This window comes from Lytechinus pictus, chromosome 3 (assembly GCF_037042905.1).
Source record: "Lytechinus pictus isolate F3 Inbred chromosome 3, Lp3.0, whole genome shotgun sequence".
Classification (NCBI taxonomy): Eukaryota; Metazoa; Echinodermata; class Echinoidea; order Temnopleuroida; family Toxopneustidae; genus Lytechinus; species Lytechinus pictus.
Window position 1 is genome coordinate 19,215,505 of NC_087247.1, and position 121,896 is coordinate 19,337,400.

Here is a 121,896-nt window from a genome sequence, read left to right on the forward strand (position 1 = left end):
GACCCTTCTACATCTACCGAAGAAAGTAATGATACGGACCGTGGGTGTCAAGAAATACCTGTGTTGAATTCTGTTTAACTAATGTATCGTTAAATCCCGGTACGACGCTAATGTTTATGTTAAGTTTGACATGATCCTGCATGCATTCCGTCTAGAAAGCCCTTAATACTATCCATTCACCGTCTCAAGACCGTTGAAAATCACTTTGTCTCTTGCCTCTAGCAATGACGATAGTTTTACAAGGATGAATGTCTTTCGAATAATTCAATGATCGTGGATCTCGAAAAGAAAATATTACACAAGGACTAGATTGGCCTATATGGTTTGTTCTAATAGTTATTCTAAAAGAAATTTCAAACATGTTATGTGTCTTCGGTACGTTTGTCCCTTCATTTTCTTTTCTCCTTGTTTTCGCACTTACATGTATATGTCTATTCATCCTTCTTCTTTATTTGCGTTATTTCTTGTTGCTTAATCCTTTTTTATTTCATTTGCTATCATTGCTTTCATCTTTCCTTTTTATGGTTTTAATGTTCGTGACCCTCGTCACTGCTAATTATGTTAATACATCGTCCAATTTTACGGGTTTCTTTTTAGCTTTTTTCTGCTCATTATTACTTTCCTCGTGTTTCAGTTTCCTTTTCCCCTCGTATTCAATCCTACCTTCTTTCTACATCTCGAATAATGCACGGCAAAATGTCACGGGGTATGTCTTTAAGTCCACGTTTAATTACCACAACATATGGCGGAGACTAAGCCGTCTTACCAATTTCTGAATTCATATATCAGCCTCGTAAATCAGTGCATTAATGGACTCTTGAATTCAAGAACTTTCAAAGGTATCCCCGACATTTTGGTAAATCATTCCCTTTTCAATAATTACCATGAATATATTCCCTTTATCGGAAGGGGTTTAAACTATACTGCTATATACCTAATGCTATCAGTCAAGGTATAAAGTTAGGTCCATTTTGAGCATGTCTTAAACGTTATTATTAATGAAATGCAAGCTTGAAAGTATTCAAAACAGACAATTTAGAATAAAGACTTTCATTAAAAACGTGATTAATTGTTAAATTGAATATATTTTACGTAAGGTTTAGCACGAAGACAAACACCTTAACAATTCGTCAAATAAGTCATGAAAATAACTGGCTAAAGTGTAAATACATTATTGAGGCATCATTAAAATACTAGATGGATGCCTTCATAAGTCAAGATAAGCGGCATCATAAAATACATTACATTTACTAGTATTATAATACCATAGCGTTAATGCGCACAGCTTAACAATTTTAAAGTGCATTATTAAAAATACAAAGCAAGTAAATCCAATTCTGCGGATGATCATGATGTTAATTCAAGGTAATCAGATCAACTCATTTTCAGCTCTTAATAAAGCACGACATGTTTTCACAACCATAGATTTTGGAAGAGTCATTAAAGATGTTGTATATCCCTGTATGTTTGTGTACTGAGACAGGATGATTTAAGTCCTTAAGGAAACAGATAAAACATTGGGAAATTAGGCTTTTGCCCAAATAGTATATAGGTATATTAACCGATACGAAAAACGTGATGAAATACGTCCTTAAATATTGCTGGAAATCAAACTAAAATAAAACGATGCGTATCGATCTATTGCAATAGCCACCTTTCGCAATCATCACGGACGCTAATATTAGGGTCCCCTAACACAAAAGTTAACCTTAATCATACACTTGATTTTTAAGATTGATTGTACATTATAGTCAATAGAATCAAACGTAGAAAACTGCTCTACAATCAATGCTATGCTTTGTGTTACAGGGGGGTTACAGGCCCTACAGATCTGCTTTTCGTGTGCAAAATTCTTTCCCGCGACACCCGCACCATACATGCATGTACATTACGACTGATGGCTGGAGATATTCGATATGCAGGACCTACAATAGATTATGACATGGATAAGAAAGTGGTTTTTCAAACAAATTGAGTACATATTGAGTGAGGAAAAAGTTACCGAATTAAGGCTTAGATATAAATCATTACAGTCCATCGAATCGATATTGCATTTAATGTGGATTATTGGTGGATCTCTGGCAATTGATTCCATGGGTCAAATCATTTGCCGAAACCATTTCGCATGCGTTAATTATGTACACAACATGTATACGTCTGAACACGGTTTTTTTCTTTTGTTTACTCCTACACAAACGATATGCCTCGAGCACACAATGTAATGGGCATTATGTTTTACTTTCCCCAGAAATGGGGGATTAGATTCGAATTCCCGGGGGGGGGGGGGGGGACCACTTCCATTGATGAGTGGATATACCAGGCACGACCATGCGGTTTCGAAAAGCACCCTAAACAAGGGAAGCAAGGCTTTTCCAGATTATGAAAATGCCGGAAAATGCAGCTTGTGAAACCCTACAAGTATTGAAAACAAGTATCCTCCTTTTCAGTATTTTAAACATCGTTTTTGACACCCTTATAACGTTACATAGGCCTATACGTAACGTACTTGCCCACTCTTTCCCTTTTTACGCGTGGTCGCGCCTGGTATCCACTCTTTAATGGAAGTGGGCCACCCGGGCGGCCTCTCGAGCTCTGGGAGGAACCAAATGTGGCTTTGGAAAGTCGTCCTAGATCGGATATATCGCTGTTACCATAGTAGCAACCAGAATTTTGCTCACGAAACGCATGTTGAATGTTTCCGTTGCAGATGCGAAACGAAAAAAAATCTCATGTCACACAATTTGCTTTGCAGGACAGAGTTTTACGACCATGACGACGGGCCCAAAAGTCTCTTCCAAAATCAACTATCGTCGTAAATAAGCGTTCGCGTTCTCCAACGAAAGGTCGGGAATTTCTGGGAGGAAGAACGGAAAACGTTATGAAAGATGTGCAGAGACTTAAAACATAATCTTGAAATGAAACAGCTCCATTATGATTGCGATGGCTATATTGAAATTAAAAAGAAGCAAATACAAAATGGAGGAACGAGAAAAAGATGCAAATTATACTCCAAGAGCCTGATGAAAAGATGCAAATTATACTCCGAGAGCCTGATGAATATTGATGGTTCAGCGGCTATCATAATATCACGCTTAAATTAGATTGCCGAATTTAGTAGACCACAATGATATTATGCATAAATCTCTGTATGCTTTGACTATGGTCTTATCGATTTCAGCTATATAGGGGATCATAATTACCACGATATTCCTTTCATTAAACCTACTTTTGCAGCTGTGTCCTCCTTGTGGTGAGATAAGATAACGCGAGTGGATGTTGATGTCTTAACATGTTATCATGTTAGTGCTTTTAACATGCCATTCCATTGGGGTTAGCATCCTGTATTGAATGCACTCATGCGACAAGAATAGATGTCTGTAATATTGTTTGCGTCATTTTCTCGCGCGTGTAATTGGTTGGTTCAGCTCCAAATATTGGACCTGTTTTACTTTGGGTAAACTTTGCTCACTGCGTCTAAATAATGTGTTGCACTCTTCGCGGAATCCACATTTTGCAATGCCTCGAAACTTCGGTCAACATGGTCAAGTCTGTCATTTATAAAAATAAATGAAAGTTAACTTCGGATAGGCGGGGATGATTATATTTAAGAGGAAGGGGGGCTTTGAATATTTTCAAACTTTTTGCAAATTGCTATGAATCTTCATCACAATCATGATCATAATATATTTTTCCTTATTTTCTTATTCTCCCTTTTCCCATCGGTCTTTATCATCCTACTTGTGTAATTTTCACAGTGAAATTGGTTGTATTTTAATCAAAATGTTGATCCTGCTTGTAATTTTCTTTCTAGATGAAGTCTGCATTTCGAAATTTTTAGCCACCTGTTCATATCGAAGTTTGAAAGCTACTTTCATTTTCATTTTTTCCCTTAAAATGCTTTTAAATATGAAGTAAATGTGCTCTTCAGCTATTTGTTTTCGTAGCTTCCTTTTATTTGTTCTTAAACAATTTTATGACATGAGCAGAAATCAATATTTTCGAAGACAAACGAGCTTGAATTACATCACTTAGTCATCCGCGTTCATACTTATCTTCTTGCACAGTACGATAAGACGAGGGCCTTTACACTACTTGATCGTCCACGTTATTGTTACCGATATTATAATACATGGATTTCGCTTCACCTACACATATATATATATATATATAAGTACAAATTGTGTTGAGAATCTTTTATTTTTTTACTGAACAAATAGAGTGGATTGAATTGAAGAAAAAATATTATCCTGCACTGTTAGAAAATTTATCCTTAAAATAAAAGAAGTTCCTGCAGCAGAGTCTCAAGAACACCTGTAATCTTACCAGATTGCATAATCTTACAGGAAATTGGTATTTGGTGTATGGAACCTTACAAATTTCCTTGAAGAAAACACCCTTTTCCCTTTTTTAAACAGACCTGTTTAAATTTACAGAATGATTCTGTTATTGCTTTCTGCAAAATCATTTTCTTTCTGTAAAATTAGTTTTTTTTAACAGTGTGAAAACACATATTAAAAACTCGCTTTATCATGAAAAGGATGTTTTATGGTTTCATTTTCATCTAGAGCCAGGTCTTTCAGTTGCTAAGTGAAACGCATTTATTACACTTATTTTTCAATCTTTTAGGTGGATTCAAGTGACAGTTATAATGACAACAATTAATATTTATAAGCACTTAAAATAAAACCGTATATCGCGTTGAGTATCGTGTTGAGTTATCATTCGATAAATTCAGTTCCGAAACATTTTAGTTCATTCATTGTAAGTCTGATTATACTTTCACGATATAAATCTCTAATCTCTGTTTTTTTTTTCGTCAAAATTTACTCCATTTATTCTCTTACAATGTTTCCACGTTTAATGTGTTAAATGTACATCAAGGCAATGCTCACATTTGTGTAAAGTGGGATTGGAACCATGAAAATTAGATTAGATTGGTAGGACTTTGATACGATGAGAAAAATACCAAACCCATTGTAAGAATTTTTGCTAATTATGTTATTTCGGACAACTATTTTTTTTACCCCAACGTGTAGTTCAATTCAGACATATAAATAGGGGAAAGTTTTATCATATATACGAATAATATACAAATAAAAACAAGTGTTTTGTACGTATCGTGGAATATCCTGAGTGTTTTGAAAGTACATCATACGCAAAAAAAGTACAATGGTGCATTGTTGTCCTTTTTTCATTTTTTTTTGAGGGGGGGGGGGGGAGTTGTCCATGTATATATTTTATTCGATATGATCAATATTCGAGTATTTCTACAAGTACGAAATTGCTTAATCGCATATATTTTAAAACTAATTTTCATTGAATGATAATGGTTTAATACAGTGCCTAACTTTTTCTTTTATTTTATCTTTAAATGAAATATCTCACCCATATGTATGTATATATATATATATATATATTTATATATTCCGAATCCGAATATAACTCTCATGGTTGTATAAGGCTGCCGTATCTCAAATTTATACATTTCTGCACGCGTTTGAAAGCGCGGGCTATTTCATAAATAGTCATGATTGAATCTTTCTCGACTGGGTTGAAAGAAAATATGGGTCGGAATTATTCATGTCACTTATACACCCGAAGATAATCATGATGAAAGTCCAAATGAAAATGTGTGAAATAAAAATAATTGAAGACCCATGAGTGACAAGGTAAGGAAAAATCGTATCGTTACCCATGATCGAGTTAAGTATTATTAAATATATATATATATTCAATGATTTCAGATGAACATACAGTTATCTTGGTTTAATGAGCCTTTGCATGTGTTTTCATATTATTCTAGAAAAGGTTGTACAGTCCAACATCATGTTATGAAATGTATAATGAATACGGTTGCTTAGTCAACGAATTTACAAAATCGAATAGTTTCTACGCGACATTACACTGTTAAAAAAACCTGATTTTACAGGAAAAAAAGATTTTGCAGAAAGCAATAACAGAATCATTCTGTAAATTCATAAAACAAAAAAAAAATTCTGCAATTTAACAGAACAGGTCTGTCTAAAAAAGGGGAAAATTGTGTTTTATTTAAGGGAATCTGTAAGGTTCCATACACCAAATACCAATTTTTATGTAATTTTACATGATACAATGTAAGATTACGCAATCTGGTAAGATTACAGATGTTCTCGAGACTCTGCTGCAGGAACTTCTTTTATTTTAAGGATAATTTTTTTAACAGTGTAGATTCAAACTGCGAGTAATATTTAGGGATTTTCTACTTATTGTGAACGACAAAGCCTTACCTTTCCAAAGTAACTTTGAGTCGTCGTTTATGCATACCCCATCTGTCGATATTCTTTCATACGGACGTTTTTTAGTTGAGAATGTTGCCGGGAACAACAGACTCCATCCCCACTGAGCAGAAATAATGATATGCGTATAAGATGCACTTTAAATACCTAATCCTCATTTCAATTGCGAGTTCTTGGATTTTGGAAATCACACAGGGATTTACAACCCAGATTTACATCAGTCTAGGTACCTCAGGAATTATCATTATGAAAGGAGAAAATGAAGCTTCTCTATAATGTGAAGTTCTTTTGTGGTATTTCTGTCTTATCTAGTAAATGTAGAATCCTGAATGATAATTTGAAATTAATATATATCAGTATAATTATATATATATATATATTTACGTCACGTTATTTTCATATTCATTTAAGATATGTTAAAATATCTCCTTAATATTCGAAAAAAAAACCATAATGTTTGTCTTTAAAATGGTTTAGAGTTAACTGAAAATTGAGCGAATACTGATATTTTCAAAGGTAGCACAATATTCGAGTAATAATAAATGTGTCATGAAAAAAGAACAGAATAATTCTGGTCGAAAATATCTATGAAAAAATTCAGCATAATTTTATAATGCAGTGCATTTGTACTTAACCATACTAGTTTTATATACTGAAACTAAAACATAAATCATCATGATATAGAGTAGATGGATAAATGGAGGGATGATCGATTTATAAATATTACTGACTAATTAAATCGATAACACCCTACTTAGGATGGACTATCAATGAGCTGAAAAAAAATATGAATAAAGGACGATAGAATGAAAGAGACGGCGATAAAACATACGATCGTCGAGTAAAAATTTAGTCCGTATTGAAATATGACTGCGTACCCATATACTACATGCTCATTAGCTTTTGCTGGCTTCAAATACCAACCAATTTCGCAGAGATTGAATAGATATTCAAAAGCAATTTCAAGTGCTGCTAAAGTTCTGTTAGATTTCGAGTAAATTGGTGAAACTATATTGGATTCGTTGTTTTATAAACAACTGCCTTATCTTCTATGGCTGTGGTCTTTGATGTTATTTGAAATTGCTCTGTAGCAATTCCTATATAGCGGTAATGATGATGAATTGGACGGCCAATGAACTACAACTATACATGAGTAATAAAAAAAATAAAATGTGACGTCTAAAAATACGAATAAATAAAATGTGGAATGATTATTATATGACACTTCACTGGTCTCTTGGAACAATGTCTATTAAACGATCCATGTGATATATCTTTTAATCAGCCCCCCCCCCCCATAATTTATAGACTGTCATATTAGTGAGTTCGCAAACTTTCATTCTGTGGCCTTTTTTCGGGGTATCGATGAAATAGAAAAAAACTTTCAAACTTTTTAAAACTCTTTTTCACGAAGGCGTGATCATTCTGAAAATCTTGCCAAGCATACGATACCTGATATTGTTATTCATTAACAGATCGAAACGGATTAACTTTGTTATCTCAATAACAGTGAATATGCAAGATATTGATAGGTCGCAGTCGAGCAAATGACAAGAAAAAGTTTTGGTTAATAACCGAAAATATTCTGGGGGACTCTTCAAAACCTAGGCTTAGGCTTTGACTTAAAGGTCTAATATCTTGAATCAATCTCCTCTTCGGCCTATGGTCATAGAATCGATCAAAGTTCAGGGTGATAATGAAGCAAGATCGTGAGCGTGCTCGTTCTAGAGCTCAATAGCTCGTACTGTATTTTACAATATTGAGTTGATAAAAGGAATTGGCGGCATGTCACACGTTATGTGTAGCCTGCTGGGAAAGAATGAGAAGCATTGCGACCACAAGACCATACCGTTCCCCACGAAGCTATTAAATCGGCGCCAACATCATTGCATTATTCTACGAGAGCAATTCTACGGAGCCTGACACGGCTGGACGCGAGATTTGACATTTAAACCTTTTACCATTCACCATTGTTTAAGCATTGGATTCATCACACAACAAAATGTACAAGCATAATTAGCTGGGGAAAAAAACTTGCTTTATAGCGGAAAAGTCTGAGGTTGAAAGATGTTTTGGAAAGAAATATAGCTCACAGGAAAGATTTTGTGAGGACATGGTGGCGATAAACATGATAAAGATAAACTACAGATCAAAACAAACAGAATAAAAGTAGTGAGGGCAAGAAAAAAAAGAAAAGAGGGCTATAAGGAGAAGGTGAAGATGGCAAATATGATTGATAGCAGGAAAATGACAGAGAGAGGGGTTAAAACAGATGGACAGACACAGATGAAGATCGTTCATGGAAGACATATATTTTTCTCTCCATTTGAAGTCACAGCGCCCATCTGTCTCCCGATCCAATTTAGTGGCGTTGTCATGGAGATTGGTTATTACATTTTACCTCGTCCCAAAAGCATGCTGTTTGAACATCAAACAGATGGCATTCATGAAAACATATTATTTGTGCTTCTTATTATGACCCTTGGTCCGTTTGATTTAAGGGAGGCGCGCGTTTCATTCGAAGAAGATTCAAATCAGTACAAATCCAAGTCCAACAGATCTCGTATATCAATTCAATTCAAGTATCAGGAAATGATTAACCCATCAAATACATGTATATTATTTACGTCACGTTTGGTTTCTTCCTTTGGCTCATTTATTCAATTTGAGTATTGAATGTTGACCCCTCCCCCCGTTCTCACCCGGACCCTAGCCGTTTCTTTACATACAGTAGTCTTCACAGTATTATCTTAATGATTATTGTAATTTGGTCTTTAAAAGTACCACCAAACAAAACAATTCAATAGCAAAATAATGCATCCAAAAAAATAAACCAATCAACAAAAATACAAATATTAAAAAGCATTTTTCAAAATAATATCCATGTTACGATTTTCATCGTATACTTAAGCTATCACCCACACGAACGCACACTCCATCACCGTTATAAGTGGTTCCTGTCTGCGTCTATCACACGTGTACACACATCGTATCGATTTCTGATATTCCCGTCGTCATGATAATTATGTTTTGTGTTATGATTATTGGAAACGTATGGCTGATATTACCCGTTCGTACCATTCATGACCTGTGCCTGACTTTTTCATTTAATCGTTTAATCATGGCTAGGTGCAATTATTATTGGTCAATGCGTGGGAGTGCCAGGAGTAAAAGAGTTTCATGACATTTTTTGCGGCTATGTCATGTTATTTTTGTATCCATATGCGGCATGAAAGTCATATTGTGACAGGCGTGAGTTATACTCTCACATTATGCAATATATTTGCTTGCTTTTCAAGGGATTGAATTGAAAAAATATTTATTGAAAAATCGCAAATTCAATTTTTAATGATACCAGAATTGTCTTTCAGACAGTCCGGCAAATTAATACCTTAACGGTATTTTGTTATCACACCTATGATGAATCTCTTCGTCTGAGTTTGTATCATAGCTTTATCAAGTTTATATTCGCCGTCACGTTTCATCGTCATACATGCCATATTCCACTTCAAGTTTCCATAGTGGTCTCATTTAGATATGACAATTTTTTTATATTATGTTGATGCGAAATGTTTATTGAGTCGAACGTGTCCAGCATCAGGAGAAGAACAATTACAAGGTTTGGAACATTCTACAAGTTTGAGTATTACATAGAAACTTAGCGATTTATGTTAGGATCGAGTGTTTCCGTTATTTCTCAATTTGATCTTCAGTACATTTGGCCCACATATCTATTGAACATCTTTAAGGCTTCAAGTTTTCACACAGATTTACAGTATTCAAACACTCCCACTCGGACACGTTTTCGTTTCTACGATACAAGAGAATGTTGACCCCCTGTCTTAATCAGACAAACTTTGATTAGTATACAGTGGGACGTGTTCCTGCATTCTATTTATTTCCTCAGATCAAAGACGAATCTTCTCGTCACCCCCCTACCACCATTCCCTTTACTCTCACTCTCTCCCTCCCTCTCCATCTCTCTCCCTCCCTCTCCATCTCTCTCCTTCACTTCTTTCTCTTCCTTGTTGATATCGATCAAGCATATAGGTTTTCCCTACTCAATGGAAGTAGGTCACAGATACATACCAGCTCAATCTAAACCATTTCAATTTCCTCGTCTTTGCTCCCAAACAGATTGATAATTCAAGTCATTGAGTGTCTTATATTCATGTTGCTCTTCCTTCCTTCAATAAAAGCTTTGAGCGTGTTACTCCTTCTCCAGTTAAGTACTTTATCTTTTTTTAATTATACACGACGGTATGTACTTCACTCATAAATATTGTTTCTCTTATCAATCCCATTACTTTGAGGGTATCTTGTAAATCACAGGTTATTCACCGTCCAACGGATTTGACAGCATAAGGAATCGGGAAGGGGCACTAATTCGTCAAGTATGCAAATCTAGAAGGAATTTATTTACTTATACAATGGTGGGCAAATAGACATCTACATCGCATGCAAAATATACATTAATACAGAATATATCAATACGAAATTGGCAAACGTGTTCCTCATAATTATAAGTTGGCCTGTGAGTCTATGTTCCCTATCCAGGCTCTTTGTATCTTTACGTCAGAAATGAGGACAGAGAGAAACTGCAACAGATTCAAATCACGAGGAAGGGCAAGGAGAATCATAATCAAGATTGATCTACCAAAATAATCATATCTTCCTTAAGTAGCAACACTGATGATAACCATGGAAACATTCATTATCCATGTCAGACTACGCAGCAATTGCTCATTTCGCAGCAGGATGTTTAAAGTATCAATACTCTCTAAAATAAATGGCAGGGGTGTTTGCATAATGATTTTGCTTCAATATACACGATATACTTACCATTTCTGATCGAGCCTGCGACCCATGCCCGTCTTTAATTGCCAAGAATTGTGAAGCTTTCCTGAGTACTCTTATATCCCACATAAATATTTTCAAACAGGTTAAGTTTAGGGCATATAGTTTGCTTGTATGGTATCGAACAGGCTGAGATGATCATAATTAGTTAACATTTGGAAGCAGCAAGTATCAGGGAGCGGGAACATCCCTAATTCGGTTCATTCAACATTGGATTCGGGTCTATAATCAACGATATGGATAATGCGCTGTTTTCCTGATGACCACTGCTGTGGTGACTAGCTTATGAATGAAATAACAATTTTCTAGACAAAGTCCGTCATACAACCAAACATACATCAAAACCAATACCGACACTTTGGAATTCCCTAATGAACATTATCATGATAATAGGAAATAAAAGTTTGGTAAAGTAATTCAGCTGGGGTCTTAAAAATATATGAAATAATGAATATTTTTGGAACCTAATTTCAAAGATCTGATTGTGAAATTTTAACCCGAGCTCAACTTTCAATATTATTATCTCATCTTTTTGAAGCAGGTGAAGATGTGTTAATGATTCATAGGAGTCTGTAGATCCGATGGGCATGCGGTTATGAATATGATCAGGTAATTCATGATGACTTGTAAATGAAATCCCTGCTTCATGCAATTACTTTCGCATCAGTAACCGCGAATTAAGTTACTGCCCATGTTTTCTCTCTCTCTCGAGTTTTATCAAAACAAAGAAACCAGAATCGAATATTGTTGTGATGTAAAAGTTGCAAGAACATGTGTATGTTTCGCATATGAGATTAGACGAAGCAGAGTTATTGGGACGAGAGTAATAGTGCAAAACAAGCAGAGTTATTTTCTTGTTTCATTAAGAAGTCTCTACTGTCAATATGTGCAATTTTAGAGCTACAGTTAATTGAACAAGAATGAAAAGTGATGAATAGAAGTACAATAAGAAATAATATCTTTGGCACAAATTATTATCCTGTTCTATGGCTTTCACCATCCAATTATAAGGGCTTTTTTTGCCGTAACAATATTAGCCGATCTATCAGAAATATGGAACATATAAAAATGATCTGCCGTAAGCCATGATCAAGACGAGATTTTGGGGTTGAAAAGTAATTCTTGAATAATGTCGAGAGAGTTTTCAGTATGCTTCTGTTTTAGTCTCCGCGTTTTAGACACATTATTCCGTCCAGTACATTGTTTTTTGTTTTTTTTCAATTTTGGTGATATAGTTGCGCTTACTGTTATCATTAACAGCAACACAAATTTAGTTAATATCCAATATCGTCTGAAGTTGATAGTACTGTTGTTTGCCATGTATGCGAACAACTTACCAAATGAAGATTTCGTTAAAACTGAAAAGTGCCGGTCATTACAGTGTTTAGAAAGTAAAAGAAAGTTTAATGGAAAAAAAATTATCAGTTCTTCTGGGAGTGACTCATTTGGTTTATAATGCTCAGTTTTGGAGGATTCGAAATCAGGCTGTCCTTAATGGGGAATGAAAGTGACACTAATATCAACTTATTATTTTGCTATTTATGGTATAATATTTTACACAGCCAGTATTTTTGTTTATAAATCCTTAAAATATCACATTCAGAAATATTATTTGGACCAATTCGTAGTGACATGGTATAATAAATATACCAAGAAGGAGGTTTCATTTAACATGGCCGTAGCTCGATCACAATTACACAAGTGACTTTCTCCCGTATGCGCTTGATAAGGTTTTAATGGCTGAGATATATAATGCGTTGACATGCCACAGAGATGTAATTTGTGTGGTTGGTAGGCATGGTAGGGGCGACTTTTCCACATACGCTTTCATCGTTTGCTGCTCTGATTCAATATATTCCTCCCAATAAAGCAACCAAAGAATGTCTTTCAAAGCCAGCTTGCTAAAGGATGTTTTTCGAATATCAATGCAGATTCATTTTGCCATCTTGGCCTTGGTCAGATGTTTTCCAATCTTGAAAGGTGTATGACCCGAAGGTTCTGCATGTCGTTATATAATTAATTTCCCCTCTCTTTCAGTATCCTCTATACCATTATCCTTACACGGGCACACATCCTCAAATACATAATAAACATATACAATGTGTGAGAGGTTATGTGTGGATATGTTAAAGTGAAATACGAGGGGTGTTTTATTGTATTTTCTGACAAACATTTAAAAAATAATCCTAGTATTGATATAGCGCCTGATACCTATGCTTCTGGTCAGAAGTCTCTAAGCGCTCTACAATAAAAGCATCGTAATGCAGCATACAGCATTTTGTGTTTCAAAATTAATATGATCACCTAGCTTTTTACAATAACAAAGGTGTCAACAATGGAACTACCATTTCATATTCTGTAAATTACCAATAAGGTAATGGGATTGATCGTTAGTATACCATCGATTGTATTGGATTTTTTTAAAAGAAATTAATTATCAATTTCATTGTGTAACATTTCTAAAATATCTGTAGTTTTGATATATAGCTTGCACCAACGATACCTCAAGTAAAAAAAAAATTGTCCCTGATATTCGAACAAAACTGGCAAAGATTATCAGATGATGAATAATTACCCTCAGGTCTTGAATTAATTAATTATTATACCTACTGCTACAACTACACTTTTACGACACTACTTTTACTACTATAATACCACTACTACCACACTATTAATACCACTTCTACTCCCACTTTTACTACTACTACTAATAATATTATTATTACTACTACTACTAAGCATGGTACTACTACCTCGGACTACTACTTCTAATACTACCACTAGGTATGCTACAACTACTTCTAATACTACCACTAAGCATGCTATTACTACTTCTAATACTACCACTCAGAATGCTACTACTACCACTAGGCATGCTACTACTACTGCCACCACCAAGCATGCTACTACTACTACTGCCTCGACGACGACTACACTTATCGTGTACTTTTATTGTTAATAATACCCCTTTCCACCTATGAATACAATAACTTAATTTATTAGAAAAAAAATCGCATGAAGCTCACCCACCATAGAATGTATTGACACATTTTGCTGTATCCGTCCTGAAAGTGGTTCCCGAGGCACATTTACATTTACAGGGCCAATCCCGGAGGTCACATCTTATTCTAATTGCCCCAATATTTGAGCATAATTCCCGACATCCTCCGTGACAAGGTACAACAACCAAATCACCGTCGACTTCACGCGTGACGTTCATAACAAGTCTTGAGGTTATGTTCCGATTATTGTATTTCCAAGGTAGGCAGGTCCGGTTCGATCTGCGATTCCAATTCGATGACGATGTTGACGACGATGATGATGCCGATGATGGGGGTGCTGATTCAGCTTTTGTAGGGAGGCTAGGAACACCAGACGTGTACACTGTGGTTATCAAAATGGGGGACATGAACATCATGAGAAGAAAATATGATGTAAGTTGCATGCCGAGATCGCTCCGTAGTTCGTAGCTTGCCGAAGCGCCAATATCCTAGGGGGAAGAGGTGGACGAGGCGGCAACTCGATCGTGCCAAGAAGCGGCGAGTCATCGCCAATTGTCATCTATACAACGGCCGCTCGCCAACACTTACGGTGGTCTTGCGTTTCCCCAGTCATGCAGCTTGGCACACTCAATGCCCGCACACCTAAAACCCTAAACACTCGTGTGTTTGTTCAGGAAAGGACGACCTACAAATGCCACAGGTGAAGATTAAAACGCACGTGTTTCTAAGACCTCTGTCCCAAGCGTACATGGGGCCTCCTTTTGCCCCAAGATAACGATCAATCCATATGTAAGCCCTGGATCTTCCTATCGATTCTGGTTCGAACCCATCTTGGTTGGCTGATATTGGTAGCGAGACGGTAGCATCCTTTCACTGAAACCCATAGATTGAACTCCCTTGATGCTCGTTTCACGACCAATCAATGGTGCGTTCATCTCAAAACTCATTCAATCAACAAAAAGTAGAAAGAGTCCAGATCCGTGCCGTTCGAAATTATGCAAATAAAATGCTTGACTACTTAACCATATAATTCTCAGATTTTTATTCAGTATAAACGAAATTCTCCTTCCGTTCATCTTTATGAGTTATATTTTCTGGTGACGGGGCCAAATTCATTATGAAGTAAAAGTTGAAACTGAATCATTGTCATGATTAACTAGTGCACGTTTCCACGAGCCTCGGAAAACTCCAAACAAATGCTGTTCTACTGCGTGTAATGATAGTGAATGCACAATCAAACAATCCTGTTCTTCTGCGTGTAATAATAGTGAATGCACATAATGAGCACATATCGACTCGTATCATTATTGAACTGTGCTCAAATCTCGTCAAACCTCGAGGCGCGCTGTCTTAGGTAGATGACGAAACACTTTTTCTTTCACTCTCACTCTCTTTTCGTCTTTCAACAAATTGCGTTTCACAGCTCAGAGAACATGGAGAAATCTTTCAGAGTAAAATCGAGTCATTTGTATCAAATGGATGAAGTTTGTCCTCTGCTATCGTTACTAGACTGTATAGTCATTAATTTGATACAACACCGCATACCCGCAGACGATTGATGTGGCGGGAATTCAAGCGGCGCGAAAAACAAAATAGATCTTAAAAATCGCCTTACCGCATGGTTGGAAATACTGTAAGTAGAGGATAAGGTGAGAATACTTAAAATAATGGCACGCTTAAAAGCGGTTGATTGAGCATTGCAAAACAAAAAATATATATATATACATACTTTATATCATGACTGTGTTCAAGATGTAGACACTGTTTGTTTTCTGCTCTATGTAATTGTGTTTATGTGTATGTGTGTTGACAGGTTAGAGCGGCCCTTTTGTATAAAAAACAAAGTGATTTCAAGTTATCCTGGAATATTTTCACCCGTAAATATTTCATTAGTGCAGCTGCAACGGCCATGTGAAGATATTTGAAGCTCATATAGAGAAAAGACAATTACGACGAGTTTTCTTTCAACACTCCATGTGCTCCATGAGGGTAATTATGTGTCCAACCAACATTTTTATTAATCCAGGTGATGAAAATTTTGCCCATTTTAAAGTAATCACTGCTTATTTTTTAACCTTACTGGACAATATGCTTCCCGCATTGGGTAAAGTACTACCCGAAATTGGTTGGACACATGATTACCATCGTGGTGGTAAAAATTTTACCCAATATTTTTTACAGTGAAGACGCAACCGTACAAACATCACCGTTGGTCACTAAATCAAACATGATATTGATTTGAATACGAAATCAAATCAAAATAGACCAAAGTGAATTAAAAGCCTCTAAAAATCAAAACGAATATTTTGCTTGCCTGAAATCGAATCAAATGATAGCTGGTTAGTGGAAATATTCTGAATGAAGCGGATATAAAAGACAGCTAAACACCATGCATGTTTCAAGAATTTTGAGGGGGGTAGGTACGACATAAATTATGATAACTGAATACGAAGTCTGTCTATAACCATCATTTTATTGCACTCAACAATGCCATTTGAAATTCTTGCTCTTCTGGATCTCCTTGAGGTCTGAAAATGACGTACGATCGGGTGTTTTTATCAAGCATGCATGCTTGGCGCTACTATACTACGGCACGGATTTCCAGGTCAGTCTGTCCAAATCTTCAAGATAATATCGGGGTCAGACTATCCCCGATGGCTTTTAATTCACTGAGTCGTCTCCTGTGAATAGTACTTGTGATATCTCTTGAGGGACCCACAGTATCGATGAAGATTAACATGATTTATTATATCAAGAAGGGTTTCAAGATATGTTCGGCTGTAATTCTGTGTGCAGGTGTATTACTTAAAGGGGCACGAGGCTAAAGATCCTAGCTGTTTTCTTTGGTTCTCTTTTTAAATCTTGCATTTAATGTTTCATTTCTATACTTAAAAGTAGCAGACTCGCTGCCAGCTCCGGTTTTTTTTTTTTAAGATTAAGGTGAAGCTTGAGACGCCACTTGAGCCTCAAATATGGGGTTGTTCCTCCCTGGGAAGTACCGATCGAATTAAAGCATAATCAACTGGTATACTGAAAATTGGACTAGAGAAAGCCTCTCTCAACTTATACTGTGTAGCAAAGCTCAGATCTTTCTTGTTCAATCCACACACATTTAAAGGTCTAGTCGTCGGGGTGGACCCAAGCACTGGACTACAATTATTTCATTGTGTAAAGATACCTAAATAATTTTTTGAGGAAAATGAACAGACCCCCCTCCCCCCTCTAGAACTGAAATTTTGCAATGTTAATCATCTCCTTCATCCTTAATTTAAGAATAGATACCTGTTTGATTGAATTAGCAAGGAAGCGAGGAAAATGGATTAATTTGTCTTTAATCATGATAATAGAGCACAAAATATCCACATACTATTGATATCATGAATTTTTTTCTCTTATTGGTATTAAGTCGGAATAATCCTTCAACCAAAACCTTACATCATAGATATAAAAATTCACAAACATACACCACACCCAGATACGCATACCACCCCCCCCCCAACACGCACACAAATCAAAGTCATTTTATCATGGCATTACGACTGCCTATCCCTGAATCTATTTTAATTGGCAAATCTGATAATCATCAATTTACGTGAGTTTTTACGTCACAGATTATGATTTATATCTGAATCAGCGCGACATAATTTCTGTTTTTCATGTTTAAGAAAATGATTTCCGCTGCAGTCGTTGTCAACACCTACTGCGGCAAGTCGACGTTGTTGTTAATAGAACTTGGAAACATCACCCATGATCGCGCTGCATGTCACACGCTGTTCAAATCAAAGTGTCACAAACAAGATTGAAGATACCACCAATGACGTTATACGGTTAATGCATTCCCGGCGACATACAATCTTCCCACTCACTGACTCCTATTACTGCATAGTAAAATGGAGAAAACTTAAAAGCAGCCGCCACATTTTCCCCAAGACCAAGCAGCAATAGATTCGACTCATCATGGGGGGAGGGGTGTCGATGTGCTGTAGGAAGGGGTGTTGGTGCCGGTGGTGGTGGGGTGGATGGTTTACGCCTTTCCTCCTTCACCTTCTTTCCCACATTTTGATACTATGATGATCAAGCTATCACTACTCGATCGGAGGATAGCCCCACCATCCCCTATCTAAAACTACAGTATTGACAATGTGTCAAGCGGTTGATATGATATTAATATCTACACCCTCCGGTGATACTCCATATTATCCTACCGGGTAGAATTCCCTGAGGCGAAAATCAAGATATCCAGACACACTGACGCACTGTTTTCAAACGTTATATGTTTCCAAGAGAAGCAATGGACGTAAATGTGCATGAGCAGCATACGTGTAGTTCATTAATGTTTTAATAGTTATAATAATGATAATAATAATACACAGTTCTTGTATAGCGCATATCACAATTATGAATAATGTGTCTATGCGCTTCCAAAGGACTTGGCTCTCATATGATTAAATCAACAATCTTTATGCGTTAGCTAATATACTTAATTTTTCTTTAAATATTGGTTAAAACAAATCTTCACTTGTTCAGCATTCCATCATGTTATAACAAACAGTTAATTTATAACCAGTCTGACGGTTTTTTTTAGAAAGTGTAAACATCCGCCCAAAGAAGTATGAATTCCGTTATGACCCATAGGAGACATCCTTGGACATCTATCTCACGAACTGACATACATGCATACAAAACACGATGCACTCCAAAACCCTTTCATTTCCATAAGAAAAAGGGTTGAGACTTTGAAAGCTTTGGGTAGACACACCACTTGATTTCAGAATATTGGCCCTGGTACTGAGAAGAAGAAACGTTAAAAGAAACGATGAATTATTTAAAGTGTATATAGGGTAATTTTGAATACGGTACTTTATTGAAAGTGCTCTACGAATAGATCCGACTCATGACTTATTAATATGAACATGTGTACATTCTAAACTCTTCTTTAAAAAGATCTTCCTTAAGGTTACTTTGTAACAAATGTATATGCTTGCCAGGGCCCTGGGAACGATTTTTTAAAGAAGGTTCTAATGTAAATTTGACAAGCAAAAAAAAAAAGGGGGGGGTCACTACAAAATGTAGGTCATATTGATCCCGAGAAATTTGACAAGCAAAATAAAACCCGTTTCCCTGCAAAATGAAGGTCATTTGGGCCCCGAGAAATTTGACAACCAAAAATAGGGTTTTCACTAAAAATGTAGGTCATGTTGGTCCCGAAAAATTTAACAAGCAAACAAAGGGGGGTTCACTACAAAATGTGCTGCCTATGGAGCATAACACACGCAGCATCCCCCCCCCCTTCCCGGAAAATCTTGGGGTGTTTCAGCACCCCCGCTTCCTGCAGAGCCATGATGTTTACTGAAAATAATTCAAATTAGTGCCTGTCAGGTATACCTTTATCAATTTGGCCATTCTTTGTCACTTTGTTGTATTGTGTGTCTTTTATCTATTACGAGTCAAATTCTAGTGGCAAATGTATTCGAACTTGTCCATATCTGATCGATTCATGTCATTTGACGCAATATTTAGTCAAATATATAATACATGAATTAATGATAACCTTGACATGATCATGCTCATTAGTGTTCAAATTAGTAGGCTTACATTGTAAATCTCTCAAGTCATTTCTTTTTTTTTTCTTTATTTTAACAGGAAAATGTCTAAAGCTCTCCACACTACTTTGCTGCATATCCTTTGAGAAGGAAATTGGGTGTTGATTTAATGATCCCGTCGATGCGAAGTGCTGACATTCCGTTTACATTTGCAGAGAGCGAGGTAAAATAAGCAAAGGTAAGTGGTCGTACATTTTCTTCCTTGATCCACTAACATGACGTATAAAGTTTTCTATCCTACCCAGCCTGTCTGCTATTAAACATTCAGACTGATTTGCACATACGTAATTACAACTTAAACCCCCGCCATCGATCTCGCTCCTGATTCAGAAGCGCCGCATTATACTGTGTATTCAAATAGATCGACTCTAAAGGAAATGTAGATTTTTTAAACTCACAAATTTGTGAAGCTGTTTGATTTTCATCTTTTATATGAAATTTAGAATTTATTTGGGAGAAATGAACGGATGAGGCTTTAAAAAACAAATAGGCCTATATGAATAAATAGAAAATGAATCACGGCAAGTAGATAAAAAAAAACACAATTTAGGTGTTTCATGTTGATTTTATTCTAAAGCAGCTAAAAATAACAGCTGACAATCTCCTTAAAGAAAACCATGTTTTGCAAAGATATACCAGGCTTTAATACACTAAGTACCATAGTTTTTTTTTAAGATAACTACAATATGCCTTTTAAATTGTTGAAATATTATTATCACTGAAATAACTTTATTAAAATGATTGTTTAGTCTGACACCAGAGAATAAATTGCAACCTTTTTTTACAGAAGCATTACTTTACAGCAATTATTTCAGTGACGTCATGCTGTTAACTAGTGCAATACAGCAATATGTCGTACGAGCATGACAACGTGTTTTTAGAGGAAAATATGGCTCATCATAATTGTGTTTTAACATGTCACTATATGTTTTCTTTTATATTTTGTTTTGCAGCCATTTATGTAATTATCCTGTGGTGAATGGGAATGCAATTATTTTTGCGTGTCAAAGAAATTCTTCTGTCATCTATTTTTACAGCAATTATATCAACTCTATGAAGTGTATGAAAGTTGATAAGAAAAATAATTTGATATAGACACGCCTATCAATATGCTTTATCATGACAATAATAACATAAGTTGACATTCCCGCTATATAATTCGTAAACTTTTTTATGACTATAATTATTGTTCTCGACCTCTCTTCCGTTCTCTCTTCTCTTATCTCTCATTTTTCATTCTATCCATCGCACTCTGCAATTCCCTTTCTCCCATTCTTCTTTTACTTCTTCTCTTTTTTTTTGCTTCTTCTCCCTGTTATTTTTCTTCTGATTGTTTTTGTTATACTCCTTTTCCTCCTCCTTCTTCTTCTTCTTCGTCGTTGTCGTCTTCTTCATTATCTTCCTTTTTGCTTCTTCCCTTTCTGTATCATTTTGTCCAGACAAACCAGCTCTGTGACGCAGCAAACAAATTAAAAAGTTTCAGGTTTGACTAATACAGATGGAAATTGACAAACACGTGATCGGCAATGAAATTGTCAAATAAGAAACGTGATCTCACATGACTTTAGAGAGCATAGTGAGATTGGGTGGAGAAGTTATTCCTCGTCGCACTTTTCAATAATTATTACTCATTGCAATTCGAAAAGAAAATGGTGACATTTTGGGAGAGAGCAGTGCTGTGCGAAGGTTCAATAATGTTCGAGCAGGCACGTCAGCGCGCAATTTTATCTTCGAGGCTAAATCGTGACCATCTCGTACAAGGAATGGCAAAATGAGATAGCCGCGAAATGTAAATGCTTTATGCTCAAAATACAAAGGCCAATGTTCGAAATCAAAGAGATTCAAAAGGAGGTGCGGAGAGTGGCTTCTGTATTTCATTTTAATATTACTTTCATACAATGAATTGTCGAGTGGAATTAATATGATTCAACTTCAAAGAAAGTACGTAAATCGGTATGCTCTAACTAACTCTAACCCTTTCCATTCGTGCTTATTAGTTTTAACTTCCATTCAACATTAAAAAGCTAAAGGAGCTTAAATCATTGGTAATATAAATCGATTTATATGCTCGTTAAAATTATTGAATGCATGTAACATTTGGTCTTTAATTTCGTTATGATGAAAATTCATGACCTTTCATCGGCTTTAACCTGTCCAATCCACAGTCTAAGTAATTTCTCAAATGAGATTGATAATATACATAAATACTTTATAGATACTTAATATTCCAATAATATATCCGGAAGGAGTGCAACGATATGTTGATCACCTACCTTCTTAACCAAGGTCACAATAATTGATTCGCTTCGTCGCCTCCTTCTACTATTTGCCTCCTTCATTGGCAGTGATAGAGAAAAAGCGCACGTCTGCAAAAGGAAAATAAATTATTATTAAAAAAAAACGTTTCAAGAATACATAAACGAATGTGTTAGTAAAGCCAGGGGCGATGCAAGGATTTTAGGAAGGGGGACAAAACGACCTGAATGTTTTTGTGATATTATCATTGAAATACAGAGACAATAGAGTTACAAGATCCAGATCTCCCTTTTGGGAGTCTCATTTCTTCTTTTCTCAATTTTCTTCCCCTTTTCTTCCTTTTCTTATTTCCCCCAATACTTGAGAAAAGTCCCCCCCCCCCTGTTCCGAATCCCTGTAGCGCATTGCTAACTAGATACCATGTATAATGTTCCACGATGGGACTATCGTCTAGATAGAAGGTCAGTTACACCGAGGACACAAGTAATATAATATAGGAACGACAGGAAATTCGGTAGATCTCCCTACCCCATGGCCCCATACTTAAAAGCTCTTGAGCAGCCACTAAAAAACACTATATTCTTTTAACGTCTATATCTGAATCCTAAATGACCAAAAAAAAAATTTTTGGCTACATTATGGTGTTATCATGCACACATTTCCTATGGTGGCCCTAAAGGGACATCGCAAATAGACCAAATACCGAATATTGACGTCGAAATTCACGACGTCGCCGATTCCGTCGCAAAATTCGCGACAATATTCACGATGTCGCCAATTTCGTCGCGAAATTCACGACATCGTGAACTTCGTCACCAATTTTGTCGCGAATTTCGTCGTGAATTTGTTTTGCTTGCTTAGGCGGTCCTCGTACAAGCGCCAGAAGACGACTGATTTCAAGTCGAACACGTGCGTGTTGGCATGGGCTTGGCACTGACTTAAGAAACGAGACATATCGATAGACTTAAAAACAATTAGATTATATTAAATGGTTAATCCATATGCATCTAAATCTAACAAAGCTATACATACTTATCCCACTTTGTACAAAAGGATCATAATTTGAAGTTAAAACCTAACATTTTCACAGAAAGCATGGTTGAAAGTCTCGGCAAGAGTTCCATATGCACGTACCGCCCAAGCAAGCAAAACAAATTCACGACGAAATTGGCGACGTCGTGAATAATTCGCGACGAAATTGGCGAAATCTTGAATATCGTCGTGAATTTCACGACGGAATTGGCGACGTCGTGAATTTCGTCGCGAATTTCGTCGTCAGTATTCGCGATTGTTGGTCTATTTGCAGTGTCCCTTCAGGGCCACCATAATTTCCCAGGATAAAACCATATGCGGGCCTTGTTCTATTTTTCACACTTATCCTTAATCTCGATTCAATTTGGAGACGAAATATGTTCTCAAAAACGAACAAGAAAAAAAACCACTTACTACCATTGATACGAAGGTATGACCTTTGAATGCCTGCTCATTATTTTGGTGAAGAATTGATGTTATTAGGAAAAGCTCATGGGCCCCCGCAGTTATAACATTATGAGCCTGCTGCCTGTTGTTACCCCTCCCATTATTTCTTTATGAGCAGGCAAGGAATTACCTTGCTTTTGGACAAAATAATTCAACAAAATAAAAGCGGGTGTCGTGAACCCAGGAGAGGGGCATATCGTCGTTTTTGTTTTTGTTTTTTTAATTTGTATGTTGTTTAGTTAATGCATCGGTGGATCATCTATAGGGACGGCCATTCACCTGACTACTGAAGTGAACTGATAACAGTGGTGACAGGCAAATGAGGGAGAGAGAGAAGAAAAAAACATTAGCAAACACCACGATTCGATTTATGATATTGGTGAGGAAGACATTATTAGCCTATTTTCAATATACCAACTCCTTTGAATGGTGGATAAACGCCATGCTTTATCCTTTTCTCGTAAGTGATAGCTCATTATAAGAAATGCCTCGAAGCTGTATCATTTCCAAACTTAAGAGTTCATCCAGTTATTTTCCCATGATATTCCAATTACAGTTTGGGGAATATTGGGGTCACCTAATATCACCATTTCAATATTATTTATATTGAAGCAGTCGCCTCTCTTTCCCTCCTAATATCGCGAATCCAACAGCTTCAAAAATGATTCGAGCCGTACAGCTCAATCTCCATAGCACATATCGATTTAATAAAACGTTCTCTCTTTCTTCCTTTCCCTTCTCTCTCTCTATTTGCCGGCGTTGACCGTAAACACATCAATTGATTTCGGAGGAAAATGAAGGGCTCTATAGACGATAACCGTTCAGACTAGCTTGATTCTTGTGGGTACAAAAATGGGTGGTTATGCAAAAGTCACCTTGAGCTGATTACAGGTGCCTTATGAAATAATAAATAGAAGACAATATTTTTTCAATTGAAAGCGGGGGAAAAGTAAACGGGAAAGCATTGCTGACTGGCAAAACAAACCATATGTGTATTCAAAGCCATTAACAAATTTAAATGGGCTGCCTGGAAGACGAATTATGCATAGCAGGTATCATTAAAAAAATGTTTTTAAAGTTTTCTGTTAAACCATTGTCACAAAATAAGAATAAGCCGAAGCCATAATGTATATTTGATATTTATTCTGGGTCTATCTTGCCTCCACAATGATGACAATTTTATTTGTTTCAATAGATTTTTGAGTCATATTGGAGAACATAATTTTTGTATGAGACGGTTTTTCATTAAACACAAAATGATATCAGATAAAATGCTTGGTCTTTTTTTTACAGGTTTAAGTCTAGCATTTTTATCGCCGTAGATGGGGTGATGTCAATTCATTTTTTCCTGCTTACTGCTCAGCAACGATCCAAGGCACCTAAGTCGTATGAATAACATGGTGTCGAATTTTATACTTACATGCAGAATGTGACAAATTAATGATTATTCATGCAGGGTTTGAATTTTTTGGAAGGGTCAAACGTGCGTAACCAGAATTACAAAAGGTTTATTTGGCATTATTCCTAAAATATGATTAGCGCAAATTAAAGGCTAGGTATTGTGCTTTGTTGGAATTATATATCAATTATTATCAACTAGAAATATATCTAATTTAGCTGAGAATAGAGTCTGCAAATCAAAATAGATTTTAGCTTGTTTCCGCTGATCAGAAATACAAAGAAGATAGCTTAAATTTAAGTTAGGGGTGTTGAAATATCGTCAATTTATATTGGAATCTACAATTCTAGTAACATGAATATTGGACTCCTTTCCAGTGGCGTCACCTGACAATCCTTGTCGGGAGGATCAAACAAAAATTGACAAATAAAAACCAAAAAAAATATATTAATAAAAATTCTGTCAGGGTGGCACTCTGCTCCTCACAAGTCATGTACGCGAGTCCTCTTTTCCTAATAATTGAAATTCACTTAAATAGAGAAATAATGGAATTGATTAATGTTGGAACTTTTGATAGATGTCCTGAGAAATAATGTCACGTTATTTTGGGGAACAGGAGCTGAAGAGACGAACCCAAGTGAAGTCGCACACCTATAGATGAGCATTTTAGTAGTCACACAGCTATATAGGTTGTAATTGTACGTACCATTTCACTTATAGTTGCAATTTAATGACATCAGTATCCGTTTCAATTTGATAAAGATATGTCACGTGTACGTAATAATCTGATATTGAAAGCAAATTTTATTCCCAAACGTGATAATGTTCGTCTCTTCTTGCTCTCTCACTCTCTCTTTCCACATCTCTCTCAGGTGAGATGTAAATTGCTTTTACCCAATCCACGTGACGTACTTTGACAAATAAACTTTACATCCAGGTAATAGGTAAAATATGACGGAAGGGGGCCTGTATAATTATGTTTGTATTGGTGAAGTATATACCCCGGCATACCATATACATCGAAAAAGGCAGGTGGCAACGCAAAGAGTTAATTAAACTATATTCCTTTCAACGAGATTAACTCGACCAAACTCTTTCTCTTTGAAGTTGTATAGGCCATTCCTATGCACCTAGCGCAATTAGCCCAAATGTCAAGTACATTATGTGAGATCGTTGAGTCCAGCAAAGAAAACTGTATTATTTATGGCGCGCTATATGCGGTCTTCGTTGATTTATGAGATGGTAGCGAGACGAGTTCTTCTAATTTAGTTAACAGCCTGTGGACGACCATGATGATGATGACGAGCTTATATTTATTAACGTACATAGGACGATGAGCTGACACGGTCAACGGTACTTAATATCATCGTGTAAACACCTTGAACATGATTGATATTGAGGTAGACCAGCTTTTAATGTTAATATCTTGCGTATTTATAATCTTGCCATCTGTAACTCGTAATATATTTTCGTATTTTACTTTGTATTTGTTCCTTTTTTATGTATCTCATAATGACCTGTTACTATGTTTTTCGTATGTTTTTTAATGCTGATCAGGCCACTCTGTATAAATATTCGAGAATAAATAAATAAATAAATAATGAGATAAGGTGTAAATATTCCATGGGATTTTCTTTCTTTTTTTGTCGATAGAATTGTAAGACGTTATGATATCAAGGTGAAAATTAAATTCAATAAAATTTGAAGGTAAAGTTACAACATCTGGTAAAGAAGTTGGTCATTACTTTAAAAATGGTTGTCATTGTAATATATTGTAGAATTGATTTTTATTCAGTTTAATGGATTTTTCAGAATCACGTATTCTACAACGATCAAGTGACATGACACATCCGTTCACATCATATCAATAATATACTTTATACTGTATACTTTTATTTCACGCGCCCTTTTTCGAGTTTCTCGTCTGATTTGTTCATAGCTAAATTTAAACTTTAGGGAACAAATTTGAAAAAAGGACTGACGGGGACCTTCCCCTGATCAGGGACAATACTCTACAGTAACTCTCACCTTTCCCCTGGCCCCGGACATGGACAACACAACCTTGCCTCGAAACAGGTCCGTTTCGATCCCCAGGACATCTACCTTCATGATATTGTCTACCCGATTTGTAATCAGAGACGAAGGGTCGGTCTCAGGTGGTCTTTGAGACGGGGTGTTGAATTAATGATCGACTACAGAGCAGAGGAAGGAGGAGAAGGGATCTAGACTCCTGATCTCAGTCACCCAGCCGGAAGATCCTGGGTGTGAATAGCCTTGTAATTATGGACACCGGTGGTGTCGAGGCAAGATCGCAAATGAGATATTCTTGAGGGGTAATGATACCAGATCCATCCCCCCTCTAGCCATCCTCACATCACCCTTCACTTTAATCACCTTAAGGCTACACAGTCCCACCAACGAAACCCACACCAAACCAACCGATAACATGCCATTCGAAATAATGCTATAGCTTTTCTCGGGTTGGTGTCTGTTCGGCCAGTGTGAATGAGGCATGACTCGCACGTCACGCCCTCACTCTCCATTTTCTCCTTTGGAGTGTTATGCATGGTCTGTCAACAACTTGCTGGGAAAGAACATTGAAACATGCTTAGGCATATATTCACACAATATATAAAATCTGAATATTCCATATTTGCTAGGAATAAACGTAGAAATACTTAACGATTAAACTGAAAATGAACTCTCATCTCACAGTGCTTTGTATTCCAATTCAATAATGAATGTTCATGAAACAAAGCAATTGCTTTCTTCCAATAACTGCCAGCCGAGTGCTCTCAAGCACAGTGTATGGTGAACCTTGATAATGTTCATTTTTTTGTTACCATTTGAAATAGATATTTAGTTAATTTTGCTTTTAGCAAGGTTAATTCACCCCTTTAATTCAAGATAGTCATTGCTAGGCAGGCAAGATAAAGGCTGAACGTGTTAACAAGCATACTTGAGTGTGTTTAATGATGATGTGTGAAATTAATGCATGACATGTTATTTCATGAATGTATGATGATTATTGGACACCTTGCGACCCTGCAGTTTGTCTGGGTGCTTGTGACGGATATCACATGATAATGGCAAGGTTGATATGGGGATAGAATCATTACAGTAAATGTAAAAAATGTCAGTTTTTTCATGCGTAGCTTTTTTTATCACGCCATCACCGTTGTTGTTTAGATTAAAAAGCGTACTTAACATACAAAGCTAGCAAGGGTGAGGAAACGTTTGTCAACTCAGAAAAAAAAAGAAACCAGAGCGCGAATCGTTAGCAGAAAGTTTTGGAGATTAGTATTTGGGAACGGGAAATTTTAACGCTCGTCGTGAAATCATAAGGTGCATATTTCATTTAACTTGCTAGACACAATAATAAGAGTAGTAAATGCTATAGGCCTACATTGGAAATACTACATTGGGAATATTCGATTGCATATTGCGTAATGTTGCCGTATAAGGCTCCATAGACATTATAGTCGAAAAAACCCCCGGAAATACCAGTAAAATGCAATCATTATTTTGATAACCATGATCATGGTTGAGCCAAAGTATTAAACACACCATGGGCATCACAATCTTTACAATAAACGTAAGCTATAGAATATATTATTTTATTTAGTCAATATATCCCATTTTACTCAAACATGTCCGTTATGAAACTAAAACTGAAGCATAATGATTATGATGAAAAGAGATTGCAATGCTATATTGTGTAACCAAACCATTTGCAATAGCTGTTTCATGCTCCGTACTATACAAAAAATGGGCCAATCGAATAACTATTCAAAATTGTCTTAAAAGTTCCCACGAGAAATACCATAAAAATGGGCCAATCGAAGGTGATATGTCCGAAAAGTCCCCACGAGAAATTACATTTGCACTTTATGGCAGCGCGAGCAGCGAGCTGTCGCTTTCACCTAGCGCCTTTTGGAGCAGGTTTGGGGGTGTCGGATAGTTCTAGATATTGAAGCGAACATTGGTCGTCTTGGGCGATAATTGAAAACAAAATTTAGATTGGTTTTATTTTATTATGCAAAATCAGTTTTATGTTTATTTAGACGCTTCTAAGCCGTGTTATGCTCTTGCAACTGGCGTATTACCGATGTGTGTTGTTTTGTTTTTGTTTTTTAATGGGCTCCTTTTTATTCCACCGCCACTGTATATGGTTGCTGGAGATGTTTTGGGGTTGCCTGTTCGTCTAAAGGATCAACTTCAAATTCGGGTCAAGAATGCATATACGATGTTTTATTAATGTTTTGAATAACAAGATTGAGGGTCAGAGATGTCATACTTCCAAAATATTTCGATCCACCTTGTGATTTTTTTCTTGAAGGGAAGTAAAATTATGGTAAACATCGATTTTTTTTTTCTCGATTTGACTTTTCCATGGCAAAATTTGAAGAAAAAAATGAAAGTATATGGCTTATTTCAAACTCAGTGCACTCTAAGATGTGCCTTAATTACTTGGCAGCTATTGAGTAGAAACCAGTTTAATGTTCTTTTAATGTAATGATATTGTTGGTACATACATTACTGTATCGGCATATATATGAATTTTTGATGACTTAGTCTTGTCATCGTCAACTAGGTTATAAATTTTGATGTCATATTCTTGTCATCGTTGATAAGGTTTCCTTTTTTTTACAGTTAAAATGAATGTTATTTCATTAAGAAAATATGCCCTGGTATTATTCATTCATCAGATCATGCAGAATTGATTGAAGAAATGAATTGAACCATATACCCACTGAGGTTGACATCATGCAGATGGAATACTGTTTCGGAAGATATAACCTCATATCTGGGATATAATGGGGATACTAGAAATGATTTTTTTAAATATTAATTATCAATTAGCGAAACCAGAATATACAACTTATTATTACTTCACAAACCTGAAACAATTTAGCCACTTATACTGTATACAGTGAATGTCATACAAAAATAGTTCCACAAAATAAAGACGAGATGTTTATTTGATGTCGATTTTAAATGGCCCCTACCCACCCCTCTCTCTCTTTCTCTCTCTTTCTCTCTCTCTCTCCCTCTCTCTCTCTCTCTCTTTCCAGATTAAAATCTTAATTGATGGATATAGCTTTAAATAAATCACGGCTTACTCATTCTCCATGACCTTTACTCAGTCCAGTTCACTTCATCTCACACGTTCAACGATCATTGCCATGGCCAAAGGCCAATAGGACATTATTATATCATTCCAAAGTATATAGAGTGAGAAACTCAGAGATAGTGTCTAGCCCCCCCCCCCCCCGCACTACCACCACCACCATCCACTCCCACACAACAATTTTTTTTAAGCAAATGGTTTGCATCAAGGTCTAAAGAGTGAGACCCTATGTACTAAGCTTGGGAGCGTTAGAATATATTTTTTGTCATTTATCATGATTGAGTCTCGGAGTGATTAATGCAATCCCCGTGCGTGTTAATTGGTGTCCAGCTCTAATTTTCTCCGGACCGAGGCAATAAAGATGGCAATCACCTCATGAAATATAGCACGTGTGATGGAATGGGGTCAATTAAAGCTTTGATGGCCAACAGAGACAAGGAAAGGATATACACCATCAGTCCATCATCACTCTTTTATAAATCTTGAATAATTTCATTGTTTATTTTTATGATGATTTATTATGTTTTTTATCGTTTTATCGTCCTTATAACATTTCTATCCTTGATACCGACGCGTCGGGTCGAATTACTGCAATAATTTAGCTTTATTTGTCTTTTGTCTAAGTATAATATGCTCATCTTTTCCTGCTTGTCTTATAATCCAAGTTTCCATACATAAATCCTACATTTATATGGATATAATAATCGTTTTTTATTACAAATATAAACTGGCTTCGAATATTCTTTGTGGTTTGAGGTTTATTCCTTTTTATCTCATTTCACAGAGCTAACTCGATTTGAGGGTCCAGAGAGACCTTTATAGTTGGACATAAAATCATGGAGAGTGATTGTGTCAGTGTCAAAGGAATATGAGAGGAAGTGCATTTTCGGTCAAACTCTTGATCAGAAATGTCAAATCTGCTCCAGAGAGTCTTCGAAGGGAAATTTTCTTTTAGATATAGAGCTGTGGAGGAAACTAGTCGAGTCTCATAGTCACAAGAGACTCACCAATCTCTTTTCACACATATCATTTCTCTGGACTGGTCTCTGGTGTTTTGTTTATAATCAGAATTATATATACATCGGTATACTTTTGAAATTCTCCTGAAATAACCTTGTTCATATTAGTATTTTAAGAAAAACAAATCCGTCTGATCTGGTTATTATCTGACTTATCAAGGTCAATATATCTTATACAATTAGACTTAAAGCCCGTATTTAGGTTTGGTAAACACGGTAAATGGTCAGTAATGTGACAAACACTCGAGTATAGCATGCCAATTTTCATGATTTTACAGGAATGTAGTAGCCGATTAATCTTTTTTACCCGCCAATTCTTTGAAAACATCTAATTATTCAATTTCTATCGATGATAAAGCAATATACTTTACGTCTCTCAATCACTTGACATTATTCCACTCTGAATTAAAAATATACATGTATAGAATTGCACCAAAAATATGTCTCTGTAGTTTCGATGCACACTAAGAAAAATTGACTTGTAATATTCAATCCTGTTTTCGCTCTTTTGTGTTGCAAAAAATGAAAATAATGGTTTATCGTAATATTTATGTCAATGTGGCGCCACAGTGCACCTGCACATATGGGATGGGGAGAGGGGGGCGAAGAGAGAGGAGAGGGGATTGAAAATATATGGCAATGTACAATATTCTTGGAAACATGAAATATGGCAGGGGTTTTGTATTCCGAAAAGATCATTACAATTGGAATTGACAGTCAACATTGCTTCTGAAATATTAAAAAATACTCTCTTGAGCCCTACTAGCAGAGTAATGTCAATTGTCTTTCTGTATATACCGTTTTATACAGTCAAACATCCATATTTCATGCACATCTGCACAAAATGACTGCATCCTATATAAAACATGAAGAAAACACAATATTATTTGTATTAATCTTTGCTTTGTGACTGTTTAGTGCATTATGAGACCGACAGGTTGTTCTATTTGTATTATTATGAACATAATTCTACTGTTTTTTGTATTAATTTATATGCAAGTACATAAAATTATCTGATAATGTACTTGTAAAGCGCTTCGAGGCATCGCTTTAATTATGATGGACATATCGCATGAGAAAGAAAAGAATTAAAGGGCGCAATTTTTAAGTGAAGGAAAAGGGAAAGGTGAACATTGTAAACGAGGAAAAGGAAGAGAAAATAGAAATACAGAGATATAAAAGTGATAATATGTTTTCTAAATGTCATTCCACTTGAGTGCAAGCATGGCAAAGAAATTATGAATTCTGTTTCTCTAAGATGTGCATATCTTTGACGACATCCTGAGCAAAATATCAAATTCATCATGTTCATTTACGAAATAGATCAATTCATTTTGGCAATGAAACTATTATCATCCATCATAATAAATATATTTTTATTTTTATTATTTTTCTCATTGCGATGAATAATGTATGACCCAACCCGAGTTCAAGCGGTTGAAGGTTACTAGTATAGTGAAGAAATGTTATGAAATGTTATTTAGTTCAAGTCATATAAGAGAAGAGTGAAGGCCGGCGTTATGGTTGAAAACATAGTGTGGAGGTGTGAAGGACGCAATATTTTGCATGTAAGGTGAAAACATAATAGACTTTCTACATGTATGTTTGCTGAGTTGGGGGGGGGGGGGGGCACTCCCCATATATAGTATCTTATCTTGTGTAATATCAGAAGTTTTTTTGCAATTTGCAATCAACTTTTGAACCGAGGGAGGAAAGCATTGTATTTCAGATCAATAATAAATTGCATTGCATAAAATTACTTTCTGTCAAGAAGCTTGTGCCGAGTTTCTTTGAATATAACTAGTCGGCAGCATCACATGTGTCTTTCTATTTTTTACTTCTCCCAAGAATCTCACTTTGTGTATATATACGCCATTTGGAAGAAAGATTAAGAGTTAGTATAGGCCAATACTTCATCTTAATCATCACGATAAAACATAAGTTGATGGATAATCACGATTATTCTTTTCTTTTGTAGACTTTCCAACAAATGCCCTACAGCGAAAGAAATAAATGCTCATCAATATTCTTACCATAAGGTACGTATTATGAATTGCAAACAATTTTCATTGCTCTGGATAGTTTATCCCTAGATTATTTTCTAAGAGTCCTGAGTATTTTTTTTCAAAGAGAGATCCTCTTCATATAATCCGAGTGCTTTAGAGTATTGTAACTCCTGAAGATTATGGTTGCTATTGGGAGAAGGGAATCACGCCGTGAAATTCAACTTGAGAAATCTACATTTTGTACAAAATACTTACGTAAGGAGTGGTGTGACCTTCTTGTGATGAGCCTATACCTCATTTCAACCAGCGAATGATACCATCTAGGCCTCGTAACATAATGCTTAGCGATTGATCGTGGACTGACGTATACGACTGATTATACATAATAATCAATGCAATCAATCTTTGAAACCAGCTCCATGATCAGTCGCTAAGTTTTATATCACGGGGTCCCGATGTACGTATCGTGGTTGCAACTAATACATCTAATGAAGATGTGAAAGTATCATGCACTAAAATTTGATTACCTGATGATTGACTGCGTATATACAAAAGCTATTGTAATGAGTGACAGTATCAATATGCAAGAAGATAGGTAATAATATAAATCAGTATAACCTTCATCACAATCTATTGAAAATAAATTCAACAAATGCAATAGAGGACAGATCGAGTAAAAATAGGATAAAGTGGATTTGAAATTAATGAACCCTATATAATTCCACCAAAGGACACGCTACTTAACATGTATATCTAAGTAGTCAGCGATATAGGTGCAACTATTATTTCGAGTCATATATCTTAGACTGTTTTTAGTCATGTTTTAGTCATATTTGACTAGAGATTTCAGATATGACTAGAAGAAAAGTTGCCCCCAGCTGGCCTTTTTATCTAGTCATAATTTAAAAGTTTTTGTTAGTGTGTACTCCTGCAGCAAATACAAACTCTTCAAACAAAGTGTCTCAATAAATTCTGCTTTATTTTACATTATTTTCCATTAACATTATTTTGACTAAAAAATAATTCCTGGCTAGATCATAGTTATAAATGACACCTAGGCAATCATTTTTTTGCTAGTTTGAGTTTAGCGTGTACTTCAGTATAAATAGTATGCAATGTTTATGGTAACCATACGATACATAGTAACCTATACTGTTATAAACACTACCAAATTTGCAAAAGAAAATATTGAAACTATAAACCACCAGATAAGGTATCAACACGCTCTTATTACACTGGTCAAATACTATTGGATTCATATTGCTCAAATGACATTTCGATGATAGTTATGGTCTTTCTGCCCTTTCAAAATGAATGATAGTGGGTCATACTCATTTTGGTATTGGAGCAGAACTTAGAAGGTGACAAGCTGCTGAGCATTGATGGAGTTAATAAGAGATTTGGTTTTAAACTTTGAGAGTCAATTTTTGGTTGTGGGTATATAGTGGCGCCATCACGGTAGTTTGCACCTGTTTGTTGTGTGTGGTGTATGTCTTCAGAGTATTTCAGTGCAACTTTTGTATAGTAGGGTAGGGGATTGACAAAAATCGAAATCAACGCATTTGTTTGTATTTCTAGCATGTAATGTTTTTTTTTTGTCTATGACAAGGGATCATATAGCTTTCAAACTCTCAAATTTCTTTCGATAGTTCATTAAGATATCAAAATTTGAAAGATTTCTTATATCATTGTTACCATGGTTATGAAAATAGTACCGCATGATATAATCTCACCCTTTTATATAATATTGTTGAGTTCTATGATTGAAATAAATATATTGAACTTGTAAAGATACACGAAATACTATATTGTCTTGTAATTTCAGGGTGTTAAGTTGAGGGTCAACGCATCAATAACATCTTAAACTCATCAATCTTTTAAACTGTGCCTTCATGATGAACGATAATTATTGATCGATTGAAGAAAATGTGTTTGCATGAGGGCGTATGACTTTACTTAATGAAATATTAATGCCATGTTTTAATCATGATGGAGCCCTCAATCGATGCTAACATTAATGCGGTAGCATATTGAGGGATTTTAGGATCGTATACAAAATTTTCTTGAAATATTGCAAGTTGCCCATCATAATAGTTATATTATAACATTTTCCGCTTCTCATTCTTCTCCCTTTTCTACGTACTCTTCCCAACTTCTTGTTTGTCTTCTAGAAATCTGGACTTACAATCTGTCGTTTTCTTTTTCCTAATGGATTATTCCAAATCGGGAAAAATAGTACTTCCGAGAAAGCTCTAACCTGATGCACACGTAAACACAGTGCAATGTCATGAATGTGAAAATATGATATGATTCTTAAGCAACAATATAAAAGGAGAAAAGTGAGTCGTGTTTTAATGAGGGAAAATGAGGAAAGAGAAAGAGAAAGACGTAACAAGTATATAAGAGAAAGAGAGGGATTGCGGTTGGCATGACGGTGAAACAAACAAAATAATTGGAAATGGAATAACAGGAAAGTGAAAGAACAGTATATTTTGAGAGACCACGGAGAACACAACAGACGTGACTGAATGGATAAAAATGGATAGATGAATGAAAAAAAAAATGTCGGAGAGAATTCTAAACCCGGTATTGATGGATCCTTATAAATCCATTAATCGTTATATCCATTGGGAGTGAGAAATTCTGAATTCAGTGACCGCAAAATAATTTATCTGTTAACGACATGACCCTAAGTCCGTAAGTAATGCATCCTCCATAATTCACTATTATTCTACATTTCTATTCATTTAACGATGATTAGAGAATCTCCTGAAATTAAAGTGGTGTATACTTTAAAAACAGAGAGTAAAAATTAACCCAATATTGGGTAGAAATTGAACTTGCATGTTTGCTGGGTAATTTTCCCCCAATATTGGGCATAATGCAAGTTTCAAGGGTAAATTTCAACGTAAGATTGCATACAATTTACAAAATATTTGGTATCATTTTACCCAACAAACATGCCATGTTCCCACTTTACACAATATTGGGTAAACTATTTTTAGAATGTATACGTCTATAAGATTAACCATAAATGCATATTCAATAATAATGATAGAGCATAATGATACTGATTATGTCAGTAATAATTCGTATTCTGTATTTTCTAATACTCCTTCGGAGTTGACAAATTATGAAAGAAATGCACTCTTGCGAGGATTGTTCTTATAAAAAAAACCAAAGCGATGGTGAAGACATGCGACATGTATATCATTATACATTCTATCAAGATTGAACCAATTATTTGTTGATAACGTGACCATCAAATTAATTGGTAATAATTTTACCAATTATTTTTGATCGGAATCGTTTTACGAACACATTGGGTTCTTTTTGCCAATCCATTTGAAGAAATATGCTTTCAAAAATGACTGCTCATAGGCATGACCGAAGACGAGCGAGGGAGTCGTACAGCCATAGAAGGTGAGGATGGAAACTATACTTTCACCTCCTAAATCCTTTTATAACCCTTCAAACACCTCTATCCTTTATCCTGTGTTGATTTCTTCAGCTCTTTCAGCTAAAGGAAGCTGTGGCAACAAATCCAGTAACTTTATATCTCTCACAAATTAATCAGATTTTTCCCTCCTCCACGTAATCAGTAGGCATTATCAGTAGGCTATCAAATGGCGATACACAATTAGAGCTTAAATAACAAATAAGATAGCATATATCCGCTTCACTTACCCGCATCGGCCTATCACGTCACGCAGTAGAAAGACAAATAAGATTGAGTGAAGCCCCTGACAATCACACAGGCTTTGTGCTGCGCCCTTGTGGGTGCTCTGCCGGCTTTGATGGTTGGCGGCGCCGTCATCTAGATATAGCGAGAGAGTGGAGTATAGAAACTAAGATCGCTTCCTTTTCCCCTCTATTCTTTTCCTTTCTGTCTCATGTTCTCAATTCGTGTCGCTATTGTGGAAGAGACAGGTAGTGAAAGAGAGAGAGAGAGTGGGGGGGGGGGGGAGTTATCGAGCGCACCTCATTTTGTGGGCAGGAACATTCGTCTCCGCAGATCATCACGAGTTATGATATCATGTCTGTTGTAATGTGATAGCCGATTTCTGGATGCTGCTATTATCGTGATGATTCATATCAATAATACCACTCATCACAAGAGTTTATTGCTAGGCACGGGTGTAAGCGCACTAAATGGGCACTTAAGTAGATTGTTGATTCATATCGGGCTAGTTTGCGTTTTCCAAACATTGTTATTGATTTTGCTGACATTTTGTATGAATCCATATAGGGTCTACCTCTGTATGTGTCTTGTTTTTCTGCATTGTTCAAATTTGTTATTTCGGTTCAAATTGATGCCAGTTTTGTCTTTATTCAAAGTATTTAAAGTTACATGAGGAAAGCCATGTTAACATTTGAACATTATATATCTAAAATTATTATTGCAACTTATTTTTGGGAGATTGTACTTTTGCATAGCAGGCTTTGCATTTTCCTATATGTTCATGCGATTACGATTTGTCTCTTTTTTTAAACAAAATAGGTACAGTATATCATTTTTAATGCGTTGTTTCGTTGCAGTTTTATTAACATTTTAATAATTATACTGGGTTGTTGTGTGAATTCTACTCATTCAAATTTGTTTACATAATAAAATCTTAACCAAATAAATCATATTATATTATTTCGAAATGCATTTCAATTAAGAAACGGCGAAGAAAAGATGAGATAAAAGTTTCCTCTGTTCTTTCTGTAAATTATCATAGCAATGACATTGTGTTATGATGATTCAAAGCCGAAACATCATTATAAAAAATTAAACATAAATCATATAAGTTGTACAAGATAATAATTCGTGAATAACATCGTGTAGCTAGGAGGGGAGTAGTGGTCAGTCAGAGACTATCTGCAACCAACCACAAAAAGGAGTTATGGCAAATCTCTATGGCCTATGATTGTTTGCAGTTTACTTGTCGATTGCAAAACTTGTACCAGGCACTAACATGGGTAGAGAAAAAAATCGCAAGATATTCAGAGCACGTAAATGTTTGTAACCTTTTAGTACTAAGAAACATTGCTAAGAGAACGAGTAATATATCATTACACATTATGCGCAGCGAGTGGTTCCCCAGGGAGCTGTAATGGGACCGGTTTAAAATGAGCAGTGTGTATAGCCCTTTTTATCATGACACAGTTGCATAATAAAAGAGAGTCCATGTTATTCAGGGTTAACCCAAGCACTCTAACACATCCAAAACTTAAGACACTCCTGAATTAATGACTTTAACATGTTTGCATGATGTTATGTTTTATTATTTGATCAAAAATGTGATGACTGATGCCCTTTGGGCTCTTTCGTGTCTCTATACCAGGTTTTCACCATGTATATTGTATTGTCAACACAACAAGTCTACTTACCAATTTCTCCCTGTTTTGTGCTCGCTTACTATGATGGTGGAAATGGAATGAAATTCTTGAATCTTGAGTCTTTGTCGTAGAAAAATACATCTTTATTTTTTATATTTCTTTTAGTATTTTATTTTTCCTTTCTGTTTAAATTGCCATTCTCCTTGGCAACTCTCCGTCTCATTCAATTTAATTCGTCACCTCTCTCCCTCCTCTCGCCCACCTCTCTTTCTTTCTCTACCTCCCTCTCTGTCTGTATGTCTACCCATCTTGCCTTCCCCCTCTCCTCCTCTTCTTCCCTGAATACCGAGCCTTGATTCTCCTTGATATTTGAGCAACCCAATTGCTTTCCACGTTCACAATGCAGCTGTGCAATAATACTCGGAGGAAAGGAATCATTTTAAAGAGCCTAGGGCAAGTTGGAAATGGCGATTGATTGATAGTAACGTAATTCCAATACCAACACTGCTAACCGATGCATCCGTTTTACCTATAGTACCTGGGGTTCAGGGTATGTCGATGTGCTTAGGCTTATAAGTAATATATAGTTCCTTCTGATCCACAAAAAATATTGGAAGTTTATAAGTATAGTAGAAGTAGTAGTAGTAGTAGTAGTAGTAGTAGTAGCAGTAGTAGCAGTAGTAGTAGTAGTTGACCATAGTAGTAATAGTGAGAATTAATTGGGGCGGGAACAGGTGGTTTAGTTAAGTAAATTCTCCGCTTTGATATCAGCATATTGAATGGCTGATGCTACTCAGACTTCATGAAAGTTTGACATTTTGCACACAAAGAAATATTTATGGAATAAAGATTTGAACCAATAATATTCCTCAATTGCCCGAATTTGCTCATTTTTAAAGCCCGGAACAAATAAATGAAAAAATATATATAATTAGGAGCAGATGTTTTTGACGAGGATTATCTGGCGTAAAGATTCTTCTTTCATTTTCAAATTTACTCCTGAATAGTAAAATGTACGTGGTTTTCAATTTCCTTAGTCCTTACCCATGTATTCCCATGTCGAAAGCTGGCAGCTGTCTATAAGCAAATCGGCGCCATAATCTCTTTCGAGAAGATGAAAATAATTAATGCAATATACTCACCTTGTCAAGGTCACACACATTATGCAATATCGATGGATGCCGAACAACCAATAATGGAGTTTACGTGGTATATGGCTTAACTGAGGGTTTGACTATAACACCCCTACATTGTTGTTGCAATCGTTTTAATTTCCCTTCGTACGAAGTTTATTGATTTTCCAATGGATTCCATTAATAATTTAAATGAGCTCCGCTGGGTTTAGCAGAAGCACAAAGTAGCAAAGGTGCACGTGATTCTGTAGTATTACTTGGACTGTCATTACGTCACGTGATATCATATTTGAAAGTGGTGAAAATGAGTGGAACAGGAATAGTATTTTTAAGGTATATAGCTATTTAATACACCTCCCCTCTCGTCCTCCTCCACCTCCTCCCGGCGTATATTTTACCAATAGCTTCCATGCTGACCATTATTGCCGACAGGATACATATTTTGACCAGTGGTTACGCTGGCAGTGGCCTGTACCCACAGGCCCTGGAATTCATCCTTTATACAGTACCGAACCACTTACTCATCTTACACACCTGGTGTATACATTTCAACTCAACCCTTTTAAAATCTTGTTTCTCCCTAAAAGTACCCTCAAGGTTGTCCTCGATGGGTTAGGGATATACAGGTTGAGTAGGGGATGTGGATAGAGGGATGTATGTAAGTCCATCTCGCTGACCACGTAGATATCCGGCATACCCGGCGTGACTTGTTGAAGGTGTGAAAGGGCGCACAGTTAAGTTAATATGATCTAAACAAGATGCTGAATGGAGAGTGTGGTGGTTTTGGTGGAGAGGACCCGGTTATTGGTGAAGGTCACGATGAGGTTGGTTTCCTTCGAAGAAGATTGAAAGGAGGTTAAGCAGGAAGACAAAAGCAGAAAGAAGAGGCTACACGGACGACGATGGTGAAGGCGCTCATGGTGATAGTAATGACGATGATTACGGTGATGATTATGATGATGATGATGATGATGGTGATGATGATGATAATGACGGTGATGCTGATGAGATGGTGATGAAATTTGAAAGAGGTTTGGTAACACAACATAATTGTTTGATTTGCGGATTATTTTTAATAATTGCTCATCGCTTCAAGCTGTGATTTTTTTTGTATAATCCTTCAGCTATATGTGTTTTTCTTTTAATCACACACCTTCCATTTTGCTTCCGAAAACAATATTTAAACAGTGTATGTACATAATTAAAAAGTATATGTGTATTCTTTGTAACTCAACCATTGTGAAGCGAAATGAAGATGGAATCTACGGGAAATGAGATACATACATGCTTTCAAATTTGTTTAAGACGGTCCGAATAGAGTAGGATCTGAAAATAATAGAATATGTTAGGGGAGATGGGAGGGGTTAAATACAGGAATCGAGAAAAGGAAGAAACCGAAGGGGATAAAGGTAGAAACGACAAAAGTAGAAGTATAAAATGGGGATTGGGTTGAATGAAAATTAAAATAGACAAAGATTGGAGTTGAGAAGTGTAGTTTAAGATCTATGAAAGAAAACCCGGGGAAACGGGTATGAAGTAATCGGAGATCTAAACCGATGGGGTATCCTATCTGATACACACTCGAAGAAACTTCATAGGCACGCGATGACGTCAAATTGACGACAAAAGTGGTTGACCTCGGGGGAACAGTGTGGTGTACTTTCTCTCGAGACATAGTGAGCTGATATGAATTGTAGACAGATGCTTGTTGCCCTATTAGTTTCTCAGGGTACAAAGTTTGAAGAAGGAAACAACTGAGGAAAGTATGTTATGTTTCGCTAAATGAGATTAATGATTAGATACATTACAAATATTGTCTTCAATTTGATACACGTGTACATTACATACTCGGGCTAAGTTTAGCTAGACGCGACGTTACATACGTGATATGTTAGGGAGGGAGAACATAGTTCACATCTTATGGCTTACTTGTCGTATTAATATTAAATGGGAGTTCAAAGAATAGTAACACCCCAAGAAGCCGAGTAAATTAGTATTAGATAATATGTAAATGAGGTAGTGTAATGGAAGGAATTGAAGATGCTTGTCTTAAGGCATTGCAAGTGTAATGGTGAAAAGGAGAGGAGGTGGGACATCATCTCATTTATATCTTCTGATTCAATGATCCTCGTTTATCCACTTACCCCCCCCCCCCTTTTTTTTTTGTGCAGTTACTCTTAAAAACAGAGACTACCAAAATTACGATGTAGCAAAAACAGCACATCGAACTGAATGTAGGAACACTTGCAAAAATATTATTTAAATTCACTATTTTGTGTGAAAATTGTAAGAATACTACACAACGTCATTAATTAGATGAAAAATTCATCATACCGGGATCTAATCATGTTGTACAAGTGGTTACCGTTTAATATATACCCTTACACGAGTGGATTAAGATTTAGAATAACTGGAAGTAAGACTCTCCTAGCCCTAGGGATAGATGTGAGAGTGGAAATCTTTGCCTCTTTACATAAATAATGTAGATGGAGAAGTAGGATTCACTTTATCCCCCACACAAAGGGGTCTAGAGAAGGTATAGGATTTTATTAAAACCTTTTACTCAAAGGAATCTAGCTAACTTACATAGAAGTATGATTTATTTGCATTCTTAACACAAAAGGGTCTACCGAATATGTGTATAGGATTTCTTTACACCCTTATACAAAGGGATCTAGAGAAGATGTGGAAATGGGATTTATTTACACCCTTACAAAAAGGGATCTAGAGATGTGGAAGTAGGATTTCTTTAAGCCCTTACACAAAGGGATCTAGAGAAGATGTGGAAGTAGGATTTCTTTACACCCTTACTCATAGGGATCTAGAGAAGATGTGGAAGTACGATTTCTTTACACCCTTACACAAAGGGATCTAGAGAAGATGTGGAAGTAGGATTTCTTTACACCATTACACAAAGGGATCTAGAGAAGATGTGGAAGTGGGATTTTTTAAAACCCTTACACAAAGGGATCTGGAGAAGATGCGGAAGTAGGATTTCTTTACACCATTACACAAAGGGATCTAGAGAAGATGTGGAAGTGGGATTTCTTACACCCTTACACAAAGGGATCTAGAGAGAGATGTGGAAGTGGGATTTCTTTACACCCTTACACAAAGGGATCTAGAGAAGATGTGGAAGTGGGATTTCTTACACCCTTACACAAAGGGATCTAGAGAAGATGTGGAAGTAGGATTTCTTTACACCATTACACAAAGGGATCTAGAGAAGATGTGGAAGTGGGATTTTTTAAAACCCTTACACAAAGGGATCTAGAGAAGATGCGGAAGTAGGATTTCTTTACACCATTACACAAAGGGATCTAGAGAAGATGTGGAAGTGGGATTTCTTACACCCTTACACAAAGGGATCTAGAGAGAGATGTGGAAGTGGGATTTCTTTACACCCTTACACAAAGGGATCTAGAGAAGATGTGGAAGTGGGATTTCTTACACCCTTACACAAAGGGATCTAGAGAGGATGTGGAAGTGGAATTTTTTTAAACCCTTACACAAAGGGATCTAGAGAAGATGTGGAAGTAGGATTTCTTTACACCATTACACAAAGGGATCTAGAGAAGATGTGGAAGTAGGATTTCTTTACACCCTTACACAAAGGGATCTAGAGAAGATGTGGAAGTAGGATTTCTTTACACCCTTACACAAAGGGATCTAGAGAAGATGTGGAAGTAGGATTTCTTTACACCATTACACAAAGGGATCTAGAGAAGATGTGGAAGTGGGATTTCTTACACCCTTACACAAAGGGATCTAGAGAGAGATGTGGAAGTGGGATTTCTTTACACCCTTACACAAAGGGATCTAGAGAAGATGTGGAAGTGGGATTTCTTACACCCTTACACAAAGGGATCTAGAGAGGATGTGGAAGTGGAATTTTTTTAAACCCTTACACAAAGGGATCTAGAGAAGATGTGGAAGTAGGATTTCTTTACACCATTACACAAAGGGATCTAGAGAAGATGTGGAAGTGGGATTTCTTTACACCCTTACACAAAGGGATCTAGAGAAGATGTGGAAGTAGGATTTCTTTACACCCTTACACAAAGGGATCTAGAGAAGATGTGGAAGTAGGATTTCTTTACACCCTTTCACAAAGGGATCTAGAGAAGATGTGGAAGTAGGATTTCTTTACACCCTTACACAAAGGGATCTAGAGAAGATGTGGAAGTAGGATTTCTTTACACCCTTACACAAAGGGATCTAGAGAGGATGTGGAAGTGGGATTTTTAAAAACCCTTACACAAAGGGATCTAGAGAAGATGTGGAAGTAGGATTTCTTTACACCATTACACAAAGGGATCTAGAGAAGATGTGGAAGTGTGATTTCCTTACACCCTTACACAAAGGGATCTAGAGAAGATGTGGAAGTAGGATTTCTTTACACCCTTACACAAAGGGATCTAGAGAGGATGTGGAAGTAGGATTTCTTTATACCATTGCATAAAGGGATCTAGAGAAGATGTAGAAGTAGGATTTCTTTACAACCTTATACAAAAGGATATAGAGAAGATGTGGAAGTGGGATTTCTTCACACCTTATCCAAAATCTCCTCTTGCTACCTTTGTGTAAATTACATTAAATACATATACTTTCACACATAGTACAACTATGCTTAACATATATAATGTTTAATGGGACGCATTAACTATTTACATACCTACACCCCTTTTCCCCCCTCTCATATCATCTCTCTCTCTCTCCCTCGCACACATCCAAAATTTCTCCTGTACACTAATGACCAATATTTGAAATGATCGTTAGGTTTCATTACATTCTAACAATTGTTAATCATCTCTCTAAATAGATAATTAAGAAAATTCAAAGCAGAGTTTGCATGTCCTTAAACATTTATTTCATACTCGTGTACAGAAACAAACCTGAAAAAAATATCTAGACACATAACTTACAAAGACATCTAATAAACGAAGATGTATCTATCTAATGTGTTTTCCATAATTTAGAATGGACAATGAATTTTATGATTTATAAGATACATTAATACTCATTCATTTCAACATTGTATGCAATGACCAATTATGAATCAGTTATCAGCAATGCAAAAAACATTGAGTTCGCTGCATGATTTTATTCTTACTAAAAAAAATTAATGAACAATTGCATTATGGCAATCAGAAGGTATTGCACACTTGGAGCCTAAGAATGTACAATAGGCAAAGATAAATATTGTTATTTTTCGAGACAGATCTTGATATTCATTCCTTACCACAGTCCAAGGACAACTGTAATCTACGCAGTATTTCTTTGGCTGCATGCTCTCAATAGAACATCAAAAACTGCTTCGTTATTTATCTAAAACCCTAATTGAGAGCAGTGGTGCATTAATAAAAGAATGACAGCACTAACGTAAATCCAGCAAAAAATTGAACGGAAATGAATAGAAGAGGAATAAAGAAGATTTCAAGTGACCCTAGTATGCCATTCTCCTTGGCATGCAGTGCAAATGTATTCAATTGATTATCCATCGACAAGTCTGAATTTTAAAGGTGGGTTTGCAACTTATACTCTATCATTCTATATACCTGAAGCAGGCTGAGTCTACAAATCTTTACTGAATGATTCAACAAATATTCAATGAAACATGTCATTGTGTACATTTCTTATTCACAGCCTCAATAACTCAGAAATTTTTGCCATAATATTATCAAGGTGACCATTCACATATTTTCTGTCCTAACAGTATGACTCCGTAACAAGATTTATCATCATAAGGTTTTTCACCATTGGTCGCGATAAAGAACGTCACGTTTGCTGAGATTTAGAGACTATTGCTGCAAATCACAAATTGATTTCCATCATATTCACAGGTTGCCTAGAAACCACGATGTCATACAAGACCTTGAAATATTAAATATGACTTCAAGATCATAAAAATCATCTCATAGACATTAAGCTCTTTTACATGAAACATCATGCATAAGTAAATGGAAGAAACCAAGCTTCCAGGTACAACATGCATTCAATTACATTTCATTTGCAGGTGTAAAGACATGCATTATTATTTTTTTTATACTGTGACAGAATCAAGAAAATTACATTTTTGTTGTACATGTACCACACCTATTGATGTTCATTACACAAGAAGAAAACTTTTTGAACTTACTTGCTTTGTTAATTGAAACAAAAAGTCTTTTAATTACTATAAGGCAGACGAATATTGTATGCCATGATTTACACAAGAGTAGAGCACCCAACTGTTGATTTAAATACAGTCCCCCCAAAAAAACTATACTTGCATGAGGGTTAGGCAGATTCCATTCATCAAGCTATTAGGGCATAGACACTTTCCTTGCAATTTTGCCTATGTATTTTGCGCTGTACAAAAAAAAATGTTTCATTACTATTATTCTTGGCAGGTCTTGATGCGATCATAACCATATTGCTAACAAATGAATTATTTTGAACCAACAATAATATGTATTACATGTATCAATGTAATCGATTCTCCTAGCTTTTGTGTGAGCTGACATTTCCAGCAATTTAGTCCATCCATAGCATATCTGATTCTCCTAAACTCACGACTCTGTCTGAATGTTGATATTCAGAACCACAGTCAAAGTTCTTTAGGATGACATCATGCTAAGGCATTCTTCATACCTTTTTTTTCTCATAAAATAAAAATTGATTGGCAAAAACTAAAAAATGTTGAATTAGAATTCAATGAAATACCAATCATTCTGTGATAGACACTGCTAGAATCACACAAGTAATAGTTTCAAGATAGACCACTGAAATCGTTTTATATTAATTTGTTTGATTTGCAATTTACAGCTTTGATTTTCAGATTTGATACCCTTGTTTTATATTAGGGGAGTGTTTCATAAAACAAATGTGATTTTCACTGACTATTTTGCTCTGAGCCAGTCAGATGCAAGGATTTGGGTAGCTTATAACAGTAGTCAGTGAAAATCACTTTTTATTTCATGAAAGGCTCCCTTGGTCTACAAATTGATCATATGCTGAAAGATGGTAATGCATAGAAACAATGCAAAAGGAAAAGGTTGACTTGCAAGGTAAAACATGCTTCACAATCTTGCAATTCAATGGCATGGTCACTGGTGACGATCACGTACACAGTCCTTCCCCTAGAGTTCTAGAGCACCAATGCAATATTTGCTCCACCATTCAATCACTTCTGCCAACATGATACAAGCAAGATTTGCGGCATTGAAAATTTTGAGTTATGAAAGCACAATGCATGCATATTACGTGTCCAGACTGTGCTATTCTCTTCAGCCAACTTGCAGTGGGTATTGGGTATATATGGTGGAATGAAAACGCAGCACAATCTTAATATCTCTTGAAAGTCTCTCTTCAGTCCAATTCAAGGTCGCTGTCCTCATCTTCCATGTGACCTGTGATGACCTTTCCATCCTCCTTGTTTGGTAGTAAGCCATGCCTGCAGAAAAGTGAAAAGAAATGTGAAGAAATCCAAAATGAAAAAGAGGGAGGAGAAATGTAAATATAAAAAGACCAGAGAGAGAGAGAGAGAAAAAGGAAGGAAGGAAGGAAGAAAGAAAGAAAGAAAAGAGCAGGAGGGAGGGGACAGAGAAAAGGAAGGAGAAAGAGTGAGAGAATATAACAATTTACACAACATAGTTTTTAGAAAAGAATAATTAAATATCATTCACTATACTGAAAGGGGAGGAAATGTTCCGAAAATATGCAATTGTGTCATTGACAAACTAGAAATTTGACGTATCCAAAGGACACAGATGTCCCCGCTTAACGCAATGAGAAATTCATTCAATTTGATTGAACTTATCGTGCATAATGAACAAAGTTAGACCTTTAAACCAACTTGCATATATAATGAGCTGTGACCTTTGACCTGCGGACTCTGAATTCGAACTTAGCCTGTATTTTGGTGTCATCTACATGTACCTACACACCAAATTTTTTTAAAATCTATTAAATATTTTTCGAGTTATTGCGCGGAAAGCAAGTGGGGGGACGGACGGACGGACAGGGGCAACGCTTAATGCCCCCTCCGGACTTCGTTTGCAGGGGCATAAAAACAACCCATTACTCTTTGTTTTTATGAATATAAGAATAATCATAGAAATGATACCATGTCTCTAATATCAAATTAAGTTTAAGCAACAGCCAAAGAACATTGCAATGTAACATCATATAATAACTAGCATGTTCTTGACAATGTCCTATCACTAAATAAAATTTAAACAATATTGAAACCTTTACATCTATTATTTGTAACCATCTAGGATCAGCTCTAATATTTCCCCCAACACCAATTGCACTTCCACAGGATCCAATACTTGTGTGCATGCCAAGTACATATTTTATTTTGTCTACCATCCCATTATTATAATAATGTAAGTTATGTTTTCCAATTTATTAAATGCACATATCGAAGGTGGGATCAATAAAGCGATGAGGTTAAATGGGAACCCAGTTCTGTGAGTCATTCAGAAGGATATGATCTCACGTACATGTATTATTGATATCAATAAATGATTTTGATAGCATATTCATATCACATCCCTCTCACACTAATGAAAACTCAATCTACTCTGTATGAAGTTAAAATGCAGGAAGTCTCATCACAATATCGACCAAAGGTGAATCAGTTGGTGAAAAGAAAATACTGGTAAGTGAAAGTTATCAAGGCGCATATTGCGATATTCAGTCCTGAAAAGTAGGGCAAACTTTGAATCCCTCTCTCTTCAATATTCACAGTGATAATCTGAAATGTGGAACAAATCTCATGGGACAAATCTCATGGGGATATGGGGAGAAATAAAAAACCAGTTCAGTGGCGAGTGTTCAATAAACAGAGATGAAATGCTACACCGCTTCAATAAATGCATTGACCATACATTTCTTCTTCACGCCTGGTGGGATGTTGGGAAGATGACAAACAATTCAAAAATTTCTTCTTTTTTTCTCAAAGTATGCAGGGGCACTAACATGTATCAGGAGGAATAAGGGTATAACTCCATGCTACTCAATGGCAATGATTCACAATCCACTTCCTCTTTGCTGTATTCTAAATACAGACTATAAGCCCAATATTAATTTGATCACTGGCAAGCAAGTGTTGTTTGAAAGGTGAATTCTGGTGCATGCTTCATGAACACAAATTAAGTTAATGCCATAGTAAATGAAAGGGTTGAGAAAGCTCTGAACTCACTGGAACTTGCTTGTTGTCTGTAAATCTTGGAAATATTGAAATGTAATTTGGTTGACGTATAATAAAGGACTATAGGTCTTGAAAGGTCAAGTCCACCTCAGAAAATGTTGATTTGAATCAATAGAGAAAAATCAGACAAGCATAGTGCTAAAAATTTCATCAAAATTGGATGTAAAATAAAAAAGTTACGGACATTTTAAAGTTTCGCTTATTTTTCACAAAATAGTTATATGCACAATTTAGTCACTTGCAAATGAGAGAATCGATGATGTCGCCGTCACTCACTATTTCTTTTATTTTCTATCGTTTGAATTTTACAATATATTTTATTTTTTACAGATTTGACAATAAGGACCAACTTGACTGAACCATAAAATGTTAACCAATGGTAATCCCACATGTTCAGGGAGAAATAAAACTTCGCTTCACAGGACAATGAGGAGAAAATTAGAATATTTCATATAATAAAATACAAAAGAATTATCGAGTGTGTGATGTCATCAGTTCCCTCATTTGCATACCAACTGGGATGTGCATATAACAGTTTTGTGAAATTAAGCGAAACTTTAAAATGTCATAACTTTATTATTTTACATCCGATTTTGATGAAATTTTCAGTGTTATGCTTGTTGGATTTTGCTCATTTTATTCAAATCGAATTTTTGTTGGGGTGGACTTGTCCTTTAAGTGTACATTTTACTTCTTTCTAATATAGCAGCACAGTTAATAGCCCTTTTGCTTCCAAAAGGTGATACACTGAATATATCTCTTGCTTATTAAAGATCTGTCCTCCAATTCCAACATAACCATGACTTCACTACATTTCTATAAAAGTATAATTGATGTAATATATGAGATCTCTAAAGGTGGTTTCAGACTGCCTCAAAATTTGTCAGTTCCAGTATTTTCAGATCTGGAAATTTACCCCCATAAGAAAATACCAGAGAATTTTGGCAATGTGAAAGCAAATTATGTGTAATCTCCCCAAAAGAAAATAGCGGTACCCACTAAATAACAGGTACTTACAAGAATTTTCACGGGGATTTTCCAAATTCGCATATTCGCACAATAATATATTGGTCTTAGACGGTTAATTGAACTCCATACAAGTAGGGTCTTCTTGATATCAAGTACTGACTACTGGCACCCACAAAAATCGTTATTTAAAATCACTGTAAAATCATTACCAGAATTCACCTTTCACTAAGCAATCAAAATAAAAGGAAACAAAACTCCCCCCCCCCCTTCGTGTAACCAAAATGTTAATTTTCCATAATGTTCTCCTCATATCATATCATGTACATGTATGTAAATGTATGAAAATTGACATTCTGGTTAGTAGAATTAATAATAAACTCTATAGTAATCAAAGGGAATATTTGAGGAATCATTGCCCCATTCAGATGAATAGGTACTTTTTATCTAATGGAGCTCCCTCCCCTCCCCTCCCCATACAAAATGCTAAAACCATAATCACCCCCCCCCCTCACTTCCCAGCTCTTCTAGAGATTGAAAACACCACAATAAGGTATAATAAATTCAACATGCCTAGAACCAAGGCTAAAATGGTATAAAAAATGAAAATACATGTATATCAAACACCAGGCTATCATTCTATTGAAATGCGTGCGAAGAGGGGCAGCTGTTTTAACAGATTGAAATCATGAATTTTTGATTGAATCTCTGCACACCACATTGGCAGAATACAAAATGAGGTTTACTCCTGTTTGGGACATCTCCTTTCCATTCTGAATATGGTTGTTTTTATGTTGGCATTTTCTGCCACTTCTTTTCTGGTTTTCTTATGAATTTGTCAGTCTACTCTGGATTTTCAAATTTTAAAAGCTCCTCACCAGACATCACCGTAAATATATTCATGGTTGAGATCAGACTAGGTATTAGTCTCAGGGATTAGTCTATATCGATGTTCATTCTCCTTCAAGTTCTAATATTATTAGGCCAACACTACCTCGTACTCCTTAAGTACTTGCATGCCCAGGACTTAGAGCTAAGTGCCCCATCATATTTATTTCAATAAAGAAGTTGGAATACCGTATTGAATCTACAAACCTCATTTTAAAATAAGATGGATTCTTGACTGCACACAGTCAAAATAGGCGATAGACACATGTAGAAAGTGTTGGTGAGAGAAAATAAAGTGTGATACTAACTAAAGTCAAAGCAAATCAGTGAAAGAAAGCAAGATTCTGACATTGAGCAAGAGAGACAGCAACAGGGAGAGGCATAAAGAAAGAGAGTGAGAAAGTTGGGGGAGCGAGTGAGATCTCTGATGCTGCATAATAGTCTCTGAATTCAGAAATCAATCTTATTATCCAGAGATGACACTTTGTGTAGAAAGGAGAAAGTGGTTTCTGTCAGCATCAATGAATTATTTCTGGCAATTCCACATCCCAGTATAGATTTTATTCAATGATAGGCATCCTGAATTAAGGGTCAATTTATGTACATATTTGTGATATGTTCACTTATCAGTGAATATATCACATTTCATAACTGCAAATATTGCATCTTTTGGGGTTAACATAGAATTAAGGTTAATGAAAAAATTATATGACAAATCGTTTTTTTATATTGAATCTATACGATTCATATGATTGTCTACATGTGTATTTCATCTTCAACTTCTTGTCACTTTAAAAAGCACTATGCATAATTTAAAAAATTTCCTTTTAAATGGAATCAACTTTGCCAAGGGTTTGGATCAAAACAAAGCAGTAAACCTTTAACTAATTGGATAATTAAAAGTGATCTGTGGTTCATGTACATGTACTGTACATTCTCAGAAAGCAACAACAAAATACCCTGCACTATTCTGCAAGACTGTTCTCTGTGCATGCCCAGGTACAGTACATCCTACCTCTTCATAACGAATATAACAAGGCAGTTACTTCTGTGTAAAAGTGTTAATTTGATATTCCCATAGCATTGATAAACCAGTGCTTCTGAACTGGTTGTGCACAGCCAACTGGTGCTGTGAATCTTCCCAGGTGGGCTGAGAGGTCAGTCCAAAATATTTATTTAAAAAAACCCCAATTAAATTCAACTTTACTGTAAACATTAAGTTATATCAAAATTTTATGAATAGTTGTGGATTATCGTCCATGCAATATGAAAAGAATTATTGAAGAAATCTCCTAATTACATGTACATGTGGTGGGGTTTAATATTACATGTATATCAATGCCAATCACAGCAATCGTACAAGTCTGCATCAAATCAGTCATGGTAATCGTATTGATCTAAGAAAACTTTTTGACAATTCAAAATTTATCACGATTATTTACGAAAGACCAATCGTGGTATTTGTAATGGATCTCACAACAGTGAGAATGAAGTATTGGTCAGGACTCTGACATGGGCTAATATACTAGCCTTGGTGTTCATCTATTACCTGTGCATGTACATCCAATAAAGTTAATAAACAAATTCTTGTTCTTCATGTCTATAATATTCAATACAATGCTTGAAGTATTAACTTAAAACCATTCAATTCCACTGCAAATACCCATGGACTTCAAAATTAAATCACATAAATGCACGTAATCCGATATTCTATCATACGTAATTCTATTTCATTTAAACCAAATACTCATTCATACTTTTTCTCTTTTGCAATTCTGCTTCCCATGAACTCTTTCTGAAAATTGGATGATGTATTGAATCAATTTCCTAGATCCCATCATCAGTCAAAGTGACAATCATCATTCCAGGAGGACATGCATTCATTATACATGAGAGAGACAGAGTAGGTACATGTACTAACAAATCTTTGAATGCCTGCATCTACATGTCAGAATCATTGCAAATAATTCACAATATCGCACCAATATTTTACATCAAACATTTCTGATAGTAACTATTAAAAAGTAAAATAAAATTGGTATGATGCGATTAGAAACAATACATTTCTAGGAATAAATTAATAATTTTATTTCACTATTGCTTTTACACTGTGTGCATTTGCAATATTTTGCAATTTTCTGGTAAAAGGTTGACTGGCACGTATAGTCAGTGACTATGTTACAAACAGTGGACCCGTACAGTATACAGTATACAATATATATAGATGAGCAAATCATAACTATATTTTTTTTATTACAAATTTACAATTTACATGTACGCTCTCCATACTTAATGAAAAATGTAGCACTCCTCTTCCTGTTGGCATCAACTGAGAAAAATTTAAAAGCTAATACATTCTTTATCCTCTTTATCTTCATTAGAATTCAATTCAAAATGACATTCATGCATACTTCATACCATGTCCTCCCAGCACGAATATGAAAGATGAAAATATCATCTGCTTGGAGTTAAAAAGACATTAGCACATAGACTTAAACACAATTTTAACAACCTTTCAGATCTGAGCGGTGGACATGACCATGAAAGGCCCAAGGGTCCATGCACTTACGTGCGTAAGGGGAATTGTGCTAAATACATCTATGAAATAAAAATCCAGTTAACGACGGCGAAGAAGAAGTAGGCCAACGGACCTTGCAGACATAGTTGGGTATTCTATGTGAAGAATAGATGACATTGCTCTAATTGTCAGCCTACATCCTGATCTAGAGTAAATGCATTATACCATCTCCATAAGTACTTCCAAGCATATTACCTAATGATTTTTCCTCTTTTAGTTTATAAGAGGGTTAAGATTTTCTTTTCCTCATGGACTGGCTATCAAGCAAAACTATTTATGACTTTTCAGCAGATCTTCCAACAGTTATTTAATTGTAGCAATAATTACCTCTTGCTTTTAATGTGTCCCTTTTTCTTCTTCTCAATGATAATAATTATAGTTGGTATAACAGCTATTTAAGGGAATACAAAAGGGAGTAGGGTATGTGTGTTAACACATTTTCAGTACCGGTAAACAAGAAAATTTAACACTGAGATTCTGCATCCTTATATATGTTAAAAGGAGCACAATTAAGAGAGGGAAAGACTATTGCAGTGTATAAAAAATAGGTGCTGCATGCACTTACTCTTGTAAGAAGCTTTCTACTTCTGTTGCAAAAAAGTCTTCACCAAAGACATCTGAGACTCGGATGAAATTGCCAATGAGTTGCCCTGCTTTGTACACAAGGAGAGCTGGGAGTCCTTTCTCTGTCTGTTAATATGAAAATTTTGAAAGTGAGAGTGTATAATAAAAGTCATGAGAAAGGAAATACACAACTGGTTTTTTTGTCATAATGACATTGTAAGCAGTAGTTGTATATGTAGTGGCAGCAGTGCACCCATAATAACAATACATGTATAGGGTATTTGTACAATGTACATATCCACCTTATTAGTCACTAAAGGTGCTCCTATATTATGCTCGCCAGAGTTTAGTTAGTCTACTGGTTTGGTGCTCACACATGATGCTAGTATTGTATGCTAGCTGAATTTCAACTTTTTGTCTCTTTTTCTTGTCCTTACATGTCAAATACACATTTTGATCCATTCCATATCTGTCTTGTTCTAGCTTTTCTGTGTGTCTTCACTCCCTTTTAGTTCCACCCATTAACTTACACCATGACTAACTTGCTCTCTTCATATATTTTGTTTTCCCTGGACCTTTCCTTTCTACAGGAACATTCTATGTCATTCATTTATTCAGCTCTTCCTTCACTCTTCAAACATTTGTTCTGTAAACATAGAATGCTAAGCTAAATTATGGTAAAAGCAAGCACTTCAAGTGACACGTCATATGGTGAATAAAATACTGAAGGAAAGCAGTGTGCCCAGCAGCGCAAAGGCAACATTATCAATACTACTAAGAAGTTTGCGTTTTCTGTCAAAGATTGCATTTTCTATAAATGTGTTCTGTCCAGACACTGTATGTAGGTGGATCCAGTAATATATTATTTTCTCTCCCCAGTATTCAGCATATGTTTTCCTTGATAAACCAAATGGGACACACAATTCAGAGCTTACATAGAACACAGTTTATGTTTCAGCTAGATTACTATCTATGTTCAACTTCACTTGATTTTGTTTCTTGACCTAAAATGCCATTGAAAGGTATCAACTCAGATCAGAATTAACAAATTTCATCAATGCTTGAGATACATAATTCATATTTCAGGTATTCCAATTTTCTATTTGATTCCCATTTCTGTGTCTGTCATCCCTCTGTTAATCTGTTTAGATTTGTCACCACTCTTTCTCTCTTTCTGCCCCTTCTTTTCTTGCTCTAATCTGCCTCTTTAGAAAATTGAAACAGAACTGAAGGCTAGTACTTACAAATAACTGGCTGGTCTGAATATCTGCTGCATTAGCTGAGCAAAACTTGACAAAGGGGTATTCTTGTGCTAAACAGTGAAGGCAGCCATTCATAGACTCACAGGCTTGCAGTGACTGAAAAGAGAGAATTAATTCATTCCATAAAGAACTGACTTTAAAGACCAAGTCCAACTTAACAACAAGTCAAGTTGAATATTAAACATGTGGAACATCTCTGGCAGTCTTGCCTACATTACACAATATAGCAAAAGTTAAAAAAGAAAGCTATAATTTCTGTAATTTTCACTTATTTTCATGAAGTATTTAGGCACATCCTTGTCTGTATGCATACATGTATGCAAATCAGGGACCTCATGATGTCATACACATCCTATATTTCTTATATCATTTGTAGCTTTTAATAGTGACAAAGAAGTCATTCACAATAAACTGAAAGATGATAATTTATTTAAACACAGGGGCGGATCCAGGATTTTCCGAAGGAGGGGGGGGGCACATTTTGTCCAAGGAAAAATTTGACAAGCAAAAAAATAAAGAAAAAATGTTTTTAACCAAAAATCAACGATATTTCGTCCACAAAACAATTGGACAAGCAAAAAAAAAGGTCTTCACTTTCTGGGGGGGGAGGGGGCACACTTCTGTGTTAACAGCATTTTTACATGTCAAATTTTAGTTGTGCCTCCCCTGGATCCCCCAGTGATTTAACATGTTCCGAATGGAAAATAGGATTCAAAGTTAAACTATTAAAAGTTTCACACTTATTGGAAGAACGATTGAAATATCTGATATTTCAAATATTAAGAAACAAATATCTATTTAAACATATATACATAATGTACATGTATGTGACATCAACAGCTCCCTCAGTTGCATACCGCCAATTTCCATTTCACATCAGAGTTTGATGAAAGTTTAGCACTTATTTGATTTTACTCTATTCATTCAAGTTTTTGTTACCTATAAGCCCCTTTTACACCTTCACAGATGAAACACGAATTATCCTGGATTGTCAATACAGGGTCATCCTTATCACAGTCCTGGATTACCGTGTACATACTGGCTGGTCATCCGGTGCCATCCTTGATGTAGGTAGAAGGTGTAAAAGGGGCTTTACATGTAGGAACATGGAATAAACTCATACCATAAAGGTAAAGAGCGATTTAGTCAACATTTTCTTATGGTGGAGAAAAATTGTATGGACATAAAAGAACTAATTAATGAATAAACCACACAAAGTATACACATGCTTATTAGATCCATGTACTGCATTACATAATATAGAAAATAAATTATTTAAAAAATATGATGCACAAAATTAAATCTGAGCCCTGTAAAAACAAAGGCTTTAAAGACAAAGGCCCGTATTCTGAAGTCAGATTTAACTTAGACCATGGTCTAACTCCGTGCTAAAATTATGGGAAGCCAAAAATGTCAAAATTTTTATTAAGATGTATGTTTTCTTATATTTACTGTGCTCTTTCCTGATTATTCAATGGTGAAGATAATCATCTATATATATTTCCTAGACAATTATGAATGATTTGAGAGCCAAATGAGCTGAAATATGATATCTCTCCTGGTAGTGATTTATGTAACAATTGGCTATCCATACTTAAACCACTACTTTAAACCTGAGTTTAAGTTAAATCCGACTTCAGAATACAGGCCATACAGTGTAAATTATGTATTTATGACTACCGTACTTTACATTGTGAGCAATGCAATGAATTATGACAATAAATCTTGTATAATCTGTTCATGTTTGTACAACCAGGGATCTGAATGGCTGAACTGTATATCATTAATGGTGATTTCATAACAGGAAAAACAAGCACCAAGATAAATATCTGGATAGCACTCTGAAGTTTGCAAAATGCAGTATATAATTTCAAGTATTAGCCTATGGCTCCATTTTCAGACTGGCATTGTGAAAAGGGCAGAGATAATGGTTGATATCACAATCATCAGGTGTACACTTGAGTTCACCCTTTTCATTTTTTCATTATCTTTCATCTGCTGTTCTCCCCGCATCTCCCTCCATCAAAGGGCACCTATTGTGTCCTGATCAAGCACTCATTCATTAGGAGCAATCAACCTCCAATAGCCTCCACTGCAGTTGCCATGGCAACCTCAGGTTCCAATATTCACGGAGGAGAGGAATTAAAAAGGAGTCCCTAAAATTAGATTTCTGACATCAAACCAAGCTGGGGTAGAATGCGACAAAACTCATTAATTCCTTCATGTGGTAGTCAGGTAGCTATGATAGTGTCTGAGCTAATATTAAGGAGTCATTTTGAAGCGAAAGCGAACTGACCAACAATGTATGTGGCCTCTCATTGACTGTGTTATATTTTTTTAACTTATAAATATTTAGTCTTAAAGGACAAGTCCGCCCCAACAAAAATTTGATTTGAATAAAAAGATAAAAATGCAACAAGCATAACACTGAAAATTTCATCAAAATCGGATGTAAAATAAGAAAGTTATGACACTTTAAAGTTTCGCTTAATTTCACAAAACAGTTACATGCACATCCCGGTTGGTATGCAAATGAGGGAACTGATGACATCACTCACTCACTATTTCTTTTGTATTTTATTATATGAAATATGAAATATTCTAATTTTCTCCTCATTGTCCTGAGAAACAAAGTTTCATTTCTCCCTAAACATGTTGAATTACCATTGCTTAACATTTTATGTTTCAGTCAAGTTGGTCCTTATTGTCAAATCTGCAAAAATTGAAATAATGTTTAATTCGAACAATAAAATACAAAAGAAATAGTGAGTGATGGACATCATCGACTCTCTCGTATACATGTCACTGAGTTGTGCATATAACTGTTTTGTGAAAAATAAGCGAAACTTTAAAATGTCATAACTTTCTTTTTTTACATCCGATTTTGATGAAATTTTCAGCATTATGCTTGTCTGATTTTTCTCTATTGATTCAAATCAACACTTTTATGAGGTATACTTGACCTTTAAAGCATAACTCATTGAGACAACTATTACTATTAATACTACTAATACAGATAATAAATAAGCAGCCCCTGTACTGGGAGTGTATTATGCTGCATTTGATGTTGTATTAAGGGTTTGGAACCTTGCCACATTGAGTACAGTGGATGAGAAAGTGGTACTTGAGAAGGCTGAAGGTTTGTATCGGCTTTAAAGGCATACTGTAGGGCTACTGTAAAAAGAAGTCTACAAAATCATCAATGGCTTTATAAAACAATTAATTCATTAGCCACCTGGAACCACCCTAACCAGTAAACATACATCTTTCACAGAGTTGGTTTCCAAAGCAATTATCTTCAGTCACATTGTATCACTGCAAAAAGGATAATCTGGGGATAGTTCATGATAGGACTCGGACGTTTTATCCGTCTACATGTAAGTCTTCTTTCACCCAACAATTGCCATAGAAATAGTGCTTTAAATCCGCGAATGAGAATCAACAAAGTTATCAGACCTGTCAACTTGTCGAACAAAAAATGGTGATGAAATGTTCCTCTTTACAATGCAAGCGAGTGATTTTATAACATGAAAGACATTTAAACATTCAAATTCTACAGGTATACTCTATGCACAGTCTCACCCCATTGTACAGTATGTGCATCAAACTTCACTCTTCTTTCAGAATAATCAACAATGTAAAAATGCAGCCAATAAAATACAATTATAAGTTTTTTTAAGTTAAATGAAAAAAGCAAGTTATGTAACAGTAACTACCGGTAGCAGTCTCAAGTTATCTTTTTTAGACTGTATACATGTACATCATTCAATGATTTGAGCAGGATATATATATGAATGGTTGTAAAAAAATACAAAACAGCGTTTATCAAATACTAAATAACGTCACAGAGTACTCGCTGCTCACATTTCAGGTTTTCATAATGATCATAATGCACTCTGTATTATCAGGCAAACCCAACAATGGCATGAAAGCCACACAGTAGCTGTTAATTATATTAGCTGACAGCATGAAAATATGGCATTTGTTGTGTGTTTTATTACTGCTACATAGATGCTTTCAAATGTCAAGGGTAACACTTTATGATCAGACTGATTGCTTTGATTAATCAATAAACATGCTCCCGGTGCCCCTTGTTAATTGTTTATTAATTTCTACTATTGTACTGCATTAGAACAAAAGTGATTAATTATGAACAAAAACATCAAAGCTTTTCATTAAGGCATTGATCAGCATTTCAGCAGTAATGAAGGCAGGTAGTCATAGAGCTAATACCATTGGGAAAGGGAAAGAGAAAGAGAGGGGGCTGTAGGGGGTGTAGAAGGGAAAAGTATTATGTGTATGAGAGAGAAAGGGGTAGTGGTGAAAAGGAAAGAGGGAGATGATTGATATAAAGTGGAATATAGTCAGATGAAGGACTACATGTAGTAGACATTTAAGATATTAGCTTAAAAAAGTTGGGAAAATCTGGGGAATTGCTGGAACTGGAAGGAAATAAACAAGTATTGGATAAAGAATACCAAGCAATCATACAGGTACTCTGAGAGAAAAAACAGAAGTAAAAGTTAAGGGAAATATCCAAGAAAACACCAATGTATCAGATGACAATTAAATTCTTGAATTATGCCTCACAACTTTTAACCTATATGCAATAAGCCTAAAATATAAGTACAAGGGAAAACATCATTTGAATGTTTAATAATAATGACAATTAATTTCATGCTTTTATAAATGGAACTTCATACATTGAAACAACATCTCACAAGTCTAAACATTTTTAACTGTGGTCGTCGGATCATGGCTTGCCAGCACACATTGTATGCACTTTCTCCACTCTCTGGGGAACATTCCAACAAGACTTTTCAAACACAATTGCTAGGCATACAACATATATGTAAGCTCTCACATCCTACCAGGTACCCATTTGCCACCTGGTTGGAGATTGGCAAAGTGTGATTTTGATACCTGCCATGGGGCACTAAGCAACAGTGGGATTTGAAGACACAACCCTTTCATTTAAATGCTTCTCACATTTTCTCGTTATGAGCTCGACTTTTCTTTTAAAATAATAATTATTTTGAGATGATTTCAAATTATGTTTGTGGCTATTTAAAAAAACTAAATATATATGATTGAAGTTAAATTTTGATATTACGATATCTGAAAAAAAAACTGAAAACGTTAAAGTATGAGGCAGGAGTCAGAACTACCACGTATAACAATGACTTCCAATGTTTTTAGCTCAAATAATAGCAAATAAGATTTTATCCATACTTGCTTACAAATTAATAATGAAAGTTCAGATTTTGATCACTTTTTGCTAGTTCCAGGTAATGAAATAGGGAAAAGGGGATTCAAATATGAATATAAAATTTTAGATTTTAATGTCTTTACATTAAAATCTGATTTCTGAGGAATCAAGATCCAAAATCCATAAACTGATAATTTTCTGACAAGCAACCAAGTCTGTAGTTTTTCATTGATTGTGGATTAATAAATAAAAGTCAATCCATTATAGATATTAATCACTAAAATATATTGGTATACAGTCAGTCGGCAAGCCCTCAAAAAGTGGCTTCTTTTAACTAGTGATATTCATGACTAGAGTGTTTTTGCATTGTTAATGAGCTTGGTGCAGACCAAAACACCTATTTTTATTCGGTCATTGCTGCTATAAATATTAACCAAATTTAATGTTTTTGGTATCTTTATAAAGAAGAAAAATCATTCTTTCAGGTCATGTGCTTGGATTTTTAAAAATATGTTGTAATATAAGGGGAACTTTTGATCTAAAACATGAAACACATTAATTATTTTCATGCAACAAAAGTTGTTGTTTTTACCCTTAATTTCTGTTTGAGCACAAATGAATGACTTTTAGATTATGATAAAGCTGAAGATCTAAGCTTTAATATGATATAATTTTTATAAGAAGAGGTATTTTAGATGGGTCAGCAGCCAGCTTTTCATAGGCCAAGTACATTTACAGCTCAAAAACCAGAATACTGCGCTCTGATTGGTCATAGAGACCACACACCCATGCAAATTCCAATGTTACCCACACTGGGCCTCTGAAGGTCACACTCACCATGTGGTAATCTCTTCAAATTACCCGCGCCTGTTGTTTTGAAAACATTATTTAGCCAATCAGAACTCTAGATTTTATGCTACTCAGAAATCTCGTCTTGCATCTTGTTGGAAAAGGCTGGCTGCTGACCCATCTAAAAGGTGTCACATATCAAGAGTGGCATTGTATGAAAGTAGAGTGTTTGAGCTTTCTGATGATATAAATAATGTTTCTGCCCAGAACACAAAATTTTGCACAATTTGCAAGAGAAAACAGAGGAAGAAAACTCTATTTGAGGCCTCTTTTCAGGCCTGAAATTCACCTATTCATCAAAATATTTTATTCAAAAGAAATAACGAATATAAAAAGTAACGTTTACTCTTTCCTATGGTACAAAAATAATCAATTTTACTCAAGGAGAAAATGGTTAAATTCTTTGAGAAAAAAGTCTCACAATTCACGAGATTTTGTAGGGATATGAATTCAGCCATGAGAGGACTTGGATCAATCTTGCTCATTTGCTCATTAACATAGGGGCTTGCAGACTGACTGTATACTTAGTGATGTGCTTCCATTATATTCCTAATTTTGTTTGATCTCATTTCAGTCCATGATTCATTGATGCAGCAAGGATATTGCAAACAAATTCTCACCATTTTCAAAGCAATGTTCTACGAGACCAAAAAGATGAAGAATCAGAATATGATTTTTTAAAAGATATTTTTACTAGACTCTCCAATATCTATAATTTCACAAAATATCTGCAGTCTTTAACAGTCTCACTTTTTTTAGATATCGTGGTATCAAAGTGGCTGCTCTGCAGCCATTGTTTGTAGTCTTGCCTCAACAGGCTCTTACTTTCATCTAACAGCATCATCAGATTTGTATTAAGAGCAAAGACAGTAGATGCAGCCTCCACCAAGATTATCTCTATCTTCGACTGTCAGTTTGTCAATAGCTCCTTCAAATCACTATTTCTGCACAATATAGTGGGATTTTCTCCTGATCACAAGCAGTCATAGAGTATCCCATGTGAACAAAGAATTTCTGCATATTCAACTTTTACATTGATGCATCAATAATCATGTATCACATAGACCATATACACTTTTTAGGGGGTAAGAATTAAACCTTTGTACAAGTTAAAAAGTTAATGGTTTGAACACATGCAAAGGATGTTCTACAACCAGGCATGCTGCCATGCTCTTATACCAACAACAGATGGCAGCATTGCACAAATTTATTTTTACTTCATGAACTGCAGTAATCTTCACTTGATCTTTTTTTTTCAATCCTACACAACAAATTGTAAAGTCAAAAGGCAAAATTAATATAAAGTGTTGTTTATAATTGCAGAGCTGCCAACCTTAATAAGAACATTTCAGTATTTAAAAGCTGAAAATCAGTATTTAGTTAGGAAATCAGTATTTTCAAAGAAATTCCATAGGACAACATGTAAAACTGAAACTTTGGAAATCAGTATTTTGCATAAAACAATTAGTATTCTTCTCACTTTTTAGTGCTGAATCCGGGAAATCCATATTACTTGGCAGCTCTGTATTTGCCTTGCACTTATTACAACATTTTCTAGCATTCATCTACACTGTAATGTCTCATCTTTATATCTTGTGTGATTGTTTAAAAACATTTTTAATCTCTTTAGAATTGTTTACTGTAAATACAGCCAAATCTCTCTTAGCGGCTACCTGTCTATAGTGAAAACCTGTCTTTAATGGCCATCTATATTTGTCTTCAAATTGGAAATACTTGTATGTTAGTTACAGAACAAATAGATCTGCCCTTGCATTTACATAATAGATAGGTTTGACTTGTAAACCTAACAGATTTCAAAATCAGTACAAATAGTTTAACCTTGTACATTTGTACATTCTGTTTGTACATTCTACCTGCAATTCAATACTAATCAGTACCATACTTCATAGGTGGAACCCCCTCCCCCCCCCCCCTCTCTCTCTCTCGTGTTTGAAAGTTCAACTTTATGGAAATACCTTGCAAGCACCTTCAATAATACCTTATCTTTCAAAATTGTGTGAATCTGGGAGTCCATTCATATTGCTTAATAGTATGGGTGACCAGGCACATAAACACAAGTTGCACTCTCTGAATTTTTAGTTGGAAGGTATCTAGAGTGGTTTTGGTCAGAATAGTCAAATTTAAGATTTTTGGGGGGCTTTTTTGAAAGAGTACCGTAAACTTATTCTATGTAGTGCTAAAAATTGATGTAACAATCAAATCCACACTCCCAAATGTAATCTTTTACAGTTTTAATTAGGCCCATATTTGTGATTTTTTACGGAGTGTGTTGCAATTTTCTCCTCCTTAAATCTAATACATTTCCCTGAATTTGAACTTCCATATTTATAAGAACTGATTAAGCTCTTGTGCCTGGTTCTTGTTCGTAAGAATCATAACCATAAACAGGATGTACTATTAGTGCACCAACCTTAGGGGTAGTCTGGGGTAATGTGATGAATAATTTTATTGACATATAATCCTCTTTTTGTCATCTTTGTACATTATAGGAGGATTATTGCTATTTATAAAATAGGTGTATTATTTCAAGCATCGCGGTTGGCCAATACGCGTCACATGACATCCAACTTTTTTGGTGCACTGCACGGCAGTGCAAAAGGTGCGCAACGAAAATTGACATTGCACGCTCAAGCAAACCAGTGCGGTAGAAGTCCCAGGAGAAGTCCCACAAAACTGTACTGTAACTTTTCAAGAATTTGTTTCTGTGTTGCTATTTTATAAAACAAATAATGCACTTGCTCTGTCGTGCGTAAAAGTAAATGCAGAGAAAGCTCGGTTTCTTCAGATGGTGCACACTGGGCACTCGCCGCCAGCGGCTCGTGCACAGTGCGACACCTATCTAAAGAAACCTCGCGTGCTCTGCATTTCCACTAACGCACTCGACTGCATGCATTATTTGTATACAATAGACTGGCAAATTTTAATCCCTTCAGACTAGTGTCTTATGTGACATTTTATGATAGTTAACATTCTCCTGTTTGTAAATTGGGTTAGGATCATCCAATGTTAGTAAGTAATACATCACTTTTCAAGCTGGGAGTGTTCATTTGCAAATGGAACCTTTAACTAACAAATAAATTCTGGCGATAATTTATAAAACAATGTATTTAGTGTAGCTTGGTCACATGACAAATCAACCTGATTCAGGATAATAAGTAATAACATCTTTACAAAATGATTTCCAACTCATTTGTTATTATTATTATTATTACTACTACATGTATTTCACTTACCTGATCTTCTATGTGAATAACTACAGTTACTTCTTTGCTTTCCTTGTCAATAGCATCAACAAAACTATCTTTGTTGAGACGCAACAGCTTGCCAAATCTCGGTCTGCAAACAAAAATTAGAAAAGCAGACTCATGATTCTATTTTTTTTCCATTTCAGGGGCACATAGCCCTTTGCCACCAAGTATAAGCCCCCATGATAACTATCTTGTAAACAATCCTGCTTAGGTTTAGATCCAGGCAGAAATAACATGATTTTTAATACATAAAGTAATATTAAACAACAACAGCAAATAGACACTGGAGATAACAATCGGATGAAATTAGAAAAGAGATCAAAATATTTGTCTTTATTTCAGTAAATTCATTATATGTATTTCATAAAAATCGAATGACAAAGATACGTGAAGAGAGAGTAAAAATAGGAGTGTGGGGAGATTTAATTTGATAATAATAATAACGCAGTTCTTGTATAGCGCATTTCACAATATGCCATAATGTCCCAATGCGCTTCCAAAGGACTTGGATATTAGAAAAGCAGACATCATTATTGTTTTTACAGCTACTTTTGTGACATGGGAATCACTTTCAAAGTAATCAATTATGAAGGATAATATGAGGCGCCGAATGTACCAATATTATATAGAACAATTATTTGTTATATAATCATTATTTGTTAAATAATAACTATTATTTATATATAATTTACATTTTATTTGTAAATAACTACTATTATATAAAATATCATTTCTAATTATTTATATATAATTCCAAGTAATACTTCATTATTTGTAAATAATAATAGTTCGACATTCCATTATTTATAAATAATGATTATTTGTTTTTCATTATTTATAAATAATGATTATTTGTTTTTCATTATTTATAAATAATGATTATTTGTTTTTCATTATTTATAAATAATGATTATTTGTTTTTCATTATTTATATATAATGATTATTTGTTTTTCATTATTTATAAATAATGATTATTTGTTTTTCATTATTTATAAATAATGATTATTTGTTTTTCATTATTTATAAATAATGATTATTTGTTTTTCATTATTTATAAATAATGATTATTTGTTTTTCATTATTTACAAATAATGATTATTTGTTTTTCATTATTTATAAATAATGATTATTTGTTTTTCATTATTTATAAATAATTTGTTGAGTTTTCCATTATTTATAAATAATGATTATTTGTTAAATAATGAAAACGTCTACTTCATTATTTATAAATAATTTTTTCGAGTGCACCATTATTCTCATTATTTATAAATAATCATTATTTAATGTTCGAGTTTTCCATTATTTATAAATAAAGATTATTTGTTAAATAATGAAATATCTACTTCATTATTTATAAATAATAATTTTGTTTCAATATCCCATTATTTATAAATAATCATTATTTATAAACAATTTTTACAGTTTGCCATTATATACAAATAATCATTATTTATATACAAATAACCATTATTTATTAAATAATGCCATTATTTATTAAATAATGCCATTATTTATTAAATAATGCCATTATTTATTAAATAATGGAAAACTCGCTATAACATGCAAATGTGGGACCGCCCATGATATGAATATTCATGATGCGATTTCCTTTTTCGTGATTTTTCTTCACAAATTTTTGTCCATTTCCTCTTCATAATGACATTTCTTGAAGCAATTTTCTAGGGATATGGTCTGATTGTAATATTCTTCATTTTCTATATAACTTCGTCTTCGTAGAAATATCAAAAAGTGTAATTTTATACGATTTTTCCTACAGTTCACAATCCCCATAGGCGCGCGTGTACGGTAGGGACAACCGGTGAATCGACGGAGTGCTCTTCATCGAAATACTACGTTGGTTGGTCCCCGGAAGTGGCGGGCGGAATTTAGCCCGAATCCTCGATGGAAGTCGATCAAGTGCATATGAGCTGAGAGAGTGAAATATCAGTGTACTTGTACAGGCCCTTCTACTTTTTATAAATATTTCTTGTTGCTTTTTTTGTTAAGTTAATTTTTCCTGGTGTAGAGATAAGTTTCAGTTCTAATAATGCACTTCAAATACATTTTGGAGTGTCTGTTTGAGGCGTTTGGGGCGATTTCACCCTGGCCCCAAAATGCTCGCAACGACAATACGGGGGCATGATGACCCCTAAATTTAAAAAAACTTATTTTTCTATTGAAAATTATCACAAAATTCACCAAAAGTGTGCACGAAAGCCTTCGTATTTCACTTTTAAAACTCCGAAAAGTGCCCAAATGACAAGCTTGGTCGCTTCGCTGTGTCGCTTTCAACTTGAGAACGTTTACGCGTCTGCTCCCCCCCCCCCCCCCCCTCCTCCGAAAGAAATTCTGTATACGGCCATGCTCTAAAGAGCCTGGCACATTGATTTATGTATACTTTCATTTTCATTATTTTTATCTCATTATCAACATGGCCTTACGCAGAATTTTTTCCAGGGGGGCCGGGGCCGGAGCATGACGCGCGTAAACTTTCTCAAAAAAATCTTGAAAGCGAGACAGCCACGGGACCAAGCCCAAATGACAAGCTTTGTCGCTTCGCTGTCTCGCTTTCAACTTGAGAACATTTACACGCGTCTGCCCCCACCCCCCGAAAGAAATTCTGTGAACGGCCATGCTCAAAAGAGCATATGGCACATTGATTTATATGTACTTTTCATTTTCATTATTTTTATCACATTATCATCATGGCCTTACACAGAATTTTTACCGGGGGGGGGGGGGCAGCTAGGACGCGCGTAAAGTTTCTCAAAAAAATCTTGAAAGCGAGACAGCGACGCGACCAAGCTCAAATGACAAGCTTGGTCGCTTCGCTTTTTCAAGATTTTTATGAGAAAGTTTACGCGCGTCCTGCTCCCCCCACCCCCCCCCCCCCCGGAAAAAATTATGCGTAAGGCCATGATGATAATGAGATAAAAATAATGAAAATGAAGTATACATAAATCAATGTGCCAGGCTCTTTAGAGCATGGCCGTATACAGAATTTCTTTCGGAGGAGGGGGGGGGGGAAGCAGACGCGTAAACGTTCTCAAGTTGAAAGCGACACAGCGAAGCGGCCAAGCTTGTCATTTGGGCACTTTTTGGAGTTTTAAAAGTGAAATACGAAGGCTTTCGTGCACACTTTTGGTGAATTTTGTGATAATTTTCAATAGAAAAATAAGTTTTTAAAAAATTAGGGGTCATCATGCCCCCGTATTGTCGTTGCGAGCATTTTGGGGCCAGGGTGAAATCGCCCCAAACGCCTCAAACAGACACTCCAAAATGTATTTGAAGTGCATTATTAGAACTGAAACTTATCTCTACACCAGGAAAAATCAACTTAACAAAAAAAGCAACAAGAAATATTTATAAAAAGTAGAAGGGCCTGTACAAGTACACTGATATTTCACTCTCTCAGCTCATATGCACTTGATCGACTTCCATCGAGGATTCGGGCTAAATTCCGCCCGCCACTTCCGGGGACCAACCAACGTAGTATTTCGATGAAGAGCACTCCGTCGATTCACCGGTTGTCCCTACCGTACACGCGCGCCTATGGGGATTGTGAACTGTAGGAAAAATCGTATAAAATTACACTTTTTGATATTTCTACGAAGACGAAGTTATATAGAAAATGAAGAATATTACAATCAGACCATATCCCTAGAAAATTGCTTCAAGAAATGTCATTATGAAGCGGAAATGGACAAAAATTTGTGAAGAAAAATCACGAAAAAGGAAATCGCATCATGAATATTCATATCATGGGCGGTCTCACATTTGCATGTTATAGCGAGTTTTCCATTATTTAATAAATAATGGCATTATTTAATAAATAATGGCATTATTTAATAAATAATGGTTATTTGTATATAAATAATGATTATTTGTATATAATGGCAAACTGTAAAAATTGTTTATAAATAATGATTATTTATAAATAATGGGATATTGAAACAAAATTATTATTTATAAATAATGAAGTAGATATTTCATTATTTAACAAATAATCTTTATTTATAAATAATGGAAAACTCGAACATTAAATAATGATTATTTATAAATAATGAGAATAATGGTGCACTCGAAAAAATTATTTATAAATAATGAAGTAGACGTTTTCATTATTTAACAAATAATCATTATTTATAAATAATGGAAAACTCAACAAATTATTTATAAATAATGAAAACCAAATAATCATTATTTATAAATAATGAAAAACAAATAATCATTATTTGTAAATAATGAAAAACAAATAATCATTATATATAAATAATGAAAAACAAATAATCATTATTTATAAATAATGAAAAACAAATAATCATTATTTATAAATAATGAAAAACAAATAATCATTATTTATAAATAATGAAAAACAAATAATCATTATTTATAAATAATGAAAAACAAATAATCATTATTTATAAATAATGAAAAACAAATAATCATTATTTATAAATAATGAAAAACAAATAATCATTATTTATAAATAATGGAATGTCGAACTATTATTATTTACAAATAATGAAGTATTACTTGGAATTATATATAAATAATTAGAAATGATATTTTATATAGATAAGATAAGATAAGATAAGATAAGATAAGATAAGATAAGATATTTATTCGTCTTTCTTTCTGCACATACATTTTATCTTACAAGTATGATTTCACATTCTACAAATGAAAAAAATCAATTAACCATAAATCATTGTTACAGTAGAAAAAAAAGAAACATAGCAAATAACTAAACGTATTGAGAGAAAGACAAGGAGAACCCCTGAAAAAGCAAGGCTTGTAAGGCTAGGGTCTCCTTTGTTTCAAGTACATGACTGAATAGTATTCAGTGTTGACATGTAATATCTTTAAAAATACAAAAGAAAAAAAAAATGCAACAATAAAACAAAAAAGACAAACTAAAACTAATCAATGACAAAAAACACACACTAATAGAATACATTGTTTGAATGTACAGTTATGAAGTCTAATAAACTAACAACAATATGATATAATTAAGTGATATATGATGGAAGAGGAAATAAGTATGGATAACATGGCATGAAAAAAAGAGGACGATCGTATGTATAAATAATAATAGTAAAGTAAAAAAAAAAAACATGACAAAGGTAAAAGAAACACAAGAAAAGAATACAAAAGGAAAAAACATGGGCTGACCCTCTGCAGAAGAATCCAGTTAGACAAGATACAAGATAAATATATATTGATATATCATAACATTCTCCAGTCTTATATACAGTTTTTTAGGCTCCAAAATTAAAAATAACATAGTATATAAAAGCATATCTTACTATATAATAGTAGTTATTTACAAATAAAATGTAAATTATATATAAATAATAGTTATTATTTAATAAATAATGATTATATAACAAATAATTGTTCTATATAATATTGGTACATTCGGCGCCTCATAGGATAAATCATGAAATAAAATAGAAGAACGAAAGTGAAGGCAATGACATCATCAACTCATTCTTAGCATGACTGTGATGACAAACACGCTACTGATTTATTAGAATAATGCATCTTCTTAATAACACTCTTCACACTTGGCAGTGCATAAGGCCTAAGTTAGAGCTGAACGCCAGTTTCCTCTGTTCTAGGCAAGTATCCCCAGCCCATTTGATTAATTGGTTTCATTTCCTGTTCGATAGTTCTCCTCCGCGTCCCTTTTACATAAAAAGCATTAATGTCATGATTTTCCATACGATTTGATGACATTACCAGTGTTTTGCCTGTTTTATTTCATTCTTATTCATTTAAATATTGTTTACAGCATTGAGTACCTCTCTATAGTTGTAGGCTTTAATTACACACTATATCATACAGATTTAGCATGTTTTGATTGAAGCCTTTACCTGTTTTTCTGTAGATTATTCATCATTTGATTCATACGTTCTTCCCTATATCTCCTCATGAACTCGTCTTCTAACATGGCTTCTAGTTGAAGTTGTTCAAACTCCTCATCTTCCTTCGCTTTCTCGTCATCAAGCTTTAAGGATAATGAAAGCATGTAGAAATAATTAAGTGTACAATTCAGACCCATTGTTTAGGAGGGCATTAGTTCATTATCACCGGGTATCTTTGGGACAAAAAAGCTTGACTGATTACCGAGTGCAGGTTATGTCACCAAAGAAATTGATGAGTATTACTCGTTTTCTTTAAATAAAATAATGATGTGGTCCCTCATTGATCAATCACTCTCATCTCAAAACCATGGCCTGCCATGATATTTTGCTAATAGCTGGTTGCATAAAAGAAAAGATTATGTGTTGGGCAAAGAGGTGGTATTTCACAAAATGATTAAATGTGACTTTTTCTCTTTGTGTGTGTCATAAAGGAATTTTACCGTCACTCACGGTCACTGCATGTGATAGAAAAAAAAATGGAAAGAAGAAAAAAAAAACATTGGAAAGGAATTTATTTTTCACACATTCATGTTTGTTCTCAAAGTTATTAAAAGCATTGGCTATTATTGATTTGACTTTTTTAAAATCTGAGCTACTAGGTCCCACTTGTTGCCTGTGTCATATGATATGTTACAAACATGAAGCCCAGAAAAACTTGTGTACGAAAATCATTATTTATTGCTTCGTGCCTCAAAAAAGTAAAATATAAATTTATAAAGTGACCAGAAACACCATCTTAATTTCATCACATACACTTATGTGTTCTATTATTATCGGCATGATAGAAATTACACAAAATCTTAGATTATAACGCATCAAAAGCATTTCTTTATATTTTAAAATTTTCTTTTGATATGATGTAAAATGATGACCTTCAGATTATCCACAAGAAAATTTTACAAAACAAGCAATAGTATTCTGTTAAATTGAAATTAAGTAAAAAACAATATATGTAGTTCCATGTATAGAATTTTTTGTATGGTTTGGATTCTCCTATATTGGAGATGCGTAAGAAAAAAAATTTGTGGCTAATTATGTTCCCCTTTTGTATTTATGAAATCCCATATGAGTTTTAATAGAAAAACTTGATCCAGATTTAAAATAGAGCCAATATAATTTTTTTTGGAAAATGTCCACTTTTGCTTGGAATTGCCCTTGGTTTCAGAGTTTTTAGGTTGATAGAAAGGCATCCATGTACATATTTCATCTCCCCTTTGTTTTTTTTGTTTTTTTAATGTCTATAACATTAACTTATGCCTTTAAACAAATTTATGAATCTATGGGCTGGAGTGATCAGCAACATATAAAAACTCACCCTGATGGGTGAATGATCAGGAAACTACACTTAATTAGGTGAATAAATTCTGAACAATCCTACAGAATGATTCTGAGTATGTGCAATATAATATCATGTGATAAATCACATGAAATAAAAATGGACTAAATACAGTGCGGGTATCCAAAGAAAACATGTGTTGGCAGTACTACTTACGTATGATCGACATGTCATAGAGAGTTTTTCAGCCAGGATTCTTCTTTCTTCTACCTGTTCTTGTCTCTTTTCTGTCTCTAGTTGTTTGAATCTTCTCCAATCCTCTAATACGCCCTTTGGTCCCGTCTGGGGATTAAGAACAGACAGTATGAATAGAAATCAATATATGTTCATATTTTATAACCCGGCATCCCCCCCCCCATTATTTTAAGTTGCATTCTCTGATAAAGTTGGTGCTCATCACCACAGCTTTTACTCAGAATAGTTAAATTTCAGTTTACAGTATATTCCGAAAAAATATACTTTATATCTTGACCAATTACAAATGACATTGTTTGAATTACTTTAACTTAAAATTTGTGATTGCCAAGCAAAGTCCCTATGTGCAGCAGAACAAGCTGTAAGTCTAGTGTAACAAGTAAACAGTACGGTAATGTTAATGCTTTCCTCTAGTTTTGTGATACATTTGCCATATATGTGAAAAATGTCCTAATTTTACGGAAATTGTAATAAAACTTAAAAGACATACATCTTGTTTATTTCAGTTTACAGTATTATTATAATTATTTCAGCTTACAGTATATTTCGAAAAAGTTATACTTTATATCTTGGCCAATTACAAAAGCCATTGTTTGAATTACTTTAACTTTAAATTTGTGATTGCTATTGCAAAGTCCCTATGTGCAGCAGAACAAGCTGTAAGTCTAGTGTAACAAGTAAACAGTAATGTTAATGCTTTCCTCTAGTTTTGTGATACATTTGCCATACATGTGAAACATTTCCTAATTTTAGGTAAATTGTACTAAAACTTGAAAGACATGTATCTTATTTGCATGATAAAAAATATAAGAATAAAAAAAACCCTACATAAATGATATTACACAGCAACACAATAACTTTGCTTTCTAAATTTAATGAGAAAAGCTCTCAACTAAATTCTGGCCAGCCCTATAATATGTAAAAATCTGCTATTAAACAAAAGAATTTTTGTGTAGCAATCTTGTATTACCGGTATACATGTATGTGGAGCAAAGTGCAATGAGATACCAGGAAAGTATTTCCCTGCGACACCCTTTAACATACTTTGCACATTTGCATCAACCAGACCTTTTGCTACGAGATCTGTGATTTACTTATAATTAGTATTGGCTAAGAGTAGAATGGTGGTCATCTGTAAGAATAAGAAATAAAATTTGGCCTGGAGTTCACTTACACGACTTGCTCCATAACCGCTTGCACTAAGTTCTGATTCTGGAATGAAGTCTGGTGATGTTGAACTGTCCTTGTTGAGTTCATCTCCACTGGATTTATCATCATCATCGTCTTCACCACGATCATCATCACTGTCACTGTAGTAGTACTGGGTCTTCTCTCCCAAGAGCTTGTCATCTAGAGTAGCCATATCACTATCAACCAACTTCTACTGTTCAAAGCAACAAAAAAAAAAATTATAGTGCATGTAACCATGCAGTAAAATGCTTCATATCTGTGACAGTTTTTGGCGAGTTAGTTCCAACACAATTAGCGGATGTAGAGAACAGTAAGAAATGAGTCAAGATTGTATCCAGAATAGAATAGAAACAAAAGACTGAATGTAGATATCAAAATTGTAGGCACAGCTGTAGTCACAAGATGGCGCTATCTCCAATGTGCATGAAATGTCCAAGTGCGCCATCCAGATGCCTAGATGCAGTTTTATGTCCATAAATAACAAACTAAGGTGGTTACTAGGGTGGTTACCAAGGGCAATGGGCATAGTTAGCAAGATTTCTGCAGTTGCACCTGACCCACCCCTTATACACGGGCATACTTAAAGCTAAAGGCACTCACACGTATTGCGAGGTTAGTATATATATATATATTTTAGAGTTGTCGTTAACATCGCTTCATAACGTGAATGATGTTAGCCGAAACCCATTCCGCTACTCACCAGGGCTTTTTCTGGTGAAAAGCGTTCCATTTTCAATTTTTAACATATTTTTTTATTTAACCACTTGACTGCTATAGGCTGTAATGCGCACTGACCCCCCTGGTGCTACTGAATGGGACTAACAAGTTAGATCTATTTGGGACTACTACCGACAGCAACTTGGGGGAAAAATTGTAAATAATCACATCACTTTCCTCATCACTTTTTCCAATATCCATACAAAAAATCATCTTCCCCTTGTGACACAGATCTTTCACTATATTTATTACTCCTATCGTCTAAAGTTTCGTCAAAATCCTTCTGATTCACTTCTCCACTGCGAGTTGCCATTTTGAACTGAGCGCCGTACACTATCACTATGGAAAAGTGAATACAAACATTTATAAATCACTGCGAAAGTTTCAATAACTTTTGTGGAATAGCGCCATCTGGTGACCATAGTCTGAAATTTGATATACATGCGCTGTTTTCATCGTAGGGGTATTAAAGGGATGCGAAAGTCGCCAAACGTGGTGGTTTTGAGCTAGGCCTGGCTCGAGTAATCTTCGCAAATCTCCGTTCATCGTCGGCAACCCGAGAACTCAATGTAGAGATACGCGGTGGGCCTTGCTTTCGAAAAATATCGAATAGTAACGGTCGTTCACGATCGCTTGAAGGCCTTCGGTGGGCGGCAATTGGCGAGTCAATTAAGCTTGGAAAAAGCCTAAAGATCGCCAGCGCACTTCCGGGTACGGGTTCCCTCCTCCCGACGGCCGGCTACAGCCTACGATCGCCTTCGACAAATGTTTACCGGTATCAAAAGCTGAATATTTTTGCTGTTTTCTTGTTATATCGCGCGTTATGGAAAAAAAAAAATCGTCTTGGGATAGTTCAAGAGTAAGGCTTCGGACAGCACATGAATCTTGGTTGAAACAAAGGGCAATTTTTGTAAACGAGAGAGGAATTGGAAACAACTATGACGAAGAATTCGCTCATCATCTGTTGCAGCAACATGGTGCGATGTGCACTAGTGTTACCAAACCCTGTATCCCTTCTCCCGAGCTGTCGGCGCGGACAAGAGGCATCACCAGCACCAACGATGCTGTGAGTGTGAGTGGCTCTGCCTCGAGCTCTGGTTCTGCCCGTGCTTGGCTGGGTCGGTGAGAGTTGTAATTCAGATGTTCGAGCTCAACCTCAACTTCAAGTCGCTGAGCAACCCCATGCTCAAGTTATTAGGGATCCTCCTAGACTCACCCCTATAAAGATCAGGTAAGGATGAGTGGACTAGCATGACTAGGCCTAGTATAATAGTAAAAAGTATTATTTTCTATTTTTCAAAATTATGAAAATATTGTACATCATGTACGGTACATACATGCATCTATCTAGACTTTGCTTGTTCGAATTGGCCTTGAGGACTCCGTGATGATATTTAGGGAATATTGGATGGCCTTGAGTGGGATGCGTTGAAATATTGTACGAGCTGAAGCACAATTGGATGAGTCGAAGACGAATCAAATTAAAATATTGTTCTTCAGCGAGTAACAATATTTCTATGCATCCCACGAAAATTGGTCATCCAATATTCCTATTATTATTTAGATACCCCACAAAGCTAAACATGAATTAATAAAGAAATGTTCGTTTAGTAGTAGGCTGTAGGCCTAGTGTACGGTACTGGTATGTAAACAACGAATTCACACACATGCATTGCATTGTATGTATTGCATAGTACATAAAATTGTAGCGTGCATCGCGTCATCTGCATAATTTTTATGAAAAGTGCAGTAATACGCAATGCAATTTTGTTGTGACGTTACAATAGCTTCATGCGCACAATCATTTATTAACCAATGATGATCTTGTGGGCGGGGCAAAATATTCATTTCGTCCAATATTTTAAAAAAATTTTTAATACTTTGTCTCCTCAAAACAACCTCGCGAGACGTCAAAGAATATATCTGCACCTCTAAAACTCTACATCTAAATAATTTTTAATATTTTGAGATATACCTCTTCATCAGGGAGCCTTGAAACTCTTCCCATAGACGCATAAGTGAGACCTCCACACCCTGACGGATTTAGAAATCCATCGTTTGGTAAGTTTCAGATCCAAAGCTTACTTGATCTATACTCTATTTCTAATTCTAACATAAAAAGAAAAGGCATAAACTTATTGCAAGTGCCGTGCCAGTGGTTATCCTGTGCACGGCGGCGGTAATGTACCCATCATGCCCATGGGTGAGTACTACTATACTACCTCGTAGTATTAGTGTGTGGTTATCGGTCACCCATGGGTACATTACCGCCACCGTGCACAGGATAACCGCTGGCACGGCACTTGCAATAATTTTTTTTATTATCTACATTTTACATGAAGTAAGCTTTGGATATGAAACTTACCAAACGATATGAAGCCAATTTCAATTCCTCTCTGTCTTTCTGGTACTTTATATCTATGATTTTACTTAATGTCGAAGCAGGCATGCGGCCAATTCGGTGGATTTCTCTATACGCACAGAGAGGGCGCGCGATATTATTTAATAAACTTGCTTGTTTACGTCGTTTACGTCAGATCAGCTGTAGTTGCTGGTTGCGTTCTAGGCGCTCCGCATTTTTTTCGCTGTTCAGCGTTATTTTATGATGTAGCGCCATCAGCGATTATACGTGAGATGCCTGTTGATTTTTTTGGTACAATTTCCTATTATGCGCCGGCGACTTGAATCTAGACTGTTCGATAAGAAAAATTCGCATTTCGATTGTTGTTTGCGTAATTTCCACCGCAGTATTAAGGATCGGACGGAGTATCTTGGCCGAGATTTGAAGGTAAGCGTTTAAAATCCCTTTTTATGAATATTTTGGAGCATATTTTTAAAATTAATTCAATGAACAGATTTAGATGAATAAATTTAGTATATTGTGAAGATTTTGGCGTGTCATTCTCTCACATTCGTGTGATGAATGAAAACGTCAAAATTCATTATGAAATGACATGCGTTGTGCGACTGCGAGGTTAGTACAACTAACCTCGCATGCTTGTGATTGTGTGAGTGGTTATCGGTCACTCACACTAATACGAGGTTCGTATATATATACGAACCTCGTACACCGGACCGTGTTTGACCGTAGATTTCGAAGTAGTCGGCAAACATTGCTTCATTGCTGAAGTAATATTTGCCGAAACTCCTTCTCGCTATGCACCGGGGCTCTTTCCGGTAAGTAGCAATACATAACAAAATTATACATATGATATTATACTAATTTCATTTAAAAAGAGCAAATTTCGCTTACCTCGGCCTAGCAAGTGACTTCGTTTGTCTCTTCTAAGGAAATACAAGGAAGCCCGTTGGTGGCGCTAATAAATTTCACAACCTTGATTCAGCTCCTCGGTAATTTTATAACTGTGTCTAAATTCTTTGAATGCGCAATTCTTATGATTAATTTACTAATTATGGGCACCAATAAATAAAATACCTTCAAAAACATAATTCAAGATTACTATTTGCGATGATAACACTTTTGTTGCAATTAATTTAAAACGATGACTAATATAATTTTTTTTTTTAAATACACATGCCTGGAATGAAACCAGCTGCAGTACAAGCAGTATATTAACGTCACGGTATACCAAAGTGTGAGTGCCAAAGTCTATATACAATGAAAAGATTGGACACTTCATGGACTTCGCGTAATGCCTTGCGTCGATTTGCGTGTAAAATAGTGTAGGTTCCTAATCTTTCCCTTGTCGTGTCTTTGATATGAATATAAATCGCGCGCCCTCTTTAGGCGAAAATTGATATCTACGCTGACCAAATTTTATCTCCGTGAAATCTTCACTAAAGATCAAGAAAATATACATAGGCCTATTGGCCATATTAGCTAATATGCCCGCCGCCATTAACAGTAGAGGCGCTGGTCAGAAAATTGGGATCGTCCCCGTTTACAGGGACTGTCTCAGTCTATAAGGATTTCTCCACACAAGAAATCTAGGAAAGTTCATTCACCTGTTGAGTGCCGACACCAATCAAGAGTGCTAGTCAATGTAAACATATCGGGTTTCATAACAAGATTATTGGAAGACGCAAGTCATAATAAATAAACGGTGAACTGGGGGGAATTGAGGTCACTGAATCTATTTTTAGCACTCTCAATCACTCTAGGCGACACCCCAATACTTACCCGTGCTAATAAACTGGGACTCCACTCACGCGCGTTTGGGCCTCCCTAGCTTAGAACTAAGCACTAATATCACCTTAAAAACCACTCATCCTACGAACGAGGTTATAATATAACCTCGTTCTCGGCTGTATACCTCTCTATTGTTAAAATATACATTGGTCATTTTCCCCCCATCTGTTGCCCAAAGCATCGCGAATCAGTTCATACTTGAACTGATCCGTTGATGTAAACTGTTATTTTGACAGATATGACTTTAAATTAATAAATATGATATAAAAAATGAATAAAAACTCACCGATTTCTCAACGTGAACCTCATCCAACTGCCTCCATTACGTCTATTGTGTTCGACAGTGACAAATCGAAAAAGAAAAAAGAACTCACGAAACCATAGAGGCTCATCAACCCGTTTGGACCACTGACCATTGATGTTTCGACGAAACTTTGCTTGTAATGAATTCTGGTAAGGAAGTCTTGATAGCCTCAATCAAGACAAATTTGCAATTTTGTTTCATGTTTATACAAAGTCAAAAGTGATACTAGTAGTTGTGAAAGTGGAATGAAATAAGACATTTTTGTATGAAATAAAAAAAAATTAAGGAGAAATTCAGTTGTTTCGATTTTGTTAATTTTCTGTTATGGGACTCTTGATGAAAAAGCCCCTTATTCTTTTCTAATTAATGAACCTGACGATAGAAATACTTTTCACAAAGTTAGGCATTAATTTCCAAATTATTATGTAACAGAAATTCAGAATAACAAACTTTACTGTGGGTCTAATCAGGGGAGAATCCAGGATTTTCCAAAGGGGGAGGGGGTGGTTTCTTTTACAGAAAAAAATAACAAGCTCCCCCCCCCCCGTGAAGGAGATTTATGTAACGAATAATTTCACAATTATGATTTGATTTTGATTTATTTGATTTAGTTATTTATTTATTATGATAACAGCTCCTCGCTATACAGTATGAAGTTTCAAGTTTGTTTTCATTGATTTAAAATCCTAACCTAAAGGATTTTCATTAAGAAATAAATAAAATAAAAAATCACTTACCACAAAGGCCTATTTAGGGGTAGATCACAATTTTCAAGGGGAGGGCGGGAAAGTTTCAAGTTAATTTAATTGATTTCAAATCCAAACATAAAGGATTACAATCAAATGAAATTAACAGTACAAATTATCAAACAAAATGGATGCAAAATAAATGTGTTCTATGGCTTTCGAGGGGGTGGGCACGAGCCTGATGTGCTCCCCATCCTGGATAAATAAAAGAAACTCATTAAAAAGAATTGGAACGTAATTATGTTCTGTTTTATCACTTTGTCTTGAGTTTCTTGCCCTAGCTTCCATTCTTTTCACATTTCAGCCTTTACCCATATTAATTTCAGGATGGTACAAAATGTTGGCTTACAAAAGTGATATGATGATGAATATTCCATAATAATATGAAAAATGATAGAAAACCAAAATAATAATATTAATAATTAACCCTTACAATGATAGTACTCAATAAAAGAGAGGCATCGGGGATCGAGAAAAGAAGCAATAACCCCCCCCCCCCAAAAAAAAAAGGCATCATATTTCCTTTCAGCATACGACAAGATACAGTTCATTATAGAATAAACTAAGCTGATGGCGCTAAAATTATTCTGATGTATAAAATAATAAAAATAAAATATTGTGTGTCAGGGGAGAAAGAGACTACTATCGCTGGATCTTGGATTTCCGAAATAGAAGCATCACCGGAAACAGGTATCTGTGGTGAGAAGCATTTTTATACAGCTTTGTAGAGGACAGTGGTGTGGTCGCTTCCGTTAGCTTTCTTTAATTGAGCACAAGAGGGCGCGTTACATCCTCTACGTAGAAGTCTATGCGCTGCTGAGGATCATGACAAATTTCATCATACATTCTGACGATTTACCGAAGAGTCCTCGAATAATTGACAAGATATAGTTGAGTCCAAGATAAATTCCAGCAACAACGGAAGGAAGATCAACGTTTGGTTCGGGGGGAAAGACTGGTAAGTCAAACTCTCTTACTTTTACATTTTTTATCACAAATTTTGTCTATGAGTACGCCTCACATACCTCTAGTCCCATCCCCTACCTTTTGCTGTTTGGCAAATGGTCGGGGATGACGAGTGTTAAAAACTAAATCTACAAGGTATGTATAATCTATTTATAAATTTAATAATGTTTAATCGGTACTCACCGGTTCTTTTGTTGCATTTTCAGACCATTTCTCACAATTCTTCGTAAATATTTGCGGCAAATTTTGTCGCCATAGACAGCTTAGCGTCCATCTTTATTGATAAATGGAGCGCCCTTTACGATAGTTGTTAATGCCGTGGAGAAATCGTTAGGCATTTTGGCCTGTGTTCAAGGCGTTCTTTCTGTTTTATTTTTATATTGAAGATTGTGCATTTGTTGAATAGCGCCGTCTACGTCAGGTATGAGATCGAGTGTATAAATACACTCTTCCAAAATAATTATGATTCCGACCTGGCGCTGTTTAACTTCAATCTCTTTCACCTAAATTAGCGATGAATGCTAGCATTATAAAATATATATTATTAACGTCTGACGAAAAGAATAACCAACCGATCAGCTGACGAGAACGCGAATCACGTGATCTTCATATCAGCTTCGATCGCGAGTCAGAAGAGAGGAGCAGTTGCCCAGAAAATCAGGAAAAAGCCGTGAAAATGTAAGTTCCCCTTCATTTCTTTCAATTTTTTTTATTGCTAACAATGTATTCAATTAGTGAGATCGAAATGTAATGATTAGACAGTACGATAGCTTGTAGTTTTGATAAAATACAAAAATAATCATCTTCACAAAGATTTCTGACACAAAATACTACTGATGTCGCCTATGAGGTCCATACATGTAATGTTGGACCTCATTGGTACTAGGAGTGCTCTCAATTCCCCTAATTGCTGCCTTTGTCCCGTAGGGAGAAGTGAAGAAAAAACGTCCCCATAAACAAGGACAGTCTCAATTTATCAAGACATAATTTGTCTTGGTTTATAAGGATATCCTTGTTTTCTGGGACAATCCCAATTTTTGAACCAGCGCCTCTACTGATTAATACCGCTCATCTAAGTAAAAAATCAAGGAGAAGTCACAGAAGGATCTAAATGATTCGGTAAGTGTCATAGCAGAATGTGAAATACCAGATTACTGGTGATATTTTATGTGGGCAAAAGCCCACTATCTTTTTGACTTGTCGTGTGTGTCGCGTGCATATGAGTATGACTGATATTCCTTCGCACGCGAGATGATATGATTATGAACCCATGGGTGGTTATCGGTAAGAATTAAGATATTTTTAGCAATATATCGACAGAGAATTTTCTTAACAATAACAGCCCTAATTATTATACCAGGCATTGGTCGAGTGCTAACATTACAGCCTAACTTACACCCGAGTCCCACAGAGTCAGAGAGAGAGAGAGAGATCATCCCACAAAAGGCGCAAGGCCACATCACAAAATGAGTCACTCACACTAATCTCAGTGCATGGGACCACGACAAAGAACAATAACGAAAAGGTCGGCCATAGGTTTATTACTAGGGTTAGATCTACTTGCATATAAAACGCAAATGAAATTGATTATGAAGAAAGAAGAATGAAGAGATCCATACGCGTGTGCTTACCACTTCCCAGTTACAGAATATAAAGTTGTAAATTACAATGACAATATATTATAGGCAGCTTCTACTTTGCTTTGCAATCCGCTTTAGCCTTTGCGCTATGTTGTTTTATAAGCCGCGCCCTCTCTGGTTAGTTTTAAAGCGGAAAAAGAAGACAATGATAGAAAATGAAGATTCGAAGCCAAAATGAAAGAAAGAAAGAAAGAAAGAAAAAAGAAAGATGGAGAGTTATAGTAAGAAAGAAAGAAAGTTAGTACGAAAGAAAGAAAGAAAGAAAGAAAGAAAGAAAGAAAGAAAGAAAGAAAGAAAGAAAGAAAGAAAGAAAGAAAGAAAGAAAGAAAGAAAGAAAGAAAGAAAGAAAGAAAGAAAGAAAGAAAGAAAGAAAGAAAGAAAGAAAGAAAGAAAGAAAGAAAGAAAGAAAGAAAGAAAGAAAGAAAGAAAGAAAGAAGGAAGGAAAGAACGAAGGAAAGAAAGAAAGGAAGAAAGAACGAAAGAAAGAAAGGAAGAAAGAAGGAAAGAAAGAAAGAAAGAAAGGAAAAAAAATGAAAAAGGAATGAAACCTGTGTTTTGGGTCACCTGTCTATATGCAGCCACCTTGCCTGTGACCACTAGTAAAACTCCTTCCCATTATGGATGTTCCCATAAATATGGCTCTGATTGTGTCTATAGAATATGAACCTCTTCCGCTTCTCCTCCTCCTTCTCCTTTTCCTCCTCCTACTCCTCCTCCTCCTCACTACTTATACTTTTCCATCCGGTTTCCATCACCACTTCGAGTACTATCTTATTCCTATAGGTATTATTATAACTTCACTACCAACGTAATAGTCTTCTTCTTCTCCTCCTCCATCACTTTTTCTAAATAAATGGCAAAAACGTATTAATGACCATCTGATTTTATTATTATTATTATTATTGCACAATAATAGGCCCTGTATATTGAGCGTATTATTCTTGAATTTGTGCCGTACATCTCACTTATTAAAATACATCATCTATAATGCGTGACATACATTTTTGCGATTTACTGTCAAAATAAATGCAGGGGTGGATCAAGCTTTCAACAATAAACGCTGGACGGAAATCCAAATTTCACCGTTTCAAGCTGAAAGATAGTCCTAACTAGGGACTTAAGTTTTGAGCAAAGCTTTATTCTTACAAACAGAACAAGATACGGTAAAATAATATAAACACGTATTTTTGGAAGTTCCGTGTATTAAGACCTGAAAATTTATCATTTTGAGCAGTTTTTGTAATCATAATTATAGATGCTTATCTAAATAACGAGCGCATAGCGGGAGCTGGGGATATTCCGAGCTGAAAACTTTTTACCATGAACAGGATGATTATACAAGCCCCATGACATGGATGAGGATTGGTAGCCTATTCATGGGTTTGTGTTTGTTTCTTTCTCTTTTTTAGTTTGGGGGGGGGGGTAAGTGATGTAATAAGTCTACAAATATTTGGGTGCCAAATATGGCGCAAACGGCAAAATATATAAAAAGCTGCGAAAGAGCAAAAACATATGTAAGTTTTTATTGCAAAAAGTATAATTTTGTTAAGCTGCAAGGGAGCAAAGCAAACGAGCAAAAAAATTAACCTTTTCATTACAAAAATCTAATTTTGTGATAGAGCTTTACATAACAAATTCCTACTCTGTTTTTCTCCTTTCTTGGCCGGGGATATTTCTTTGGGGTCCATTGCCCCGGCCAAGCCCCACATCTGCAAGCCAGATGGAGGGGAGGCCAAGGTAGTCCTTATTTATACAAGATAGGAACTATGTACATGTAAGGATTAGATGAATACTGCGTACGCGAAGCGCAAGCTGAAATTTTTAAAATATTCGACCTAAAAAAAGGAGTAATTTTAAGGACTCTTGTCGGTTTTCATCATTGTTTTCCTTTTATCTCTTAAATATCAATTTTCATTGCTGTGTGTTCTCCACTAATTTTGCATCAAGACCTAAATCAAGAAAGTGGCATTAAAAAAAGTGTAAATATTTAAACGAGACTCACTCCATGCGATTGGTTGCCGCGGGAGGGGTATTCTTTAAGTTTTCTCTCGCTCAAAATTAAGGCAATGTTCATGAGCGGCTTGAAGCGGGTATATATAGCGCGAGCGAAATGATATTAGTTTTTCGTTTTTCGTACAGGCACTCTTTTCCGCGGGCTCCAACGTGGGGGGGGGGGGGGTGTTCATGACCTTGGATGATGGACAGCATATTACAAGCCGGCGATAACAAAAAAATAAGTAAAGGGATGTTTCGCCGATCATCGGAAAAAGTGTAAAAACGCCAAAAATGAGGGCGAAAAAAATACTACGATAGCCCAATAGGGCCTAATTTGCAAAGGACATCTGCACAACTTTTCTGTTTAGAGTGTGCAAATCTGGGACAATGACGATGATGATGACGGTGATGATGATGATGATAATGAACAGTATTTGAATAACGCCATTTAGGCCCGCATTATAGGCCTCCAATTAAGGCCACCTGTAGGCCTAGCTACGTGGCTGGCCGGCCATTATGCTATGCAGCATGTGACCTTTTCTTTTTCTTCTCCCCTCTTCCTTAATTAGTCTTTCTTTTGTTTTCGTTTTTTTACTCTTCTTTTTTTTTTGCTCTGGAGGGGGGAGGGGGCGGCAATCCGCAGCCTAGCTTAATTCCCCCCCCCCCCCCCTGATTCGGCCAGCTACCATCGATGAGGATAACTAGCGTGCATGATTGCCGGATTTTGATGACTCAAAAGCATTGGCGGCGAATTAAGCCATAAAATTTAGGAGGGGGGTCCACCTGAAATTTTGGGATGGACACAGGTAAAAAAAATGGACAAGCAAAAAAAAAAGGGTTATCAACATAAATATTAGGGGGGTCGTCCCCCACCTTAAATTTAGGGGGGGCAGGACCCCCCTCCCCACTTCCGCCGCCTATGCTAAAAAGGATGCCGTCTATCTGCCGTGCGCGTCATCATCGTCATCTTCTTTTTTTGCTCGTTCGCTTCGCTCGCTCGCAACTCTAAATAAATTTTGCCCGATAAAAGATCCGACTGTACTGTAAAAGATACTCATATATTTCGCCCCCTCAAAATTATTGGCTCATTGCGGCACTGGACCCTGGGGCCCTTTTCGTCTTATCATTGTGGAAGACTGGAGAGCATTTGTAAAATTCCAGGAAGTCTCTTTCAATTCGTTTTTTTGAAAAGTCGAGGAAGCACATGAACTGGGTACCGGTATGTTTAATCATGAATAGGTCCATGGTTTACACGCACCTCCAGCAACTAGCTGCCCGGCCGGCTCGACACGTACACTGATCTGAGCGCGGCTGAGCCACCGGTCGTCCGGTACCACCGGCCGTACAACCGAGCACGCAGACGCTAATATACTTGACGGGTAATTTTCATTATTTTCTTTTAATATGTTTTTAAACACATCATAGGATTAGGAAGATGTAAACTAGTTAAAAGATATATCTTATTTCACTTGCAGACTACGACTCGTCGATGCCGATGGCTCAACCTCGTATGGCATCAGTCAAAACTCTACTTTTCTAGTCTAACAGTAACAGTAACAAAGTTAGTTTTCGCGTGAAGTGTGATGCAGCGTTAAATGCTTTGGTTAAATGCATGCTGTCAATGCGCGGACGGAGCTCCACCCGGGGCTCCGTCCCCGGGCAGATTGAACTTACTAAATTAAAGTCTTTAGTAGAAATGTCCAATGCTGCTCTCCTTGGCTTTGTAATTGAATTCACATTGTTATACTTTATAGATTGTAATAGATTCTTTGACTTGAGTTTGATTGCCTGTTCGTGAGTTTAACTTGTGGATATACAGGGCCGTGGAGCTGGGGGGGGGGGGGGCTTCACTCCTTCAGCCCCCCCCCCACTTTTTTCCAAAACCATGTACAAAACCGTAAAGATGACCATATGATTGTGATTTTTAGCATGGTCAGCCCCCCCACTTTGAAAACCGTTCCGCGGCCCCTGATACATATGGTCCCGGGATATATTAAGCCTAGGAGCTTCAATTTTCAAACAGATTCGAAGCTCCTGAGGCTGAGTCCTGGACCTGGTACAAAAAGTACTCGTCATCGGATGAGAAAGTTAACAATTTTGGCATTTGTTTCTTTCAATGAATTAACATTAATTTTTCACTCAGCTAGCTAGCCAAGCAAGGGCACAGGCATCATGGCTATGCTGCCATATGCAGCACTTTCAATCATTGTGACTTTGCATGGAGGGGGGGGGGGGTGGTGTCATTATCTAGGACCAGAAAAAAGCCTGGTGTTTTGCTGTCCATATTCCATAAGTTACAAGCGACTGGTGACTCTTGCAGTATAGTAATAAGGATCACCAGTCGTGCATAAAGTCACTTGTTACTTATGAACAGCTTTATGAAACACCTATTACCCAGTCCTATACAGTGGACCCCCCCCCCCCCCGACATCTGGAAACAAACACAAGTCACCAGGAAGGTTCTCTCTATTTAAGAAGACCAGTTCTATGTATTCTAGCACTCTTTACTTACTATAAAACCAGGAGGCTCAAATAGAGTCGGTTCAAAAGCGTACCCTATGCAGAACAAGCTACAAATCATTCTGACAGGCTCTCAAAGTATATGATCTATCCTCTGAAGGAAAAAAGAGAATGGCTTTGCCTAATTAGCTTTCCTTTAACAGTCCCCTTATTATTTTTGTGACTGGTTGCCCCAAAGCCATGCTGAGACACAGTATTAAAGAGGCTACATGAACTCGAGTGTAGAACAGAATGCTACAAAAAGAGTGCTTTACCCTACCTGGTAAGACTTCTAAAGCAACAATGATGAGATATAATTACAATAACACAGATATTGTACCATGCATTAAGTGTTCATCAAAAACTGACTATGACTTTTATTTAGAAAGCAACAAGGATTCCAATATTGATGCAGACTTTATTGAATCAAGTGCTACCCAATTTGATAATGAGATTACTGAACCAACCATATGATCTATTTTGTACCACCAAATTTGATTGATCACAAAGGTATCTTACCAGTCATCTTGATCTTCATAACTTTTTTAACTTACATGTTCAATCATAATTTATCAAATAATTTTCTTCTTGATTTGCCAATCAATATAATTATTATAATTCAAAACACACATTTTATCAATACCCTGCATAGTCATGTTTTCATTGAATATTTTATCAATTTTTACCTCCACTTGATGTTTTATTATTCTTTTATTTCCCAACAATACAGAATGTAATTTCAATATCATTTTTCTAGTATTTGTAATCTCGTACTTCCTCTTTTTCTCTCACCCCCTCTCCCAATTGTCCATCTTTCTCATCCTTTCCTCCTTCCTTTTCATTCTCTTATCTTCTTTTTAATCATATTCATTATCCTCTTCCTATTCTTCCCCTTCCCCTTCATTTTCTTCTCCCTCTTAATCTTCTCCTTTCTTCTTCTCTTTTTCATCAGCTTATTTTGCTTCTTCTTCTTCATCATCAGCTTCTTCTTCTTTTCCTCCTGATCCTCATTCTTCTCCCCCTCCTTCTTATCCTCCTCCCAACATTTGATTAATTCAATTTGAGACTTCATATCATACATATTTCAGTTGGTATTCTCATAATTGTGTAGCAATGACCTAGGACCCATAACAGAAAGGTTAGCAATAATTTAAAAGAATGAATCTGATTGGTTCCTAGTCAGTCTGCTGAGCAAAGTGCGCATGCAACAATTATCTTGATAGGCCATTTCATTAGCCTTTGTGTTACGGGGCCCAGGTAACCCTAGCCTCTTGTCGAGGCCCTGTCGGCTGCTTTCCGAGCGAACATGGCGAAGCAAGGGATATAGCGAAGCAGAGCGCAGCGAGACAGGCTCGCGCCAGGCCTAATTTGCTTCGCGGATTAGGAAATCCCTCGCTTCGCTCGGGAAGCAGCCACCAGGGCCTCGACAAGAGGCTAAGGTAACCCGAGACAACAATTGTTTAGAGAATATATCATATGTGCATTAAAACAATTAGCCAAGTAAAATATGTGACGTGTACTTTTTCGTCGTGTAAAATACCTATGTCATAATGTGTCTACACTTGTTGATATTATTTTATGAATTGTATATCGACCGTGTACATGTATTCCAGTATTTGTGACTGTGATGCATGATCTGATAAAATAGCCTTATTAGTAATTTGGTAAATAAAAAAAATGTAAAGTGTGCTTGTCAAAAAGGAAGTTATTCAGTTGATACAAGAGTTTCATTGAGGCCATTTGCAAAGATTATGTGCACATGTCATGCTTAAGTGAATCTTGAAATTCAAACCTTGTTTTCTCCTTTATTATTTTATGAAACTCTCACTGAATTAATTTCTTCTGCATTGAATCAAGTACTTGTGTGGGTTACTGTTGATCAATTTTGAAAAGCATAGCTTGTGTGTGTTTTTTTTTTCAAGCTAAATGAATGTCTCAAAAAATTCATTATGGGGGACTTATTGTGGTTTTATACCACTAAAACCACCTATATGTAGCTGGTACAAACAAAATGTTAAAACGGCTGTTTTCGACTCGCCGTATGGCCGTCGTAAAACAAATGTGATCAAGGTATTAGGATGACTGGTCACATTTGACTTTATATTTTCATTGAAATTGTATGAGATGGTTATTGGATATCACATCATATGGAATGAATACCAAGTTTCCTTGTCAAGGTCAACATTCATTTCTAGTCAAGGCCAGAGGTCGTTTAGGTCATCAAACTTTTAATTAAAAAAAACAATTATATATGATGCCTAAAAAATGTGTTTGCTGTAACAAAGGGGGGATGAATTTGGTTGGCACATAAGTGTTGTTCCCAAGCTCTTGGGTACATAAATGGCTGTTCTTGTGATGAAAGGAGGAATGATCCATCAACATTATCAACATGCTCAATGTTGGTGCATTTACTTGCATTCGCTACTGATAATATCAGAGCACTTGCTCTATAGTTTGTCATGTTCCTTTATAGACCATTTGTTTTCTTGTTTCTTGCTCAGCTGTTTATTAGACTCTTGTTTTTAATGACATTTTGTCAATTTCGTTAACTATATATGCATAAAATGCTACATTAATTGGGCTATACTACAGTTATTGCTCTTGAATATCATTTCCCAAGTTGCATGTGAACTTTTTTTGCATACAAAAGATTTATAGTTTGCCAAATGTTTGTTTGTTTTCCCTGCAGACTTTTATCGCAGAGGATATCAGTATTAAATCGTCATGACCAGTTGTGGCGATCTTTGTAGTCATCCAGGACTAAGTGAATGGATTGAACAGAATCTGAAGAAACGCAGAGGCTGGGTTGAGTTGGATAAACTGTGCAGTGCAATGTCCAGCCTTCCAGACACCCACAGGGCATGTAGATGTGAAGTCTCAGAAGTATTAAAAAGTTCAACCTTTCAGAAGCATTTTCTTATTCGAGAGAATGTGGTCTTCTTGAAGACAAGCTATGAAAACGGTCTCAAAAAGTTGAGAAATCTACTTCAGGAGAGGGGCCCTTTATCATTAAAGACACTTCATAAGAATCTGAGACAAATTCTGACAGAGGGTGAAGAAGTGGCGCTTGGAAGGAATAAGAAAGACCTGAAATCTACCGTATGCAGTGAGTCTGCAATTTTCTCAACAGAGCCGTTTACTGGTTTGATAGTGTTATGTGGTGTGCATCCAATTTTAGATCAATCCTGTTGTCATTCAGGGGTGATAGGATGGATTGAGCAGTGCCTTAAAAAGCATTCTGGTTGGTCTACCATTGATGATATGAACAAGTATAAATCTCAGCTTGGTGCTGGTAAGCAGTCCTGTAAGTGTGCCTTGGCGTCCTTGATATTGCTTCCTAATATTCGCAAGCATTTCCATGTTCAAGGAAATAATGTCTTTGAAAAGTCGTACTACCGGTCTGGTCTCAAGAAAATGACAGATGTTCTTGTGAGGAATGGTCCAACAAAGATCAATGTATTGCTGAATATGCTGAAAGATGCCGATAATCTTTCTGAGACAGAACTGAGGGCCCTTGGTGAGAATGAGAAGGCTCTTTTGGACACCATTTGTAAAGAACAACAATTGTTTCAGCCATTATCTCATTCTGGTCGAGTTCACTTGAAATCTGGTTGCCGAAAGCCATGCAGACATCAAGCTCTAATTGTATGGATTAATAGCTACTTGAATAAATGCGATGAGTGGGTTAGTATTGAAAAGCTCTGTGAAGCCACTTCTAAAATCCCTAATTCTGAGAATCTATGTAGATGTGAGCTCTCTGAAGTACTCCGTGATGAAAAGCTGTCTTTTCACGTTCAGGGTAATGATATTTGCTCACGGTCATTGTTTTCATCAAATTATAAAAGTGGCATAAAGAAGATAGAAGATTTCTTGAAGAAGAAAGGCCCACAACCAGTAGGTATATTACTGAACATGCTTAAACAATGCAAGGTAATGACAGCAAATGAAGAGAGGGTACTTGGCAGGAACAAAAAGGAACTAGCTTATACTATCACCAGAGAGCCATCAGTTTTCAAGTTTGTATCTCCTCCGGGTGTTGTAATGTTGAGGACTAGCCGTCACGAAGACAAGAACCAAGTGACCAAAGTTATTGAGTACCTTGAAAAATATCTGAGAACTTGCCAGAAATGTTATGTGAAAACTTTGTTGAAACAAGTTGTCAGACATGAGTCTTTGAGCACAGGATGTATTTCCGGGGTACGTTCACTCAGGAGATTGCTAGCAGCACACCCCGAACGTTTCCTCATACACGGTGATGGAAGTGTGTCTCTCACAAAGAGACGCCGAAAGGCCCTCAGTGACCCTCCAAAGTCACATGGAATTAAAAGGCATGGAGCCCCAGAAGTCTCTGTTGAACAGTCTGTGGATGAACCAGTACATACACAAGTATTTTGTTCATCTACTGAAGATATGAACGCCTCAAAGTCATTGAATGCCGGTGACAAGAACATCAATCTTGACTCTACTTCAATCTGCAAACAAACAGAAATTTCTCATGAAGCTGGTAAAAGTGAATCCTCAAGAGATTTCAATAGAGGCTTGTGTTTCATTGAAAAGCTCCTTGAAAATCATGGACCTATGATGTTGCAAGACATTCATACTTCCATTGTAGCTTCTTCAAAACTTGACAAGCCAGCAAGAAGAATCCTTGGGAGAACACCAGAGGAGTTGCTCTCAATACTCCTGTTGCAGAAAGACACTTTTCATGTCATACCCCCAAGTGACCTTGTTGTGTTGTGCAAGACAGCACAAATGAAAGTAAATCCGTGGGTGACTGGTCTGAAGAAAGTAGAGGAGTATTTAAAAAGGAGTCGTCAATTAGATGAGCTGGTGGATTTCATTAGAAGTAACCTTACAGTACAAGAGAGGCGAGTATTTGGGGAATCAAAGAAGAAAGTAAATCGTACTCTTGCCCTCTGCAAAGATAGATTTCTGAATAGCAGTGGCGTTATTATTCTTAGATCTGCTCAAGTACCATTATCTAGAGTTGAAGGAGGTGTGACAAAGAGAAAGATCAAGGGAAAAGATAATGCTGAATGCACAGAAGAAAACACAAGCAAAAAGCGAAAAACTGATCCTAAATTTCAGACACCAAGAGGCTCTATGGTAGTTCATGTTGTTGAGACAGCTGAAGAATGGGCACAGGCCTGTTCTTCTCTCTTTGAAAGTAAATCATCAGTGGTTGGCATAGAATGTGACAGTAAGTGGTTTGTATTGAAGCAGTGGGATGGTAAAGTGATCGCAGCAAAGATCCAGCGGTGTGTAGCCCAAGCATCATCCAAATGTGAGCAGCCTGTGGGACAGAGCAGGACACCAAGCAAAACAGGAGACATTTTTGAGCAGTTATCACTTCTTCTCACAAGTTCAACTATTCTCAAGGTCAGCAAGTCTTATGTTTGGTTCCATGACAATTGCTCCGGCGACAATTGCTCCGCTGTGAATTCCACACACTAAAAGAATCGTCAACTTCAACCCAGGATTTAACACTATACCCTATCCTTAACCTAACCCTAAACCTAAAATAAAACCCCTATTGCAACCCTAACTCTATATCTTAGACGAAATAAATCCCGGAGCAATAGTTGCAGGAGCAAATGTCGTGTCACCCTTATGTTGTGTTATTGTGTACACGATCAAATTTTTATTAGGAAGCAATAAACAAGCTTACACTACATCAGAATAAATTTATTTTCTGTTGCAGAGATTTGTGTCAGGATAATGTTTCCCATTATTTGTGATTATTTATTATCTGACAAGGCTTTTCAAAGTTAATCAGTTGTTACCAAATTTCATTTGAAATTTGAAAATCTGGATAGAATAATAATCAAATAAAAAAAAACTTATAAGGCGGGGGGGGGGGGGGGGACTTTCTGAAAGTGGGTAAAATAAAAATTCTCCTCTGAGATTTGCACCATTTATTTCAACTTAAAAAAAAAAGACTCAGACTATCCCATACCAGTCATTATTAATAAAAAGGATGGCAGAGGGTGTTTTTATAGGGCAGCAATTTCCCTTCCAGCTTGTAAAGAAAACGTTTCTGTGGGTGGTTGTAGATATTTATTAAGTGATGTTCTGTAGGTACAGTACATGTCCTTGTGATCACTATTTGCTGTTTGAGAAATACTCTTTAATGTTTCCACAGTAGCATACGAGATTCATGGGTACATGTATACCGGCATGTATACTGTGAAGAGTATAATAAAGCAACTTGATTCTGCTACTCGAATGGTGCGGAAACCAATGATATCCTGTTATGTTCTCACTTGGCAGTGATCCAGGAGGGTTACATGTGCATGTACAATAATGACTCAAGTTAGGTGGTGAAATAACTGGAAATGAGGGCAGCTGAAAATGATAATGTCAATGGGAGTTGAATATCTAAAAAGTGAATGATAAAAGAGGCACAGAATATGGCTAGGTCCACCTAGTCATGCTCATGAATGACACCCCCCCCCCCCCCAAAAAAAAAAAATGTCACCTACACTTTTTAGTATCTTTTTTTTTAGTTGAAAATTCTTATTCTCTTTAAAAGAATCTCGTTATGTAACAAAAAAAACAAGTCGATTTTAATCTCTTTTGGATTAGAAATTACTTTTTGTTATATCCTTGTCATTTTAAAGGTGGTGTATGATGTCCAAAAGATCTCTTCTATGCTGCGTGATAAGATGCCTCTCAACATCGAAAACGTATTTGATATCAAGGTGAGAAATCAGTGTTCGTAGATCATTCATAATATGAGTACATACAAGGGTGACCCTCCCCCTTCCCTCTCCCACCACCTCTTCATCAATAAAAATACCCTGATGCTGCTTACCAATTTAACTTCTTTTATGCAGTTTATGTTTTCGATTATACTGATTTAACAAGAGCTGATCACTAACTTACAATAAAACATTTTTGCTGCTGATACTATCAAAGTGGCAATCCCTGTTAATTCATTTGAACTTATTTTGAATGGGGGATTGACTTTGTGGGAACTTACAGTACAATTTGTCTTGTTTGCCCATGATGTGTAAAAAACCAAACCAACCATGAATTTGCCAAAATGAATTTAGTCATTTTAATTTAGATGAAAAAATTGCATCCTAGTAAGGCTTTAATAAAGAGGTTACTGATCAAAGTTAGTCTACAATAAGTCAAATTTACTTGGTTTAAAGTAGAAGAATAACATGTAAAGGGAGATATTGAAATGAATTTGAATCTCCTATCTTTATTAATCTTCAACAAGACCACTCTTTACTTCATAAACAAATATTTTTTGCAATGTTTAGGGATAGTGTAATGTTAGCCGCAGGACAATGTTTCTAATCTCTGAATATGTACAGGTTAGTCTAAAATCAAGATTGTAATCATTGAATATATCTCTTGACTCTCAGTTCGTGACCGGATTCTGATTTGAGATTTGAATCCTTTTAGGCATTGGTCTGAGATTTCTCTCCAATCAATCCTGTGATTATGTATGTTTTTTTTTTAAATCTGTATTTGACACACTGAATGGCTGTAATACATCATCTGGTTTATTTACAGGTGGCTAATCAACTCATCAGTCGCACCAGCCTGTCACATTGGATACCCCATCCTTTATCATTCACAGAACTGTGTGAGAGGTATAGCATTATTCCGTCTGCTGTAGTCCAAGTGGTCTCTCAATCTGTCAGTGGAGTTGATGATCAGGATGTCGCAAATCTGAAGAACATGGCTGTCCTGACCTGTACCCTTATACCACATTTCTTGCGCAAGATGTACAGGTACATGTATACTCTAAATTAGGAAGTTTTTTACTTACGGGTATGATTTGTTTTTTACTTACGGGTATGAATTTTTGCATGAAATATGAAGATGAGTTGTGCTTTGTAGTTTGATCTTTCTTTCCTATGTAGGGAGTTTGAATTATAATGGAAAAACACACAGAGCTGCCAACTATTAAGAAATTAAGAAAAAATCACTACTATTTTCATGTCAAGTTATGCCATTTCACTTTGACCTTTAATAGTTTTTATGCTTTGAGCATGAATAGGAATGTGCTCGTTTGATACACACATAGTTAAATACATTGCACAGTGTCATAATCATTTGAAGGCAGGTGATAATATTCATTTCACGCATGATCATGTCTCATTGTTTTCACCATGCATGTCATACGCGGTGTTTTCTCGAAATATATTTTTTCAGTTATTTGTAAATATATTTTTCAGCTATTTGTAAATTTACTTTCCCGACCGGGCAATTGGCGTCAAAAAGTTATTTTGTAACGTGGGTAAATGTTCCTGACAATTACCCTGTAGGGTTGGCATCTGTGCACATTAGGTGCTGTTCTATTTTGTCTTTAAAGAAATTTATATTACTGCGCGTTGCATATGAAATAACTACTTTTATCTCAAAATTATTACTTTTGAGCTTCTGGATTACTACTTTTTTACTTTTATAGGTTGGCAGCTCTGTACACATGTATTTTTTTCTACCCATTCACCTCACTTTGGTTGATTGCAGTTCAGTGTGGATGAATTTCTCGCTGAATAAAAGTAACACCGGGAGTAGGATTCCAACCCATTATCATTGATTGAAAAGAGAGAGTTAGAATCACTGCACCATGATGCTTCCAAAGATATTACTTAATGGAAAAAAATTGATTCAAATATACAAAAATGCTTGGTAGATTGACCATTGATACCAATAATAATCAAAGTAATAATGCTGATGAATTGCAAACTTACTGTCATCAATCATCATACTCATCATCATCTTGAGTAGGTATTACTTTTATTATCGCCCCTACTATTTGATGGATATATCACCTGTGTCTATGAAAGTTAATTTGAGGTAAATAAAAACCTCTGAACCCTCGAGTGGTAATTATCCTTTCTGTTATTGAGGGGCTTCTATCATTCTGTTTCATGAATAAAATATTTCAGATGTTGCAAACCTGCAAATATGCAACAAGAAGGAAACATTTTTGGTCTTTCAGTCATGATCTGAGTCTAATCTGTACTAAATATTGTTACTCTGGCTGGAAGACACTACATAAGCTGAGCCATATCAGTCATATGTTTGTAATATCATATACATGTAGATATTGTCTTTTAGATTATGAAGGATTCATTTTTATGTTATATTACATTTATCGTGATTTTTTTTCAGAGATTTGAATGTGGATCTTCTCACAGAGCACAACTGCATTGTTGAAGAGCTCTGTAATGCATGGAGAAAAGGACCTCAATCAAGACTAAGTTCCAGCAGAGATCTTGATATATCTTCAGCTCAAGAGCAGGAAATGCCCAGCGTGCAAGCACCTCAGCCTTGCATTACTGATTGCCCTGTACCTGTTGAAGAACCGAGTACTGCTGGAGAATGTGATCCAGGAAGACAATTTCCATCATCGGCTGAAGAGCCAGGGTCAGGAACTCAACCTCTGGAGCATACTAAAGCAGTCTCGGGCCAGGAGCAGGGAACCCCTTTGGCTAGTACTCATATCCTGGATCCTCATCCCCTTCTGCAATCTGGAAGCTCTTTTATTCCATGCGATTCTGGTTCACGGTCAGGCATTCATCCTCCAGGGGATCCTAAAACATCAGTCCAGGAGCTGGGATTTTCCCCTATCAATGCACAGATTGTCAATTCTCATGCTCTCATTCTGAAAGCTGGAGGATCCTGTACTCCATGGGCTTGTGATTCACAGTATAGAAATCTTACCCCCAAGGATTCGAAGGCAACTTCAATTCATGAGCAGGGAGCTTCTGTGGTCAGCAAGCAGGTGGTGGACCCTTGTGTTCCTGATCCTCCAATATTGCATTCTCAACCATCTTGTGTCCCATGGATGTCTGCTTGGCAGTCAAGAAGAAATCATGCTCCTCAATATACTAATGCAACTTCAGTCCAAATGCAGGGGATGCCAACTACCAACAAGCCAATCCTGAAAATTCCAAAGCCTGGCCCTAATCATATTGGAGATGTCTGTCTAGCTGGTAATGGAGAGGTAGGGATGTCTGTGCTAAACAAGTGCCTTCCTAACCCTCAAAATCTCTCCGCTAATGTACCGTATGCTCCTAAAGAATCTGTTTTGAGCCATGAAAATCAACTTCTAACAAACTCTAACTCTTCTGCAGGGAGAGTACAAGGAATCACTTCAACAAGCACACAGATTCCTAACCCTCCATTGCAGGATCCACGTGTTCGTCATGTTGAAGAGCTGTATGAGGCATTGGAGGCGGGTTTGGGTGCAGGCAAATATCTTCCTAAGTATTCCCGTAAGTCTTCCGCAAAGAAACAGCAGAAACATCTTTGATGAGATGTCTAACCCTTCTTTTCCACATCCTAGATTGTCTTTAGGGGAGAGTTGTCAACATTGTATTTTCTAGGTAAGAGGATATTTGAAGAAGTGTTGTCTTTTACAACTTATTCCTACATTTTGCTTAAGTATCATTAGATGGGCTATAATAAATTCCTTACCCAAGTACTAAGGGATATACATTTTTAGAATCAAATAATATATACTGTTTATCACAGTATGGTACCTAACACTATCAAAGGGAGATATCTTGGGCCCATTTAATAAAGGGTTACAACTATTGCCATTATGGCCACTACCATCGTGGTAAAGGCTTTGCAGCCAATCAAAATCAAGGTTTCTTTCCATGGGAGTTAATGCCAAATTTACAATTATAGGCTTAACTATTTTAAACAGGCCTTATGATATCATATTTCAGTATGAAATTATGACTTTCGATTCCTCTACAAAATTGATAATTTATTCCTATTGTCCTTACTAAAGGATAAATGGAAAAAATATCGTCCTTACTAAATGGCTGAATGAATCCAAATAAGCAGCATAATGATAATTATAGGAACTTTATAAAAAATTTAGTGGCTAATTGTTTAAATTGATAATTTTGTAAACCACGATTGGAATAGGTGATGACTGGATTTAATATACATGAATCCATGGTAATCTGAAGCTTTGCTTTTCTCTATATATGATATATGATATGTTTTTTCTTAAGAATGATCACTGTAATTATCAGAAATTACCAGTAGTGCGTCTGAATGTATCTCTTGCTTCCAAAATACTTTGTTACCTTATTCAAGGTTTGTAAGATCATTGATCATGATTTAAGGCTTTATGGCATATTAGATTTGGGACTGTATATTACAGTGGTTTATTAAAAGTGATGTTAAGACAAGCAAGAAAGTAACTAGAGAGTAATGTTATTTGCTTATGACTTAAAAACATAAATATATCATTATGTTTTATGAAATTAGCTCATGTCATCTTGACTTGAGATATCTAGAAATCTTTGTATGTTTACATGCTTTTTGAGTACATGTATACCTTGCATTGTTAGTATCATAAAGGAAAAAAGAGTAATTGCTTTTGGTATAAATTTGTTCAGAATTTGTTATGTTTTTGTTATTTTTTTTAATAGAGACTTCCACATATTCAGATACCAATTGATATGATTTCAAGACGAGTAATTTGTCATATAAACAATCAACTATCATGATTTTTTTAATGTTTTTTATCAAGACCACTATAAATTCCTTTTTATATGCAATAAATTAATATTAACACCCTTATGCTCACCTGTTTTTAATGCATTTTAAGGGTAAGTTAGTTGTTTTGATGAGGTATCAAGCGTAAGTTGATGGCATGGGTTTTTTGTTTCATATTATCTATTGGACAAGTAGGGTTTGGAGTGATTTTGGGATGTACATGTAAACATCGAAGGAAGAAATTGGGGAAATGAGATAAGAACTAGAGCTGTAATATGAGTTTGTTGATACAGTTTACAAGTTTAATTATAGTTTCTAACTATTTGAATAAAACCATTAACAGCATTCCATTTAAGAAATTACCAAGTAATCAAAATGAAAACATTGTTATCATTATTAATGAAAAATCAGATGGCTTCATATTGTTAAAAAAAAGCTTCTTGAATTTCATGGCTTGCTTCCTAGCTAAATGATATGAATCTTAATAATTTCCTTTCTTCATAGGAAATGATATACTGTACATCCCAATTGTGTATATGTCTTCAGAACAATTTCAAAGAGACGATATATGGAAATACATGGTGTAGCTCAATTATATTCCTCTCATCAACTTTGCTAAAAGAAATATGTTGTCTCAATTTCTCCTTTCCACAGAAAATTATAGATGCCTTTTAGGGAACACTTGCCTCTATTGCCCCAAAAAGTTGAGTAAATTGCACGGGGAATACCATGGATGGGCATGTAATCACAGTGCTAAAAGTCTATTTCCACTTATTATCATTGATCAAGTTCAATCACTATTCAGAATTTTTCTTTCATGATATCATTATACAGTGGAAAGTTTCATTAATGAAACTTTTGATCTTGCAACTTTGCGATTATCAGACTTCTTTTTACCAAGAATCTTGGTTTGATATTTCATAAATTAACCCTTGTACTTAGTAATGTGGATATTTCTTTCCAGGAATAAGTAATAAAGTATTATGTCAATCTGATAATGCAACTCAATTCATCACCATCCAGTTTGCATTTTCACTTCACTTGCTGCTATGTCTGGCAAGCTTTCAGGTGTTGAGTTTAGTGTTCATGTTTGAATAGCAGGGGAAGGTGGGGTAAGTTGAGCATAGGGGCAAGTTGAGCCACCATCCCCAGGCCGATAACGAATGAGTCAGACATTATGGTGGTGTCATGTATTGATGACCCATTACATAACCCTTAACCCCATCACATTGTTTTCAACTTTGAAACAAAAAGTACTTTTTTAGAGGGAAAAATACAAATTTCAGCCAAAAAAGTAAAAAAGGGTGTGAAATATATCAGTGCTTTTTACCCACACACGTCTTTAAATATAATAAAGAAATAAGAACAATATTGTTAGTCCAGGTATGGATTCTCATTCTTGTCATAGTCTTTTACATGATGGATGCATAAGAATTGTGTGGATGTAAAAATACGCATACATTCGTAATTCCGAAGCTTCGTTATTCCGAAGGTTCGTATTTCCGGAGGTTCGTTAGTCCGAAAACGAAATGAGGTTTGTTATTCCGAAGGTTCGTTAATCCGAAAAAGAAATGAGGTTCGTAATTCCGAAGGTTCGTTAGTCCGAAAACTAAATGATTAACTAACCTTATTTCGTTTTCGGACTAACAAACCTTTGGAACAACAAACCTTATTTCGTTTTCGGATTAACGAACCTTCGGAACATCGAACCTTATTTCGTTTTCGGATTATCGAACCTTCGGAATAACGCCGCAAATGTTCGGATTAACGAACCCTTTTACTTTTTCGGATTAACGAACATCGAGGTATAGGCAATTTACGTGTTTCGGAATTACAAACCTTCGGAATAAAGAACCTTCGGAATTACGAAGTGTAACCGTAAAAATATCGCATAAAGTTCGGACTGGGGTAATTTGAGCCAGCCAACCTGGGGCAAATTGAGCCATGGTAATTCTTATGGTAATGTATAATAAAAATTTTAAAAAAACCTTAAAAGCCATTGATATGCAGGCAGAAAGGAGCAAATTCACACGACAATTCTTTTACTTTTAGAGGATGTTAGTATTTATAAAGAATTAGCAAGTGAAAAGATTTTAAATAAAAAAATGACATGCTGGTTCTTCCCGCATACATTTTGTACATAGATTTTGTGGCTCAACCTACCCCAGAAGGTGGCACAACTTACCCCACAGATGGGGCAAGTTGAGCCATTTGACATCGTTTTTTTCAAAGGTCACAATGACTTTCAGTGTGGGGGTAGAAAGTTATATATAGGTAAAAAATATTTCCCAATAATCAAATTTAAAGGCAAGGTACTTATTTCTACAATATTATTAGTCATATCAATTTTAACACGCAAAATGCAAAAAGTGTCACAACTTACCCCGCCTTCCCCTATGTGTAAAATGATTTGTCAGCAAGCTGTATTCATAAGAGATGAGTCAAGGAAATGTAGCACACTCTAAAGCATATTTCATAACAATTTATTTTTTGAAAATTTCCAAAAATTTGTGTCTAGATTGGTCTAATTCTTTGAGGAAATTCAGTCATTGCTAACCTATGTCACTGTGAAAGTTCAGAGATTGTTACCAGTTGCATCTCTGACTGCTGAAATACAGTGAACAAAAAGAAAAGATCCCCTTAGAATAAAAGTCAATATTAAACTTGTCCACCAGTTATAGTTGAAGAGTCTGATACAGATGGATGCCTGTTAGTTTATAGTGTGTTAAGAGATGGTCACGATCTATGTGTTCTCCATTGTTTTACAACATGCATATGAAATCAGACCCGTAATCTACATATGATCGAGTTCAGAGGGGGGGGGGTGTCATTTTGCTTCATGTAATCTTGCAAATTAGCATTTTTATAATAGGCACCATTGCATCATATTTCCTACTTTGTATCTCTGTCGCCATTGATGCCCAATATTGTATAACTCAATCAAAATCAAGGTTTCCATGGAACTTCTTCTTGATTTCAAAGTACAAGCTTTAGTGCTCCAGTTTGGACGAAAATTCTAAAAATCAATTTAGGTATTTGCTAATTTATAAAACTTACCTTCACACATCTGATTTGCATTGTTTGTCCAGAAGAAGAAAAAATTCAATAAAATTTTGAAATGTTTTTTTGTTGTAAGAATTAGTATGAAGTGTGTGATTCTTTGCTCATTTGTATCTTCTGTTTTAAAGTACAAATATCAACAGAAAATCAATTAACCCTACCTTTCACAATTTGTATACTGTAGGCCCCTGATACTTTGAAATATAGGATTCTCTTGACCTTTTTGACACTGTCATTAGTAAAAGTAGGTGACCATCTACGGTAAAATCGCATTTCATTAACTTTGCAAAGTTCACTCTTTTTTGTCTTGCCTGAATGAAATTCGCCAGAGACCTAGTGATCACTTTTCCTGTTGGTCCGTTGGCCTATTACACAAATTTTAGTTTGTCTTTAAATTGCTCTCATTTCTTTATTTCTGCATCAATTATGTTCACACTTGGTACATATCGATCGGTGGGTAATACCACAAATATATTAATGAAGATGATGGGATCAAAGGTCATCTAGGGGTCAAAAGGTCAAGTTTTTGTTCAACTTGCTCTCATTTCTTTATTTGTGCATCAATTTTAATCACACTTGGTTCAAATGATCCTTGGGTAATACCACATATGTGTTCATGAGGATGATGTTTCAAAGGTTATCTAGGGGTCAAAATGTAAAATGTCCATCCTTTTTCTTCTAGTTTTTGTCTCACCTGCATAGCAGAGTGAGACTATAGGCGCCGCTTTTGCGACGGCGGCGGCGGCGGCGTCAACATCAAATCTTAACCGAAGGTTAAGTTTTTGAAATGACATCATAACTTAGAAAGTATATGGACCTAGTTCATGAAACTTGGCCATAAGGTTAATCAAGTATTACTGAACATCCTGCCTGAGTTTCAGGTCACATGACCAAGTTCAAAGGTCATTTAGGGTCAATGAACTTAGACCATGTTGGGGGAATCAACATCAAATCTTAACCAAAGGTTAAGTTTTTGAAATGTCATCATAACTTAGAAAATATATGGACCTAGTTCATGAACTTGGAGATAAGGTTAATCAAGTATAACTGAACATCCTGCCGGAGTTTCGAGTCACATGACCAAGGTCAGAGGTCATTTAGGGTCAATGAACTTTGGCCAGATTGAGGGTATCTGTTGAATTACCATCATAACTTTAAAATTTTATGAATTTGATTCATGAAACTTGGACATAAGAGTAATCAAGTATCACTGAACATCATGTGCGAATTTCAGGTCACATGATCAAGGTCAAAGGTCATTTAATGTCAATGAACTTTGGCCATGTTGGGGGTATTTGTTGAATTACCATCATAACTTTAAAAGTTTATTGGTCTAGTTCATACAACTTGGACGTAAGAGTAATCAAGTATCACTGAACATCCTGTGCGAATTTCAGGTCACATGATAAAGGTCAATGAACTTTGTCCATTTTGGCGGGTATCTGTTGAATTACCATCATAACTTTGAAAGTTTATGGACCTGATTCATGAAACTTGGACATAAGAGTAATCAAGTATCACTGAACATCCTGTGCGAATTTCAGGTCACATGATAAAGGTCAATGAACTTTGTCCATTTTGGCGGGTATCTGTTGAATTACCATCATAACTTTGAAAGTTTATGGACCTGATTCATGAAACTTGGACATAAGAGTAATCAAGTATCATTAAACATTTTATGTCAGTTTTAGTTGACATGACCAAAGTCAAAGGTCATTTAAGGTCATTTAACTTTGGCCATTTTGGAGGTAGTTATTAGATTGCTGTCATAACTTTCAAAGTTTATAGATATAGTTTATAAAATGTGGATTTAGGGGTAATCAAGTATCACTTAACATCCTGTGCCAGTCTCAGTTCACATATGACCAAGGTCAAAGGTCATTTCAGGTCAATGAACTTTGGCCATGTTGGGGGTATTTGTTAAATTACCATCATAACTCTGAAAGTGTATTGGTCTAGTTCATAAAATTTTGACATAAGAGTAATTAAGTATCATTGAACATCTCTTGCGAGTTTCAGGTCACATGACCAAAGTCAAAGGTCATTTAACTTTGGCAATTTTTAGGTAGTTATTAGATTGCTGTCATAACTTTCAAAGTTTATAGATATAGTTTATAAAATGATGATTATGGGGTAATCAAGTATCACTGACAAGTCTTAGGTCGCATGATCAAGGTCCAATGTCATTTATTGTCAATGAATGTAGTATTGTATCATTATATGAATGGTGTTTTTTGTAAATAATTATTTTATAGTAGTTTCCAAAGTCAGCACTGCTGCTATATATAGAATCGCAAGATGCAGGTGAGACTGCCAGAGGCGCTCTACTTGTTGTTCAACTTTCTCATTTCTGTATCACTTGTGTTTACACTTGGTGCAAATTATCCTTGGGTAATACCACATGTGTGTTCGTGAGGATGATAAGGTCAAAGGTTCTCTAGGGGGTCAAAGATCATATTACATACTTTATTGATTGCAAATCAGGCGAGACTCGTGGTTTGCAAACCACCTTGTTTTTCCACACTTTGACCAATTTAGCTATTTTCTGTCATCGTGTTACGTACAATTGTTATGCATATGACAATTCTTGGATATCAGTTGAATGAGGTTCTTATTAATGTTTGGTGGTGATTTTTTTATTAACCTGATTGTTAGGAAAGCATGAATGCTTGTAAGCAAGCAACCAGAGGACCGACGGCTTAAGGTCCTCTCCGATGGACCTGGTAATGAATAAAAATTCAGTTGATACATAATTATTGTGAAGGTTTGAGAACCAGCATCGGTGCTAATGTGAGGGCGTTTTTTGTTTTGTTTAATGACTACGCTACAGTCGCACCAAAAGAAACTGCTCCACCCATGATCAAAGTTACACATTATCTTGAATGGCTCATCATTGTTCGGTTTTGAAACGGTCTTGTTGATGTGACTGTAGCACTTATAGAGCTGCACATTGAGGTTTGTCATATTTGTAGAAAATATTTTGAGAGAGGGGTTGGGGTAAATTCGTTTTTTTTTTTGCAATAATGATGTCATTCACTGTGAGCAACATGCATTTTTGCAGCCCTTTACTCTCCCGTTTATTTTCCAGCCTTCTAGCCCCTTTAGAAGAGCTGCTGAATATGCTTTATAAATGAAACGGCTACAAAATTGTGATCCCCCCATTTTGCACAGCTTTGCGTGCTGCACTGCCTGCCATTTCAGAGTTCTAAGAAGCCCCCCGATCCCCCGCTTACTGTCCCTACGTTTACTGCCGAAAACCCCATCCACATCATTCAAGCAGAAGGGTAAAACAAAAATAAATGAACAAAGGGCGAGCAATGATTTTCAACTCAATCTAAAAAAAATGTATTTTTTGATGATCAAACATGTTAGTAACAATCGCACATGAAAAAACAGCCGAAGCTGGAAAATTCACGTTTACAAGTCAGTGTTGGCACAATAAATTACAGAGTAAAAAATGTACATTGTTTGCGAAATTCTAAGAAACTTACAATCCAATTTATGATCCATGGTTTTATGTGCATATTTATCTTTTTTAAATGAGAATATTACAAACTAGTCTTGTGATTTCGTTGTTTGATTTCATGTTATTATTAAAATCATACCGTCATATTATCCAAATGTTCCGAACTATGTTAACAATTTTAAGGATTTGCGAATGGTGATAAAAATGAATTCCAAAGTGCAAGAGTAATCAAACCGCCCTTTCTCACGGTAAAAAAAAATCGTAATTTGAATGGTGATTCCAGTGAAAAAAAAGGGCTAATGACGAATATTTAGCACGTGTGAAACCAAACTCGAACATGATTAGAATCACGAACGCTAATCACAGTCACGATTAGCAATCATCATTACAATGATGATTCAAGATTCACGTGTGAAAAAGCCCATTGTCCCTACTTTGCTGAAGTTTGCTCGCTCCCGTGTCGGGTGCATCTCGCTAGTACTAAATGTTGACTTGGTAATTAAGAATGTGGGAAATAACTTAAATTGCCATATAAACTTACTTATACTTATGCCATGGTTCTCTAACATTTCGCGATCAGACGATCCATGACGGCATCATGACCATACGCATTAGAGCCAGGCGACTCCCCCCGAAATATTAAAATCCTCTTTAATTTTCGTAGAAATTGAACCAAACTGTATTATATATCCTTCAGCTTTCCCAGGAGTCGGCTTGTTCGATTCGCTCATCCACTCGTATGTGTATTTTTAATTTCATTCAGAATTCTGCTAATTGCATATAAATCACGATTGGTCAATGGTCAAACTTCTCCAAAATCACACAGTCGATGCTTGCAAAGTTCCACAGATAAATTATTGTTCCAGATTACCTATCGCCAAACAAAAGTCACACTAGGAGATAGCACATACTTGCTACCCCCAAACTATGGAATTATACCCTACCAATTGAAATAAGAAGATCTCCATCACGACCATCACTAACTATCTGTAAATCGAAATCGGAAACACACCTCTTTAGTTAAAGGTCAAGACCACCGCAGAAAATATATTGGTTTGAAGCAATTCAGCAAAATCAAACAATAATGTTGAAAGTTTCATAAAAATCGGGTGTAAAATAAAATAAAAAGTCATGACATTTTAAAGTTTTACTTATTTTTCACAAAACAGTTATATCCACAAATCAGTGACATGCAAATGAGCGAGTCGATGATGCCCCTCGCTCACTATTTTCTTTTTATTGTTTGAATTATACAATATTTTATTTCGAACAGATTTAACAATAAGGACCAACTTAAATAAACCATGATTTTTTTAATAGTAATTCCACATCTTCAGGGAGGAATAAAATTGTGTTTTACAGGACAGCGATCAGAAAATTAGATATTGTATTCCATCATTATAAGAAAATACTAAAGAAATATGGAATGGGTGACATCATCAGTCCCATCATTAATACCGACCAGGATATGTTTTGTGAAATTAAGAGAAACTTTAAAATATCATAACTGGGCAATTTGATAAAATATGTACGTCCGACCCCCTTATCTGATGTGGGACCTTCTGGACGTACAAAAACGTTGATCATTTTATGGAATTACCCAACTTTCTTATTTTACATCCGATTTTCATGACATTTTCAGTGTTATGCCTATTGGATTTTTCTCCTTTATGCAAATCAACTTTGTCTTGGGTGTGTCCTTAAGAAAACTGCTGTGAAGGCCTACATAATTATAGAAATAGGTCAAATGAGCTCTGAACAAGCGTAGCTGATTATATTCTATGTAAAAGCTGCGCTATGTAAATTTATGTGTATTATTTTATCATATTTTATCGGGTTTTTTTTACGAAGTATAAATGCTCGTCTGTAAAATTGTACGTGATTTATAATTACTTTGTATTATGTTTTGAATGGAAATGGAATAAAGAATTGAATTGAATATTTTTTAAAATCTGAGTAATTTTTACTCCACCCCCCCCCCTCCCCCCCCCCCCGGCTACCACCTCCAGATCTAGATCCGAAATATGGGGTCATTCCCAAAGAGTTACCCTGATTTACATCTCTATCACATGTGTACCGCTGGTGTTACAACCCTTTATGAAAGTAGTTATGACAGATCTAAAGTCCTTGAGTCTCCACCAGTAAATCAGGCTGTTAGCTATATAATTAGTAATAACCATCGTCTCTTGTATATACACTATGCAGAAGTGAAGTTCCAACGGTAATGTGTAGTGAATGAGATAACGACAGAGCCCAAAACCAACTGGGTAAAGCATAAACAGGACAGTTGTCCCCATGACCATACAGAATGTCCGCAGGACTCGTTGGTTCTCTTTCTTCCTCTCTTCCAGTTGGATGTTGCCGTTGGATTCGACCCGAGCAACGGAGCGATAGATGAAGATATAGCAGATAGATGTTGCCACGAGAGAGACAACGATGATGCAGGAATACATTATATCATATTGGTAAGAAAACCGATAAACAGCTATCCCCAGCCCTGCCACAATGAACCAGGTTACGGCACAGGTGATGATACATCGAGGAGTCGTAATGATGTTTTTCACCCCAAACGGGTCGATTCGGATGGTGATAAGCTGATAGATAGCGACCAGTAAGATACTCATGTTGGACACAATGACAGTCATGACTAGGATGCTGGGCAATGCCAGCAGATCAGTTGCGTAAATGATGCCCTGTATTTTTTCAAGATTCAGAACGGGAGAAAAGGGGAGCAGGTGAAGAAGAGGTAGAAGGAAGAAGAGGTACGAAAGAAAGAAAGAATGAAAGAAAAAGAATGAGGAAATAAAATGTCATAATCTAACTATAGCTAACGTAATTTGATGGCAGTGATTGAAATGAAACGAGGCCTACATTAAATTAAATTTCGAAATCAAGGTATTTTTTTGAATTACCACAAAAGATAATGAACTTATGGTTATTTTTAGATCTAGCATTTAATAATTCCCATTTTTATATCAACAAAAACCTGGAGAAACATAATATGACATATTACATAATATATTCTATAATAGGCATAATACTTATATATGATACATTCATGCCAGCCCCAATAACTCAGATTGTAAAAACATACCTGATTGTGATATCTCATGATCTCGATAAATGCGTATGCGAGTACGCCCGTTAAATCAGCGAGAGTAAGGTTAAAAGGGAATATATAATGTTGTTTACGTAATCGTGGACGAGAGAGTATAAGAAGTAATGTTGACATGGTCAAGATGAGTGCAATCACGAGTTCCATTGCTTTGATTACAAACAAAGTAGCTTGGCATCCGCCCATTACACTTAATGCCATTGTAAAAAAAAAGATGCAATTTGTTCTTCTTCGTCAAATATTTGACAATTCTGCCGATGTAATCTGCCTTTCTTCTACAAATTATTAGTATCTAGATGAACGATGACAGAAAAATTGTAAAATAGAAAAATGAAAATCCATCTATACAGGTGTTTGCATCTAAATCTCCAAAGTTTAAAATGTTTTCAGTAACAGACTGAAATTTAAAAAAAATTTAATCAAAAAATGCAGGGCTGAAAATGATTTTTGTTTTCCCCTAAAAAATATGAAGTTTCTTCCGAATGCGACGTGTACCTTATTTTGTTGCTCTGAGAGAAACTGGGTGGGAGTTGTAATTTTTATAAATAAGAGTGTGGATGTAGAAAACAAAAGCCCTGTTGCCATGACAGCGGTGTAAATAATTCGAGTCGATTGGTTTGCAGGTTATACCATTGTTGTTAGCGAATACCTCAGTCACATTTGGTTTACGGCGGTCGTACGGCGATTCGAAAGCATCCGTCTTATTCATTTTTATTCAAACCATGCACCTATGGCTGTTTTCGACTCGCCGTACGGCCGCCGTAGGGGAAATGTGACTGAGGTATTACTCAACAAGCATGACCAACAGTAATGGCACCTTAGAAGTGGACACGGACATCGGAATTGAAAAACTAATTAATACAATCTTATGATATTGATTACTTTCCCCTTTTACACATATTTTTCATGCAGAAACGTATTCTGATTGTGAAAATAGCTGTTTGCATTCAATTCCTCTATTGACAACGCACGATCGGCTATAAAGCTGATTTCTGCTGAGTTTTATTTTTATATTTTTTTAGGGAGTAGTCCTAATTAAAGTTCTAAGTACATAAAAGCTTTATTCTTAAAAACAACATAATGAACCATAAGTAAATAATTATTTTACCATCTTAAAATTGAGCATTCTGATTAATTTTTGTAACCAACATATGGGTATCTAACTCGCAAAGCGCAAAGTGCAAACTAGAAAACACATATTTTTTTACCTGAAAATTGGACTTTCAAAGCATTATTAATTTGTATGGGCATCTATTGATCCGAGCGCGAGCTGTTATTTTTCTTTTGAAAACTGGATAATCTAAGCACGTTTATAGATAAAGAACAAGTTGTGTCCACTGGCATAGACAGGGGGCTAGGTGGCCAGGGACTATCTATTCATCCTCTTAAAAAGGACAGGAAGGGGGAAGAGAAGAAAGGAAAAAACCGTAAAAAGAGACAAAAGTGAATGCAAGAGGATGGGAATAATTGGAAAGTACAAAACAAAAATTCAGGTAATTATATAAAGCTAAAACTATTGGCCGCGCTCCCAAGTAGTTTACTTCAGTGGATATGAGGGACTAAAATATTTCGTTTTCAATTCAATTTGCACAAATTATTGGGCTCACGATTCGAGTTTTCATTATTTTGATCAACGAGATCTGCACCCTACTCATGATTTAAAAATTGCTCAATATAGAAGTTCTCCGACTCGCGCTACGCGCTCGCATTATCATTGGTTAAGCCCCTTTCACAATTGACGTACGACCACTTGCGACCTTTTGGTCGTGCGACAGGCTGCAACAGGCATCAATCGCCAGTCATCTCATAATATCGCACATAGGCTTTCACAGTTGCAACAGCTGTCGTACAACAAAAACAACCAGTAAAACCCGTTGCACGAGTAAGTCGATTATGATCCTATTGTGCTCGTGCGATCACATGCGAGTGTTGCACGAGGGATTGCGAGGGGAACGGTCGCACACAACGGTAGTGCAATGTTGTAAGCCGTTGCGATCGGTCTTGCAACAGTCTTATGGCACATCATATTATCGCACCCAGTCGCAAGACAGGTCTCTGTACATGTAGGTCGCTAGCACATGTGCAAGTGTTGTACGACCTCCAGTCGAGTAAATGCGACTACTTAGTTGTGCCACCTCTCGCACCAAGTCGTGCAACGTTGAACAACACTCCCACGATGATCGCCCGACCGATGGTATGACCCCGGATACGAGCTGATGCGAGTGAATCGGTCGTATTTGATCGCGTTCGGATTTTGAACATGTTCAAAGTTCAGATGTGACCAGTCACGACCACCTCGAGTTCGTGCGACCGTCTACAACGACTGCGAGTGCTCGCAAGTCACCAAGAGATCGATCGTGCAACAGCAGAAAAAAACTGTTGCAGGCGGTCGTAAACTGGTCGGATGTCAATTGTGAAAGGGGCTGTACGGTCGCATACATGCGAATGCAACGGTAGTGGAATGTTGTAAGCCGTAATTTCGATCGGTCTTGCAACAGTCTTATATTATCGCAACCAGTCGCAAGACTGGTCTCTGTAGGTATCTAGCGCATGTGCAAGTGTTGTACGACCTCCAGTCGACTAAATGCGACTATACGTAGTTGTGTCACCTCTCGCACCAAGTCGTACAACGTTGAACAACACTCACACGATGATCGCCCGACCGATGGTACGACCTGATGCGAGTAAACCAATCGTATTTGATCGCGTTTGGATTTTGAACATGTTCAGATTCAGATGCGACCAGTCACGACCACCTCCGACCACCTCAAATTCGTGCGTTCGTCTACAACCACTGCGAGTGCTCGCAAGACACCAAGAGATCGATCGTGCAACAACAAGAAAAATCTGTTGCAGGCGGTCGTAAACAGGTCGTACGTCAATTGTGAAAGGGGCTTTAGCGAGATACGTATATGCTCTTCCCGAACTCCCACAAGCAGTCCTTGAAATGTTCCCTTTTCGGGTCAGTATAGGCATATATCAAACATTTTCAGCACTTTGAATTCACATTAATTGTTTCTAGTCAGATACTCATCCTGTTAATGATAACAAAAAGGTCCATATAATGTCCCGTTTTTAGGATAAATCCCCCCCCCCTTAAAAAAGTCTGCTCGCTCTTCGTGCTCGCATCATTAATGTCATCCATATTTTCTTAATAATGCTTATTTTGTATTTTGCAGGGGCAGGTGAGCCAGATCTACAAGGCACTGGGAACGAATTTTTGACTGGGGGTGCTGACGTGAATTTGAAAAGCAAAAAAAAAGGTTTTCACTACAAAATGGAGATTAAATTGGTGTCGAAAATTTTGAAAAGCATAAAAAGTGAGTTCACTAGACAATGTTACACTTTTCAATTTTTACACATCTTCCAGAATACCTGGGGGTGCTGCATATGGAGAATAACACCCATACACCCAAAGAAATACCTCCAGCACCCCCGCTTCCTAGGGCCCTGCAGTTCTAAACCCGAAGACATTGACATGGACAAACCCACGTCGGCAAAATGTTCGACAAAACACAGAAAGGTCTCTGGTGCAGATTTTTTTAAATGCTTTTTAGCCTTTATTCAGATAATATCACATGAAGCAGATAACCTGCTTCCAAGATTGAAGAGCGCCATCTACTCAAACAACCCGGTCAAGCTAGCTGACAACCTTGGAAATAGATTAGGGTAGAAGCACCTCCATGCATGATCAAAATAATGCAACCAACCTCATTTCTACTCCTCAAGACCCCCCCCCCCCCCGCCTATACTATGTGATGACCATCTGTACTCCATGCGAAGATGCTGCCTCATTGCTGTCAAAAATTAACTGCAAAAATTGAAATACATGTGTATTCTGTTATTTCATCATGATAATAGTTTGTCATGTCATTGACTTTCTCATTTACCCCCCGTCTTGTTTATTTTGTGAACATAAGACATAAGCGAAAAAATGAATATAATTCAAACAATAAAAACAAAAGAAATAGTGAATGGGAGAAATCATCGTCTGTTTCATTTGCATGTCTGTGCTAGAACTGTTTTGTGAAAAATAAGCGAAACTCTAAAATGTCATAACTTTCTTATTTTATACCCGATTTTGATGAGATTTTCAGAGTTATGCTAGTTTGATTTTTCCCTATTTATTCAAATCAACATTTTCTGGGTGGACTTGACCTTTAAACATTTGAAATATTAATTTTATTTTGACCAGTAACTTACATTATTAGTCAACTTTTTGAACTTCCACCTTCCCTGATTACTGATGGAAAGGTATCGCCATTAAAAATAATTAGGCCTACATAACTCGTGCTGGAATTTATAGACTTTTTAAGTGTTTTAAGTAGGCCTATAGAGATTTTGGAAAAATGCTTGTGGCCTGTGTACTAAATGTAAAATGTTTTTCTAGAAAATTTTTCATAGTGGTTTTAAAAAATATTCTACTAACACAAGTCATGTTTTATTCACTTCGAATCTGTAGGAATTAAATTTCTGAACGACAATGTGTTGGCAAAACTATGTTTCTTCTCTACTTCAAAATCGAATATTATGGCAGAGGCCCTGGCTACTTTTTTATAAACATAATGGGAAATATAACGGTATAGACAAGAAAAGGTTTAAGAATTATGTCTTTGTAAAAAGTCGGTCTAAATCTTTTTTGTTTGTCGATTTTACGCGATTCCTTTTCGAGATTATGACCTTTTCGAGATTATGACCTTTTATACGCCAATTTAAGACCGAAATAATGCACCGCTATGCGACATCTGTATCATTAGCATAACAAAAGATAAAAGGAATGCGTGCTCGCGTTCGTTTAGCGCAGAACTGCTCTTTTACAATGACAGGTTTTCGTGAAATTCGCTCGTTCAGTGCAAAGTAAACACCAGGCATTTCACGGCTCAGTCCATATCTGCAGCAACTCGGAACGTTCATATTCGTTTGTTCATATACACGCAGGTAGAGTCGGAATATTATTCTGCATGCGACGAATGGTGCCAATATTTCGTCGCCATCCGTGCTTGTAATCTTGTAGAGGATATCTCGTCTACTGAAGATGGCAAACGAACAGACTAAAGAAGAGACTTATGCTTATTACTACCACACGAATTACATCAGAAATGCCCGTGCCATCGCCATCGCCTGGGCCATTTTTACCCTCTGCTTCTTCATCATAGTTTTGGTGGTGTTTGTTCAGCCATACTGGCTCGGGGACGGACCCAATGCCAATGGAATAGGGAACTTTGGACTATATCGATACTGCACGAGTTACAGTACGACAGGTGCTGAGCCAACAACATGCGAGGGAGGGGTGTTTGATTTCTCCGGTGTGAGGGGGGCTGATGGTTTAGTGGTATCATCAATGGTTGCAGCCACTGTCTTCGTAGGTCTTGCTGTTATTTTCGTGGCCTTATCCATTATTTCCATGCTCCTCTTTCTCTGTAAAGGCCCATTCAAGACGGGTACAGTGTTCGCCATTTGCGGAGTTTTCCAGTTACTTTCAGGTACTGACACATCATTTTTAAATTCTTCTTCTTCTTCTTCTCTATAAGTACAGGCCACCGTCTGGCGTATTGTCGTACTGTGTTTATTTCTTTTTATATGAAATATTTCCCTTTTTGACACATTAATTGGTCAATTTTTATGCATTTCCACATAATCATATACCGAATGTCATGTTAAAATTCAGGATGCTGCTTTCATTTCCTTGTGAGGTTATACAAGCATGAAGGAACCACGGTTTAAAGAAGACAATAGTGTGCAAAAATATGGAAAGAAAGGGTTCTGAACGGATGGCATTTATTATGTATAATTTATCATTATTTTGAATTTGAAATATGATTTTGTTCTAGAATTAACAATCTCAGCGGAGTCTGGTAGTGCACTCATGCTCAATGCACTGATTATTAAAAGCACTACAAATTATTACCATATCATAACCATGATAACTCGAAACGCATTCACATGAATGTGTGGTTACTATCTATTCAAATAGAGAGATCAACCAATGATACTGAATAAGATGGAGTAGTTAATTCATCAAGAGAGCAAAATAAGAGTTAAGTGGATGGAGATGGATCACGATGATCGCATATTATGAGAATGTTGGACAAACAAATATATGTGAGAATGGTATGAAGAACATCTCTGATGTGATCTCTGATTAAGAAAGGAAAGACAGATAAGCAGGTTAAAGTGAATGACATGCATGAAAATCTAAGTGATCTGGAATGTAAACAGAGCTATACCAAAATGCTTAATAATTAAAATTAATAGCTTAAAATAAACTTAAATGCCAATTAATAATCCTAAAGTATTGATAATATTCATAATAACTTTCTTCTTCTCCATTATCATGATTATGAGATCCATCTTCATGTGTATAGATGTGCCGTGTGTACAAGGCCTTCTTATAGTCGAGATATCTCTGCTGACTGATTTATTCAGTAGTAAATGTTATACTTTTCATTTTACTAGGTATACTACTGCATTTAAAGTTTGTCAGTGTATTTCTTACATATTATATTATGTATCAAATAATTATCAATATATCAAATAATTCAATTTTTATCAATTTTTTTTTCTCGGAAGAAACACTTGGATAAGCACTGTGCATAGACAGGATTTTTTTCTTTGGGGGGGAGGGGTAGTAGGAATCCTTAAGTTTCTACTTTTATAATTTCCGTAATTTCAAAAATCCTTTTAAATCACAATTTGCAAAGCTATTTATAAAGTATAAATATACGGCTGGTAGCCCCATTTTCAACTGCAGCTTTAATTATTGTTGCCAGGCTTACCTGGGGCAAGTGCATATGAGAATATCACCACCATTGAATTAAATCATTAAAGTTATATTACATGCAGCTCGACTTGTAAAAGGATATTGGCAATTGAACAATATGCATATCTAATACATGTAGGTCCATGTTGTATGCATACTGTAGAGAACTACATAATACAACTTCTTTACAGTTAAGATGAAGTGAAGCCTTGATAGCATCTTATCTTCATTCAATCATGGCTTGATGGGTTAGTAACCATGGACACGAAATATAGCGAATACTTACATGTATAATGACGCCATATTCAAATAATGTGAAGACATATCATTATGGAAATGGAGGGAGAGAGAGAGAGAGAGGGGGGGGGGGGTTCCACGTGAAAGAGAGTAGGGGGGGGGGGGTCGATATCGTCATGAACGCATCAGTCGTTATATCCTTGGCAATGTATGTAACAGTAACGTTTCCCAAATGAATGGGCGAAATATTATTAATGAGTTTTAATTTATTAACAGGCCTTGAACGAATGAGGAGCAATAAGTGTGTTTGTCCGGTTTTTCTTTCACCAATTCGTTTGAGAAAAAAGATTATTATCATATCATGTGAGGAGAATGGATGGATGGTACATATGTATCTTGTGTAAAGACCCTTGTAACATAGTTGACAATATAAAGAAGCATGGATGGTAACAGGGAGTGTAAACATGCACTATATTTGAAAATAACCAGGCATATTTCAGCTTAATTGTATTATACTAACCAATCTTTATTTCATGAATTAGTTCAATACGAAGGTCTATTTCTGCTTCTATAATGATTTTTTTTAAATCTCCTGAATACTGCCAACAAAAACTTACAAGTACATGTACATAAGTAAATTTTGTAGAGGGCTGATACCTGGTCATATTATGGTACATGTACATGTAGATGGGTACATACACCAAAGAGCTCAAAATACATATTTGAATGCATCACCAATCATATCTGTTTGTGGGTGTGTTTTTTATACTTTTTAAGAACCCTTTTTCGACCCATTTTTATCAAGCCTTTCAAGCAATTTTCGGTTCCCCCTTTTTCGTATGGAAATTGATGGTATACCGAAAGATACCAGATTTCTAGTCGACTGATGGATGTTGTAAACAGACCAATAAATTCACCTTGAATCGAAACCAGCTGCTCTATGCTCAGGTTATACATGTATTTAAGAATGATATAGCTGCATGCACAGTTGTATGTCATTTCATTAAACCTCGCTTCGGTTTTATCATAGAATAGTTAGGACAGTGTATGGTACTCTCTTGCAATGGACCAATGAAAACAGATTCACCAACATATTGGTTGATAGCTACCAATCATTTGCTGTACGAATATGGCGATTAGATGCTTTAATATTGCTGGGACATTCAATGCATAAAACATGAATATCGAGTAATGATAATACCAAGTTTCATCTGAACAAAAACAATAAATGTCCATCAATACTACCGTGACTAACCAAAATATTGCTCATTTCAATCATTGTAAACATTTTCGCCATTCGTTTTAATGGAAATTGGTACATAGATCGGACTCATTTTTATTTCTTGTAGGCATGGATTTCTGTTTTGAAAATTAATTATAGTGGATCAAACAAAGCGATGAAGTTAATCAAAAGTCATACAATCACAGTAATTTCATAGTAGTCACAGTAATGATGTTTTTCCGTTTTTTATCAGGCATCTGTCTACTCCTTGGAATTCTTATATATCCAAGTGGCTGGAGTCAACACTCTGCCTATAAAGCTCTTTGTCAGGATTCTATCAGTTATACAGACACCAAGGGATGTGAATTACGATGGGTCTTCTTCCTGGCCATCATCGCTGTCTTTGATGCCTTTATATTGGCCATACTAGCCTTCATCCTTGCCAGTAAGCAAGGCAAACTCTACATGGACATGCACTTCTCTGACTACTACAAGAATGGCAAAAGTAAGTCAACTTGTCCACATTGGTATCTAGAGACTCAGCGCGAGTGTAATATTATTCTCGACCGGTTCATGAACTTTTAAAGTTTTAGCCACGGAATAACCCTAGTGGAGCACGATTTCATGCTGCCATTAAAATAATATTATGCTTGATGTATCTCCATTTCCATTATAATGTAAAAAGACTGGATTTTCTATTCCTGTATAGGTCAGAGTGTTCTATTTCTAAATGTGTTTTGGGGGCAAGATTAACAAGGTAACAACATTACATATTGATTCCACAGGTAATGGTGTCCAGCCAAAACCGAAGAAGCATGGAACAGTCAACTCTACCATCTTCAACACCTACCCAGCTGTGCGTGAGAACAACCGACCCCGCATCAACGGATCAGCAAGCAGAGACAACACGGATGGAACCAACAGCATCCCAAGGGTTGAAGATGATCTTTACGCTCAGGTAAGACCTCGGTCGGTTCGTGATGCAGAGAGCCATGGGGCTGCCGATGACGAGTTGTCGAGTACGACGCGTAGCTCCAAAAGTGCCGGGAAGTCGTCACGGAAGTCGAGCAATCGCGAGCACAATGTTACCATTTGAATCTATTTAGTCAATAGATGATCTACAGTAGACTATGAGTGATTGAAGATTTATATTATTGTGTATTATGTGATGTGTGCATTTAAACACGAATATGAATGTCTTCCCGTGTATGTGTACCCATAACACTCGGCGAATACTGTGTCATGAAGAATGTCATCACTATTTATCGTTCACTGAAATGAGCACTGGCTTCTGAATGTTACTATGACAACTCAGTAGAGTGGTGTAATGAGATAACAAATCTGAAGATCGAGTATTGGATACATGCAAATATTTTAGAAATTTAGCGCTATCGAACGAAGCGGTCTAGCAATAAATTGTTTTTTTTTAATCATTTAGTGACTCGGTAAACGACAGCAAAAGTGTTGACCATCTTAATCGTTCAGGTTGTATTGGATGGTTTAGGGAAAACAGTACATGCATCCCAGCGCTCAGGGTACAATGTGCCAATCTAGTGTTCTTCCATTATGATATCCATCATGAGTAAAAACATAGGAATAGATTATACTGACCCGTATTCTGAAATATATCTCTGGTCTTAAGTTATGATTTAAATATGAATAGCCTACATGTAGCTGATAACAAATCTATGAAAGTAGTCGTACATCATGTACATGTTCAGTTTATCAGCAGACATTTTAATCATTCGTAAGTGTCTGTGAATAATAGCTAAACACGTCAAGAAACAGCATACAATGAAAAGAAGACCTTGATTTTTCGGCCCCATCATTTTGATGATTATAGCCCAAGTTACATGTACTCGATGTGCAAACTATAAATAATGGGAATTTTAGGAAGAGGATTAGGCAGGTAAATTTTGAGAAGGGAGTTGAGAGAAAACTGATTAGTGATTATTGCTGTTTGTACAGATAATATTTATATTCCAAGGTGGGTTTTGCATGAAATAGAATTATTGATACATATGCTTTGAAAGAATGTAAGTTTGAATTGTATCCTTTAACAGCATGTATGTTTTAAATCGTATATCTTATAGCGTTAAGAGGTGGATCGGACTCCCATGTTGTCAGCCAGCAGGTAACCTTAAAAATAACCCTTTCATTATTTTCAGCTGAATATAGCTGATCTGCATGTAGTTTCGCAAATGTAGATGCTGTTTTGCAAATGTGTGTAACTGTGTATACCCAGTGGAAGTTGCTTGTGTGTTTACATAAAAACAAAGCATGTAAATTTATAATTTCAAAGAATTATTAATGAGATAACAGCTGCTAAGGCTTCGTGCATCTATTCTTATTATGTCACGTATATTTACAGTATTAGACAGTAATATCTTTCTCATTATATTTTTGTTTTTATTAATTTTCAACATATTCGATTCGCATGATTGATATTATAGTTAACCTTTTATACTGAGAAAATAAAGTTTTTTTATGTTTGCTTACGGCCGTACGCAGTTGGGGGCAGAAATTTGAAAACTTTTTTACCGAAAATTTTCTCAAAATTTGTCATAGGTGTGCAACGGAATCCTTCAATTTTACTTTAGGAAATGCAAAAGCGCCCCAATGACAAAGCTCGGTCGCTTCGCTCCCTGCCTCCCTCGCTTTCGAATTTCTTCGAAAAACTTTGCTCGTCTTTGCCCCCCCCCCCGGAAAAAAATTCTGCGTACGGCCATTGTTCTGGATTTAGACGCTTTCTTCAACAAATTGCATAATACTTTAATATATTGATGGAAAGAAACCACTGAAAACCCCATCATTATTTGCCACACGTCCGTTCGCACGTATTTTCAGCAAAAAATTTCAAGCACCGATACTTGAAGAAAGTAAAAATCATTCTTTGAGAAGTACATGCATGTGCACAGCTAGCAGGGTGCTTGTTTGTTTAGATAGTGAGAGGTTTTTTTTAAGTACATTAATTTGCACGATTCGAATATTGCATGTAATAAATGTATTTCTTGAATCTGACATTATTTTGTATGATTTCGCAAATTATTTAGCCCTCAAACTTTATAGCATTGTGTTGTCAATTTTCTCCGTACTGGAAGCTCTTTTATGCATGTATGTCTTGTCATAATTGCGTAGACAGTAGAGAATGTATCTAAAATTCAGATTAACCATGTCTAGATATAGCAAGTTCAATTAGGTTGTTTTTTTTACAGGAGGCATCATGAATTTTGAAAAGAAATCATGCAAGTGTTATATGATAGTAGAATATCTGCTTGCAACACTTAGGCCTTGAGGCAAGTGCATTTCTAATGTAAAAACTTACATTGTACTGTAAAGAAATAATTGTTTGTGGCTGTTACTATGACTCATACTTTCTTTAGAGATGCATGTGCATTTTAATTGTATTATTTTTTTAATGAAAATAAACATATTTTAGTTGTTTATAGCAGATTTAGTGGTAAATTTTTGTATCGTGAATCATAACGTTCAGAATATTCACTTCAAGATTGCGGTGTTCACTCTTTAATTTCTACAGGTATTATGGAATTAATACATATAATAAAAACTTGTAAGGAATATATATGTTGAAGGTTCACATAAACGAAAATAAATGAATAGAATAGAATATTTTTTAATTCCTTAATTTCCTTTCCATATTGTAACTTGTTTTAAAATTTTAAGTGCAAGGAGATTAGAAATTACAAATACATTATGATTTAGCATGAAAACATGCATTAGGTTTCCAAATTGAATTCAATTACATCAATACTTTATACTGTCTATATACCATCCGTTCTTGTTATGTTTATTATGTTTATAAACCAAAAATAGGCTCATCCAAGAACCTTCAAGTTCATTACATTCTTAAATCAAAAATAATTTCGAATTTTGTAATATATAATTTTTCTCTACAAGGTTACACCTGACAACTCGAGATCAAGATTTGTCACCTAATATCTCGTGACTGATGTCGTCAGAACAGATTCCAAGCCCTTTAGATATACTTTGAAGAATCATCATATATGTAATTCTGTGAGATGGTGTTGAATATGCAAGGATGATTAAAATAAAATAATAAAAGTGTAGGCTTTGTGGAGATTGCACTATACTTAAAGAACTATAGTCTTCTACAATATGCTTGCCATGTATTATCATGTAAATAGTGTAAGTGTTAAAATGAAGGGCAAGTTCAAGTGCATTTTAATAAAGAAAAATAATGTTAGCCATGCATCGACATCGAATATACCATTTCGATTCATATTTTAGTCTTATTAGCTACAAATCACATTTAAAATGTTTTTTTAAGGTTATATTACATCTCATATATAATCAGGAACGAATGCAATTAATTGATTATTATAATTAATTTAATTAACCATAATAATTATCCAGTATGACTCTTTTAATATACAGGTTGTTAGAAAAAAGTGGTGATTGAAAAAAAAAATATTGTCCATGATTAAACCATAAAATATTGTAATCATATTATTCAGATAAAGAACATGTTTATAAGACGTGTTTTGTTAATACAGACTTTTGTTCTTACGATTATACAGTACGGCTGCAATGATCATGTTATCATGTTTATATGGTACTTGACAAAACGGAGGAAAGTAGGACCATTTAGAGAGAAAAAAGTTTTCTTATGTCACTAGATCGAAGGTGTAAGTTAAAAAAATGTGTAAAAACTGTATTATCTAAATGTATTTGCTGAAATTTATATAATATATATCACATGCACTGTGTATTGGTTATACCGAGGACCATTTACATAAATTATATAGAGACGAAGATGTGCCTATTTTATAATTCTGTTATTAGTGAGCACGTTTCATTTCTTCACGTATATTCAATTGTTTTCGTAAATTCTAATGCTGTATAATATTTTTTTATACTCTAAGATTGTTTTGTAATTCACAATGTTAAGATATTACCGTTAAATTATTGTGTATATTTTGTTTTGTTTGTCTTCATATATTCATCAACACAACAGGTTGATTTTGACAGAGTAAAACTTAATGAGATAAGCATGTCGCAGAAAATTTATTTATTCAATGGTTAGAGTGGACTCAGCTATTATTATATACACAGCCCGGAAAACAGCTGGTAGACTAGTAGTTCTCTTTCCATAACCTCTCTTTTAGCGATTTATTATTTTCTTTGTTTTCCGATAATAGAGCACAATTCATGATTTACCGATGTGCCGGAAGGCCCAGAACGGGGGCTTTCTGTTCCATTAATTTTTCTTTGATTCCCATGGGGTCTGTATGAATACAATTCACGTGAATTTAGAGGGAAATGAAAAACTTTAAATGTTCGTAGCCTTATCTATTATTATGTGCTTTATTGATGCTCGAAGACCCCTATAGAAATATTATCTCGATAGGAATTTAAGAGGGGTTTTAAAGAACAAAGGTTGGTCCTTATATTCTGCCTCCGCCTATTTACAATGATAACTCACATGATTACGGAATTATAATGATACACACACTTCAATAAAATATATACCTTAAAATCTATCTTATTATGTACATGTACAAACATTGGGGAAACCCAGTTCTTAATGAGAAGAAGTTAGGGTCTAAAGAGTACGACAAAACTGTACATTAAATAAATGTTTTGCTAAGTGATAAGGGGATTGATTGTTCATAATGCAGTAAGATTTCAATTTCATTTAGCATGTAGTATATATTTTTTCAGTGAAAATCACTTGAATTTCATGAATTGTTCCCCAGATTATATTGTAGAAATAGAGTAGGTTGTATCAGAATATAAAATAAACATAATAACGATCATGAAATAGTGTGCACCAAAATTGATCCTTCGTATATATATATTCATGTAATAATTTTTCAACTGAATGTCTAAGCTCACAGTTCAAGTATAGTGTAAATAATTCATATTCTTTATGTAAAGTTCAATTGGTTGCATAGGGGTTTTAGCCGTTTTATTTCTTTTTGATATGGACCATGAACAGTAATATAACCTCGCCTTCTATCTACTCATTAGTTTGCTGGGGGAAATGTCGTGCCTCCAATAAAACATTTGTTACCCTCATATTTCATGGTATTTTCTTGGTCGACAATAGCTTCATTGTATGTACACGTTCAATGAAAACTGTAATCCAATTCGATACCTGATATATTTCTTCCCTTTCTTCACATCAATCTAAACCCTATCGAGCAGCAATCTCAAGAATGGAATGACGTGCAAACCATTTATTAACCAACGACCTGCTTGTACTTTTTATACACACGTGTAATGTATATATTTAAAAAATATATTTATCAAGGATAGATTGTGATGTAGAAATTTCACATTATTGAGAAATAAAATTTCAGAAAGTTTGATGCTTTGTAAACCTGTGTCCACTGCTCTTCTGTTCAGAGTTGTTTGGCCCCATTAAAAAACTGCTTTCTTTCGGCATTCTTTCTCTGTGTTTCTTTTTCTTCGATTATTGTTACTGCATCACTGCCTGACTGCTCACTTTCAGTAACTTTACCGAATATGGGGCTGACAGAGTGACAGTCTCTTGTGAGTGGAGTTTTGTCACCTATGTTAAATGCAGTAAGAAAATATATGCACAATAAGTTCCTTCAAGGTGCCT

At 35.8% G+C, this 121,896-nt stretch overlaps 4 protein-coding genes across 7 annotated transcripts; 2 read left to right on the forward strand and 2 right to left on the reverse strand.

Moving 5' to 3' along the window:
* Nucleotides 1-44,332: 44,332 nt before the first annotated feature.
* LOC129257683 (phosducin-like protein) lies at nt 44,333-81,561 on the reverse strand. Of its 3 annotated transcripts, none has more exons than XM_054896063.2 (8): nt 81,437-81,561; nt 72,906-73,115; nt 71,693-71,818; nt 70,150-70,283; nt 64,255-64,357; nt 54,925-55,038; nt 53,682-53,806; nt 44,333-46,920 (listed from the first exon to the last, which is right to left on the reverse strand). In XM_054896063.2, the coding sequence occupies exons 2-8, from the start codon at nt 73,092-73,094 to the stop codon at nt 46,836-46,838; spliced, it is 876 nt and encodes a 291-aa protein (XP_054752038.1). In that variant the 5' UTR covers nt 73,095-73,115; nt 81,437-81,561; the 3' UTR covers nt 44,333-46,835. The 3 variants fall into 3 exon arrangements, with proteins under 3 accessions (XP_054752038.1, XP_063952644.1, XP_063952645.1); XM_064096574.1 differs by having other exon boundaries at nt 72,906-73,112; nt 81,437-81,526; XM_064096575.1 differs by lacking the exon at nt 81,437-81,561 and adding an exon at nt 81,190-81,287.
* Nucleotides 81,562-84,458: 2,897 nt separating this feature from the next.
* Nucleotides 84,459-98,770, forward strand: LOC129257682 (uncharacterized). Its single transcript, XM_064096576.1, has 5 exons — nt 84,459-84,819; nt 88,629-91,318; nt 92,560-92,640; nt 93,467-93,687; nt 95,078-98,770. Exons 2-5 carry the CDS (start codon nt 88,664-88,666, stop codon nt 96,219-96,221), a joined length of 4,101 nt encoding a protein of 1,366 aa, XP_063952646.1. The 5' UTR covers nt 84,459-84,819; nt 88,629-88,663; the 3' UTR covers nt 96,222-98,770.
* A 5,047-nt stretch (nt 98,771-103,817) lies between these two features.
* Nucleotides 103,818-107,268, reverse strand: LOC129255819 (uncharacterized). The gene is made up of 2 exons (XM_054894149.2): nt 107,047-107,268; nt 103,818-106,645 (listed from the first exon to the last, which is right to left on the reverse strand). Exons 1-2 carry the CDS (start codon nt 107,266-107,268, stop codon nt 106,007-106,009), a joined length of 861 nt encoding a protein of 286 aa, XP_054750124.2. The 3' UTR covers nt 103,818-106,006.
* A 4,647-nt stretch (nt 107,269-111,915) lies between these two features.
* LOC129257681 (LHFPL tetraspan subfamily member 3 protein-like) lies at nt 111,916-121,650 on the forward strand. Of its 2 annotated transcripts, XM_054896061.2 has the most exons (5): nt 111,916-112,550; nt 115,540-115,791; nt 116,072-116,244; nt 117,380-117,420; nt 119,205-121,650. In XM_054896061.2, exons 1-4 carry the CDS (start codon nt 112,103-112,105, stop codon nt 117,383-117,385), a joined length of 879 nt encoding a protein of 292 aa, XP_054752036.1. In that variant the 5' UTR covers nt 111,916-112,102; the 3' UTR covers nt 117,386-117,420; nt 119,205-121,650. The 2 variants fall into 2 exon arrangements, with proteins under 2 accessions (XP_054752036.1, XP_054752034.1); XM_054896059.2 differs by lacking the exons at nt 117,380-117,420; nt 119,205-121,650 and having other exon boundaries at nt 112,017-112,550; nt 116,072-116,475.
* The last annotated feature ends 246 nt before the right edge of the window (nt 121,651-121,896 follow it).

What these genes read in the sequence shown, in the direction of transcription:
- LOC129257683 (XM_054896063.2), bottom strand. Translation starts at nt 73,094, where the DNA reads ATGGCTACTCTAGATGACAAGCTCTTGGGAGAGAAGACCCAGTACTAC. An exon ending in AATAATCTACAGAAAAACAG is followed by an intron (nt 64,358 to 70,149) that starts GTAAAGGCTTCA and finishes TTTTGTTTGCAG; the next exon opens with ACCGAGATTTGGCAAGCTGT. An exon ending in TTCAGACCAGCCAGTTATTT is followed by an intron (nt 53,807 to 54,924) that starts GTAAGTACTAGC and finishes TCATATTAACAG; the next exon opens with ACAGAGAAAGGACTCCCAGC.
- LOC129257682 (XM_064096576.1), top strand. Translation starts at nt 88,664, where the DNA reads ATGACCAGTTGTGGCGATCTTTGTAGTCATCCAGGACTAAGTGAATGG. An exon ending in CAAGTTCAACTATTCTCAAG is followed by an intron (nt 91,319 to 92,559) that starts GTCAGCAAGTCT and finishes GTCATTTTAAAG; the next exon opens with GTGGTGTATGATGTCCAAAA. An exon ending in AAAACGTATTTGATATCAAG is followed by an intron (nt 92,641 to 93,466) that starts GTGAGAAATCAG and finishes GTTTATTTACAG; the next exon opens with GTGGCTAATCAACTCATCAG.
- LOC129255819 (XM_054894149.2), bottom strand. Translation starts at nt 107,268, where the DNA reads ATGGCATTAAGTGTAATGGGCGGATGCCAAGCTACTTTGTTTGTAATC. An exon ending in TCATGAGATATCACAATCAG is followed by an intron (nt 106,646 to 107,046) that starts GTATGTTTTTAC and finishes GAAAAAATACAG; the next exon opens with GGCATCATTTACGCAACTGA.
- LOC129257681 (XM_054896059.2), top strand. Translation starts at nt 112,103, where the DNA reads ATGGCAAACGAACAGACTAAAGAAGAGACTTATGCTTATTACTACCAC. An exon ending in AGTTTTCCAGTTACTTTCAG is followed by an intron (nt 112,551 to 115,539) that starts GTACTGACACAT and finishes GTTTTTTATCAG; the next exon opens with GCATCTGTCTACTCCTTGGA. An exon ending in CTACTACAAGAATGGCAAAA is followed by an intron (nt 115,792 to 116,071) that starts GTAAGTCAACTT and finishes TTGATTCCACAG; the next exon opens with GTAATGGTGTCCAGCCAAAA.